This window comes from Erpetoichthys calabaricus, chromosome 2 (genome assembly GCF_900747795.2).
Source record: "Erpetoichthys calabaricus chromosome 2, fErpCal1.3, whole genome shotgun sequence".
Lineage (NCBI taxonomy): Eukaryota > Metazoa > Chordata > Cladistia > Polypteriformes > Polypteridae > Erpetoichthys > Erpetoichthys calabaricus.
In genome coordinates this window covers 108008892-108153070 of record NC_041395.2, presented here as the reverse complement: position 1 = coordinate 108153070, position 144179 = coordinate 108008892, and the positions used below count along the sequence as shown (strand labels likewise).

At 39.7% G+C, this 144179-nt stretch overlaps 4 protein-coding genes and 1 long non-coding RNA gene across 7 annotated transcripts in view; 1 reads left to right on the top strand and 4 right to left on the bottom strand.

The window, feature by feature from the left end:
• Positions 1–24080, bottom strand: part of f2 (coagulation factor II (thrombin)) — a 34834-nt gene extending 10754 nt beyond the window's left edge. Inside the window, exons 1-9 of the mRNA XM_028794307.2 lie at positions 24050–24080; positions 23785–23845; positions 23292–23457; positions 5506–5530; positions 5181–5258; positions 4432–4537; positions 4169–4308; positions 3703–3999; positions 3437–3550 (exon numbers count right to left, since the gene is read on the bottom strand). Of these exons, the coding sequence (XP_028650140.2) occupies positions 3437–3550; positions 3703–3999; positions 4169–4308; positions 4432–4537; positions 5181–5258; positions 5506–5530; positions 23292–23457; positions 23785–23845; positions 24050–24080 (1018 nt within the window). The remainder of the gene's footprint in view (positions 1–3436; positions 3551–3702; positions 4000–4168; positions 4309–4431; positions 4538–5180; positions 5259–5505; positions 5531–23291; positions 23458–23784; positions 23846–24049) is intronic.
• Positions 24081–46949: 22869 nt separating this feature from the next.
• znf408 (zinc finger protein 408) lies at positions 46950–64421 on the bottom strand. Its single transcript, XM_051922708.1, has 6 exons — positions 64128–64421; positions 56492–56658; positions 56327–56394; positions 55173–56236; positions 47551–49671; positions 46950–47074 (listed from the first exon to the last, which is right to left on the bottom strand). Exons 1-5 carry the CDS (start codon positions 64213–64215, stop codon positions 47711–47713), a joined length of 3348 nt encoding a protein of 1115 aa, XP_051778668.1. The 5' UTR covers positions 64216–64421; the 3' UTR covers positions 46950–47074; positions 47551–47710.
• Positions 64422–71457: 7036 nt separating this feature from the next.
• LOC127526670 (uncharacterized) lies at positions 71458–72942 on the bottom strand. The gene is made up of 2 exons (XR_007934096.1): positions 72815–72942; positions 71458–72740 (listed from the first exon to the last, which is right to left on the bottom strand). It is a non-coding gene; the product is annotated as an uncharacterized LOC127526670 (long non-coding RNA).
• prdm11 (PR domain containing 11) lies at positions 72735–137930 on the top strand. 3 transcript variants are annotated; one of them, XM_028794302.2, is made up of 8 exons: positions 72735–72922; positions 83677–83782; positions 85714–85817; positions 93267–93529; positions 94670–94737; positions 118162–118349; positions 120702–121283; positions 130849–137930. In XM_028794302.2, exons 2-8 carry the CDS (start codon positions 83730–83732, stop codon positions 133008–133010), a joined length of 3420 nt encoding a protein of 1139 aa, XP_028650135.2. In that variant the 5' UTR covers positions 72735–72922; positions 83677–83729; the 3' UTR covers positions 133011–137930. The 3 variants fall into 3 exon arrangements, with proteins under 3 accessions (XP_028650135.2, XP_028650134.2, XP_028650138.2); XM_028794301.2 differs by having other exon boundaries at positions 72735–73122; XM_028794305.2 differs by lacking the exon at positions 120702–121283 and having other exon boundaries at positions 72735–73122.
• Positions 137931–142177: 4247 nt separating this feature from the next.
• syt13 (synaptotagmin XIII) overlaps positions 142178–144179 on the bottom strand; it is a 10784-nt gene continuing 8782 nt past the window's right edge. The window contains exon 6 of the mRNA XM_051922509.1: positions 142178–143785. Within this exon, the coding sequence (XP_051778469.1) occupies positions 143481–143785 (305 nt within the window). The 3' untranslated portion in view covers positions 142178–143480. The remainder of the gene's footprint in view (positions 143786–144179) is intronic.

The following is a 144179-nucleotide window of genomic DNA, read 5'->3' as shown; positions in this document are numbered from 1 at the left end:
ACAATGGATATCTCTCTATTATAATAAAAAAAAACCTGGGATGAGACAAGACTTTTTCAGAGAGATATTTTCATGTCCTGCGAGACAAGACTTTGTGCCAAGAGATTTAACCATGCCTGGGGCTGGAAATAAAAGACAAAGAGTAGATGACAACGTAGAATGTCGTAAATAATTCAAAAACATTGGCACGATACACATGCAGAGCAGGTTAGAGATAATGAAAGTACTGAAATTCGAAAGTCTCAAAAAAATGATAGTAAAGATCGCATTAACGCAAAAAAACTGAAATTATTACTCGATGAAATAACGGAACAGCGAAAAGAGATCAAATATATTGTTCGGATTTAAACTTTAAGTTGGAGACTTGTAGATCGTCTAATTCATGCTGACATCAGGGAAAAGTACTGTTTCTTCCTAATGAAGAGGCGTATCTGTGAGAATTAAAAGATTTGTTGTTTGGTGAAAGTGAAATCCACATACGCAAGCAGCAGAGACGTGAAGTGGCTGGCACATAGCACAGGCCTGGGGGATTGCCGAACAAAGCAAGCAGGGGGCGAATCCCCCTAGTTTCTTCTTAAAACATTCTACTGTAACCTTAGATTTACACATGCAGTGAAATTATTGATCATGGCGTGTTTGTTTTTTCTTATATTTCAACTCAATGCATGGGACATCACGTCAAATGGTTTGTGTTTTCATTCACATTGTAGCTGATATTTTTCCCTTCTTCCAAGCCAGACATCAGCAGATTAATACATTTCATCACTAAAGTTCCTGCCAGATGTTCTTCCACCACCATCTCTCTGCCTCTCTCTTTCAGAATCCTTTTGATCCATTTTTCAAGCCATTATAGCAAGCATAATGATCTATTTGATCTGCACTATATATTTACGCATGGTTTTAAGTATTATGGGATGTTAATTATATAATTATCGTTGTGCCCACACCTTTTTAGAAGCAACAAATATGTTCCTTTCATTTTGTCATTTACTTAAACATCTGCCATTGAGCAGCATCATATCTGAGTGTATGTGTTAGCTTGTCAACCAGTGTTTAAATACAGGTTGTTTATGAAGAACCTGTGAAGTCCTTAGTTATGTGTGCTAGAAGTAGCAAAGTTCTTTTTTTTTTTTTTTTTTTTTTACCAACGATCCACTGTATAACCTTACAGAAATCCACAAACCTAGAAGTGTGAAGTATAATCATATGTCTACATTATTTCACCCTGAGGTATTTTCCTGGGTCCTCTTTCTGTGGTCTAGTCTTCTCTTTATATGCTTCCTTCATTCTTTCATTGCTTATTGTGAAACGCTCTTGTATCTTATTAAAGTGTTCTTCCCCTGCAATTAAAAATGTGCTGCACAGTGTGCAAAGTTTCTGTATACTAATGTCTCTGAGTCCAGGGCTATTTCCTTTACTTTGCATTCTTTCAACTGTAAATAAATACAGTTGTATAATGTGCTTATAATGTGTCAGGCAGTTGAAGTAAATAAATACATTTGTATAATGTGCTTGTAATGTGTAAGTCAGTTGAAATTAAAATGTAATAACAAATATAAATATCTCCTGCAAATACCTTAGTTATTAGTTTCTCTCTTTTTATAGCTACACTTGTATATGTCACAACATATACCTGTATCTGTTTAACGTACACACCTAAGCATAATGCTGGCAGTCATGCAAAACAATGCCATTCCCTCAGTATTAAAAGATACACAAGATATTGTCAGTTGAGCCTCAGGTACTGAATGACTTCTTGGTTTCAGTGACACATTGTAAACATTAGAACTGACTGCAGCTCTGAGTTAAACATGGTCGAATAAAAAATAGTACCATGTAATATGAAGCATTACAAATCATATCACTGCCATTAAACTGGTAACATGATCACAAACATGGAAAGCATAAAAATTATAAGAAATATTAATGTCTATTATGAACAAAACAATCAGGTCAGGAAAGGAATAATGTGTTGCTCATAGTTAAAGCTAGTTGCTATGCAACTTTGGTGAAATGCTAACTCTGGTTGACAGCTCTAAATTTAAGTTCCGTCTTTACCCTTCAGCTTTTTCCCATTAGTCAGCTAGACTGAGCAACCCATCATTCAAGCATATCTAGTAACTAAAACCATACAAATCTGGCCACTGTCAATTTTGTCCAGACCATTTTGTCTGTATTATTACAAATAGTGCTTTGTTTCTGTAATGGATTTGCATTATTCTGGACTTTCTGTTTTCCTCTTTTTCACATCACTAATATTTTGGTATATGCTAAGTACCTGTAACTTATTTTTGTATTTGCCTGACTTTATATAATTATTGATAGTAGTTTTTTTAGTGCTTTAAGGCAGATGTTTTAATGCTCAGCCCTGGAGGCCACTGTGGCTACAGGTTTTTGTTCCAACCAGTGTTATAATAATGAGTCATTTTATCTTTAATTGATCTCATTATTTAATTAGTATGGAAGTCCCTAATTTTTTTTTCTCTGTGGTCCTCATACTATTACATAAAATAGCTATGTTCTTCCCCTTCTTTTATTTTGCATTCAGAAAAGTGCAGTGGTGTGAGATTTACACTCATAAGAATTATTGTATTCTTTATATCTATCAGTTTTGCCGTTTTCACTTTTTCATTGGAATATGCTGTTTTAAATCTATTTAACTGCTGACAATTACCAATGAGCAGAGCAGACACCAGTGCAAACACGAAATATTAATGGGCAGCTATTTCACTGTTACATACCTGTGTGCATGATTAGTTAATAGCTTAAAATAACCAGAACAAAAAACAGTATTAAAAACCTGAAAGAATTCATCCTTACCCATTTAACACACATACGCATTCTTGCTTCATTCTGTACACATTTAGCATATCCAGTTTGTAATTTCTGGGTTGATACAAAAAATATATACACAAACTGTAAAATTCCAACTTGCCTAATTAAAGTCTGAGTCCAATTAAAAGCAGAAACTGGTTGGACTGAAAACCTGCGCTCACAGGGAGCTCATTGCACTAAACTTGAGAACCACTGCTTCAAAGCATTTATTAACATGATTCGCAGCATTTGGCGGGTTTGGTAGTCTAGCAGCTCAGGCATTGGACTTTATAATGCCATTTCCGCTAGTTCTTACTTACTGTGTAATACTGACCATGTCAATGTGTCAGTGCTCCACTTGAATAAAAGAAACAAAAAACATATAAGCAATGGTACTATATCTCTGATCTTGTAAAGCACCAAAAAGGGGTGCTTTTTAAATTTATGATTTATTTGTTTAATATAAAAGTTTTCCCTTTTTGTCACAGTTCTAATAATAACCACCTGTTAACTCTTGTTTTACTGCATATTTTAGCTTTCAGCCCCTTAAGTGGTATTTTTCTTCTATCATCTGACAAACCTGTGGTTGCATATAGCATTAACAAGACTTCAAATATCCTACCTGCTTCTCCATTCCCAAAGCTTCTGGGGTTAAAGTGAGTTTTCTTGGGTCCTTGAATTACAGTACGGCCAGACTGGTTTACATTGTCTACGATATACTCATCAAGAGGGGTATCTGCACATCAAAGAACAGAACAGAAACACGGACAGTTTTGGAAGAACAGGGATCGCCCAGAATCTGATTATTGTCAGATGTCTTCACAAGACTGGGCTGGCTGAGTTTTAACACACAGCCAACAGAGTTAGCTTCTCGTCTTTGTGACTTACCACAGAAATCTAACTTGCAGTACTCAAAGGTCTTGTTGGGATGGTCCACAAAACACCAAGGCCCTTCTTCGTCCAGGTCTGGGTTGCGACAGTAGTTTTCTTTAAGTTTTACAAATGAGGAGAATTCCTTAGTTTTGCTTAATTCCAAGGCCTTGGATGAGTTCCACTTGAGACATGTCAGGCCACTTATTGACACTGACAGGTTGTCTTCGTAATGAATTCCCAGATCAGTCAAACAATCCTTGGTGTTGTAAGTAGAATTGTGGAGGACAGGAATAGTTGGGTTGTAGACCTTGCCTAAGACACACAAACACATTCAAGTTATTTGAATATGCTTAGCATAGACATGTTACAAGTAAGTGCACAAGAAAAGACATACCAGCAGAGACAACCTACACACATTCAATAGAACTCCCAGGAAACCTTGCGCCATTGTATAGGAGCCTAGTTCTGAAAGGCTGCTTACCACATACAGGTACATTGCATGTCTCACGCCGAACAAGTGGGTCTCGCGTAAAGCACCAAGGTCCATCTGCTGAGTTGTCTGGGTTCCTGCACTGGTTTTCTAGCAGGTAGCCAGGATTCAGGTCACTTCTGTTATTCTCCCTGAAGCAATAAAAAGTAATTAGTTCCAGTTCCAAGGCAAAAAAGTGAGAAGCTATAGTACTGTGTGGATTACAGAGATTATGGAAATACATTTGCAATTGGACTTCTACTGGAGCTTCTTACCTGTGGCGATGTGGAAAATTGCTTGACCAGTACTGACAGTCTCTGCCAGACTTTGTAATTGATACTTTTCCTTCATAGTTTGTACCATTTCCACGTGCACACTCGTCTAGAAATAAAGGCAGTGAAATTCAGTGATTCCACAAATTATATAAGTCAAAAACATTAAGAGGTCTGTCACACACGTGCGAACAGAAGACAGTTTATGGGCTCAAATAATTCTATTTCCTCATCAGACTGGGGGTTGGTGCTGTACTCTAACCCCGCAGAACAACTGAAGAATCACCCCAATAACGATCACTTCCGGCTTATGATGTCACTTTGATCCCAGAATGCCACCTGTTTGTTACATCATTTCCTGTTGTTCCATTATATATGCGTCTGCCATTCTTATATTGATCAGTTCTGTTCTGGACTCAAGTCGGTAAAGACCATATCGCTAACCATTCAACTTTACTAAACGAGGATGGTCCCCAACACTGACTTTGTTTTTGTGTGTTTTGATACAGGTGATAGAAAAAGTAAAAAAATGGCATAAGGAGATTCACATCCTCAGCACTAAAATCAAGCAAGATAATAGGCTGAATGGCCTGTTCTAGTCTAGGCTGTTCTAATGTTTATTTGTAGAACAAATTGTATACCAGCAAAGAGACTGATCAAGAGTCATCAAGGTTGCTTAAGCTGCAATCAGTTCTGTGAAGACCATAGCATTCAATTAGAATATACTGGTAAAGAAAAATGGCAGGACTTACCTCTATTCAGGCATTCACGCAGTTTATTGACATCCTCTTTTATCCTTACATTTTTGTTTCCTTTGTCACCTTTACACTCTAAAAGTCAAAGTATAATAACTATTGATTAATGTGCTTAACTCCCACGCACTCAAGTATGAAACTGCAGGGTAGGAAGCAGTTTGGTGAGTTTCAGGTACAGTACAGTAAAAGACAACAATCACTAACAATAAGACACTCAATTTTTAGATACATTACATCCCAGAGGAGCTGTTACATCTTTAAACTGGGAGTCGGAGAGGGGTAGCTGGGCTATAAAAGAATGCAATAAAATCTATGAGCTTACCTAGGTAGGTCTGCCAGTACTGGTTCTGAAAAAGAGAAATAACATGAAAATCTGGTTAAAAGTAGAGAACTACAGTCCAGAAGGCATCTGAAGGGCACATGAGCAGACATATTGAGGCAGTGTGGCGCAGTGGTTAAGGCTTTGAACTTCAAACCCTGAGGTTGTGGGTTGAAATCCTGCAGCTGACACTGTGTTACCAAAAGCAAGTCACCTGACCTGCCTGTACTCTCAATTGGAAAACCAAAAGAAATATAACCAATTGTATCAAAAATGTTGTAAGTCACCTTGAATAAAGGCGTCAGCCAAATATATAAATATAAGACTGTGAAAAACTAGCCACGTTGCTGGTAGTAAGTGGTTTTAAACGGTGATAACTGCAATAAACAGCAGCTAGCACTGTTGACTTATTCATTTAGCATCTTGTGTTCATACCCTGAATTTAGTTAATCTCTGTATGGAGTTTGCACATTCTCCTGTTTTTATTTGGGTACTCTGATATTCAGAACATATCTCAAATATGTATTAGTTTAATCGGTCAGATCCCAAAAAACATTCAGCAGAAATAACAAATCAGACAAGGAGAAAGACATGTAAGTTCCAAGTAGTTAGTATGAGTGAGTTCCTGCTAGAGGTTGTGTAGTCAGAGCCTCAGTACATCATTCAGTAGAAGCCTGTGATTTAGGGTTTGCAGGAGGGTATACATTGTCACCTTACATCTTATCCATATTACTAACCGAGAATGCTAAACCGGATAGACGCAGGGACATCCGGCCATGGGCCATAGCCGCAAAAAGACGTACTGCGCAGGCGCAAAAAGAGTCCGCGAGAGGAACCGAGAATGCTAAACCGGATGGACGCAGGGACATCCGGCCATGGGCCGTAGCCGCAAAAAGACGTACTGCGCAGGCGCAAAAAGAGTCCGCGAGAGGCGGCTGAGGAGCCGCGAGAGGGGGACAAAAGAGGCCGCGAGAGGCGGACAAGACCACAGAAAAAAGGAGTGAGCACAGAAAAAAGAGAAAAAAGGAGTCAAAGAAATGAGGCGCAACGAGCACCGAAAAAAGGAAAAGGCACATAAAAAAGTAGTCAAACGCAGGCAAAGCACGAAACACATTGCACACGAAACTAGACCCCAAAAAAAAAAAAAAAAAAAGAGGCTCGCGCACAACAGCAAGGCACCAAACCCCCCCCCCCCCCCCCCCTCCCCAGGCACCGGACGGGACACACACCAAGAGGGGGATTCAACAAGCCCATGGAACACAAAAAAAAAGAACACAAAACCACCCCACAGACCCTACAAGCAAGGGACGGGACACACACAAAGAGGGGATTCAACAAGACACAGGAACACAAAAAGAAAGAAGACGCCTCGCGCAACAACAATCCTCACCCCCGCACCCCCCACACACATCCATAAGAAGTGACACCCAAAGCCACATATTCTAAAGTGAACGTCAACACCTTCACACTAGGCAGCATAGGTGTCAGCATAGGTGGATCTCCTTACAATAAAGCACTATTAACCGTTCAACTGCAGAAAAGGAAACATATTGAACAGTGAGTGCGATCCTCCTTATTACTTATCCATATTTCGCATGCTGAGAAAAAAACAAGTCATGAATACACGGTCACGGGTACAAAACGATTTGGAAAGGATAACAGGAACAAACACACGAACACGAAAGAAACAACAAAATAGACGGCGGAGCATAAAACGCGCTTCTGAAACTCCGGGAGAAAAAATGTCTCGGATCAAAAAACGCAAAGCACAAGTAACCCCGTTACAGAGATGAGCCCAAATGGACAGACACAATGAACGTAGACGCATACAGCGCGTGTCTCAAAGTGCTGCATCAAAACAAGCACGATTTCAAAACGAAAGAGCTCGCGTCTCAGACATACAAAAAAGGGAGCGAAGAGAAAAAATAAATGAACGCAGACGTGTACAAAGCGTAAATGAACTGCCAGAAAAAAAAGAAAGCAAGACTCCAAAAGGAGAAAGCTCAAATGACCAACATACAAAAACGGACAAGGCTCGATACAAACAATGCACGACGTAGACTGAAACGGACTTTGCGCAAAGCGGAGGCGAATAAATTAAATGAAAAAAAATAGCGCTTCCCAAATACTGGACATGCAACAACGCGGCACTCAAACGCCAAAAGCAAAACATGCCCGTCGCGGACATCAACGCCAGACACATGTTAAACGCTTAAGCCAAATGGCTGAAAACGCCTTCAATAATGAATCCACTATTGAGGAAAATTCATTGGGATTAATGAATGTCATTTGCAATCATTGTCATTCACTTAACTTCCCAGAAGAAACAACTGGCAATACAAATAATAAATTTACACGTTGTTGTCAAAAGGGGCAGATTAGACTGACTCCTTTACATTCATATCCTGAATATCTACAGAAGCTTCTAACTAACGATGTGCCTGAAAGTAAAAACTTTATGAACTGCATTAGATCCTACAATAGTTCATTTGCTTTTGCATCTACCGGAGTACATATCAGGCCACCAAAAGGCAATGGCCCATACTGCTTTCGCATATGTGGACAAATATTGCATCGCATTGGAACAGTGCACCCTGAAACAAATCAACAACGCAAATATGCACAAATCTACATCCTAGATCCAGATGAGGCAATCTATCAACGAATGAACCTTCCTGAAAACAAACAATGCACAGAGCTTATAATGAGAAACGTCTCTCATGTCATAAACAATCACCCATTAGCTAAGTCTATAAAAATGCTACATGAAGTTGAAAAGGAGGCCAATACAAAAGCAAATGCAGAAGGTATAGCGGCAACTACAATTGCTTTAGTCTTGATAAAGGACAAAGAACAAGATCCAAGACTAACCCGGCCGGATTACCACAACACAACCTTACCCTTAAAAACGGAACAATAATCATGCTATTAAGAAACCTTAACACTAAACAGGGTTTATGCAATGGCACAAGGTTAGTCGTCAACACCATGACACACAATGTTATTCAAGCAACAGTTCTTACAGGATCACATGCTAACAATACTGTTCTCATTCCTAGAATTGACCTTACGAGTTCTGACCTAGAATTACCTTTTACATTGAAACGCCGACAGTTCCCCATTAAAGCTGCATTTGCCATGACCATCAACAAATCACAAGGACAAACCATGGACAAGGTTGGCATCTACCTCTCTGAACCCGTTTTTGGACATGGACAACTTTATGTTGCCTTCTCACGTGTTCGACGTTCATCTGACGTTAAAGTTAAAATTATAAATGATCCATGCCAAGAAAAACTCATTCAAGGACAAGACACCATCTTTACTACTAATGTTGTATACAAAGAAATATTCCAATAAAACATTACTCTATGCCAAACACTCTATTTTTTATTTCTATACGCATCATCCAGACCTGCACACTGTACTATATCTAAATCATACATCTCACTCTTTGTCATGCCCCAACGCCAGGGGTTGGCGAGCGAAGCGAGCAGGGGGGCGGAGCCCCCTAGTCAAGCAGATAAGATAACATAGTCCTTAAGTGCTGGGGAGGTTTACTGTCCCCCTGAATTCTTCCAAGAAACTAGCACATTTCCTCTGTATAAAGTGACAACTCGACTCTGCAGAAAGTATTAGATCCATTCTTTCAATTGACCTTTTAAGATAGCACAGGAGCAATCCAGGATATCAGACCCTTTAAATGGGGATACTGAGAATCAAAGCTATAATGCAGATGATATCCTGGAAACATTATAGTGGCACAGGTGGTTTAGGGGTTAATACCTGGCCCTAGATGCTATTTCAGGCTTGCTCTGGAAGTGAGTTGCAGATAAAGGTTATACTTGATTTGTCCACAAGTGGAAATTTAAATTTTACAGAATCTCCAAAATAAAATAAAACCAAACAACCCCCCAAAACACACATAAAACGTTTGGCTTGGATAAGATAAGGGTCAGACATGCTCAGATTGTACCACAGGTTTATATTTAAAGTCATTAATATTTTGATAGAGCAGGTCCAGCTTGTAGTGTCCACGGATGGAACATGCTTAACAGATACTTGATTCAGTATCTGTATGATGCAGCTGAAACATTTGTGATGCCCAGGTTTCCCACAGCTGGTATACTCCTCCTTGAACCTGGGACATCAATAATCATAGACCGAGGATGGTCTGGTCAATGAAGACACGAGACAGGAATATATTTTTTCAAAAGTGCGCAGTGATTTTTATTTATAAAGTGTCTAACAACATTAAAGTAGTCATTCATAAATAAATTTATAATCCAATAAAAACTGTCTTTTGGCGGAGGTTAAAATCAATCCTCAAATAATAAATAAATGCAGATAGTTAAAATTCCAAAGTTAAAACACAGGATTTGTCCATAAAAACCACTCATAAACCTCCAAATCCAACATCTCCTCTGGTTACCTGTTAACAGTCATCTCAGTCAGCAGAGACGTCCTCTGGTAAGTGCAGTCAAACCTTTGTCCAACTTCCCTCAATATTCGGGGGAACCTCATAAGTCCTGCTTCTTTCAACCACTGCCGTCCCTTGGAATTTGTGTGGGACTTCATGGAGCATCTGGTCACTCCTGCTCCCTGGCACTCAACAGGAGCATCTCTATCCAGTAAGCACCATCCACTCAGTCCACCCAGACCATCTTTCCCAATCACTTGCCTCGAATGAGCAGCTCCGGCTCTGCCCCAGTCCGGACTCTTTCCTTTTCTTTTCCTTTAAAACTCTTGAAATCTCCTCCTTTTTTCCCTGTGCTCAGGGTACCTTTTATACTCTTGTGGGTGAGGAGTGCTGATGTGGAACAGCTGAACAGATCTTGTCTATTAACAGGTAATCCTCTTGCTTCCACACTGAACGCCCTGCCACTGCACCCAGGGACACCCTGATTTTACTTAAGATCCGCACACTACCATAGACCCCTAATGTGCATCACCAAAACGTAATTCTTACCATTTTCTTTTTTAGTGTGGAAAATAACCTTTTAACTTATTTTTCCTTTGAAGATACTTGCTGACCGCAACCCCTTCACTAACTCCATTCTGTTTCTAAAGGTGAACATTCCCATCCATCATTCTCTGAATCTGCTTTTCTAGTGCCTGTCCCAGCAGGATGGGAGGTATCAGTTATGGATAGGATACTAATCAAGCACTGGGCACACTAACACATACCAGGACAATTTACAAAGCCATCAAACCTAATATGCATATTATTGGCATGTGAGTGGAAACCAAAATGCATAGAAAGAAATGGGGCAGAATAAGTAAACTCCAATCAATGACTGGAACAGGAGAGATATCCATATTACTAAAGCAGTCAGGCAGCTGCACTAAGTATTGTTCTTCTTCTTTTATTGCTTAAAGAATAGCACAACAGACATGGCAGTTAAATATACAGTATGTTATTGTTCATCAAGTGCAAAGAAACTTGTTGAGTTTCCATTTTATTTTAAGATAAATTCCATACACAGAAAGATATGCATAATTCAAGATTTTGAACAGCACTTTAGACTCTAAGCTTGGGGTTAACTCCATTTCCAGAGTTAAGAATGTTAAGAAGAACACATCAACTTCCATTTTTGTGGCTACAACATGTATAAGAAACATTTGTCCACATGGTTTTCAGTATTCTTTACAATCCACGGATGTGCAGCATTTTCATTCATATACCATGCCACAAAATCTTTGAATCTTACAGACAAAAACAAATGCAGACTTTCTGTAAATGTGATCATATGCAAAGACAAAATAATTTGTAAGTCATATTTATAAGGGTATGGCATGATAACTTAAACACAGGTGACATGGATGTGTCTAAATCATTTGTTTATACATAAACAAATGGACTACAGGCAACATGCACACCAAGGTCACAACACCATAATGCCTGTAAAAAGTAAGTTCTTGACACTGTAGTGTGACAGTTTTAGCATGTTGATCTCAAGAAGTATTATTATAGTATTATGGCAATAAAATGTTTTTATTGTACCTTTGTACGTTTAAAATGTTCTTAATCCAATCGTAACTAACCACATGCAAGGAATAGTCTGTGTAAGATGCAGTTTGCCATTAAGAGAAAAATAATCATTCCAAAATATACTGAAGTGATCAATTCATTTTTATTTAAAAAGCACCTTTCATAGCAAATTTGGTAATGGCGTAGTTATTGTTGCTTTCTCATGGATCCAACATCCTTGGTTTGAAGCCTACGTCCAATCATTGTTTGAGTAAGAGCCATTTTAAAATTATTTACCAAGTTATGTTTAAAATGTTTGGCTATATATTACTATATAGAACACATAGTTAAATAGATAATGAGAGGTTCTGCTTTAACCCCATTAGATAATATGTAAATGGAATATTCTTTTTTTTGTTGTTATTCTTAGTATAGACTAGTGTAGTCTTTGTTCTGCTTTGCAGTTGTCAAGGCATGGAGAGAAACAGTTTCAAAACATAAGGTAGTATAGTATAAACTTGCACCTCTCAGCTTGACCTTCATAATGGTAAGTTCATTTGATACAGTATAGGAAAACAACATAACTTTATGCATAGAACGTAACTGAAGCTTAACATGAGAAAGCTAAGACTGTAATGGCATAGAGCAGAAACCATTTCCCCTTTTATACTTTTTATGTTGTGTTTGTAATATCCATCTATCCATCCCATCCAATCCATCCTCTTCCGTTTATCCGAGGTCGGGTCGCGGGGGGCAGCAGCTTGAGCAGAGATACCCCAGACTTCCCTCTCCCCGGCCCACTTCTTCTAGCTCTTCCGGGAGAATCCCGAGGCGTTCCCAGGCCAGCCGGGAGACATAGTCCCTCCAGCGTGTCCCTGGGTCTTCCCCGGGGCCTCCTCCCGGTTGGACATGCCCGGGAACACCGTCACCAGGGAGGCGTCCAGGAGGCATCCTGATCAGATGCCCGAGCCACCTCATCTGACTCCTCTCGATGCGGAGGAGCAGCAGCTCTACTCTGAGCCCCTCCCTGATGACTGAGCTTCTCATCCTATCTTTAAGGGAGAGCCCAGACACCCTGTGGAGAAAACTCATTTCAGCCGCTTGTATTCGCGATCTCGTTCTTTCGGTCACTACCCATAGCTCATGACCATAGGGTGAGGGTAGGAACATAGATCGACTGGTAAATTGAGAGCTTTGCCTTACGGCTCAGCTCCTTTTTCACCACGTCGGACCGATGCAGAGCCCGCCATCACGCGGACCGCCGCACCGATCCGCCTGTCGATCTCACGCTCCATTCTTCCCTCACTCGTGAACAAGGACCCCGAGATACTTGAACTCCTCCACTTGAGGCCGGATCTCGCTCCAACCCTGAGAGGGCACTCCACCCTTTTCCGGCTGAGGACCATGGTCTCGGATTTGGAGGTGCTGATTCCCATCCCAGCCGCTTCACACTCAGCTGCGAACCGATCCAGAGAGAGCTGAAGATCACGGCCTGATGAAGCAAACAGGACAACATCATCTGCAAAAAGCAGTGACCCAATCCTGAGTCCACCAAACCGGACCCCCTCAACACCCTGGCTGCGCCCAGAAATTCTGTCCATAAAAGTTATGAACAGAATCGGTGACAAAGTGCAGCCCTGGCGGAGTCCAACTCTCACTGGAAATGGGTTCGACTTACTGCCGGCAATGCGGACCAAGCTCTGACACTGGTTGTACAGGGACCAAACAGCCCTTATCAGGGGTCCGGTACCCCCATACTCCCGGAGCAGCCCCCACAGGATTCCCTGAGGGACACAGTCGAACGCCTTTTCCAAGTCCACAAAACACATGTAGACTGGTTGGGCTAACTCCCATGCACCCTCCCGGACCCTGCTAAGGGCGTAGAGCTGGTCCACTGTTCCGCGACCAGGACGAAAACCACACTGTTCCTCCTGAATCTGAGGTTCAACTATCTGACGGACCCTCCTCTCCAGAACCCCCCGAATAGACTTTTCCAGGGAGGCTAAGGAGTGTGATCCCTCTGTAGTTGGAACACACCCTCCAGTCCCCTTTCTTAAAGAGGGGGACCACCACCCGGTCTGCCAATCCAGAGGGCACTGTCCCTGATGTCCATGCGATGTTGCAGAGACGTGTCAACCAAGACAGCCCTACAACATCAAGAGTCTTGAGGAACTCCGGGCGTATCTCATCCACCCCCGGGGCCCTGCCACCAAGGAGTTTTTTGACCACCTCAGTGACCTCAGTCCCAGAGATGGGGGAGCCCACCTCCAAGTCCCCAGGCTCTGCTTCCTCATTGGAAGGCATGTTAGTGGGATTGAGGAGGTCTTTGAAGTACTCCCCCCCACCGACCCACAACGTCCAGAGTCGAGGTCAGCAACGCACCATCCCCACCATACACAGTGTTGACACTGCACTGCTTCCCCCTTCCTGAGACGGCCGGACGGTGGACCAGAATCTCCTCGAAGCCGTCCGAAAGTCATTCTCCATGGCCTCCCCAAACTCCTCCCATGCCCGAGTTTTAGCCTCAGCAACCACCGAAGCCTCATTCCGCTTGGCCTGCCGGTACCTATCAGCTGCCTCCAGAGTCCCCACAGGACAAAAGGGACCGGTACGACAGGCACCGACCACCTTACGGCCACAGCTCCGGTCAGCCCGCCTCGACAATAGAGGCACGGAACATGGCCCATTCGGACTCAATGTCCCCACCTCCCTCGGGACATGGTCAAAGTTCTGCCGGAGGTGGGAGTTGAAGCTACTTCTGACAGGGGGCCCTGCCAGACGTTCCCAGCAGACCCTCACAACACGTTTGGGCCTACCAGGCCTGACCGGCATCCTCCCCCACCATTGAAGCCAACTAACCACCAGGTGGTGATCAGTTGACAACTCCGCCCCTCTCTTCACCCGAGTGTCCAAGACATGTGGCCGCAAGTCCGACGACACAACCACAAAGTCAATCATCGAACTGAGGCCTAGGGTGTCCTGGTGCTAAGTGCACATACTGTATGAACACCCCTATGTTTGAACATGGTGTTTGTTATGGACAATCCGTGACGAGCACAGAAGTCCAATAACAAAACACCACTCGAGTTCAGATCGGGGGGGCCATTCCTCCCAATCACGCCCCTTCCAGATCTCACTGTCATTGCCCACGTGAGCATTGAAGTCTCCCAGCAGAACGAGGGAGTCCCCAGAAGGTATGCCCTCTAGCACTCCCTCCAGGGACTCCAAAAAGGGTGGGTACTCCGAACTGCTGTTCGGTGCATACGCACAAACAACAGTTAGGACCCGTCCCCCCACCCGAAGGCGGAGGGAGACTACCCTCTTGTCCACCGGGGTAAACCCCAATGTACAGGCTCCAAGTCGGGGGGCAATAAGTATGCCCACACCCTCTCGGCGCCTCTCACCGGGGGGCAACTCCAGAGTGGTACAGAGTCCAGCCCCTCTCAAGGAGATTGGTTCCAGAGTCCAAGCTGTGCATCGAGGTGAGCCCGACTATATCTAGCCGAACCTCTCATCCTCGCACACAAGCTCAGGCTCCTTCCCGTCCTCGAACCGCCACCTTATCGTGGTGGAGGGGTTTGCGTGTCCCAGTGATCTTAGGAGCTCTGTTGTCCGGGGCTTTATGCCCCTGGTAGGGCCACCCAAGGCAAACTGGTCCTAGGTGAGGGATGAGACAAAGTGCGGTTCAAAACCACTTCCTATGATGAATAAAAACTTTGGACGACGTTTTCCCTTGCCCGGACGTGGGTCACCGGGGCCCCCCTCTGGAGCCAGGCCTGGAGGTGGGGCTCGATGGCGAGCGCCTGGTGGCCAGGCTTGCACCCATGGGGCTCGGCCAGGCACAGCCCGAAGAGGCAATGTGGGTCCCCCTTCCCACAGGCTCACCACCTATAGGAGGGGCCAAGGAGGTCGGGTGCAGTGTGAGTTGGGTGGTGGGCCGAAGGCAGGGACCTTGGCGGTCCGATCCTCGGCTACAGAAGCTGGCTCTTGGAACGTGGAAATGTCACCTCTCTGAAGGGGGAAGGAGCCTGAGCTTGTGTGTTTGTAATAACTTCTTCCTTTTTCCTTTTTTTTTTGTTTTTTTGCATTTGCACAAATGTTATTAAATCCATTAATTAATTTTAAATTAATTTTATTGGACTGTGGCTTTTCTTTTGTGATTTGTTTGTTTAATGCTGGATCCTACCTTGCTAAATCAGTAGCTGCTTGATCTTGGGAACCTAGAAAAGATGCAGATCAATCTGTGTATATTCTCCTTGTGTTTGAATGGCTTTTTCTTTTTTGGTACTTTGATTTTCCTCTTTCACATTTTTTAATAGGTTAATTGACTACTCTAAATTGTCCTTGTGTTAGTTCGAGTGTGGATTATATGAGTGCGTGGACACTGTGACGGTTTGGTCCCTTATTCAGAGTTGTTTTCATGTTTCAGTGCTGCAGGGAAAGGCTCCAGTCCCATCACCCTCAATTGGATTAGTATGTCTAAGTATGCATTTATGTATTGTAGCAGATAAGGCTTTTGTCCACCTCTTGAACCCTCAGGTACCACTCTGATGACCAGGTGAAAGTATAATAACTATTATTTATTTATTATACTGTGCACAAAGCACTCCACACACCACACTACTCATATACTCAATAAACTCTTACAATACCAATACCTCCTCGCCCAGACACTTCGCCACCCCTACCTCCCAGCTCAGCTCAGTGTACTGGGCTTCCCAGAGTCCTTTTATACACCCTGACCCGGAAATGGTTCCTGGCCAAACCCACAAGTCCGTTTTCCTTCCGGGTCAGGGCAAACAGTCCTTTTCTTCACCCCGGGAGCATGTCGTTTCTTCCGGACACGTGATGCTGACGCACTCCCGGGTTATAGGGCATACAAGAGCCCACTAGCCCCCCTACAGCGACTCCTGGCGGCCCCCCAAGGTATCCAGCAGGGCTATGTCACAACACTACAAAGTCCATGAGGCCCTGCTGGAACTTGGGGCACGAATATGCTGTCCGGAGGGCTCCTCCTAGCGGCCTGGGGGTGAGGGCCGGACTGGGAAGCCGGCAATCCTCCACAGTTCCCCCCTCTCAGCGAAGCCAACTGGGGTGGAGCGTTGATCCCCGCAAGGGACGTTCTCCTCCAAGAGGACGCGTCATCCGGACCTTGGCGACGATGTCGAGATCCCCCAGCGAACCATGGGGGAACGGTGTATCTGCTATCCCACCGCTCCCCTGTCCTCCGGGGACAACTTCGCCATAGGTGGCCCGGTTGACGGCAGTTGTAACACCGCCGCGTCCTCCTGGTTGCCTCTCTTCTCGGGACCTAAAACACCTCGGGAATTCAGTCAGGGTTAGCTCCTCCCTTTCCTCCCCAAGGAGGAATTACGGCCGCTTTGCTGCTCTCAGCACGTTTCTTTAACATGTCAGGAGACCCACGTCTCTGTTTGGGAATCTCCTGCTTTTTTCTGGGGCTGGTGCACAGCGTGAGGCTCTCTATGGAAAAGAGAGAGCCTCTTTGCTGTTTGCACACCCGTTGTCTTATATAAAGTCAGAGGCGGCGTCATTAGTACCGTATCGCTCCGGTTAACAGCACTATTCAGCTGTACCGGGGAGATCAGCACTTCCCCCGCCCCTCCAGTAATGATCGACAACTCCCTTAATTTATCGGTCGGGGTCTGGAGTGGCGACTCGCTCCGGCAGGCCATGTCACCACACATGCCTCCGAACGATCGCTTCCTCCCCGCGGCCAATCTGTCATGGTGCCACAACTCCAGTGTCGGGTTCACAGTGCTTTGGCAGCCGCTACTTATTAAACGCGGGTGCCGATTCACACTGCGTCCCCTTATGATATACGGTACAGAGAGCACCTACCTGCACCGCCGCATTAATCGAGGCCGGGGCTTCATGGCCTAAGCGCCGAAGGTATTCTTCCAGTCTTATCAACGGCGGCTTTGACTGTAGCTCCCCAGCTCCTCCAGACGTTTCCTCAAGTCCGCAATCCCCTGAAAGAAACTTATTACGGGCTTGAGTACCTCTTCGAGATCGCGCACCATATATTCAGTTAATTCGGCTGGAGGTACGTACATTTCCTTATTTTGGTCACCTGCCGACCGGGAACCAATGAGCACGTCCACTCCTGGCACGTGCTCTGCTGGGCTTCACAAGGTCTCCTGGGACTTGGAGTCTTCTGAGGGACGGGTGGCTGCAACAAGCCGACTGAGGTCTGCCTTTTTTACTTTAACGGCAGATCCTTCAGTCACATCCCGCCCCTCTTTACCTTTATAAAAAGTTGGCGCTGCTTCGCTCGCCGCCCCCTTCCCCTTCAGGGAGCGCAGACGCGTTGGGGAATTATTTACCTCACCGACGGCTCCAAACTGACCTTCTTCCTGGTCGCCGTCGCGCGTGGGTCACGTGGACATTGTCTGCCAATGGGCTTCCTTCCTGCGGATGCCTAGACTGGCTTGCTTTCTTTCCTTCGCGGCCCATCTTGTCTAGGTGTGAGGCGGGGCATGCTCTTTGTCCGCTTCGTGCAGACAAAGCCTCTGCAAACAGAGAAAAACAAGCTCCCGGCGGTCGCGTACTTCTCCAGCACTTAACCTCGGAACGTATGCGGTCTCGCTCCAACTCCCTGTAATAATCTTCGTGAGTTGCAATCCTGCAACGTTCCGGCTGTCCGTCCCGCTCGGTGTTGTGCTCTGCGTTGAGCTGCTCCCGATCTTCCTCACTGCCCGTCAGGTAAGTCCACAGCGTCTCCACTGGATCTGGGACAGAAGTCCTTCTGGGCAATTCCAGCCTTCTTCCCAGATTTCTTCCCCATGGATGTCTGCTGTAGAGGACGGCTCACAGCTGCAAGCGCTCTTGGTCGCGGGTGGAGTTTTCACCTCCGCGGTTACTAGAGGGACCTTCCCTGGGTTCTCTGCCACCACAAAAGTTATTTGTATTGCAGATTCTCTGCCAACGGACGGCCAGAGTCTCCTGCCGACTACGCCAGTGTAGCAGATAAGGCTTTTGTCCACCTCTTGAACCCTCAGGTACCACTCTGATGACCAGGTGAAAGTATAATAACTATTATTTATTTTATTATACTGTGCACAAAGCACTCCACACACCACACTACTCATATACTCAATAAACTCTTACAATACCAATACCTCCTCGCCCAGACACTTCGCCACCCTACCTCCCAGCTCAGCTCAGTGTACTGGGCTTCCCAGAGTCCTTTTATACACCCTGACCCGGAAAATGGTTCCTGGCCAAACCCACAAGTCCTTTTTTCCTTCCGGGTCAGGGCAAAACAGTCCTTTTCTTCACCCCGGGGAGCACGTCGTTTCTTCCGGACACGTGATGCTGACGCACTCCCGGGTTATAGGGCATACAAGAGCCCACTAGCCCCCCTACAGCGACTCCTGGCGGCCCCCAAGGTATCCAGCAGGGCTATGTCACAACACTACCAAAGTCCATGAGGGCCCTGCTGGAACTTGGGGCACGAATATGCTGTCCGGAGGGCTCCTCCTAGCGGGCCTGGGGGTGAGGGCCGGGACTGGGAAGCCGGCAATCCTCCACAGTATGTATAAACGGTATTTATGCATGTACTTTAATTTTACATGGCGGTTTATAGTTTGATCAGCAGACTTATGTACAGTAAGGCAACATTAGTGTGCATCTGTTTAAAATGAAACATCAGAGATCAAAGTTATTCTCATAATCTTATTAAGCAAGTTGATTATCTGACTTGTTTAAATCCAGTACAGAGCAAAGGGGAAATAGAGCAGTGGACAAAAAACCAATCGCACTCTTACCAGCTGAAACTTAACCTGACAGGCAGATTTTGGTCTCTGGAAATTAACACTAGAGTACCTGAAGAAATCTCATAAAGCAAAATAAAGAATATGCAATTTCATACAGGACAGTGACCAGTGACAATAATTCACTGATTATCATTCATTATTGTCTAAGGTAGCTAAACACTAATGTGCTCATCTGGGCTTCTTGAGACAGCGTGCAAATAAAAGAAAAAGAAGTGAAGGGATTATTTTTGGCAGGGAAAGGTCACAGGGAACTTCAGACAACATACTCACAGTTAATACTTACAAGTGTAACTGAATCTGATGGTCTTGCCCCATAGTCTATGGTAACATAGCATATAATTTACCTTAAGACTCCTCTTTGATCCTTTTGTTGCATTTTGGTAAAAGGAGCAGACTGCATTGTGACATTCTGTTTACCAGCCCAGCAAGGTAATCATGAATAGATTAGATGGTAATTTAACACAATTTCTAAATCAATTAAATCCCAGTAGACTTTTTTCTGCAAGGCATTAACCAGCTCTGGATGGAAATGCCAGGTCCATCCTGGGCACACACATAAGGCTAATCTAGTGTCAGCAGCCAAATTATTTTGTAAGTGTTTAAGAATTGAAAAATAACTGAAGTACTCTGAGAAACACTACGGACACAAGAGAGAACATGCCAGCACTACATATAAAAATTATCAGGCTAAATAAGCTCAATGTCCTTGTGGACTTATTTATTGGATAAAGTGGGGTCATCATTTTGTGTACATGTGTAATTGTCTTTAATAGCATCTTACACAGTGGCATGAACCATTGCACAAATATATAATAATAACTAAAAAAATTGTAATCATGTTTGCTTTTATCTCTAAAGTAAGGCTTTGTCTCATTTTGCCAAAGGTGTTTATTCATGTTGACTCATGTTGAGATCTGGGGGATTAATTTAAAGTCAACCACAGTATGTGTAAGTGCTTTCTGAAAGTGATGTTAATGGTGACTTTTAAATCAAAAAGAGATGAAAAAGTGTTGAGAGCAGATGGATTGGCATGACTTCCTAGGGTATTGTCTGTCTTGAGCCCAGTGCTGCTAGGATGGGCTCAAGCTGCTCCAAACCAAGGAATGCAAAAAAGCACTTACAGAAAATGGATGGATAGACTGGTACATCAGATCACAGCCATCACATAATCATTGCTTTTGCTTTTACCAGTCAGAAATTATGAATCTACTGAAGAAAAATGATACAGACTGAACAAAAGACTGACTTTGCCCAAGAACCAATTATTAAATAAATTAGAGAAAAAACTGAAGCAAAATATGACATGTTACAAGTGTGAATTATAACAGTTCAAATTGCCATAAACCATGGTTTCCCAATATGTGTGGCCACTGAGTAAGTGGGAAACCAGCAATCTTGTTATTGATGTCACACTGATAACTACAGTAAATCAGACCTGTAAATTCAAAATGTCCCAAACACGAAGCAACGTTTATATGTCAGGAGTGGCTTGTTTTATGAGTGATTCTTTTACTAAAACATCTGAATGTGGTAAAAGACAAGCTTGTTCTCCCTAGTTTGAAGTTAAATACGATTGGGTGGCATTTACATTTATATTTATTTGCTTAGCGGATCCTTTAATCTAAAAGAGGTCAACATAATTGAGTAAACATCAGTCCTGGTGGACTGTTTGGAAAACAAGTGTTACAAGGTAAGGTTACAAAATTGATCATCTCAGACGAAGAGCTCAGAACAAAATGCAAGCTAGTTAACGATTCCTAGGTTACAAAACCTAATAGCTAATATCAAAACTAGGCAGATATTCATCAAACAGTTCTTCAATTGTTTTTTAAACACATTTAAGGGAGTCAGAATTCTGAATAGAGGGTTGGTACCTCGTTCCACCAGCCAGGAGCTACACATGAAAAAAGTATGAAGCTGAGACTTCATTACTTTGCAGGGGTGGCATCACCAGACACCATTTAACAGCAAACCTGAGTGGCCAAGAAGGCCAATAGGACTCAGAAGTGTCTCTGTATATATAGGTGCTTATCCATTCACTACTCTGTAGGCAAGTGTCAATCATTTGAACTTAATATAGTATATGCCACAACAGGAAGCAAAAACTAGTGATCTGAAGAGTGGAGTGATAAGGCCCCAACTCAGCTAGTTGAACACCAGACATGCCGTTGTATTTTTAAATTATGTGAAGCGGCTTGATGACCATACCATCCTGGACCAGGAGTTGTGCTTCATAATCTGTCAGATATCACCTGATCTTGTGGATAATGTATAGAGTGAATATGCAAGATCGAGGAAGAGCATACCAATGCATCTTGGCAGTAGGGACTGGACTGAAGGTAAACTGGAAGGTGTCAGGTCCAAGCAGATCACAAAAGGATAACAAAATTAGTCGATTAAATATTTTTTTTTCCAGTCAGAAAATGATCCAAAGGAACACAAAGCCAGGACTGTAACTGTTTATAAATACAAAAGTTTATGTGGCCCTGGGCAAAGTCCAGAAATTAATCTGAAAGAATCTTACAATGAGGCATGAAATTTGTACAGGACGTGTTACAACTTTACATGTTTTGATGATAAGAGTGAAAAAGGAAAGATTTTTCCCTTCCATTAAAGTGGTGTAGTGGAGAAATAAAGGCATATGCTGTCAGCTGTCTTCCGGGAAAGTACTATTTATTTCCCGAGTAGTGCATTAAAACCCCCTTTGTGTTGCTTTTGACTAATATATTATTTAAAGCTATTTACTGGACACTACTTCTTTTTATGTTGTTGTTTGTCTTTTCTGCGGTGGGGCTGGTGCCCCACCCAGAGTTTGTGTCCTGCCTTGGCGCCCTGTGTTGGCTGGGATTGGCTCCAGCAGACCCCCGTGACCCTGTAGTTAGGATTATAGCGGGTTGGATAATGGATGGATGATCTTTGGCTTTTGTTAACAAAAGCCTCATGCCAGCTGCATTGAGTAAAGGGAGAACATCACAAATCCATATTGACTGGGAATAAAGCCCAGCTATTAAAGCAACAATCCTAAACCACCATGATACCTTTAATCAATGACAGTTCATACACTTAACATTTCGGGTCTGTTTCATATTTGTAATAAGTAGCTCTGAGTTCTGACATTGTATTGCTTGTCTTAGATTAGCAGGAAGTCAAGCAGACTATGTGTGACACCTTTGCCTCTGCCCCTTAAGGTCCAAATAACCGTATGAATGTATGCATTTTTGATTAAAGTCATTCCTTGCTAATCTTCTTAAGATTGTTCAGCTGTCACAATCAAAACTCCTCACTCAAGTTGTTCTCCTGAACTCTGAAACCTAAGTCCCAATTGTCCAGTCTTTGAAACTTATTTTAGTAGTGTGTACATTCTATACCAGGGGTGGGCAACGTCAGTCCTCCAGGAGGCACAGTGGCTGCAGGTTTTTGCTCCAACCCAGTTTCTTAATGAGAAGGTCAATTATTGCTGATGAAGTACTTATTGCTTAAGTGGCATTTTTGATGCTTCATTTTACTGGTCTCACTTGTTAAGGTTCCCCACCCTTAATTGGGCTTATTTTAATCTTAAACAGCTGCATTCACTGTTTGAATGGCTCCTTATTACGAGTAAGATGTAAATGACAAAGGCAGCCAGCAGGTTCCCCATCTAGTTTGTTTCCATTTACATCTATGTGTGTTCACTATGCACTGGTTTGATTTAATAAAACACTTAATAAGAAAATGTAACAGACTGAAAATTATCCTTTTTAGGCTTCAAATCACTTGGATGATATCTTTGGAAAGGAAAAAAAAATCTACAATATAAGAACCTTACATTGCAGACTAACAAGCCATAAAACTAAATCAGGTCTGAGACTGGCAAGGATTGGTTTCTAATTAAGCAGATGGGTTGGAATGAAAAACATGTAGGCACTACGGCTCTCCAGGACTGACATTGCCCACCCCTGTTCTATACCATTGATCTAGCTATGTAATCTTTTACTGTACACGATTACTTGCATAACCCACTCCACTCCACTGGCTTTACTCACTGTTTTTGTGCTGTCTTCAAAACACTTCCCTTGTCTCTTCAAAGTTGGCAGATCTCCTCTACACACTCTCGCTCTAGGTTCCCCCTTTTTCAGCTCCTCCGGCAAACTGATTTGCACGTTCGCCTTCTTGTTAAAATGGACAAGGCATCCTTCTTTCCAACAAACACTGAGAAAAAACATGACCAGTCATTTCACATTGTGATATCTTGTGGATGGAGTGTGGATCAGGCTTGTATCTCTTTACACCCTTATTAATAAATGATCTGGCCAAATATGCTTATAAAATTGAGCTTTCTATTTTCTGTCAGTGCTAGGTCTCATCCTCTTTATCCTAGATAATCACATTTTAATTATACCGAAAGTATGCAAGTTTTGAAATTTTCCCATTATTAGTAGTAAGCTAACTCCCCTGTAAAGCTTGGTAGCTCTACGAGCTGTGAAATACAAAGCTTTACAGTTTAAAAAGGGATAAAATAAGTAAAATATTTCCTACCATTGGAGCTGTCTGCAGGGAAAGTAAGTAGATGCAAGAACACAGAAAAGCAGGGACAGTGCTCAGTCCCCTCATGGTGTCCATGGAAAGGAGCTAATCTGATCAGAGGTCCAGGGACAGAAAAGCCCAAGCCTCCTGGTTAATATTGAACCAGCAAACTAAAAGAGAGAGAATGGGGGGTGGGGGGGAGAGGAGGACCTGACCTGGTCACAGTCCTGAGTGCAGATTATATGTTCATCTCATATGTTAATGTGTTTCCTCTCACCTTCCATACACATGCATGTTTGGGTAATCATGGTTTTGCATGTTAGTGTGCCTGTCAGTAGACCTTGCATCCCATTTTGGATGATATATGCCTTTTCCGCCTATGTTCCTAGAAGCTCAGGCTTTCTACAGTATTGTAATGGACCAAGGAAGACTCAAAAAGATGTATGGATAATCTGGTTCATAAAACAGAAAAAACAAAAAAAGAATGAATTTGGTTAATTTCCGAACCAATGGCAACAAGTCCAGATGATTTTGCTTGATTTCACTTCTGAGAGTGCAAGTCTCTTGAAGGACATTTCTGAGTTTTTCTATCATCTTACCTTAGTACTTTTGACTATAGAATCAACATGGAGTCAACAGTGATTTTACTGCCTTTGTTTCTACAGGATTGTCCACATGGTAAAGGTACAATCTATGAAGGGAGTGTAACATTTAGTCAGGCCAAGAGTGTCGGTTTCAATAGACAGCTACTGTTTTGACTCTATTCATTAATAACAACCAAGTAAGACAACGGTGATCTTGCATACTGAACACTCAAGTATCAAACAAGAGTGAAATCTTAATAGTTCCCAATTCAAGCAACTAAGATGGAATACTCTTGTCCAGAGACTTAGAACAACCTGGACCAGAATCAACCCAGTTCAGGAAACATAATGTGTAGTGGGTCAGAGAACAAAGTGAAATATATGGAGTTCAGTCTACTTTAAGTACTTGAAGTGAGTCTGATTCAGATCCAGTACTGCAGAACTGAAATAAGCTAACTTAGATAAAGAGATTTGATCAATCTGGAGCAGAAGGAAATTGATTCAGACAACATAACTACCACATGTATTGTATTTCAATTTAGAGAAAAGAGGGAATTCACATAATGTAACTTTCTCATCATTAACACTCTGTTTAATTGCAATTTTCTGGAAAATTCTTGTTATATTGTTGCCCCTCTAATATTTTTCCTCTACTCTCCATGATCCTGATCATCCTTTGGAGTGAAACACATTCTGTTCATGTCACCCACCACCACCACCACACCCAGCCACATTCTCTTGGCATCTCTCTGGGTGTCATGCACCTGTTTATCCAGTTATTTTCCACCTTTCACTCCACATGCCCAAACCACCATAGACTGTTTGTTGTACAGTACCTCTCATCAAAGTGGGTACTGGAGCAGATTAACCAAGTTTAAAAAGCTAACATAAGGCTTGAAAAGGTGAAGCAGGTCCATTTTCAACAACATTTAACAATAGGAATAAACCCAGTCAGAGAACTTAGAAAATTGAAGGAGACATTCAGAATACAAAATAAGATGTAGTGGGCAAGGTTTACCAGATTTTATTTTATATAGTGTCTTTTCACAATGAGTCTGTAGTGAGAATTGAACCAGATACCTTAAAGCTTCAACTCTAGTACCCTAGTTGCTACACTAGCCAAAATGACAGAACAGATAAGTCAAGTTAACAAGGAGTCTAAAATTGGTTTAATCCAGTTGGAAAAATCTGAACAACTGTGACAAGAACAAAATCTATTTCAGAAGAGACTGGAGTAGGACTGATCAGGAATGCGGACATAAGAAGCTGTTCAAAGAATGAAATAGATGTGATCCATTCAATTATAAAATCAAAGATACTCAAATGGCCTTGATAAAGGCATTCTGAAAAATTTTAAAGAAATAATACATTTTATGGGATAATGTCAATGGATTTTGTCTGAACAGGTTAAGGGGACAGTGTAGTCTCACTCTGCTTCTCCATATGAGAGAATTTGCTATTATTATAGCTCCTATCAGAAGACAACATGATTTGGAGTAGTAGATGAAATGTATGCCTGTTAGCAATAACAATAGTCATGATTACTTAGAAACATGTAACAAGCAAATTTTATTTTATGGGGAGCCTATCTACAGTGACCATTGTCCTAATTCACATGATAAATATAGATATACTAGCAAAAATACCCGTGCTTCGCAGTGGAGAAGTAGTGTGTTAAAGAAGTTATGAAAAAGAAAAGGAAACATTTTAAAAACAAACGTAACATGATTGTCAATATAATTGTCGTAGGGCTTATTTTAATATTGAGAGTGAATTTGATGATTATAACGAAAAGGCAGGAGTCACCAGCAGGAAGACATGAAGCAAGGCCAACAATAACAGGCTTGAAGCGGTGGAGTAAAGAAGAAGGGAGCAGTGAGCACGACAAACAGCTGAGGAAAGTAAGGAAGCGATTGAGGAGGCACATGATCGCGGGATGTCGTTAATGTATATAGGCAGGGAGCCAACCATGTTGTAAGTGCGCGGACAGCAGCCGTGCGGAAAAAGGAAGGGGGACCGGGGGCGGCCCTTGTGCATCTCTGCTGTGAAATAAATCATCTGTTAACAGAAATAAGGAATGAAACCGCCAAAAGGAGAGGTCAGTTCTGAAAGTTCCTTACGGCATAATAGTGAGAACCACCAAAAAGAAGACGTTATTTTCGAAAGTTAGTTATTGGGCACGGCACAAAATGAAACATATTTAAAGTTTGTAAGTACAGTGTAAAGAATCAGCATAGGAAATTTGGGCTTCCTACGTATATTGGAAGTCACAGAAATAATGAGGACGGCTTTCCCCTATCTATATATACAGTTTAGGGGGTACACCCGTTTCCCCCCCTTGGGTGTTGCAATAGGACATTAAACATACCTAACTTTTGTAAGTACAGTGCAAGGAATTAGCATGCAAAATTTCAGCTTCCCACCTACAGTTTATGGAAAGTGGGAGAATTAGTGATGAGTCACTGAGGGCTTTGCCTTTTATATGTTCCATATTGTTCCAACTGGTGCACTGACTTGTTAAGTAGGGTCCAATACTTAGTCAGGAGTTGGTATTGAACATCCAGCCTTGTGCTTTAAAGTCCAATGGCTAAATCACAAAGTGGTGAGATGTCCAATTGCTATCCAGTGCATACACCTGAAGCCCAATCCAATGTACAACAACCCATCTTCCTTGCCGCATTTTAGTAAGAGTCCATTAATCTGGTAGGAGACTACAGCTGTGTTTTCTGACCACTAAAGTGCACACTTGCACAACCCACCCTTGCCCTCCTCCATGCTGTTTTGTTGATTTAGTTTCTCAAAGCTGTTTAAATATTTGTGAGCAAACACTGGTTGACCTATTGGTCAGCTGTACATGCTACATCATCCTCATCTGGGCCTCTTCCAGTTACTTCCTTCACAGGTCACTTAGGTTACTTTCTGGATTTCTTTTCTTTTAACTTTTTTAGTGACCTATCTCTGGACAGGACAGTTCATTTTAAACTTTTCCTTCATCTGGAAATGGACAGCAGAGTCCAAATATTTCCTGAACGGTGACACATAGGTCAGAGAAGCTTGCCCACAGAGTTGTAGTGGATGTGAGGGGGTGAGCCCAGCTTGGCTTGTTTTTCATACACATCAGTGTTTTGCAGTCCAAAGTTTAGGAGCTGATGCAGATTTGTTGTTTTTTCTATACTTATGCCTGTTTAGCACATTAAACAGACTCAAGGTGACTTTCTGACATTAAAATCCCACAGATATGATATATATATATATATATATATATATATATATATATATATATATATATATATATATATATATACACACACACACATCTAGTATAAATATATATCTAGTATAAATTATATATATATATATATTATTATATATATATATATATATATATATAAATCCTGGGACGAGACATGACTTTTTCAGAAAGATACTTTAATGTCCTGTGAGACAACACTTTGTGCCAAGAGATTTAACCATGCCCAGGGCCGGAAATAAAAGACAAAGAGTAGATGACAAAGTAGAACATCGTAAAGAATTCAAAAACGGTGCTGTGATGCAAATTCAGAGCAGGCTAGATATAATGAAAGTACTAAAATTCGAAAGTCTCAAAAAAATTATAGTAAAGATCGCATTACCACAAACAAATGGAAATTATTACTCGGTGAAATAGTGGAACAGTGAAAAGAGATCAAATATGTTGTTTGGATTTATATTTTAAGTCGGAGACTTGTAGATAATATAATTCATGTTGCCATCAGGCAAAAGTAGTGTTTTTTCCCAATGAATAGGTGTATCTGCGAGAATTAAAAGATTTGTTGTTTGGTGAAAATGAAATCCACATACGTAAGCGGTAGAGACGCAAAGTGGCAGGTGCATAGTGCAGGCCAGGATGTTTGGCAAGCAAGCCCCCTAAAATATATATATATATATATATATATATATATATATATATATATATATATATATAGTCATATAAAAAAGTTTGGGAACTCATATTAGCCTGCATAATAATTTACTCTACTTTGAACAAAAAAGATAACAGTGGTATGTCTTTCATTTCCTAGGAACATCTGAGTACTGGGGTGTTTTCCGAACAAAGCTTTTTAGTGAAGCAGTATTTAGTTGATTTAGTTTACAAATGTGAAAAACTGGCTGTGCAAAAATTTGTGTCCCCTTGTAATTTTGTTGACTTGAATGCATGTAACTTCTCAATGCTGATTACTTGCAACACCAAATTGGTTGGATTAGCTCATTAAGCCTTGAACTTCATAGACAGGTGTGTCCAATCATGAGAAAAGGTATTTAAGGTGGTCAATTGCAAGTTGTGCTTCCCTTTGACTCTCCTCTGAAGAGTGACAGCATGGGATCCTCAAAGCAACTCTCAAAAGATCTGAAAACAAAGATCGTTCAGTATCATGGTTTAGGGGGAGGCTACAAAAAGCTATCTCAAAGGTTTAAACTGGCAGTTTCAACTGTAAGGAATGTAATCAGGAAATGGAAGGCCACAGACACAGTTTCTGTTAAACCCAGGTCTGGCAGGCCAAGTAAAATACAGGAGCGGCATATGCGCAGGATTGTGAGAATGGTTACAGACAACCCACAGATCACCTCCAAAGACCTGCAAGAACATCTTGCTGCAGATGGTGTATCTGTACATCATTCTACAATTCAGTGCAATTTGCACAAAGAACATCTGTATGGTAGGGTGATGAGAAAGAAACCCTTTCTGCACTCACACCACAAACAGAGTCGCTTGTTGTATGCAAATGCTCATTTAGACAAGCCAGATTCATTATGGAATAAAGTGCTTTGGACTGATGAGACAAAAATTGACTTATTTGGTCAAAACAAAAAGCGCTTTGCATGCCGTAAGAAGAACACCGTATTCCAAGAAAAACACCTACTACCTACTGCCAAATTTGATGAATGTTCCATCATGCTGTGGGGCTGTGTGGCTAGTTCAGGGACTGGGGCCCTTGTTAAAGTCGAGGGTCGGATGAATTCAACCCAGTATCAACAAATTCTTCAGGCTATTGTTCAAGCATCAGTCACAAAGTTGAAGTTACGCAGGGGTTGGATATTCCAACAAGACAATGACCCAAAACACAGTTTGAAATCTACAAAGGCATTCATGCAGAGGGAGAAGTACAATGTTCTGGAATGGCCGTCATGGTCCCCTGACTTGAATATCATCAAAAATCTATGGGATGATTTGAAGCAGGCTGTCCATGCTCGGAAGTCATCAAATTGAACTGAACTGGAGAGATTTTGTATGGCAGAATGGTCAAAAATACCTCCATCCAGAATCCAGACACTCATCAAAGGCTATAGGAGGCGTCTAGAGGCTGTTATATTTGCAAAAGGAGGCTCAACTAAGTATTGATGTCATATCTCTGTTGGGGTGCCCAAATTTATGCACCTGTCTAATTTTGTTATGATGCATACTGCATATTTTCTGCTAATCCAATTAACTTAATGTCACTGCTGAAATACTACTGTTTCCATAAGGCATGTCATATATTAAAAGGAAGTTGCTACTTAGAAAGCTCAGCCCATGATACATTGATTTACTGTATGCAAATATTAAAGACGCATACAGCGTCACCCCGCTGCCTGCGTTTGGGAAAGCAGATCATAACCTGGTTCTGCTTCAGCCTCACTACAAACCAAAAGTGAGGGTCCTACCTGCAACCACACAATCATTCAGGAAGTGGACCCCGGAGGCTGAGAATGCTTTGAGAGAATGTTTTGGAACTACAGACTGGGATATCCTGCAGGGATCACATAGTGAGAACATTGAGGAAGTTGTTGACTGCACTACTGACTACATCAACTTCTGTATGGACATTGTAGTTCCAGTAAGAACTGTACGCTGCTATGCTAACAACAAGCCATGGATTAAAAGTGACATCAAGGGCCTTTTGCATCAGAAGAAAAGGGCTTTTAAAGGCGGTGATCAGCATGAGCTGAAGCGCGTGCAGAAGGAACTCCGAGTCCAGCTCAGGGCTGCGAAGGAGCAGTACAGGAGAAAGCTGGAGCAGAAGTTGCAGAATAACAGCATGAAGGAAGTGTGGGATGGGATGAAGATCATCACTGGCTGCAGCTCGAAGCGGGGTACCACCATCGAGAGAGACGTGAAGAGAGCAAACCAAATGAGCAACTTCTTTAACAGGTTTGACCACCCTAACCCACTCTCACCTCGGAGTACTACACCTTCCACACATCCTTCTGCTGATACCAGAATAGGAGAGACATCCCCACCCATAATTACAACAGCGCAAGTGAGCAGAGAGCTGAGGAGACTTCGTGCCAGCAAAGCAGCGGGTCCAGATGGAGTATCGCCACGACTGCTGAAGGTCTGTGCATCAGAGCTGGGGGGGTCCTCTACAGCGCATCTTCAATCTGAGCCTGGAACAGGGGAGAGTCCCAAGGCTTTGGAAAACATCTTGCATCACCCCAGTCCCAAAGGTATCACGTCCTAGTGAGCTGAATGACTTCCAGCCTGTTGCTCTGACATCACATGTGATGAAGACCATGGAGAGGCTGCTTCTTCACCACCTGAGGCCACAGGTTCAACACGCCCTTGACCCTCTGCAGTTTGCATATCAGGAGAAGGTGGGAGCGGAGGATGCCATCATTTATATGCTACACCGATCCCTCTCCCACTTGGACAGAGGCAGTGGTGCTGTACGAATTATGTTTCTAGACTTCTCTAGCGCCTTCAACACAATCCAACCTCTGCTCCTTAGGGACAAGCTGACAGAGATGGGAGTAGATTCATATCGGGTGGCATGGATCGTGGACTATCTTAAAGACAGACCTCAGTATGTGCGTCTTGGGAACTGCACGTCTGACATTGTGGTCAGCAACACAGGAGCGCCACAAGGGACTGTACTTTCTCCGGTCCTGTTCAGCCTATATACATCGGACTTCCAATACAACTCTGAGTCCTGCCACGTGCAAAAGTTCACTGATGACACTGCTATCGTGGGCTGCATCAGGAGTGGGCAGGAGGAGGAGTATAGGGACCTAATCAATGACTTTGTTAAATGGTGTGACTCAAACCACCTACACCTGAACACCAGCAAAACCAAGGAGCTGGTGGTGGATTTTTAGGAGGCCCAGACCCCTCATGGACCCCGTGATCATCAGAGGTGACTGTGTGCTGATGGTGCAGACCTATAAATACCTGGGAGTGCAACTTGATGATAAATTAGACTGGACTGCCAATACTGATACTCTGTGTATGAAAGGACAGAGCCGGTTATACTTCCTTAGAAGGCTGGCGTCCTTCAACATCTGCAATAAGATGCTGCAGATGTTCTATCAGACGGTTGTGGCGAGTGTCCTCTTCTACGCGGTGGTGTGCCGGGGAGGCAGCATTAAGAAGAAAGATGCCTCATGCCTGGACAAACTGGTGAGGAAGGCAGGCTCTATTGTTGGCATGGAGCTGGACAGTTTGACATCTGTGGCAGAGCAACGGGCGCTCAGCAGGCTCCTATCAATTATGGAAAATCCACTGCATCCACTGAACAGTATCATCTCCAGACAGAGGAGCAGCTTCAGTGACAGACTGCTGTAACTGTCCTGCTCCACTGACAGACTGAGGAGATCGTTCCTCCACCAAACTATGCGACTCTTCAATTCCACCCGGGGGGGGGGGGGTAAACATTAACATTATACAAAATTATTGTCTGTTTTTACCTGCATTATTATCAATCTTTAATTTAATATTTTTTTTTGTATCAGTAAGGTGGCTGCTGGAGTATGTGAATTTCCCCTTGGGATTAATAAAGTATCTATCTATCTAAACAAAAATCCAAAGAATTAAGAGGGGTTTCCAAACTTTTTCATATGACTGTATATACAGCGCATCACTTTTTCCACGCCTTATTCCAAAATGGATTAAATTCATTTTTTTCCTCAGAATTCTACACACAACACCCCATAATTACAATGTGAAAAAAGTTTACTTGAGATTTTTGCAAATTTATTAAAAATAAAAAAACTGATAAATCACATGTACATAAGTATTCACAGCCTTTGCTCAATACTTTGTCGATGCGCCTTTGGCAGCAATTACAGCCTCAAGTCTTTTTGAATATGATACCACAAGCTTGGCACACCTATGCTTGGCCAGTTTCGTCCATTCCTCTTTGCAGCACCTCTCAAGCTCCATCAGGTTGGATGGGAAGCGTTGGTGCACAGCCATTTTAAGATCTCTCCAGAGATGTTCAATCGGATTCAAATCTGGGCTCTGGCTGGGCCACTCAAGGACATTCACAGAGTTGTCCTGAAGCCACTCCTTTGATACCTTGGCTGTGTGCTTAGGGTCGTTGTCCTGCTGAAAGATGAACCATCGCCCCAGTCTGAGGTCAAGAGCGCTCTGGAGCAGGTTTTCATCCAGAATGTCTCTGTACATTACTGCAGTCATCTTCCCTTTATCCTGACTAGTCTCCCAGTCCCTGCCGCTGAAAAACATCCCCACAGCATGATGCTGCCACTACCATGCTTCACTGTAGGGATGGTATTGGCCTGGTGATGAGCGGTGCCTGGTTTCCTCCAAAACGTGACGCCTGGCATTCACACCAAAGAGTTCAATCTTTGTCTCATCAGACCAGAGAATTTTCTTTCTCATGGTCTAAGAGTCCTTCAGGTGCCTTTTGGCAAACTCCAGGTGGGCTGCCATGTGCCTTTTACTAAGGAGTGGCTTCCGTCTGGCCACTCTACCGTACAGGCCTGACTGGTGGATTGCTGCAGAGATGGTTGTCCTTCTGGAAGGTTCTCCTCTCTCCACAGAGGACCTCTGGAGCTCTGACAGAGTGACCATTGGGTTCTTGGTCACCTCCCCTGACTAAGGCCCTTCTCCCCCGATCGCTCAGTTTAGATGGCCGGCCAGCTCTAGAAAGAGTCCTGGTAGTTTTGAACTTCTTCCATTTATGGATGATGGAGGCCACTGTGCTCATTGGGACCTTCAAAGCAGCAGAAATTTTTCTGTAACCTTCCCCAGATTTGTGCCCCGAGACAATCCTGTCTCGGAGGTCTGCAGACAATTCCTTTGACTTTATGCTTGGTTTGTGCTCTGACATGAAATGTCAACTGTGGGACCTTATATAGACAGGTGTGTGCCTTTCCAAATCATGTCCAATCAACTGAATTTACCACAGGTGGACTCCAATTAAGCTGCAGAAACATCTCAAGGATGATCAGGGGAAACAGGATGCACCTGAGCTCAATTTTGAGCTTCATGGCAAAGGCTGTGAATACTTATGTACATGTGCTTTCTCAATTTGTTTATTTTTAATAAATTTGCAAAAACCTCAAGTAAACTTTTTTCATGTTGTCATTATGGGGTGTTGTGTGTAGAATTCTGAGGAAAAAAAATGAATTTAATCCATTTTGGAATAAGGCTGTAACATAACAAAATGTGGAAAAAGTGATGTGCTGTGAATACTTTCCGGATGCACTGCATATAATATATATATATATATATATATATATATACACTAGGGGGCTTTGTCCCCTGCTCGCTTTGCTTGCCCACCCCTTCCCCCCTATGTGCCAGCCACTTCACGTCTCTGCCTCTCGTGTTGGAAAGAGGGGGGCTGTACTCCCGGTAAGGAGATGTGGTCGCTTCTCCGAATCCTCCTCTTAAATGGTGATACAATGGGAAACAAATACATTTTTTTTTACCTCCTCTATGCTCGATCAGATGGCTTGCTGCTGTTGCTTGTGCTGTGCTGCGTGATCTGCTTGTTGCGCAGCGCTTCGAATATTTAAAAGCCTGTACAGCAGCTGTCCTTTTGTCTCACTGCCTTGTCTTGAAGGATGTTAAAGAGTCTCAGAGAAAATCACGTCTCAACCCAAGATTTTTTTTTATAATAGAGAGATATATTGTGTGATATAATTATTTAACGTTAAAAACACACCATAAAATTACAGCTATATTACAGTATATAATTTTGCACTTTCAAACAACACAATAGCATGCTTACCTGCAGTTATTCAAGTATAACCCCATCTCATGTTTTCCAAATTGTTATAAAACCAGTCTGAAAAAAAGTTTAACCTTTTTTAGACTTTTTTCACATCAGAAACCCAGAGAAAAACCTGTGTAAACTGTGTTTCCCAGAAACTACACTCAGATCCCGTGCCAGTTGTTGCCTGTGTGAAGTATACAGGTTTTCCCAATGATTGGGGGCTTTTTTGTTGGATCTCTTCCTTTTCCTCCCACAACCACAAAGACGTGCCTGTTAAGCCAATTGTCTAGGGCTTGCACTATACCATGCTATCTTTTTAAAAACTGAATTAAGCCAATTTGAAAATAGATTAACTATTCAAGTTACATATTAAAAATGTGAAGACACTCAATATTAAATGTAATATTTGTAATTTTGCTCCATTTGCAAAAATATTAGCATGTTCTAGCCATTAACAATGATGTCAGGAAGAATTATAATATAACCACTCTTAAATCTGCTTAATCCAGTTCAGGCTTGGGAGCCTATTCTGAAAACATTGGGTGAAAGACTAGACAGGGTACCAGTCATACACACCCACGCTCATTTCTAACATGCACAGTTTTCACAATATAAAAACAAAATAATTCATCAGAATTGTAAAAATGTTATTAAAGCCTCGTAGTGAGTCAATAGGTAGGATGCTGTGAAGCAGCAAAAAAGAAAGCATTGCTTTCTTAAGAAAACAAGATCTTCTGCTTGCAATTAGGAAACTAAGCTGATAACATGAGTATCATGTTGTGGAAAGTTCAATGTCCCTTCTCTGCTGCAGGCACACTGTATCTTATAAATACAGGCATACCAGAAAGCAAAAGAGTAAAAAAAAACAGTCACCACTCACTGTGTAGGCAGAATAAATGACTGTCCCACACACACACAGACATGTCAGACCTTGAGTGAGAAAAGCAATAAAACACCTCAAACTGGACTAGAGATTGTCCAGGTAGGTTCGGTAAATTTCATTATTCCCCGGAGTATTTAGAGAAACGACCAGCTGACAGAAAGATGCCAGAAGCAAGAACACAGGGAAAGCTTAAGGCCCACAGTAGACAGACAGACTGGTTCCTGAACTAGTTAGCAGCTTTATCAGCTGCGCTCACACAGTTACATTTGTCACAGTGGGATCCACTGAACCTTTCCCATGTGTAGGCCCGAGTGATTTTCCACTGTAACTTTGAGGTATGGTCCTTATGTCCTGCTTGTTCCCCCCAAAAAGTGAAAAATAACTGACAACTGCTCAAAAGTAAAGAATTGACCATTTTGCTAGGCAAAGCTGAACAAATAATCTAGTCTGTACCTTTCGGACTTATATTCGTACCACTTAGTTTGCAGTCATGTGAAAACATAAGTATACCCTATGAAATGTATTTTCTTTTTTAACATACTGTATATGGAAGAAGTACTGAAGAGTGAACATTTTATCTGAATTACACTATCTTAAAAACTATAATAAAAGCCTTTCTAAAATTTTAGAATATGGTAAGAATTGAGGATTCCTCATGAGCTCTCCAAAACAAAAATGAAGTGATGTGAATTTTAGTTTGGCTGAATCCACCTATAAATTAATTATCAACTCTCCATGGAATACATCCCACTAGACACAGATTTTACGTCCAAGTTACCCCTTTATTTGCAGCCCCTACCTCACTTCCAGTCTACTCTTTTTTTCAAATTCCCCTGATCACATGGCTGGAAAATGTGGTCCCAGAATCTCCTCTCCTAGACTTTGTGAGATGTGGCATCAAGCTGGATGTCTTGTACTGCCCTGAAGGGAAAGGTAGAGACAGTGAAAGAGACAAGCATTTTTTGCCAGAAGAACAGCTAGCAGGTTACATAAGCAGGCCCATCTGGTTATTTAAACACACACCTATCTACTCCAAAAACTAGCAAAAAGGATCAGGAGATGGATCAGAGTCGAACAAGACAAAAGTCAAAATCTGGAGGATCAAGAATCAGATGCCAAAATTAAAATGAAAAGCAAAATCATATTAGTCATAACACACAATAAATCTTAAGCTGTGAATCAATCAGCAATGCCACAGAACTCAAATTTTACTCTCAGTCTCAGATGCAGAATAGTACAAGATGTTCCTATGTTTATATTTCAACATTATGTTTTATGTTTGTACTGCATGTCTTTTTGATATATTTGTAATAACTGCATAGTGTCCTGGGCTGTTCAGTAAGATTGCACTAACTCAGAATATATTTAATTGAATTTTACAAGAAAAATTATGTTACAACAATTTCCCATTAACCAAAGCTGCATGGAGTGCAACATTCTAAATTACAAGTGTTATGTCTGTAATAATAGTAATAGGTATCTTGAATTTAAAGCGTCTTGAGCATGGGAAAGAAGCTATATAAATAAAATGTGTTGTTATTATTATTTGAGAAGCACAGGGACCTTAACCTTCCTTGATATACAGTATCAGACAGAAATGGATATTCTTTAATTTAAAAAATCAAACCCATTATAGCAGGCATGTCAAACACGTGGCCCGCAACAGAAATTTGTGCGGCCCGCATGACAGATCCTAGTTAGCACTGAACTTGTACAAAATGATTACTATCGTTTGTGATTGAATCATTCTGCATCTTCGGTGTTACTTATTGACTTTTCTTACTTCTGCCTTCTGACAAAAGCGCGTTTTCCCATGGAATTACGGTACCAGAAACGTCATCTGCTAGTATAGCCACGAGCCTTGACCAAAGTTAATGAGCCGCAGCGTCACAACTGAAGTGCTAGGCTGCAGCAGCGGGCAGCAGGGGTGGCCTTAGGCATGGGCAAACTGTGCACCTGCACAGTGCCGCCAAATCCCAGGGGCCGCCACGCCAATATATATTGAATATAAAACAGAAAGAGAAAATAACGACATAGCTGACGGCAATGTGGCCAAAAAACATTGTGTTTCTTGTTAATTAGTACGCTGTATTTACAAATGTCGCTAGAGTCGGAGCAGTAAGCTATATGTAGTATTATAACGTTCTGCCGTAATGAGAATATCATGGGCCGCCACTTGGTTTTCAAGTTACAGACACGCGTATATAGAAGCGTGTCATGAGCACGCGGCAGCTATGCAGTGTCCGCAATGGATGTGGCCATCCGTGCATAAGATACCGTATTGACATTGGCGGGCGAAGGGGCCACCGATTCTTTGCTCTGCCTAGGGCTGCCACGAGCCTAGAGCTGCCCCTGCTAAGGCTACACTACTGGCTGGGCTGCTGAGTCTGGCCACTGGGCAAAATTGACCATCACGAGTAGTAATAGCCCGCATATTTTCACGTTTTTTTGCTCTAGTTTCATGTAATTTTGTGCTAGTATTGTAACGAACAGTTAGTGCAGACTACAGCTGAAGATCTGAAGTGAACGTGAAAAGTTGATGAGTTGTTTATTAACATATTTTTGTGATTTTGAGTTTGTAAAATTATTGTAGGTCAGGTGGCTTTTTGCATATCGGCTTATTTTACAATATAAACTTTGAAGTAAACTTAGTAAAGTAAAATTTGATTTTTGGAGGATTTGTTTTCCAACTTGAATTACTGAGCAACGAATTCAGTGAGCATTTTCGTGATTTCAGTTCACACAAACAGGGCATTGCACTGTTCTCTTACAACGTTGAGAATGCGCCTGAGAATATTCAAATGGAACTGATTGAACTGCAGTCAGATTCTATTCTGAAGGCAAAATACAACGAAGTTGGTGTGCCAGGCTTGTATGCTTACCTGCCACCCTCGTATGTGCAGATCCGTAAGTTGGCATCGAGAGTACTGTCAATTTTCGGAAGCACTTACCTTTGTGAGCAATTGTTTTCGTTAATGAAAGCTACCAAAACCCCACATCGCTCAAGACTTACCGTCGAGCACCTTTCATCACTCATAAAAGTTGCAGCTGCACAAGATTTCAAGCCTGATATTGACGAACTGGTTACTAAGAAGAGATGCCAAGTGTTGGGACAAAAGAAATAAATCTCACACTGTAAGGCTCCTATATAAGCAATGAATATAATATAATGAATATAATATAATAAGGACCTAGCTAAGAAGCTAAGACTCTAATTGTACGCTGTTGTATGGAGACTGTATGGAAATAAATTGCTTTTCTTTAAACTTTAAGTGTTACATTTTTTAAAGTTTTCAGTATTGGAAAGAAAGCTACAGTAACTTTGTATAATAGGTATAATAGTATTTGTTACAGTGCGGCCCGCTGACGCACGTATGCCAGTCGAAGCGGCCCACCAATGGTAGTGAGTTTGACATGCCTGCATTACAGAACTGATTAGCTTAGGGGCAGGACCTAAAACCAGAAGTATTTTGAAGGGTAATTACTGGAAAAAGGAATCAGTTTAGTGAAAGAGAAATGCAGTCAGTGTTGTCTAAGAGGCTGAGTGTTTGTAGGTGAGCAATGTAGAGGGGGAATGAGAAAGACCAAGTAGCACTGAACACAATATGGTAGTTGGTGCAACATGAGCCAAAATCACTGTTTTTGGAATAGCACCCCTGTGGATTTTTTATGCATGGCAGCATCACACGGGTCTATTTGGAATGGGCCATTGTGCAACAAATATCTGGCCAGCAGTGGTGTTGTGGTGAGAAAAATGGATTGGATGGGACTTGTGAGGATGGCTGGGACCCTTGGCCAGCCGGGATGCCCCCATTGTTGAAGGACAGTGGGAGACAACATGCACAGGGCTTTATCTTCCCCGGAACACTAGGTAGCTTCCTTCCTGGGTTGCAGCAGCACCACAGATTCCTACAAGGCATCATGGGAACTGGAGTTCTTTGGCTCAGCCCTGTTGGGCTCCATGGGTGCCTCCAGTGGGTGCTATGGAGACTAGCGAGCTCTAGTTCGGGGGGCTCCCACCTTACCCGCAAGTGCTTCTGGGCCAAGCCTTTAGGACACCGGATGAACTTCTGAGAATAATTTAAAAGGAGCTGCCTACCACAACTCCAAAAGCCAGAGTTGGGAGGAAGCAGCTGAAGGCTGCTGGGAGGAGCAAGGGAGGCAGTCAAAGAGAGGATGAGAGAAAAGAAGAAGAGACAAAGTAATGCTCTGTGCTTAGCTGTACTTGTTTTGGTGGGGGGACATCTACTAGGGGAGAGTTTCCCAAAATAAAAAGCCTATTGTGCCTGCAACTTGTGTCTGAGCCTGTGTGAGCGCCCCCTGGCAGTCACAGACTTTAGCAAAAAAAAATAAGAAGCCTACTGTTTTGTGTCAGCATGGTATTATGTCTATTTTCTAATTTATTGTTGTTCTTGTTAATTTTAATTCATTATTATTCATGTTTCCAGGTTAATTTTGTTATGCTTATTTGCTGCAAGCTGGGTTACTTGGCTTCTCATAGGAAGTTTCCTACGATGTTGGGCCTTGATGATAGTGGTGTCATTTAATGAAATGTTTCAAAGGTTGTATGTAACTATCTATCTATCTATCTATGTAACTAACTGAGTACTTTTCTGTATAAAATATTGTTTTTTTACAGGGAGTTAATATTATTAGCTCATTGGAGCACCTTGGCTTTTGTTGACAGTCAATAGAAAATACAATTTTAGAGGAAACTGTATTATGCTGCTGCGGTGGGTTGGCACCCTGCCCGGGATTGGTTCCTGTCTTGTGCCCTGTGTTGGCTGGGATTGGCTCCAGCAGACCCCCGTGACCCTGTGTTCGGATTCAGCGGGTTGGAAAATGGATGGATGGATGTATTATGTTGAATTCAAACAAATAATTAGAAGGTAGCACCTGTTGTAATTCTGGCACCACAAAATAAGAAAAACAGACAAGGCTTTCAAAAAACCTGCAAAAAACAGGTTGGAAACCTTAGAAACTAGCCTCAATACAGGCCTCACCCAGAGAAATCTGATTATAGGCGACTGGGAGGCTTAAGGCCAGACTAGGCCCCAAAATGGTTCAAGCCTTTTAAAGTAAAAATATATCAAAGAGTCTCAAAAAGCTGAAGGTATGTACTTCCATGGGGAGCACCATAAAAACTCTGGCTGGGGGTAGAGACAAGTCCAAAAAATCTTTAAAAAATTGAAGATATACTCACAAAAACCTGAAAATATAACAAAACACTCAAAAGAGTGAACAAGGGGCAAAAAAAGTTGCCAACAAAGTAATCTGAAAACAAACAAAATACTAAATCAAGATCTTAAGACAGAAGCAACGAATCGAAAAAGAAAAAAACCCAGAAAATTCAATAACTCTCTTTACAGATGCACTGCACTCCACCAAAGCACTTTCAATGAATGGTGAGGGACTGAATTACGCATCAGCCTTTATAGAGCTAGGAGCAATCCCTCATTTGTGATGGACAGGTGGCCCTGCCGCTTGGGGAACCACCCATAAAATACAGTACAGTGAAAATACAGACATTTAAAGGAACAGTGTATATATATATTTATAAGCATAAAAACAATTATACATTTAACATATCAACTAAATGATAAATGGTTATATTATTATTATTATCAACAAATAAAACAAAATGGGTTGGCTAATTTTCTTTATTCTATCACAGCACTAAATTTAAATCTAATCTAAGTCAAAGCATTTTGTTCATTTTGGGATATTGAAATATTGAAACACACTTTCTTAGCAGCTATCAACTGAACTAGATGCACAATCTTGCCAAATTTCAGCTCTTTAACTAAATGGTATATAGTGTTTTTGTTGAAGAGTGAGTGAATGAATCAGTCGTCTTTGCATTTAATATATTCAGTATATAGATTTAATAAACCTATACTGTCTCTTTAAACATTTTATCTTGTGTTTTATGGGTAGAACCCCAGAGTGTGGTTGGGGGTGCTACCCTGATGTCCCTGCTTCTGGACATCCCTCTGGCTATGGTGCATATTGACTCAGGGAGAGGATTTCAAGAACAGATCACAGAGTGTTGTTTGAGGTTATTTCTGTAAGTATTATTTTCTTTTGAGTCACTGGCTTTGTAGATTTTTTGCTCGTTACTTGGATTCTGATACTGGTATACTGATTTGGACCTGATTGCCTTGGGTTGAATTGGGTTCCCTTTCCAGGCCTAACCTTTTTGCCCTTTTCCCCTTATTTTCACATTTTGTGATTTTTTTTTGTAATAAATTCTTTATTTATAAAGATTCTTGTTTTGGACTTACTACGAACAATGTTCAAGAAGTTTCCGCACTTTTTTTTAACTCTATTAAGAATTTCAAAAATAAATTACATCACCTTTCTACATTGTCACTTGTTTGCTATGCAATTTTCCCAGAGTCGTACCAACCTTTTAAAGCCCCCCTTTGCCGTTTCCAATGAAAATATAAAAGTGTGGAAACTTTTTGAACGTCCCTTATAACTCAAGCCAGAAGTTCAATTGTTCCTGTTTCTCGAAGGGTATTTTTGTGCATTTTGAACATTTAAAGTATATTTTGACCTTCTAAGGCCAGCTCCTATTTTTGGGCCTGTGTATGCTGCAGCCTGCAGGTAAAAGTTGGGGCTGGCTAACTTGAGATAAGACTTTTCTGGACATCCTGATTAAGCGCCTGGTTTTCTTTTTGGAGGATTCATGACCCCTTTTGCCACGTTCCTGTTTCCTTATCACAGCTCTTTTCAGTCAGTCAACTAACAGACAAGTACAATTGTTGTGGCAACATTTAGAATATATATACAGTAAATGGCTGATGGAGATCTTCTTTAGAGGACTGACAGAACTGGAATCTCACCTCTGCTGTCTCAGAAGGGAGATGGCTAGACAGAGGGTGATTGTCACCCTGAGTGATTTCCCACCGATGACAGGCACCAACTCCTCAATTCTAGGTTTTACTTGACTTAATGGACAACTGTGATGGCTTGAAAAATGGCCATATTTAGTAAGTCCATCCATCCATTTTCCAACCCGCTCAATCCGAACACAGGGTCACGGGGGTCTGCCGGAGCCAATCTCAGCCAACACAGGGCACAAGGCAGGAACCAGTCCCGGGCAGGGTGCCAACCCACCGCAGGACACCCACAAACACACCCACACACCCAGCACACACTAGGGCCAATTTAGAATCGCCAATCCACCTAACCTGCATGTCTTTGGACTGTGGGAGGAAACTGGAGTGCCAGGAGGAAACCCACACAGACATGGGGAGAACATGCAAACTCCACGCAGGGAGGACCCAGGAAGCGAACCCAGGTCTCCTAACTGTGAGGCAGCAGCGCTACCCACTGCACCACCATGCTGCCATATTTAGTAAGTGTTTAAGCTTTTCCTCTGTGTCCCATAGCCTCCAATATAAACTGCAAATGCAGGAAAGATGTATATTTTTTAAATTTATACAAAATGCTTAACTTTAGAACACAGTTTTGTGGGGCAAATTAATATATGCCAGGTTTATGAAGAAATACCTTTGACTTGAAAAATACAAAAATATCTCCTTTAAAACACAGATTACCAATGTTAAAAAGCTTTGGCTTTTTTAAGAAAAAATGTTTATATTGTTCAAATTGGGAAAATGTAAATGCCATCTGTGTTCAGTTTTATTTCTTTCTAATCAAGTCACTATGGTTTACAGGGTTGAACATGGAACAAGTTAAAGTTCGGGCAACTGGCTATCTCAGTGAAGAAGGTTTTGAGGGTTTCACAGACTTACTGTGACTTTATTGAAACAAGCAACAGTATATTCTTGAAAATTACCAACAACACTAAAAAGTGAAGGTAATCTCCTTAGAGGTGCCTGATATACTCAAGGAATTATTTACTTCTGCACTTATTGGTAACACTCACATACCTGAATTATTACTTGAAGTAGATGCTTTCAGTGTAGAGGTAAGGGAAATAATGGCACAATGCTTTCAATGCACTGGAAAACTGCATTTGTGTACATGTTCTTCTGAGAAATTGTAATCTGCTAAACAAAATTTTGCTGTTAAAATCATAAATTATTTGGCAACAAGTTATCGTTGTAAGAATGTAGGCATGGGGTTGTAGTCACAGAACAGACATCCATGATTATCAATGCTAATAAGAATTTAGTTTACATCAAAACAACTTAGATGTATAAATGGAAGACAAGCCAGATAGGTTTTATTCTTCAGTCAGTTTAATGCAGTGGTTTCCAACCTTTTCTATGCCCTGCACCCCTGGAAAATGTTTGATTTATGTTCAAACTCCCAACGAAAGCTATATCACATTAGATGATAAAGAAGTCAAATTTCTCGTTTTTGAACAACTAATTAAAACATATAAAGTATTGCAGATAAACAGATTAAACTAAAAAATAAACTTTTAACTCAGTGCATAAAATGTAAATATAAGTTGAGCAATTTACCTTTATAAATCTCAATAATCGTGTGTAACCATGAAGCTTATACACTCAATTGACAATCCTGGGGTTGAGGTATCCCCTGAAGCATCAACCACCAGAAGGAATAGACACACAATCAATGATTGAGAGTTTTGTATTACTTATTAATAATTAGCAAGAATTTTCAAGAAAAATAATCTTTGGGATCCAAGTATTTCCTAAATGTCCAGTCCTAAACTTCATTTGAAGTTCTTAGTGGAGCATCTGTTCAAAAATTGGGAAAAAATTTAAATATAACTTCTGGTTATGACTTGGAGAGTAAGACTTTTAAAGTACGTGTTTCAGGTAAAATGGAAAAAGACCCTGCCCTTAGCAGAATATTTTTGGAACATCCACAAGTTGTGATCCATTAGAATCAATTCTGAAATCAGTATACAGTAACCCCTCTTTTTTATTAATCCCTTCCACATCCTCAATAATTCCATCTAAATTTTTAATAATTTTAGGTAGGTTTGAGCTAACAAACAGGTATATTTGATGACCATAGCCCCTGTCAAGCAATTTGTAGATAGGAGATGAAAGATGAAGAATCTAATTGCCAAGTGAAACAGAAGTTATGATTTGCAATGCAAAATATTTTGTTGGAAGTTCCATCCATCCCCAAGTGTATTGTCTATGTAAAAAAATTAAGAAAATTAGACTTGTCACCTATAACTTAGTTATCCATTCATGTTTTTGGGCTCATGTTTTATACTTCATGCTCAGAACGCGTACGTGCCCGCATCATAGCTGCCACAAGTTCCCAGTGTTCATTTGACGTGTCCTCTGAGCAGGTCCTCAGAAACTAACGTGACGCAGTACCAGCAAAAAGTCGGGGGTCGCAGTGTGATTAAAGTTGGAATGTGATGTCAGAGTCTCTGTTTCCTATCTACATGTGACAGAAAGCCTCTATGCGGATCCTCCAGGATTGATGTGCGCGCTTCGATATTTGATAAATGGTTCAATGCAGTGAAGGAAAATGCCAACATACAGATGCATTCGTGGTGCTTTTACATTCAAGAGTCTTATATTCCCGATCGTAATGACACATTTTAAAAGCCTCACATACCATCTTCTGTGCCGTCTTTTTTTTCTCGGGCTTCCTCCTGACCTGGCAGCAGCGGCAAACAGCAATAGATCACCACACAGAACACATTAAATGTATGATATTCCAACTCTCTGCACATTTAGAATCCTTATTTATACTTAATATCACTTTCATGATAAAATGCATTAAAGTATGTATGCTACATTTTACAGATAAATCGTTAATTTCATTTAAATAATGAATACTGTTAATAATTATACACATGGGGGGGGGGTGACACGGTGGCAGAGCGGTAGCACTGCTGTCTCGCAGGGAGTCATGTCTCTGGTATTCCCTGCCTGGAGTTTGCATGTTTTCCTGCTGGGTTTCCACAGTGTGCTCCAGTTTCCTTCCAAAGATATGCAGATTTGGGGATTTGGTGCCGCTGAAATGACTCTAGTGTATGTGAATGCTTGTATTCACCTTGCCATGAGCTGATGCCTCATTCAGGGATTGTTTCTGCCTTGTGCCCAATGCTTGCTGGAATGGACACATCCCTGGATTGATGGATTTAATCATTAAACATCCTTTCAGAGATATTGCGGTAAGGTGTCATTGGAATTTAATGGGTGTTCCAGGCCGAACCTGTTCTCACCGTGATCTCACACTGCCACCTGCTGGATTCCTCCAGAGTTACATAAAGTATGCGTGCAAATATAAACAGTAAAATACTTGCGTAGCAGGAGCGTCCACTGGAGTGTGCGTGGTGTGAAGTATAAACCTGGCCTAAAGATCATCATTCTTCCATCTGTTTATAGAACTTAATTCTGTATTTTTTATAGATGAGACTGATGTATTGCAACATCTAGGTCTATATATGTGGGTTTTATTGTCTAATCTTTATCAGAAATATTAATGAACCAACAATGATTATTTTATTCATCACCATCTGCAAAATTCTGAAAGAATAAAATGGCACAGATATATATTTATATTCTTACCTATCAATCATTCATTTTTGAACACACTTAAACAAATTCTGGGTTTAGGGGTTCTATTCAGTCTAGGTTCCATCAGTTACAAGGCAGGAATATTCCTTGGACAGTAAATCTCTATTTAAAACAGATTTTAAAGCCAGTGTAACCAGAAGACCAAAACAAACTTCTACACTCCGACCAGGCATCTCATGTCACTTCATTGGAAGTGAAAAGGCCAAGTACAGGCCAATTCAGTGACTTGTTTTTTGAATGGTCCAGCAATTATCTTGGTTCTGTTTCTCTGTACAGTGTTCCTATAAAACAAAATTAATTTCATAACACACATATCCAGTTCAGGATCATGAGGTGCTAGTGGCTACAGACCATTTCTGTAAAAAGGATCACAATACAGGGTGCGCCATTATTTAGCTAATTAGTTTACAGTATCTGGGCCCTGGGATTGGTCACTAGTACCTTGGTGTGGAACACGATTCAGGGTGCTAAAGTATTTATTAGAATGCATATGCAAATGTTTCACACGTGTTAACACTGCTCCAATATACAATAAGGATACAGAACTAAAATGCCCTGCAAAATCCCTCAAATCATATAGGCTTCTTTAATAATGCACTATAGACAAACCAACACTGTCAACAAAAAAAAGGGAAATAACACCAGCTCTCCCCACAAATTCTAAAATCCATCCATTTTGTACCCCAGTTATCACATGAATTGGAAAATTTACATCAAAATCACTTAATAACCTTATATAAGCTATTTGTTTTTTTATAACAGGAGTGCATGGCTATATCTTGTCGCTGGAAATTATCTTTAACAGATAAATCAATGTATAACATGACCAGTCCCTTTAATATACTAGGGTTAAGAAATGGGCTGCAGAATTCCATCATTGCAGGATATCTGTTTAAGATGACCTAAGTAAGATCTAGCAGGTCTTAAACATCAAGAAAAGGACAACACGTTGCTGAAATGTAATAGACAAATCAATGAGCGATGGTGTGTGAGTTAGAAAAAGATTAGTTATGTTTCAAATGATTCCATTTTTTATGTACAATAAAAACATATGCAATACCTGTACATATTGGAAACCCAGAATGTTGACATCTGAAATGAAGCACACAGTGTTGTAAGCAAAATATTGAGTTAATGAAATCAAATAGGATTAATTGAAGAAATGGTTCATAACTAAGGATATGACCCAGAGTCCAAACAAAAATCAAAACTGCAAGAGCATAGCAATTCTCTAACAGAAAAGATATTCAAGGTCCATGCCTCTGACAACACATAATTTTATTGAGGGTGTAAAGCATGTTACTTACTTGCTTCTAAAAGTCCATAAAGCAAGTATTATTCTGATTTATTTTGGCATTTGAAGCACTAAATCCAGACTTTGGCCATGTATGCTATCAGGTTTGCTACAAAAGATCGAATGTAATAATTTTCCTTCAATACGTCCTAGTTGTAAGAACTGTCAAACTGGCAAGTCAAAACTGTTCTATGTATTAAGGAGTTTATATACTGTAATTCCCCTGTAATGGCAGTAGTAAAAATCATATGTTTTGATCATGCGCTTTCACATATTTATGATATAGTACTACCAAGCTGGAGCGTCACATAGCTAACAACTATTCAGTGAGTTTCTCTTTTCATCCTTTTTTATAATTCACCAGAATAAACATTTCTTCCTGCCATCCTGAAGTCTCTGCATTATGTACTAACTGGCCTCTAACACCTGATCCAGTTACTTAAATTCTCACCCCCTGCAACATGTCAGATGCCTTGCATCTTAGCCACAGAAAGAGCTCATAAAAATTAGTTACTGGCCCTAACACCACTGTCTACCAACAAAAGACCCCTGAATAGGCAGGTACATCTGAATATGTACATACTCAACCAACTGAAACCTGATCATGAAATTTATTTGAGGAACAAAAAAATTAAAAAAAAGACTCCAAGTAAGTCAAATATGTGCTGTATCATTTAATTCCTAATTTGTAATTAGCTTGCTTCACCTCAAGTACCTGTTTCTATTTCTATTGTTTCAGCCACAGCATCCAGACCTTCCTCTTCTTGAAGGATGACAACATTACTGTGGGACTTCTCCCCTTCCACTATAATGCATTTACTGTCTGTGTCAGATATGATAATTTCTATAAAGTCTTCACTGATCTGGATGTGGCTTCCAGTTTCAGACACTATTGACTCAGTTAACTCAGGAGATGACTCCACTATTCTGTGCATAACATGCGGTTCAGCAAATTGGACACTGTTTTCATTAGGCACTTCTTGCCTAATCATTACTGTTCCTTGTACTGTATCAGAGCTCAGCTCCATTGTCTCAAAAGCATGTACATAGAGCACAGATGCTTCCCCTAGATTGCTTTCACAATCCTTTTTTTCTACCGAGTGCTTTTTTGTTGCTTTTTGTGCTCCTTTCTTGCTCTGAACAACTGGAGGAACATCAGATTCCAATGCTGCCAATGCTTCTGCCAACTCCCCAGCCAGCTTCTCCTCTTTTTGTTTGTGTGACAGCTGGTGGCGGACCAGGCTTTGTTTTGAGCTGTAACCTGATCCACATGTTGAGCATTTGTAGGGTTTATCTTCCAAATGACTCTTCTGATGCCGACGCAACTTAGAGGCTAAGATATAAGATTTATCACACTGGTCACATTTATATGGCCGATCTCCTGAATGGAGACGTTCATGTGCTCGGAGTGTGTGAGGGTCCCTAAGGGCTTTCCCGCATATGGGGCAGAGGTATACCTCCCCTGTATGAGAGATAAGATGCCTCCTCAGTTCTGGCAGCTGTGAGAAGAGCTCTTCACAGTGGTTGCACTTGTAGGGCTTTTCTCCAGTATGAATGCGGAGGTGACCACGCAGGTTGCCCTTCTGCCGGAAAGACTTTCCACAGTAAGAGCAATTATATGGCTTCTCCCCAGTGTGCAGTCTCATGTGATTCCTCAGTGATCCACCATTAGCAAGATCTTTGTCACAGACAGGACATCTGCAGTGCTTGGTGTTCTCCAAATTCATTTCTTTCATCAAATGAATTTGCATATGGATACGAAGAGAAGGTCGACGTGCAAAAGCTTTGCCACACTGGTCACAGATAAATGGTCGCTCACCAGTGTGGAGGATCTCATGGTCCTTTAGATCCCGCTTTGTGCCATAGGCCTTGTCACATTGTTGACATTTAAAAGGCCTTTCACCTTTGTGCAGGAGTAGATGAGCCCTGAAGCTTTCTTGGGAACTATAGGCCTTGCCACACTCTGTACACAGGAAGGGTTTATATTCCAGGTGAGTTAGCCTGTGCTTCTTCAGATGGCACAGCTGCAAGAAACACTTGCCACACTCTTCACATTTGTACTTTCTTTCACGAACATCAGAAAGTGATGTCACACTCTTAACCAAATGTTTTGTTTCAGAATGTGGCAAAGATGTCGTCTCCATTTTTCCAGGTGGCACCACTTCATGGTTTAACTCTTCCCTTGGCTCCTGTTGCTCTGCTTGGTTGTTAACAGATGACGCAGCCTCCATCCTACAATCCTCCTTTTCCTGCTCTCTTATTTGTTGTGCCAGAATTCTCATCTTTCTCTCCTGAAGACGTTTCTGAATTCTGCTGACCAAAGAGTGCATCTTCCGTGGTTTAGCAGCCAATCGAGAGCTTGTTCTAGAAGGTAACACTGGTGGTCCTTTGGCAATAATTTCACTTTGCAAAAGTACAGTGCTTGGATAACACTGAGATGCAGTGATGACACTGATATTCTGCACTTTTGAACTGTTAGGTTCTTCTGTCTTGACAAATTTCTGCTTTTCTGCAGACTGTTCAGTTGTTTGGTTTTTCCTCAGTGTCAAGTTGCTTTCCTTTACCCTTCCTTCAGCCCCTGAGAGCTTTCTGTTTTTCCGGGCAGGAGGCTTACACTTTTCCATGGAATGTACTGAAGTTTGCGTTGTTTGTTGAGATAAAGATCCTCCTGTGATACCAGAAAAGAAGAGAATAGAGAATTATTTTAAGAAAAAGCTGTATGAGAATAAAACTCATTAAGACTTCCATTATATTTAAAAAGTAGTTGCCACTATGATAAAGTCAGCTGAGTGTAAGTTGGCACTACAAAGCTAAACTGCAGTTTACAATATGTTAGAAAATGTACACATGGTGTTACTATTCAGTTGTGTTCAGGGACTTAGTTAACCGATTTGAACGGTGGTACATTTTACATTTTTTAGTTACCTTACCAAAGAGTTAGTTATCAAGTTTTTGTTTTTTAAATACTTTTTGAAACCTTAAGTCATATTTATATGTGAAATAACATTAATTAATAGACTACATTAAATACATGTTTTTAAAGGCACTTTACAAAATTAATTAAAAATGTAGCCCAAATAAGCTTGTGGTGGCTCAGACAACTGACTCCAAATCAAGGGATGTAAAAATGACATTGACAGTGTCACGCACGTGCGAGTAGGAGGACATTGTATGGACCAAGCGAAGGTAATTCCACACCAACCTTCTCCTGTTATCTCTGCAGACCAGCCATGGGAAAACCTGTCTGACTCAGCATTGAAGACGTCACTTCTGTTTCCGGCACCTAGACTGGCGTCAGAAGAAGGTCACTTCCGGTTCCCCTACGCCACTTCCGGTCTGATTACTTAAACTGCCATCTTTCCAAACCTTCATCAGTTCATGTCTGGACTCCAAAAGACACACATCTCTCTAAAATACAAACGCATTGCAGCCAGGGACAATATACGGGTGGCTGCTCCAAACCTTTTTAACTGTGTCAAGTCTGATCCTTTCACAACCTGTTAGTTATACAGGGTCTATGACTAACTGTTGTTCAAATTTCTTAAACATAAAAATCTTAAAATAAGTACCCAATCAAGCATTAAAATCTTTGTCTCAAGGTAATATTGTTGACTTCTTCAGACCAGGATGGAAAGCAGTTCTGGAGCTTTGCTGTTAAATTGGAGTGTCTGAAAAGTATTGAATTATTATGTAATTTTAATGTTTATTTTCAATTAAAATATATTTTTAATAACAAAAAGGGATTCCAAAAAATAAAAACCTCAATTATATTCCCAACACGTATTTAGTGATATAAATACAATACCCTCTTTCTCAACTATAGTCACAAGTATCTATCTATCTATCTATCTATCTATCTATCTATCTATCTATCTATCAATCAATACCACATTACCCAGTTACCCACTAAATCCCAACATATCAACAATAAAGTGAATTTATCAAAAGAAATAAAACATGCAATGCAATCGATAATACTATAAAATTATAATCAATATTACTCTGAGAAGTAAAACCCCAATAATTTATTAAAATTATCCAAATTACTAACAATTTAGAAAGGAAATTATTTCTTGTATAATGGGAACACCAAAGTTGACACTAATCTTAAAAATTCTAATTCCACCCTCAAGAAACACAGAAGCAAAAGCGGCTCAGACATGGATAAACCATAACCCCTAATTCAGTCTTTTTGAGCATGACACAAGCTGTAGTTCTGATTCGTCCTTGCTATATGTGGCACAATCAGTCTCTTTGTGCACCTCAGAAATTTTAAACCACAGTACAGTCCTTGTTGCATGTGCCCACATATTAACTGCAGTTCACTTTCTAAACCCATTCTAAGTTTTTATTAATTATGGGAGCTGTGCCTTTACCATGTAATTAATCAGTTCAAACAACTTTTATCTGCAGGTTGATAAAGTCTGTTCTTTACAGTAATAATGTTCAGATAATACAGCCTTGAGGCTGTTTTAGTCTAATATAAATTATCGAGTACATATTTATTTACTCTGTACTTATAAAGTGACCTTTAAATAATTCCTTTCCTTTTCCACTCATTTCCAGATAAGAGACTTTTTTTGTTTAACATTTCCATTTAACTTAACTCAAGCAGCAGGAAACATGAACTGGTGTACAAGCGGCATATACACATGCACATGCCTCACCTAGAGCTTTAACTAACTTGTACTGGGATTCTGACTGGCTGTCGGAATGTAAAAGAGGAAAATATACAAAAGAAGTATCCTCCCTCAGGATAAATTTGAGACCATAAACTAGCCATTAGCTAAATTTGCCCAAAATGTTTCTCTGTTTGAAGTAAGATGAGTTTGCAAATGTGCCAATGCTTTTCAATGGAAGATTTTGAAATTTCAAAACTTTGTACAAAATGTTCTGTTGAATTCTGCTGACAAATTTCCTCAAAGAATTAGTGCTCCAAATTTCAACAAAATTGGTCCACTGGGAGAGGAGTTGATTTATGCGGACTGACAGACACGACTATTGCAGTAGGTGCTTTTTCACATTATATGCTAACACACCTACAAAGAATACAGAAATGTATTTATCAAAAAGCAGCTTTAATTACACTGGTCAGCTTAGTTTACATGTTTCTTACTGAGCCACACTTAAATAAGCAAAATTATGCAGTCTGATTTGATATATAACTTTGTAGCAAAACTGTGATGGATCTTTCTGTGGTAAAAGTAAGTAAACATTTTTACTTCACACACACACACAGTGCTTCACCACATTAAAGAAAAAAATATTGCGTGTATAGAATATTCAGTGTAATATTAATGATTCTGTTGACCTCTCCATTCTCTCATACATGTATATGTCAATTATTCTAAAAGCACAAAAACACTCTTAGTAAATTCATGGGTAGAATAATTAAAAACAAGATTTTCCAGTAGTTGCAGCTAATTAGAGGTTTCTGGTCAAAACCACAGAAAGCGCCGAGAAAACCACAACCATTGCTCTACTGCCATCTTTTGGATTCAAAAGAAAAAAAATATGCTTTCTGCATTTCATGGTGACAAAGGTTGTTTCCCTTTGGAAAAACATTGATATAAAAACACAAAGATACATACAAATATAACACAGATGAATCTCTCCATTTAAGGATTGTCATTTTGTCCCCTAAGTGAAAACACAAAACATTGGGCTGAAAAATATGGTACTTTAAGTATAAATTTAGATTTTATCAGAATGATTTGTGTAGTGTAAACAGTTCTTAGATAACTCCCACCACAGGATGTTGCCATAAGCATATCGTTCATAACAACAATATACTGGGCAACATTTATTTATATTGCATGTTTTCATACTTAAGTATAGCTTGAAGTGCTTTGCAAGGAGTAAAATAAGAATTTAAGTTGTAAAAGGTAAAATAGACAAAAAAAACATAGTTTTAAGTCTCTCATGGTTAAAATGGTAAAAATTAATGTCCAAAGGTCAGATGGCCATAGAAGAAAATAAAATTAAAACTACAGCTTCTGAAGATATACTGGAGAAAATAAACCTCTGGGGTTTTTAAACTCAAAAGACTTCCCAGCACCACCTGGTAATTCTACAGAAATTCACTGTTATCTATGTATAACAAAAAGTTCTAGAGGATTCAATGCTGGAACTATCATCAAGGTAGCAGTATCCTTTAATCTTTCCAGCATAAAAAAATGCAGAAGGGTACTTTGCCCAGGTGGCAGTAGTACCTATTGTTTACAGTTTATTTAAAAATAAGTACTACTTGTAAGTCATGTTTTACCCCAGACTCTGCTCATGCTACATCCTGGATAAAAAGTTGGAGGAAAAATTAAATTGCAGGGCATTTTAAGTATCAAGAGTTACATGCAGGCATCTTTATCTTGTTGGTATGGGTTTGAATATATGTTTGAATGTTATTCATTTAAAATGCATGTGGTGCAATTTTTGTGTAGGTGTTAACAGCGCTTTAAATTTGGGGTGGGGGCTGGGGGCATCTACAAGGATGGCTTCAGCAAGTAACAAGGATCTAAGAATTTTAACAAAAATCATCTAGGTATATAGATTACTAGTTTACATAAGCTAAACCTTGGGCAAGAGCAGATGTGTGCTTGTTTTGTGACAAAAAATCAAATCCAGAATATTTTTAATCAAGAGTTGCAATCTCATATACTGTAGAATGCAAATCTATGTGTAAACTGTCTATTTTTTTCCGCAAAAGTAACCCTGTAATGGATTCATTTATGTTGTCTGGTAGGGCGGCACGGTGGCGCAGTGGTAGCAGCTGCTGCCTCGCAGTTAGGAGACCTGAGTTTGCTTCCCGGGTCCTCCCTGCATGGAGTTTGCATGTTCTCCCCGTGTCTGCGTGGGTTTCCTCCCACAGTATAAAGATATGCAGGTTAGGTGCATTGGCGATCCTAAATTGTCCCTAGTGTGTGCTTGGTGTGTGGATGTGCGTGCCCTGTGGTGGGCTGGCACCCTGCCCGGGGGTTTGTTTCCTGCCTTGCGCCCTATGTTGGCTGGGATTGGCTCCAGCAGACCCCCGTGACCCTGTAGTTAGGATATAGCAGGTTGGATAATGGATGGATGGATGTTGTCTGGTCTGTTATTTATGAAACATCTAATGTGAGATGGTGCAAAGTGCAGAGGATCAGGCTAAATACATTTTTCTTTAACCATTTTTAAGTAACTGTTTACTTGTCTGTATTCATTAATTTTGTGATATTTTGTATGTTTATTTTATATGATTGTATAACAACAGGAGGATCTTAATAGGATGTGAAATAAAGTTATACTTGATGTGAGAATATACACTGCCAACAAACACAAAGTCATAATATGCCTATAAATATTATCTATTGTCCAAATTGCATATGGAGCAATCACACCTATGATTGCCTGTTTTCTTCAAACTTAGTATTATATTAGATACAATGGAAAATGTAAGTATTTTAAGACATTCATTCAACCATCCTTCCCCCAAACATGCTTCAACCAAATGTGGCAACAAGGAGAGGCTTTAGCACAAACTGGAATCACTGACCAAAAGTCTAGGATGGCGCACACTTATGCAAAGACCTATACTCACAGCTACTGCACCAGTTTAAAGTAACTCCTTAACCAAGGACACACACTGTTGGGATTTGGAAGTAAAACTGTGAAGCATGTGGACTCCAAAAAAAGAAAAAAAAACACAGTTACTGCCTGGGCCAATAATTTTAGAATACTACACTGACCAGAAAAAACAGGTGCATCTGACTGGATATCTCAATCCTTCCATTGGACTTTGAATGTGTCAGATTCTACCACATCTTGAGAGAAGCCTTGAAGACATAAGGATACCAAACGCTGAGCCACGATCATAATGCCTAAGTATGCCTTTTGGAAACTTTAGAAAAAACATTGCTGCAGTATATTGTGAACTAGCAATAACTAATACAAGTCATAACTATTTCCAGAATGAAGTCTTGTCTAAATTCTAGACTTTAATGTATGGTTTGTGATTCCAAATATCCTATATGATGCTCTCATCTCTCTTTCAGTAAAGTCATCTTCCTGCAGAATAAGCATTACTCATTCTCTATTAAGATATTCAAAGTCATCAGGTATAATATCATGCACAGCAAAAAAAGAAAAAAAACAAAACAGTACGTTGGTAAAGGTGTTTCCAAATGTCCTGTCACTCACCATGCTCTATGGCCACTTCAAAACTCCGGACACTCTCAGTGTTCTGGTTCATTGCAGCAGTGACATCCTCCACTTTATCTTGTTTCTCAAAATAATCTATGTGATTCTCTCCTTTGTGGCATAGATCACCTGGTGTGTGTACTTGGTGTTCAAGTTTTTCACACACCTCTTTGTTCTCTCGCTGTAGAATATTTATTTTGTCTGTTTCTATAGTCTTTAATCCATCAATCCCGTCTAATCTATTTTGCCATTCATCTGACTCGGTCATACATTTCTCTATTTCTTGCCCCATAACATCCCCTAAAGTTCTGTCTTTGCCAGTTTGTTTACTGTCTAGCCCTACACTTGTATTTGGTTTTTTTTGGCCATTGTTGGTTTCTTCTGTGCTGTTCTCCTTTCCGTGCTGGGTGTTTCCTATTGGAATGCTATCTCTATTTCTATGTCCAGAGTACTCTTGCTCCACATTTTCCTGTATTCCCTGTCCAATATGGACTTCTGCCATGCTGTTCTCTCCTTTCTGGACATTTTTGCCCCTTCCAACAATGTTCATGTCTTCACACCTCATGCCTAGTCCTATTATTTTGTTTTCTTTTTCTTGAATGCTGTCTTCCCTAGTCATTTCACTTTCTGTTGTTTCACTATTTTCTGCTGCCATTACACATTCTTTTTCTCTTTGCCCCACATCAGACAGAACTGTTCTGTCTACACCACTTACTCTACACTTTCTTCTCTGTTTCTCTGGGTCTTCACCTCTCTGACTAACATTCCCCTCTGGCATGCTGTTTCTCCTTCTTTCTTTGGTACTTGTGAATTTGAACACATTGTCTTCTTTATCATCTGCTTTCACCCATGCAGTGGTGTCTTCTTTTTGCTGGCCATGTACTATGCTGTCTCTCTCACTTAGGTTAACATCTTCCTCTTGCTGTGGCACTGAGTTCATCCTGGGTCTGAGGAGGAGCTCCACTCCAGGATCAATAGGTTTGCAAATTCTAAAGTAAAACTTTTCATGGTAACAGAACATATCCACATTTTGATCCTCTTCCTTTTTTGCTGGGCAGGCAAATCTAGTGGAATAATTTAGAGTCAAGTTAGTTTCTTTAACTGCACATCAATCTTAAATGACTGACTGTTATAATATAAAAGTCATAATTTACCTCATCCAACCTGTTGCCTGGAGTGTAGATGTGGGCTCCTGTATGACTATCTCATTTTCATTTTTCACCTGCAAAAAGAACAGCACAATTAGTCAATCTGCAGATGCCGTCTGCATCTACGGCCTACACAAAGGCAATAGTTTAACTTAAGTAAAACAACCCTACCAGTTCCTGCATTTCCTGCTCATTCACTTGTCCAAAAAATCCACCATATTGCAAAGGCTGTCCCACACACCAAATGCCTATTTGGCCATTCTGTGCCATTGAAGGTCCAATTGCAAGCCCAGTGGGTACAGACCTGAAAAAGAATTCTTCATTGCAACCATCACCACCTGAAAAGATGTATAAAAGTCTTTTTTGGCATGAGGTATTTTGGTATGTTAGAACAAACCCACATTTGCAGTACTGTGCCCTTCCTGGTGTGATATCATGAATGCAGTGGATTAAATTAACATAATTTGATTTTACCATTCATACTAGAATTAGTTTATTTAAAAAAATACAGCCAGGTACTACAGCTGCAGAGGTAAATCATTCCATAAACATTACTATCTGCATCCACATATTCATTAAAAACTAAAAAGTGCTATATTTAATGAAAAGAAAATCCATAATGACCAAAACTACAGTATTTGTTTTTTCCCCCTATCAAATATAGCCAAAACATGTTTTAAGGCTAGACTGGTAAAAACTATACAAAGAATTTACTACATTTTAATGTACTCATAAATGTAACAAGTAGTAACAAAGCAATTGAATCGGTGTGCAGTAAATCTTCAACCCTAAAGAAATGTTTAATTAGACCACAAAGCACTTGAAACAATTAAATGTGAGGCCTCTTTGTGACGTATAATGAGAATAACCTCTTTAAAGCTGTACTCCACCTAAAAAGTATATTATATATATATATATATATATATATATATATATATATATATATATATATACACACATACACATATACACACACACACACTGTGTACTTCTTTTTGATTTGTCACTTACTTATTCTATGTAGTTTGTAGCGGTGGCTAAAAAAAGTAGTTAATCTCATGTTTTGTGGAGAAAGGACAAAACAAAGTTTCTTACGGAATTTGACCCAATTGTGACCAATGCCAGACAACAGCAAACAGAATCAAAATGGTCCACGAAGAAAATCTCATGTTACTTATGTCTCATAATCCACACGTCAAATCATACGGTTCTATACCCACAATGTGCAAAGCGCAAGTATTTTCTGCTAAAACATTGTCTCATAAATCTCTCTGAAAAAATGAAAGTCATCCTCAAAACAGGAAACTCATTCACATAAGGATGTGCTTTTGAATTGAAGGGGCGAAGTTGGTGTTCAATTCAAAAATGCAACCATGTATTAAAGGACTTCCTGTTTTTGGATGACTTTCATTTTCTGGAGTTATTTACTTAACAATATTTCAGCAAACAATACATGCATTGGGTATGTTGTGAACATACAAATGGTATGATTGGGTGACTTGAAGTGTGGATTACGTGACACAACATGAGATTTATCATGGCAGCTTTTGATATTCTTTGCTGTTTTCCAGCATTGGTCACCATTTGGTTCTGTTCTGTCAGAAACTTTGTTATGTCCTCCATGAGATTCAATTTTTTTCTCAGCCACCATTACAAACTACATAGGACTAATAACATAAAATATATAATTTTTGGAGGAGTATTCATTCAAAGCAGATATGACGGACCAATTACTAGCTTGGAAAATGGAAATGTTTGGATCTTGTTGTAGCTACTAAGGGATGTACCACTGTTTACTAAATTAAAACACTTACTTTCTTTGCTAATATTGTTCGACTTTATGTTTAAATAATTGTTTTACTTTAGAAATATATACTCATATCAGTTTATTATTTTGGAAATCCATTAGATATTAGAGTTTCTAAAGAAAACGTTTTGTATTTTTTACTCAATCTAAAAAATGAATAACTCACAACTGCAACATCACAATTTCCAGAACACCTTCTGTTTTCAAACTTTGATCATTCTCATCAGCCTTGACTGAATTACTTTCTTAAAAAGTGACACTTCTAATCAAGAGCTATCTTTATACTACCAGTTAGGTAATAAAGTTTCTTTAAGCTACTACTCCTTTTCACAAATTTCATATAGATTTAAATTTTTTCCCCATATATGTGAGTTATGGACACAACACAATGCTAGCTTAAAATGCTATATGATTAGGCCACTTCGTGTGAGTGTCAGTTTAAATGAATTGTTTGAGTCACTCAAATCAATTCAACAGGGCAATAAGTGACAGTTAATATGACATTTTGATGTTGTAGTAACACATTTTTTTTCCCTATTTGCAGTATTAAAAGAGTTTCCTCTTCTGCTTCATTGTTCCCACTTCTATTTCTGGTCAATGTGCCCGATCAACCTCCTCCCTACTCACACTCTTTTCTTTTAGATCTTTTACTTTATCCATATACCTCCACTTCAGGATCTTCTACTTCCATTCCCATCACTCTTTTTCCCCCACAGAGTCCCTTTCTGTCCTTATCACAAGTCCATACTACTTCAACCTACTTTCCTGTATTTTCTTAGATATCTCTCCCACTTTTGTTGTACCTCTGATGGTCTCATTTCTTATTCTGCCCTTCTTTATAACTCCACACATCCACCTCAACATTCTTATTTCTGCCACTGCCATGTATTATTATGAGATAAACAAGATGACTAAATAGGTTGTCCGTTATGTTCTTTACAAATATAAAATGTTTCAATGAAAATATAGTGTATATGTTTAAAAATAAAACCTTTCTTTATCAAATGTCCTAAAATGTGCTTTAAATTATAGAGTACTTAATTTTCTTAAGCTTTCTGACAATTGTAAAAAACTAAATAGTGAGCAATTATAACATGTAGCCTTATCTATACAGAATTTTGATTATTTGAGACTTTGGGGAAAGTAAAAACTTTTTGTTTTCCATTTGATTGTAGTAAAGTACACAATATTGACTCATTCTATCTTGTAATTTTATAAGTTTGGAATGTTTACAATAAATTATGGTTCTAGACTGGGTTTCCAAAGGGGACCCACTGTGGCTGTGAGCTTTCATTCCAACCAGTTTTATAATTAAATGGTTCAGTCTTATTTCTACATGATCTAATTGTTTAATTAGTCTTGTGTTGTCTTATTTTGCATTCAGAAATATGTGACATTATACAGTTGAAGTCAGAGGTTTACATACACTTAGGGTGAAATCTTTAAAACTCATTTTATAACCCCTCCACAGATTTTATACTAACAAATTATATATTTGGCATATCATTTAATACATCTACTTTGTGTAGGGGAAAAGTAATTTTTTCCAACAATGTTCACAGACAATTATATCACTTTTTATTTACTATATCACAATTCCAGTGGGTCAGATGTTTACATACAATTTGTTAATATTTAGTAGCATTGCCTTTATAATGTTTACCTTGAGCCAAAGTCTAACTGGTGTAACTGGTACAAGTTCATAGGACTCCTTGCATGAACACGCTTTTTTAGTTCTGATCACACATTTTTAATCTGACTGAGGTCAGGGCTTTGTGATGGCCACTTCAATACCTTGACCTTGTTGTCCTTAAGCCATTTTTCTACAGCTCTGAATACCCGTTTGCAATTGACTTTCAACTTCCTTGTTCAACTCTTGAGATGTTGCTGCAGTATATCTACATAATTTTCCTTCCTAATGATGCCACCTGATTTGTGAAGTGCACCTGTCCCTCCAGCAGCAAACACCCCAACAATGATGTTTCAACCCCCATACTAGATGGTTGGAATTGTGTTCTTTGGCTTGCAAGCCTCGCCCTTTTTCCTCCAAACATAATGATAGTCATTATGTCCAAACAGTTCAGTCTTGGATTCATCAGACCAGAGGTCATTTCTCCAGAAGGTACAATCTTTGTCCTCATGTGCCACTGTAAACTGTAGTCTGGGTTTTTTATGGTGGCTTTGGAGATGTGGCTTCTTCCCTGCTGGACTCATTTTACTGCGAATATACTTGTAAATACTTGTCTGTTTCCTCCAACATCATCACAAGGTCTCTAGGTGACAGAATGTGTCTCTTTCCTGAGTAGTATGACAGTTGTGTGGTCCAACGGTGTCTATACTTCTGTATTATTGTTTGTACGGATGAACCTTGAACATTCAGGCATTTGGAAATTGTTCAGAAGGATGAACCTGATTTGTGGAGGCTCACAACTTCTTTCTAAGGTCTTGGCTGATTTCTTTTGATTTTCCCATTAGGCCAAGCAAAGAGACAGTGAGTTTGAAGGTAGGCCTTACATCCATATATTGTCTCCAATTAGGTTAATTAGCTCAATTAGCTCTCATAAGTTAATTGTCTAATTGCCTAAGCTGTTTAAAGGCACAGTTAACAAAGTGTATGTAAACTTGTGACCCACTGGAATTGTGACATAGTCAATAAAAAGTGAAACAACCTCTCTGTGAACATTACTGGAAAAAATTACTTTTGCCCCGCACAAAGCAGATGTCTTAAACGATATGCCAAATTTACAGTTTGTTAGTATAAATTTCTTTTCCCCCACACAAAGTAGTTGTCTTAAATAATGAGACACAATTTACAATTTGTTAGTATAAATCTGTGGAGGGGTTATTAAGTGAGTTTTAAAGAATTCACCCTAATTGTATGTAAACTTCTGTCTTCAACTGTATTTATATTTAAACAAAATGCAGGAATTTGCATTTTTGCCATACCTTTTAATGTTTACTTTCTTTTACCAAATACTTTTCCTGTGTTTACTTGCTTGATTGTATCCAGATACTGACATTTAGTGATGAGCAATACAGACACAATTTTAAATGACACTGAATACTAAAGGGAAGCAGCTACCTCTGGATAAAATTCCTTTGTGAGCCAATCTTATATATACAGTATACAAGGTAGTCGTGCCCGTCAAGGACGGGCTGCAGGCGACTTTTATCAGTGTTGCAAGGTAAAAGTCATTAAGTGCAAAATTATTTGTATCATGATTAAATTTAGTAATAAAATGTTTTTGAATCAGGATTCGAACCCAGGCGGACAGTAGGTGGTGTTAGGTCCTAACTTTGTTCCGGCATCCGGGATCGAACCACCGACCAAGGGTAGTGTGCACTCTACCACCTGAGCTGTATGGATCTTAGTTCCAAGGCAATAATAAACATAATGAAAGTTGTTTCTAGTTTAAGTCATGTATGAAAGTGTTACATGCCATAAAATGAACGACTTATCTTTATCAAAATAAAATTATGAATCATTAACACAATCAATGCATACTTAACGAATACGTAAACTATGTTTATTCAAGTATTTAAGTGGATATCCCTGGGTACACTACATTATTGATGTAAAGACCATCTTGATCCTCGTGGCAATCTTTTCAAACTAAGAGCTTGATCTTCTTTCTTGAAGTTGCTCGAGATAAGGCAGCATAAAGTGTTTCTTCGAAGTTGAGCTTGAATTTCAGACGCATTTGCTCGACTTTCTCGAGTTGGAATGCGATCTTGTTGACGACTTGAATTTGCATCTTCCTCGTTTTTATGAAGTCTATTTTCTCGTAGTCTTTGTCACTCTTGCTCTCTTCTTTCGACAATTTCACGTTCAGTTGCATTTAAACGATTCTCTCGTTGTCGTAAACGTTTTTGTTCTCTTCTCTCAACAATTTCAACTTGAGTTGCGTTTGACCGACTTTCTTGTTGTCGTTGCCGTTCATGTTCACGTCTTTCAGCAACTTCAATTTCAGTGGCAGTAAAACGTTTTTGTTGCAATCGCAGACGCTCAATTTCGTGAACCAATATTGTGTTTGTTCTTCCGTGCGGTTGCTTCTGCAAGCTGCAACTCGTTGGCGTTCATTTTGTCTCTGCTGCGAGATTTGAACACAAATAACAAAAAACATTTTATTACTAAATTTAATCAAGGTACAAATAATTTTGCACTTAATGACTTTTACCCTGCAACACTGATAAAAGTCGCCTGGAGCCCGTCCTTGACGGGTACGACTACCTTGTCGTACTGCACGTCGGTGTTTATTCCACAGTTTTTGTTCTTCAGTAAAAATTCTTTTTGGTTTCTTCGTTTTTGCCAATTCTTGAGGTGTAGTTTGAGCACTTGAAATATCCAAAATCTTATTTCTTTTTGCATTTTCGTCTTCTTCAGTCGAGTGACTTCCTTCAGCTTTTCTTTTAATCCGATTGGTCACTCGCTTCCCAGTGCTTCGTTCAGCCAATCAAAACACTGATGTAAACGTACCAACCAACCAACAGACAGACATGCTGAAATATATATATATATATATATATATATATAAACGTCTACGTGTGCGAGTGTGTGTCTGTATCTGTCTGGCCCGGAAATGTGAGGCTACAGCATGAAGCTCAAAGAGCCAGCAAGGCTGCCCCAAGTTAACAAGTCAGAAGAAGAAAGAAATATGAGGCTACAGCAAAAACCTGAAAGAAAGCGACTCTGTAGCCAAAATGAAACTACTGAGGAAAGACAAACGAGAGAACCACTGAAACCTCCGACTCTGCATTTAAATTTTTTTTCTGATGATTTCAATAGTTTCTAGGAGACTTACACAGCTAGTAACTAATAAAATCCTCAATTGACCAGAACATAAAAAGAGTAAAATCTTAAAAACAGTTAAAAAGAACAATAATTAATGTCACACACACAAATACTTGCTAAATCCCCCCTAAACATTTAGTAGATCCATTTGTAATTTCTTGATTGACACAAAAAAAAATTGCAGAAACCGAGAAACAACATCTTGTTTAATAAAGGCAGGAGTCCAGTTAAAAGCTGAAGGTGGTTGGGATGCAATTAAGGTTGTCCACAGAACTGAACTTGAGAACAACTTTGTTCAGTGTTTTATTACAAATTAACACACAGAATGCGAACATTGAAGTAGCGGCTCTGCTTTAACATTGTGTGTCAATTTCACCTTTGTCTGCATTGCTCCTCATTAACTGTCAGTATTTGGATACATTTTAAGTATAAAACTTCACAGAAGTAAGATGAATTAAAATAAAAATGCTCACAGAAAATTAAGTTTTTAAAGCTATGACAAACAAAGCACATTTTTTAATTTCTTCTAAATGCAAATATCATACTAGAAACTTTTCTGAGGGCAGAATAAGGAAAAAAAAAAATCCAGCTAAACAATTACATGGAAAAGACAGAAAAGTAACGCACTGAAAATGATTGGAGTGGAAGCCAGTAGCCATAGTGGTACACCATACCTGAACCTGAGAACTCCTTTCCTAGACTTGGAGAAAGTAAAAACTTTTTGTTTACCATTTGATTGTAGTAACGCACAAAATATTGACTAACAGCAACATAAAATTTTACCGTCTTGGAATTTTGATTATATGTTATGGTTCTAGACTATGCAGAAAATCAAAACTGTTACCATTTGAAGTAGCCTTGTTTGTATACGCTCATTTCAACTTTATTTATTTGACAGTCTATGCAATGAGCTAACCACTTCAACACTTACGTAGGTTAGGTTTGGTAGACTTTAATAACCTCTGAGAGAAATTTGTTTGCAACAGGAAAGTACAAAAACACAAGACATTGATCCAATAGATAAACAAAGACACAACATTTTACAACCAATATTATTGCATAAACACACTCAAAATTAGTAACTTTAAATATTCAATTCATCAAGCAGAAACAACAATCCCTAACCTTTTCCCACGGATGTTACTCTCACACACCCACCCATCACCCGCCCGCTCTGCCCAGTGCTTGCCCCCACCTCCAATACTCACATTGCTGCGTGTGGGAGGAGTGGGGCCAGCAGAGCTCCCCTGGACCACAGCGCACTCCACTAGTTACATCTTCCCTCTTGCGTTCCATTAAACAATGAAAAACAATTGATTTTTTTTTATTTTACAGAAACAGGTATTCTAGAAAAACTGATAAGAGTTGTCAAACACTTCAACTCTTTTTTTTTTTAAACAATTTGTAGACAATATTTGCATATCTGTGTTTGCCTGAGCATCTCAACTCCGGGAAAATCATCCCTCTCCAGCCAAAATGGAGATGATGGTTACTTATTTTAACTTCCGATGGGAAACAAACTCGTGTTCAGTAAGGTACATAACATATAATCTTTCTTCTTAGTGCTGATTTTTCTTTAACGTTAAAACAAAAGCATAGCATGACTATAATCAAAAAGGTAAAGGGAATCTTTTTTTTTTTTTGCTTAACCCGCACAGGCACGACAACACAGATGTTGAGGCGTATAAACGCCGCATGAAGAGCACCATTGAAACATGTCCCCCGGACCTGTTCCGTCTCTGTAGTGTCTGGGACTCGAAAATTAACGGCGAGTTATTCGTGTCCAAAAAAAAAAACCAAAGTGAGATTTTTAACCGAGAACAGCAGCAAACTGTCACTATTAGAAACTTCGTGGTGCCTGCAGACAAATCGGTTTGATAGATGCATTTATTAATCAATTTCAGAGAAGTGTGGAGTTTCATGATTGGTGTCGAAGCTTTGAAGAGATCACAGGAAACGCGTACGCCATTCAGTACTAACGGTCTTATAAGTACAAGAGCCGAGAGGAGACACAGTGGCACAGACGTTAGTAACGCTGCCCCACATCTCCAGAGTCCTCTATTCCATTTCGTACCTTGGCACAGCCTTAGTGGTACTGGCAACATTTTTCTTACATGTTTTTTTCCACAGAGTCTGTGGTAAATGGTATCCCAGAATTGATGTATTCTGATTGTAAGGAGAAACATCGACAAGCCCATAAAATATGAGCAACTAGCTAAGAGGGTTAGAAGATGAAATAATGGTTTGTTGGATGTACAACAGAGTTACCTGTTCTCCAGTTTTACTATTTTCTGGTGGACTGGTGACCCTGACCCTTTCAGGGCGAAACCTATTTTGTGTCAGATAATACTGGGATGTGTCCGATTTATACTTTACTCAACAACTGCCTCCAGGCTTCAAAGCAGTTATATTTTTTAAAAAAAGAAAAAGACTCATAATGCCTCAGGGATGAATTCTGCTGCCGCGCAGTTCCATCGTTGTCGTTTAGCTTCAGTAAAATCAATCTGTCCAGTTCGGAAGCATTAGTGATTGTGAATTAACTTCACCTGCTTTGGTGCAAACGAAGGTGAGAACAGGTGCACTGAGAAAGCAACAGCGAGACACCCCCAAAAAGGGAATGGTTTTGCAGGTGGTGGCAAAACTTCCTTCATGCCTGGTTCTTCTGTAGTTTTGCTCGTGTCCTTGTCAGTACTGGTAGCATGAAGTGGTACTTGCAGCCAATTCAGGTTGCACAAGCAGTCCAGCTCCCCCAGGATGGCACATCCATATGTGCTGCCACAAGAAGGTTTGATGTGTCACCCAGCATAGTCTAAGAACATTGAGGAGATACCAGGAGATGTACCGACCAATTAGCATTTACCGTACACATTACTATTTAAGGATAAGCTAAGGGGGTTGACAAGACACTGAAGGAATGACTGCTAAAATGAGGGCTTTCCAGTCGAATGTGAAGAATAAATCAAAAATCAGCCATTTCAATAAGTAATTGCCATTAGAAACACTACAGGGTGTGTCTGATGGGAAGTAAGCCTATCTGGGAATGCTTCAGGTTACTGTCATGCTGAAAGGTGAACCATTGCCCCCGTCTGACGTTGAGTACACTCCAGAACAGGTTTTTTTGAAGGACACCCCCCCCCCCCCCGTACTTTGTTGCATTAACCCATGCCTCATTTGAGATCAGCTGCCTTGTCTCTGCCACTTAGAAGCACTCCCACAGTATGATGTTGCCAGCACCATGCTTCACTGTAGAGATGGTATTAGGCAGGTGATGAGCAGTGCCTGGTCTTTTCCATACATGCTGCTTGAAGTTCTAATTTTTGTCTCATTGGATTAGGGAATCTTTATCCTTATGCTCTTGGAGTCCTTTAAATGTATTCATATGCCTTTTACTCAAGAGTGTCTTCTGTCTTGCCACTCTATAATAAACAGCTGATTGATGGAATTCTGCTGAGATGGCTGTCCTTCCGACATTTTTGTACATCTCAGCAGAGGACTTATGACACTCTGTTAGAGTGACTATTGGGTTGTTCGTCACCTCCTTGTCCAGTTACTCAGTATGGTGGTTTCAAACTTCTTCCATTTCACAATTATTGAGGCCACTGTGCTCCGGGGGACACTTGTTGCTTATATTTAGTTTTAAACCCTTGCCCTGATATATGGCTTAGAACAATTTGATCACAGAAGTCAACAGAAAGTTCCTTGAACTTCATTGCTTTGTTTTTGTCCTGACATGCTGTGTGAATTGTGGGACCTTATATACACAAGTGTGTGCCTTTCTAAACAATATCCAATCAATTCAATTTGCCACAGATGGACTCCACTGAAGTTCTTGACACATCTCAAGGATAATTAAAGTAGGATGTACCTAACCACTATTTGAGTGCTGCAGTAAAGGGTCTAAATATGTAGAGAATTGCCTCTGATATTTAGTCCTGGGTGAAACACAGCCATAGCTAATGTTATTTAGGATTCAATATCATTCACCCCTGCATCTTCTCTGCTTGTATTTAATGGTTAGTATTTAGATATGATTAAGGGAGAAAACTCCACTGAAATTTGAATTAAAAAGTTGAGCAAGTAAAGCTATAGTAAAAATGTTTAAATATTTCTAAATATCTTATAAATGTAAAATCTCAAACTGCTACACTTGTGTTACCTGCAGAATTGCAAAGGGGTGAAAAGGGCCAGATAATTTAAAAACTGAAATCTTTTTTAAGTAGAAATGACTCAGCTATTGTGAATTTGTTTTTGTTTCAGTGTGTGCTTACCTTGGTGACTATACTTGGGAAAACTTAAAACCTCTAAAGTAGTGGGCTTTCTTAAAAATGGACTTAAGGTAGTCATATCCCTTACTCTAAATTGGTCCATTTGGTTTCCACATTTTTCCTTCTTTTTGTTTACTTGCCTTTTAAGATTTTCAACTTTTTTTAAATCTATCATCAACTTTCCATTGATTCAGAGGTGGCTGGAGCCTATTTCTGCAGTATCAAGCACAATTCAGGAATCAGCCCTGGATGGGACACTAGTGTATCATTTGTAAAACCCAATAATTACATGTTAAGTGTCTACAATTAATCTCAAACCTCTTTTTCATATAGGAGAACACCAAGGTAAAAACAAAAACAAAAAAAACGAATGATTGATTTCTGCAGTAAGTAAGTGAACTTGTGTTGCTGGTGCTCTGGGGAATTACCACTAAGTTACAACTGTTACTCTAGCCATTCTGCAATCAAGTGCAGATATACAATACAGTCAATTAATAGATGGACAGCTAGAGTCTGTAAACAGTACTGAGAGAAAATAGGCCTGACATATTTCTGAGCAGCAGAATGCAAGCAAAAGAAGAACATTTTCCATTAAAATCTTCTAAATATGAAATTTTTTAAAATGAAAAAACACTGACATATGTAGTTTCTTGACCAACACAAGTAATATGTTACACTGGGCTAAACTGTGACCAACCATAGAATCAGTGTTTAGCAAAGTGAAGTGCAATTGAGTAAATACAGAGAAAAATGACTGTGTGTAGCACACAGTTCAATATTGTGATAAGAAACATGGTATGCTGCAGGTGTGAGGGGATTTACAAATCAGCAGAACAAACACAAAGATTTGCAGTGGCTGGCTTGACTACTATCACCACTGGAATATGCAATTACAAGGGTGATGGCCAGAAAGGAAACAGTACTCAACACAAGTCTACCATCACACCTAGCAGATTTAGTACAGTAGACTAATGATAACGTGTATTATGCAGTACTGGGCTGGCAAAAGCAAGTGTAACAAATGAACACTAAGAAGACCATGACCAGGCCACTTACTTCTATGGGAAACGAATGCTACAAGGGCAGTAATGCATATCAATGAGAATGAAGATATGATTAACAAGAGGAAAACATTGACACTGTTTAAAAGGCCTGCTAGACAATTGTACTTGTGTGTTAAAATAATCAGCTGTGGATTACAACATGAAAAAATACAAACAAATGTTCAGTCTAACTTTTCACAAGAGTGCCAAACAAATTACCAATGAATTGTACTGATGCTCTGTCCTCCTGTTTTCTCTCTCTACTTATACATACTCACTGAGAAAATTATTAAAAGCACCTATAGACCAGATATCCATGCAATGCTCTTCTCAGCCAGTCATGTAATAATAATAATAATAATACATTTTATTTATATAGCGCCTTTCCCATGCTCAAGGCACTTACAGAATAAATAAAGAACGGCAGAATATACAGTATATAGCATTGTACAAACCAGATAAATAAACAAAGAAGATTAAGACAGTAAATTCTGAAAAAAAAAAAAAAAACAGACAACATAATTGATGGTCTCGCACACACACATACAGGTTACATTGGCATCTTGACATAGATGTAAACTGAGAGAAAGGTAATAAAGTCAAATAGAGCTAAAAGCCTTCCTGAACAGATGAGTTTTGAGTTGTTTTTTAAAGGAATTCATGGAGTCAGCTGACCTGATTAATTTCGGTAGGTCATTCCAGAGTCTGGGCGCTATACAGCTGAAGGCCCTGTCACCCATGGAGTGTAGATTAGTGAGGGGCACAACAAGATTACCAGAATCAGAGGACCTTAGTGGGCGGGCAGGCACATAGTGATGGAGGAGGTCACTGATGTAGTTTGGTGCGAGGTTATTTAAAGCTTTGTAGGTTATTAGTAGGATTTTATATTCGATTCTGTAGGACACAGGGAGCCAGTGAAGACAGAGCAGGATGGGTGTGATGTGCTCGCTGCTGCTGGTCCGTGTAAGGACTCTTGCAGCTGAGTTTTGAATAAGCTGGAGCTGTGATATAAGATTAGAAGGGGCACCTGCCAGTAGGGAATTACAATAATCGATGCGGGATGTGATAAAAGCATGGACAAGTTTCTCAGCATTAGAGAAGGAGAGGAAGGAGCGAACACGGGATATGTTACGGAGGTGAAAGTAAGAAAGTTTCTTAATGTGATTTATGTGGGCGGAATAAGTGAGGGAGGAGTCAAAAATGACACCAAGATTTTTTACAGTAGAGGCAGGTCTGATGAGATCACTGCCAAGATGGACAGGGAAGGAGCTCATTTTATTAAGTTGCATTTTAGTCCCAATTTGCAGGAGTTCAGTTTTATTGCAATTTAATTTTAAAGAGTTCTGCTCCATCCAGGTTTTAATTTCACTAAGGCAGGTTGTGAGCTGAGAAAGCTCTGATGAAGTTCCACTTTTAACATTGAAGTAGAGCTGAGTATCATCTGCATAAAAATGATAACCCAATCCATAACTACGGATAATATGGCCAAGGGGAAGCATATAAATACAGAAAAGCAGAGGACCAAGGACAGAGCCCTGAGGGACTCCTTGTGTGACTGGCACGGAGTTGGATCTGCTGTTGCCAAGACTAACAAACTCTTGCCTATCAGTCAGATAGGACTTGAACCACTGGAGGGCAGTGCCAGAGATACCCAGCATGTTCTCCATTCTGGACAGTAGGATGTCATGTCTGACTGTGTCAAATGCTGCACTGAGGTCTAACAGAATTAATATGCTGGTTTGTCCAGAGTCTGCTGCCATAAGCAAATCATTGGTTACCCGTAGCAGAGCAGTTTCACAGCTGTGCCGCGCCCTGAAACCAGACTGAAAGGGTTCCATCAAATTATTAGAGGTTAGGTAATTGGTGAGTTGGGAAGCTACAACACGCTCAAGAACTTTTGACAGGAAAGGTAAGTGGGAAATAGGCCGGAAATTGTTAAGATTGTCAGCATCAAGGCCAGACTTTTTTAACGGGGTTACAGAAGCAATTTTAAAAGTGAGCGGCACAGAGCCAGTGTCAAGGGATGAGTTTATTATTGTTGTAACAGTCGGGATTATGGCATGAAGGCAGGATTTAAGTAGTGTGGTGGGGATGGGGTCCAGTACACAAGTAGTCGGCCTCATCTTACAAAGCAGGTTATTAACAGATGCAGATGTGACTGGTGAGAACTTAGAGAAGGAGCTGGATGGAGTGGGAAAACAGGGAGAGATATAAACAGATGATATATTTATGTTAGTTGAATTATTTAGATCTTTAATTTTGTTACGGAAAAAGTGGAGGAATTCCTCACAGACTTCAGTAGAAGAGGTAGTTGGACCAGATGCGGGGTTCGAGTAGTTTATTAACTACAGAGAACAAAACCCTTGGGTTATCATGGCTACTTTCTATTATTCTGCCATAATGGGTGTTCTTGGCAGAAGTTAGTGCTTCTCTGTAAGCTCTTTGGTGGTCAGAGAAAGCCTGGATGTGCACGGTGAGGCCAGTCTTACGTGACATTCTCTCAAGGCGTCGGCCAGCTGCTTTCATAGATCGCAATTCTGAGTTATACCAAGGAGCTGAGCGTTTAAAGGAAACCTCCTTATGTTTTAAAGGAGCTGTTTTATCTAATGCTGAGTGAAGGGCTGTGTTATAGTGGTGAACAAAACTATCTAGTGTTGGTGGAATAGGTGCAGACAGTAAAAGATCAGAAATGGATCCAGAAAGGATAGAGGGACAGATATTTTTAAGGTTTCTGTAAGAAATTTGTCGTTTACAGGTAAGAGGTGGGAGAGGTAATGAGACAGTGAAAAATACTGCTTTATGGTCAGAGAGTCCCAAATCAGTGCTGTAAATGTTGGCAACAGATAGTCCAGAAGTGTAGATCAGGTCCAATATATGACCGCCACAATGGGTTGGAAAATCAACATGTTGTGTCAAGTCAAAAACAGTCCAGTAAGGACAGGAATTCATTCCTCAGTTTAGATGTGGGGGTGTCAATATGGATGTTGAAATCACCAAGAATCATGTGGCATGAGTGTAGATGCAGGTCAGGAGCTTCAGTTGATGTTCACATCAAACACCAGAATGCAAAAAAATGTGATCAGAGATTTCAACCATGGCATGTCTGTTAGTGCCAAACGGGCTTTTTTTTTTTTTTTTGAGTATTTCTGCAAATGCTGATCTTCTGGTATTTTCATGACAGCAGTCTATAGTATTTACTCAGAACAGTGCAAAAAACAAAACCCATCCAGTAATAATAAATTTTATTTACACAAGGCGCCTTTCTAAGCAGTCAAGGACACCAGTGAATGGTAGTTCTATGGGACAGAACTGCCTTGCTGATAAGAGAGGTTGGATGAGAACAGACTGGTTCAAGCAGACAGAAATGCTACAGCAACTCGAATTACCACTCTGTAAAACTACGGTGAGAAGAAAAATATCACAGAATGTACAACAGATGAAATTGTGAGCTGGATGGGCTACAACAGCAGAAGACCACATTAGATTCCACTACCGTCAGCCAAAAACAGAAAGGTGAGGCTCTAGCAAAAGCTGGACAGCTGAAGACTGGAAAATGTGTGGTCTGCTGAATCTCAGCTTTTACCAAGGCAAACAAATGGTACGGACAGAATTTTGCATACATGCACCCAAGCCTGTCTTGTGTCAACAATCCAGGCTAGTTGTGTTGGTGTAATGGTGTGGGAATGTTTCTTGGCATACTTTAGGGCCATTAATACCAATCAATCATCTCTTGAAAACCACAGCCTATTTGAGTATTGTTGCAAACTATGTGCATCCCTTCTTGGTCACTACTGACCCATCTTCTAAAAGCTACTTCTAGTATCATCATCTTCTTTCAGCTGCTATGATAATGCAAAATGTCACGAAGCAAAAGCCATCTCAAACTAGTTTCATAAACATGACAATGAGTTCAGTGTTCTTCAGTGGCCTTCCCAATCACTGGATCTGAATCCAATTGAACAGCTTTGGAATGTGATTGAACAGATCTGCAGAAACTGCATGTCAACATGGACAAGCTTCTTTAAAGAATGTTACAAACATCTTGTGAAATTCAAGCCACAAAGAATAGAGGGCTGTTTTGGGAGCAAAATGATCCCCTTTCCAGTATTAGTAGTGTTCCTAATAATTTGCCACTTGAGTGTACAGTATATAACTAGTCATGTAATATCAAACCATCATCTTCGAGTTCTAACGTTACACTACCAGAATGTGTTAACTGTGCAAATTTTCTTCACCCCTTTAAAAGCAATTTTCAGCAATGGCCCTTGGGGCCACACTACATGCCTGCCAGAGGCAATGCCCTCTGCCGCCCCTCCGATCCCACGCACGCGCGTGCTTCAGCCGCACAGCCCAGCGGCTTTCGACCTGCCATGCAACGCACAGATCCCCCCACCCTCGGGGTGAAAGTGAAGGGCCGGTGTCGCCAAACTTTGAAAGCCACGCGCCCTGCTCGCCTCATTTGGGGGTCCGTGCCTGGACTCGAGCGTCTTTCTTCCGTTTTCCATGTCATTTCCTGTAATAAAAAGATGGTGGTCAAAGCTGCGAGAAGCGGCTGACTCGCGGAATTGTTCCCAATGAAAACTTTACCTCGCCCAGGACTAGCGGCGCCTCACTGAGGCGGGCGGGGAGCCCAACAGCAGTGCAGCGGGGCCCGGGGACCACGTCTCCGTACCGGAGCGCTGCACAAAAGGGAAGGTGAGTCACTCTGTCTAGTAGCCAATGTGGCCAATACAAATGGCTCCTGAAAGAAGCGGGCAGCTCGCCAGGAGCTTGTGGACAGCAGTTGGGACAGCTTGAGGCCGACATCCTGAGAAAAAAACGGCCACACAAGACGGCAACGATCGACAGGGCAGCTATCGAAGTGCCCCAGGCTCGCAACAGTCGAAACTTCGCAGGTACGCCACTTTCTAAACGACTGAGTTCGCCCCTGTTCTTGTTGTTGCTGCTTTTGTTAAAAATATAGCCCCGTCTCTTTAACTGACGTCACCGTCAACCAATCAACGCACAGGAATCATACTTGAAGCATTTTAGGAAACGGGCTGGGTGACGTAAAGGGGAGGGTTTTAGAGTTGGTATTCACTTTAAAAGGTGGAGGTGTTAAGTGACGTTAGCGGCCCGCGTAGAGAAAAGAGTGGGCGGGAAGAAGACTTAGCGAAAAAGATAACGACATCCTCAAACCCGTTAAATCCGCGGAGGGGCAAGAAAAAAAAACACTATTCGAAGAGACATACTGTATAAAGAATCGGTAGGCTTTTGATAAATGTAGTGTATACTAGTGGCACAGGATCAAGACGAAACCACTAAATACATTGATAACGCAAATTATTACCCTCAACTTTTTTTTTCTTCAATTTCAGTGATCAATTGACCTTTCCAAGTGATAAGCCTAATTACAACATCGCCTGTGCTCTTAATGCTTATAGTATGACGTTCTTAATTGTGGAGGGGAGTGCCTTTAATTAAAAACATGACGCCGTACTTTTCACTGTCAGATTTAAAGAGGTACACACTGACGCTGCTAAAAAATGAAAGTGCAAAGTGAAATGCGCAAAATTATTTTTATAATTGTTTATGAAAGTGCAAATAAAGCTAAATGTTTGAACTATTGATTATATGCTGCATATATTTATTGACTTGATTTTGTTATATTTTGTTCTGATCTCAGAACTGTAAAAAAAAGTTAATGCAGTGTCAATTTACGGAGAACACAAGCTCTATTTGATTGAATTTATTAAAACGTGTATGATTTAGAAGGAAACTATAGAGACGGACAGGTGGTCTCATATTTTTAAACGATTAAGCTGTTTTTTTGTCTCCAACTTTAGCTTTTCGTGCCATTCTCATCTTATATATGCACGTGTTATCATGTTTTGCAAATGGGTCCTGTGATGAAATCGCATCTCCTCCGGAGCTGATTTCTGCTTTGTCAGCCATATACTGTAGCTAAAATATAATATGTGATGCACGCAGCTATAACGGTTATTGAGCAAATTGGCAATGACAGTGCTTCCCAAACTCGGTCCTGGGGACCCACTGTGGCTTCAGGTTTTTGTTCCAGCCAGCTTGTTTTTAATTGGACTCCTGGGCTAATTAAGTGAACTGTTATTTCCCAATTTCTGTTTTGGGAACAATCTAGAAATTAGAAAACTAAGTTTGGTAAAATATATACAGTGTGTATGTATATATATATATATATATATATATATATATATATATATATATATATATATGTATATGTACCAAGCAGTTATATGTGAATAATGTATTTTTTTTCTTTTTAATAATTTTTTCTTCTTGATTTTCATTCTACTTTTCCAGGTGTTCAAATTGTTTAATCCACCATTTACTAATTAATGGGTCTGATGCTAAAATAGTTGCAGCCTTTGATTATTCAGTGTTGTTTGCCTGGGTGTCTGCTCTGCTCATTTTTAATTGTCATTAATAAGGTACAATGAATGGAGAAAACTGCACAGAGAAAGGGCAAAATATAATGAAATCAATAAATCTATAGCAAAAGCAGATGTATTTCTCAATGTCTTATAAATGTAAAAATAATGCTGCTGTGCTTTTCTGAATGTAGAATAAGAGAAAAAAATACCAGCTAATTAAATGAGATCAGTGTTATCAGGTGTTGTTACTGATTATGAATCTGGTTGGAACAAAAACCTGCAGCCACAGTGGGTCCACACGACCGAATTGAGGAAGCACTGGGCTATGATAAAAGCTTTCAATTAGAATATGCATATCTGAAATATGCAAATTACATCACACACAGATAAGGTAGCAGAATGGCTTTAGTTTTCAGTTTTGTACATTTGAGCATCATCAGACAGAACAACTATTTTTCATGAAAGACACCAGAGACACGGAGTCAGATGTTATGTGTTTTATGCTAAAATGGCTATTTTATCACTTGGATGAAGGTAGGTGTGTGGTGTAAACCAGTCACCACCCTGCCACAGATTGCCCATTTAGCCTAGTTTCTGTCTATAACTTAAACCTTCAGTTTGTTTGAACTCCACAAAGCTGCCACCCTCATTTGCCTATCAACAAAGGTTTCTATACAGCTGAGATGATGTAGCTTCCTAGTGGCTCCATCTCTTCCTTCAACCATGAACTTCTGGTCATTGACATTAGCATCCAAGGACATTCAATACACACAAACATTTGGAGAGCATTCAGAAATTGCAGAAGACACTTCTATCCAGAATGGAGAGTTACAGATTATTATGGGCATTAATCGCATCACAGTGATGCTCACAGTTTTTGTAATTTCAGGAATTCAAATAATAAGGACTTTTTCCAAGTAATGCTACATAAGGAAAAACTCTGCTATGGGCTCAATGCTCACTATTCACAGTAATGTTTTATTTTGTATTTAATCCATCACCCATTAATCTCAAAGGTAAAATGCTACAGTTCTGAAAAGACCAATTCCATTGAAGTTTATTAAACTTGTTGTCATGTGATACCTTTCAAGTGACTGGGCCGTTGTGTACTGTAGGAATGTACGGCTTGTACTTTACATTGGCAGCCACTGCATGTATGAAAAGCAATCCAGAGCATGCTCCTGGTGCCAGGATAAATTAGTCATTTAATTTTTCATTAGAAGTCAGCATTTGGAATTGTCAAGGTAATGCAAACATAATTAGTACAATTAATTATTTATTAAACTGATTATACATGGTTATATAAGGAATGGATGAGTCACAGATATGAAAGCTTTAGTCTGCTGACCTTCATTAAGTGGTTCTGACTCTTTATACATTGCAGATGTATTTAAGTAAGTGGTGTTACCTGTTCATTCTTTTTTCTACAGCCAATCCTTCATCAGTCACGTGGAATCAGAGCCTGTGTTGGTAAAATAGATTTTTCAGTCCATCACTTAAAACATTTAGAATTACCTATTAATAATCAATTCAATACTATGTATTTGAACTATAGTGTGAATGCAGTTTTTTTTTACAGACGAAGAATAAGCTAACATAGCTTGTATATCAAAACTCATTAAAAATATATTCCAACTGGACTCTGGGGTGGCTATGCTACCTGCTATTATGCTGTACTGTCCTGAACTTAAATGTCCTCTATGTAAAGCAAATGCCATTTGTACAAGTACATGTTAGAAGCAATAGGTGGAACAGTTCTTTGAGCATCGCTTATCAACTGGGCAGTTTTTATGAGTTGCAATAGTGTTTATGTTTATTGTGAGAATTATTGTAAATGCCATAATTCAGTTATTCAGGTGGTACTTAAGGAGCTGGGAATAGATTTAGAAAAAAGTAGTTTTCAGTAGTTTTGCTTATGTGTTATAAGTAAAGTTTTCATACATTCAACAAATCATAATGTTGGCAAGTGTTCAGATGAAGCCAGAATGATGTCCATAAATGTTCATTAGAACATTAGATCAATCTAGATGAGAACAGGCTATTCAGCCCAACAAAGCTTGCCAGTCCTATCCGCTTAATTCTTCTAAAAACATCTAGTCTAGTTTTGAAAGTCCCTAAAGCCCTGTTGTCTACCACACTACTCAGTAGCTTATTCCAAGTGTCCATGGTTCTCTGTGTAAAGAAAAACTTCCTAATGTTTGTGCGAAATGTATCCTTAACAAGTTTCCAGCTGTGTTCCTATGTTCTTGATAAACTCATTAAATCCACTGTACTAATTCCCTTCAAAACTTTAAACACTTAAGTCATGTTACCACTTAATCTTTTTCTTAAACTGAAAAGGCACAGCTCTTTTAATCTTTCTTCATAATTCATCCTCTGTAGCCCTGGAATCAGCCTAGTTGCTCTTCTTTGGACTTTACCTAACACTATGTTCTTTTTGTAGCCTGGAGACCAAAAGCGCACACAGTACTCCAGATGAAGCCTCACTGGTGTGTTATAAAGCTTGAGCATAACCTCCTTGGATTTGTATTCCACACATCGTGCTATATAACCTAACAACTTTTTGCCTTCCTAATGGCTTCTGAGCACTGTCGGGAAGTTGAAAGCGTAGAGTCCATAACGACTCCTAAATCCTTCTCATAAGGTGTACTCTTGATTTTCAGACTTCCCATTGTGTATTCAAACCTAACATTTTTACTTCCTATTTGTAATACTTTACATTTACTCGCGTTAAATTTCACCTGGCACAAAAAGCCTGTATGCTGTCCAAGTTCTTTAATGATTTAACAGATTCCAAATTATCTGCCAATCCACTATATTGGTATCATCTGCAAACTTAACAGCTTGTTAATTATATTTCTATCTAAATCATTTTATAAATATTAAAAATAGCAGGACCCTAGCACTGACCCCAGTGGAACACCACTCTTAACATCAGCCAATTCTGCAAACATCACCATGAACTCCCACTTCTTTTAGTTTGATGCCCATGGTCTCATGTGGCACCTTATCTATTGTTTTCTGAAAGTCAAGATAAATAATATTATAAGCTCCACTTTGATCATATACAGAATTCCAGCATCTTAGTAAAACATGACCTCCCTCTTCTGAACCTATGCTGTCTGTTCAGAAAAAATCCTGTACTTGCCATGTGCTGCTCAATCTTATCCTTAGTAATTCCTTCCATTAATTTTCCTGTGATGCATGTTAAGCTTACTGGCTTGTAGTTGCATGGACCTCCCTAGTCACTCTTTTTATATAACGGGATAATATTTGCCATTTTCCAGTCCTGTAGAATCTCCCCAATGCACAGTGACTTCCTAAAAATATGTGTCAATGGTTTATATATGTACTCGCTAGCCTCCTTAAGATCTTGAGGGTAAATATTATCTGGTCCTGGTGATTTGTTTGATTTCAGCCTATTTAATCTGAGCAGCACTTCTCCCTCTGCAATTTGCAAATCACTTAGTACCTCATTAGTAGTCCCATTTACCACTGGGAGGTTATCCACTTCCTCACTTATTAAGACCTCAGAAAACGCAAGTTTAGAGTGTCTGCTACTGTATTTAACTCTCTGCATCTATTAATTCACCTTTACTATTCCTGCTGCACTTCACCACCTCCTTGACTGTTCTTTTACTACTAAAATACTGAAAGAATCTCTTAGGGTCGTTTTTCGCCTTATCTACTATATTCCTTTCCAACTGTCTTTTAACCCCTCTAATATCCTTCTCAATGATTGCCCTCATTTTCTCATATGCCCTACAATTCACTTTGGAGTTATTAGTCTTACATGCCTTATACAACTGTTTTTTCCTTTGCAGCTTCTTTTTTAACTCTTTATTATCCCACTGCAGAGTTTTTTTTTAATTTCCTATTAATTCCAGATTTAGGTATGTACCTGTCCTGCATTCCATATAAAACATTTTAAACCTGTTCCACTGTGTCTCCACTGTCTCCACACTTAAAAGCTTATCCCAGTCTAACCTCCTTAGACTTTGTCGCATCTGCTCAAAATTTGCCCTACCAAAGTTAAACTTAACAATTTTATTCTTTGCATTCACACTGTTACAAAACAATGAGAACTGTATTATATCGTGGTCACTTGACCCTAGTGGTTCAATCACCTCTACACCCTCAGTTCTATCCTGATTATTACAAAATACTAAATCCAGAGAAGTTTTACCCTTCATTGGTGCTTTAAAATACTGTGTTAATAAACAAGCACTGATTACTTCTAAAAACTCCTGCTCTTGTGCTCCGCCATTTGCAAGGTTATCCCAGTTAATATTCAGCTAATTAAAGTCCCCCATGATTATAATATGATTATAGGGCTGCACGGTGGCACAGTGATAGCGCTGCTGCCTCACAGTTAGGAGACCTGGGTTTGCTTCCCGGGTACTCCCTGCGTGGAGTTGGCATGTTGTCCCTGTGTCTGCATGGGTTTCCTCCAGTTGCTCCGGTTTCCTCCCACAGTTCAAAGACATGCAGGTTAGGTTAGGTGCATTGGCGATCCTAAATTGTCCTGCCTGGGGTTTGTTTCCTGCCTTGCACCCTATGTTGGCTGGGATTGGCTCCAGCAAACCCCCGTGACCCTGTAGTTAGGATATAGCGGGTTGGATAATGGATGGATGGATGATTATAATATCCCCCTGTAAACTTGCCTTTTTAATATTACTATAAAGATGTGTGTTGAAATTACTGTCTGCATTTGGCGGTCTGTAACACACTCCTAAAATAAGGCCTCTTTCCCTAATGTTTTCCAGGCGAAGCCACATATCTTCACTAAGATGGGGCTCTTCGTCCAACTGAAGTGGATTTACATTTAAATTCTGTTTGACATAAACAGCACCCCCACCTCCTTTTCAGTTTTGTCTATCCTTCCTAAACATGTTTATCCCTCTATGTTATACACATCCCCATCTTTGTTTTTTAGCAAGGTTTTCATTATTTCTATAATATCGCAATTGTGCTCAGTTACATGCAACTCCAACTTACTTGCCTCATTTTTGACACTTCCAGCATTAAGACAAGCTATTTTTAATGTGTTACTCCTACATTTAAATGTTGGGTTTTATTTCTACACTGTTGGTTGTTCCTCCTTGTATAGTTCCCTGCCCAGCCCCCGAACCACATTCCCTACTTTAAACATTCCTTGACTAGCCTACTCATATGCCTCCCCAATACATTGGTGCCCCACCGGTACAGAACAGGTCCCATCTGTTCCAAAGGGAGTCCCAATGCCCCATAAAGCTATATCCTTCTACCCTGCACCAAGATTTGAGCCACACATTAAGCCTTTTAATTTCATCAGTCTTTCCTGGACTGGTGCCTGGCACAGGCAGAACTTCAGTGAAGACTACCTTGCCAGTTCTGCTCCTCAGTCAGGCACCTAACTCTTTGAATTAGGATTGCAGAACTGACAGACTACCCTTATGTATGTCATTTGTTCTAACATGGACAATGACAACTGGATTCACCCCTGCTCTGGCCAAGAGCCTATCCACCCTTCCAGGGAGGTCCCCCACCTGTGCACCCGGAAGGCAACACACCATGTGAGACTCTCTGTCTCTGGAGCAAACCTGCACTTCAATCCCCCTAATGATTGAGTCCCCAACTATCCCTACCTCTCTCTTTCCGGAAACTGGTTTTGAGGTGGCCCGTTGCAGATCCTTATTCCTGCCTATCACCTCAGAATCATCAGAGATACCATCCAGCTCTGCAAGGGCCTGAAAACGGTTTGACACTTCTAATTCTGGGATTGATGCCCCTGGATAGTGCACCCTTTACCTTGTGACTGTGATCCACCTATCTCTACCTGTCTGGTCTTCAATGTCCTCCCACGCCACCTTAGCCATTCATGTTCAAGTTAATATCCGGTCCAAACGACAGCTATAAATCCAAAAATGTTTAACAATGTTCTGTCCATCAATCCATTTATTTTCTAAGCCACTTCTCTGGTGGTTATTCCAGCAGTTGAAGCATTATTACATTGCTTTGATCTCATGTTTAACATTATGAACAGAAGCTCCTACAAGTGCATGCAGATAAGCCACATATACAGCAGACCAGTGAAAAATTATTTTTAAAGATGCAGTAAGACATAACATACTTCAAATATATTGTAACAGATTTGCTGCTTGAAATAATTAGATGTAACAGTACAGTTATAATAGGTGAAAAAGTAAAATCTTGAAATGTTCGTGTGAGGCAAGAAAATAAGAACAATTTTGTATAATCTGTATATGTATGCAATACTTTTTTCTTGGTGAACTATAGTATATAATATTTGGAAAAATATATAAATATAAAATAAATAAATATTATAATGTCTGAAACTTCTACTGTAATGTCATTTCTTTTTTATACAAGAATAAGATTGTATTTCTTTAATATATTCATTCACAGTTTCAGAAATGAAGATATCTAACTTTAAAGATTAAACCACTCATGTCTGCCCTTGGTGATCTATTCACAAGGATGTCCTGTCTGGAAAATTACTTGTCTCACTGCATCTATGATTAATTTATTGAGTTTCATTGCTTCACTGTCCATTTTAGGCGTTACATATAACATATGGCAGACAATTGTTCAATGCAGGTCTATAGTATAGGACAGTAGTTGGTTTCAGGTGTAAGACCCCTCCATGCAGATTGCAGAGCAGTCTCAAGGTTGCAACCACAAACAGTTTTTGGAGAGAAAAAAAAAAAAACAATGGCAGACTTAACATATGTGCCTATTCTACTTGTGAGGTTGACAAGGGTACCAGCCAAACATGCACAAATCCAAAGTGGTGCCTATTAGATCTGTTTTAGTGATGACAATTAACCTTATTGCCATGTCTTTGGGAGCGTGGAGTGGAAGAGAACAGTTCTGAAGTTAAAAGCCCAAATAGTCGCTGGGTGAATGTGGAGTCTCCATACTGACACTGACTGGGCCAAGATTTGAAGCCGACTCTGGAGCTTTGAGGTACTCGCTACACCACCATGCCATGCTACCTACATCTTCAGTGTACTTTAGAAAATTCGTAGCGTAGAGTATCAGCTAGACAGAACAACAATGAACACTGTGAATGGTGGACAGATTGTGAGGGAGTCAGGAGAAATAGGGGTTGGGGCACCTACTGGACTACCCCATTTAATCACAACCCCAATTCCAAAAAAGATTGGACGCTCTGTAAAATGTAAATAAAAACAGAATTTAATGATTTGCAAATCTCATAAACCCATATTTTATTCACAATTGAACATAGAAAACATATCAAATGCTTAAACTAAGGTCATTTTGAATTTAATAACAGCAATATGTCTCAAAAACTTGGGACAGTTTACCACTGTGTAGCATTCCCACTTCTTTTAACAACAGTTCATAAACGTTGAGGATTGGGGCGAACCAATTTCTGGACTTTTGGAAGAGGAAAGTTGTCCTATTCTTGTCTGATATGGGATTCTAGCTGCTCAACAGTCCTGGGTCTTCTTTGTTGTATTTTTCATTTCATGATGCCCTAAATGTTTTCAGGTGAAAGATTTGGACTGTAGGCAGGCCAGTTCAGCACCCAGACTCTTCTACTATGAAGCCATACTGTTGTAATAGATGCAGTATGCAGCTTAGCATTGTCTTGCTGAATTATGCAAGGCCTTCCCTGAAAAAAGACATCTGGATGGGAGCATAAGTTGCTCTAAAACCTGTATATACATGACAGCATTGAAAGGTGCCTTTCCAGATGTTTAAGCTACCAATTCCATAGGCACTAATGCACCCCCATATCATCAGAGATGCAAGCTTTTGAACTGAGCGCTGATAACAAGCCAGTTATATTATATTATAAAAATATGGGTTTATGAGATTTACAAATAATTGCATTCTGTTTTTATTTACATTTTACACAGCATCCCAACCTTTTTGTAATTGGAGTTGTAGTAGGCCCCCGTGACCCTGTGTTCGGATTCAGCAGTTGGAAAATGGATGGATGGATGAGTTGTAGTAGGTTTCTAGTCAACAAAAGTAAACTAATAAATTAAAGTTGCTCAGTGTCTGAGCAGTATTGAATACAAATCTTTGCCGGTTTTGCAATTATCAGAGCACAAGGGAACAAGGGTCTCATCATCGGGAGCTCTATATCTGTTGGCAAAGTTTTCAGCATGAGCTGCCATCCTCTGGGGACTGTCATGTCTTTATTTTTTTTTTGCGTCCTGACCAGAAGGGGCAGGGCCATTCTGGGCTGAAGGCAGCACTACACATCTTCCTGGGGCTGCTTTTGAAACTGCAGGTGTCATCCAGAGTGGTATTGCTTACCTTGACAGAGCTTGATCCCCAGGTGCACATGTGTGACCACACCATCCAAGACCTGATTCTTTTAAGTTTGGTCTAGTATGATTGATCCAGGAAGAGGCTTCTAGTATGACAATGTTAATTATAATGGGTGCAAGCTGTGTGTAACTGTTTGGTCCCTCACTAAAGACCTTTATGTCACTGTTGATCCTTCCATGAACATACTATTGCCAACATTATAGATTTACAGTTTTGAAGGCCATGATAGCCCGTTATAACACAACAATCATCAAATTGGTCATTATCCTGTTGTAGGATATGAGAAGATCAACAGTTGAAGAATATCCTGTGATAATGCTTAGGGTCCAGGAGACATACTGACAACAGCCCAAGAAGTCTAAATGTAATTACCTGGGCAGCTCTTGTGTCTTTTCCTATGGATAGAGAAATGAAATATTCTCTACTCAGTTTTCTCCTTAATGTGGTTCTCACTGTGGTGCAAAATCAATGGCTGATTGGTATAACTGTTATGTTCAATATTGTTTTGTAATTATTAATGATTTTTTTGATAACTAAAATGAATTGCTAATGTAAGGAATGGGTACCCAATACAGGGCTGATTCTTTATATACATTGTTGCCAGAACAGGCGATGCAGTGTGAAAAATTTTTTATAATAGACATGCACAAACTTATGCTCACGTACCATTTTTGTCATTTTTAAGAAACAGAAAGGTATAGCTGAAAATACAAGTGTGGTATGAATATTTTGGATGATCTTACTTTCCAGCTAAAGGCCAAGAGCAGAGGGGCCTGAACCCGTAGGTGGTACAAAAGCAAGCTATGGAAGAGCCGACTGCTTCAAAAAGAGAATTGGAGACCATTTACAGCAAAAGGTATTGGTTGATGAGTAAATTATTTCGGATTCTGTTCTTACTTTGTTGTTAAAATGTTGTACAATGTTGGTTTATTCATCATGGAAAATAGCCCATTGAAAAGTATTTGCACTTGGTGATTTGCACTTCACTATATAGTGAAGGGGTCAGCAAACTTTTTTGGTGAAGGGGCCAAATTGACAAAAATAACTCCTACAGCAGGATGTCTATAAAATTTAGGTGAGACTATGAACCTGGATAATGCAGCACATGTTACTCACAGACACTAGTTTTCAAAATAGGTGCTCCTGGATGTGGTTTAATTATAAAACCTCCTTTTAAATTAAAAGCTATTAAGAAAGCCATTATCAAATGCCTATAATTTATTCATTTTAAAAGACAGTGTTTTTGCTATGACATTGTTCTAGTCACAGCCATGAAATTGCTCAAACTGTTAATATAAACAAAGAATCCAGTCTTCACAACAATTCAATAATTGCAAAGATTTATATCTGTTAATTCACTTTTATACTTGCTTTCAGTAATTCTAATTTTTTGAAAAGAACTGTTCAAAATTGTAAGTATTACCAAATGTATACAGTACACTTACAAAGCCTTAGGAACAAATCCTGAGTAATATGCAGTTCATGGAAATCAAGCATAGAAACTTTGGTAAACTTATTTATAAGTTCACTTTGTTCTAGAGTTCAGCTCACTTTTAGTTGTAATACATCTGAAGCATTTTCCACATTAACAAATAAAAGGTTGATTAACGAATGCCAATAAGCTTTTAAGTTTAATAGACGGTGATTTATCTATGACATTGTTCTTGTCACGAACTTGATAAAAGAGATGAAAAGTCTTGAAAGTGAGATTCAAATTCATAACAAAGAATGGCAACCTGAGGTGCATAAGTCCTCACTACTGTCTTAACATTGATTCTTAAAATTAGGAAAATAAACAGGCTTTGTTTCAGGCAGTTAACTCAGATCATTGGGAAGATGGAAGCGTGCAGAAACAGATAAAATAACAGTGCTGTTCCAAAACTGAAGTGAGATCATCTGGAAAGCTGTTAACTATCTTCCTCTTCTGAATCGTCTGAAAAACGCACAAATTGCCTGAAGGCACGATTGAGATGCTGCTGTTGGTAGGTGATAAAATCTGCCATGTGTAAACTCATATCTTTAAAAATGCATTAGCAAGACACATGCAAGCAAGCAGTTAAACCATGCAAATTTACAGTGCTGCAGACTATGACTATTCTTATGGAAAAGGTTTGGTTTAACTATTTTTGGATTGCGCCAAATGATAACTTATTACACTTGCTCCTGCCAGCCAAGCATAATATTGTTAAGAACGCCTTATGAGGGCCAGAATATTATATATTTCTAAGAGAAGCCAGCTAACCATTGCTACCTGTGTCTTGGGCTGGACATGATCCAAGGGCTATAGTTGGCTGAACGTTGATTTATAGAGTGAGGGGTTGCAGGGCTATCAATGAACAGTATTTGGTACTCATTGTACTGGTTTCGGCTGCTTGAAAGGTGACCGAGCCACTGAACTTAATAGAAAAGGACATTATCTTGTTAGGTGTTGGCATAGGGGGCAGATAGTTTTTTTTTCTTCTTTGTTTGATTCATTTGTGACGTTTCTGTGATAATCCCTCCTGTATCGTTTCTGATAATAAAACCATATTTTTCATAAAGGTTTGACTTTTTGATGTTCTTTGTTCTGGGCTAAGGTTGTTACAATCATATTATTAATATAAATAAATGAGAAAACACCTGAGATTATTCAGGTCTATATCAGTTATACTAAGTTTTTTTGTTTTTTTATTTTACATTAAGAATAATCTAGCAAGATGTGTATTACTTCATACTAACTAACAGGGTCTTTTAAAGAAATGGTTGTGTGACATGACTAATTTTGAATGTTGAATTTTTTGACTACAGAATCAAACAAGAGGAGAAGCAGCAACTTGAGGAGCCTAGGAAGAAGCTGAAGGTGAAACCCGAGCCAAAAGCACTGAACACCTACCAACAAGTTGACTTTTGGTGTAAGAACTTTTCTGTGTACATTTGTTATCCCAGCGACAACTTTCCATTACTATTTGCAAGTCCTTAACACAGAGTGTTATGAAACTGGGTGATAATCTTTTTACCTGTTTGAGATGTGTAGTATTAAACTCTACTTACACTTGTGAAGGTGTCTGTAACAACTGTTTTGACTTAATTCTGTATTTCAGTTTCTAAGTGCGTAATAGTAAGGGCATTTGCCTTGGAGGAGGAATAAAAAAAATCATTAACAAAATAGTCATCTATTAGTCACATAGTATTATGTGATAAGACCTTAACAAAAGCTTCTTTGAGTGTTGAGTGTGGTATATAAAAAGCTTATGGTTTGTTGGTAAAATGACCTGTGAATATGAAAACTTTATTTGTTCTTATTTAGCATTAATTAAGGATTCACAGATCTTATATTGAATTATACAGTATTGAGAGACATATTGCCTTGCACATAATGCTACTAGGGATGGGTCCATACTCTCTCTGACCCTTAATTAGGTTTACTTAATTGAAAATCAGCTTTATTTATTGACTTTGTCCTCTTTAATCTCCATGTTGATAGCATTACTCAGTTTAATGTATTCTTTGACATTCAGGGACGCTTTCTTGTTACAGCATGCCACTGCATATGCATCAACTGATCCATATTACTAAACGAGAATGGTAAACCGGATATGGACGCAGGGACATGGGCCGTGGACGCAGAAAACGTAGTGCGCAGGCGCCACACAAAGCCCCCCTCCAAGCAACGGAAAATAAGAAATGAGGCACCGCGCCCATAGCACACAAAAAACAAAGGAGTCAGACGCAAGCGCCACATAGCACACGAAATGGTACGCACACAAAAAAGAGGATTCAGACCCATGACACACAAAGCCCCCCTCCACTAACAGAAATAAAAAATGAGGCAACGCGCCCCTAGCACACAAAAAAAAAAGGAGTCAGACGCGAGCTCCACACAAAGCCCATTGCATACGAAACGGGACAGACTATGGACATAGCACATGAAACGGGACGTACACAAAAAGGAGGATTCAGACCCACGACACACAAAGCCCCCCTCCACTAACAGAAATAAAAAATGAGGCAACGCGCCCCTAGCACACAAAAAAAAAGGAGTCACACGCAAGCGCCACACAAAGCCCATAGCACACGAAACGGGACAGACTACGGATTTCACACACTAACATAAATAAGAAATGAGACACAAAGCACTCCTCCACTAACAGAAATAAGAAATGAGGCAACGCGCCCATATCACACAAAAAAGAAGAGTCAGACACACACCCCAAAGTGAAACGGGACAGACTACGGACTCCACACACGGTCACCCATCGAGCCTGAGATTGAGGCTCAAAAACGGAAGAGCAACCAAAAACGAACACTCGAGATCATACAAAAACCCCACACATACGGACAACACAACATATTTGAATCAGATTATCCCCGCCTAACAGTGAAACGGGACAGTCTAAGGAGTCCACAAAACTTCACAAATCAAGCCCGAGATAGTACTGAAAAAGAGGACTCACACCCCCACACCACAGTTAAATGTGACAGACTACGGAGTCCTCAAAGGGTCACACATCAAACCCAACATATTACAGAAAGAGATTTGTGTTTCGGAAAATGGCAGATACTACGATAGAAGCATTCGCCTACAACTCGCATCTGAAATCAACGTACAGACTATACAGCACATTCCACGCACTTCTAAAAAGACGCACGCCGACAAACGACGTCATACATAAACAACAAGAGACCGGACTACAATACATATACAGGCGCGACACCTGATGGGTAATAATACGAAGAAACGAACAGTCCGTATTAAACATACGTCATCTAAACACGTTCAAACTATACAGCATAGGTGAATCTCATTACAATGATGCACTATTAACCGTACAACCACAGAAAAGGCTCCATATTAACAGTGAGTGCGATCCTCCTTATTACTTATCCATATTACTAACGATAAAGAACAAACAAGTCATGAATTCACGATCACGGGTACAAAATGATACGGCTCGAGTAACGGGACCATAAACACGAACCCGCATGAAAAAAAACAATACACGTCGGCGCCTTTTCTTCTGAAACCGCGGAAGAAAAAATGTCTCGGCTCCAAAAACGCATGTCACTCCTTATTCAAAATACCGGTCCCAATCACAGAAACATCGGTATCCACTATGAAAATGAACAGTAACAATGCACGTGACATCCGTCTTGCAAAACTGTTAATTATAGATGAATGTACAATGGCATCCAGTCACTTACTCAACACCATTGATAAACTTCTACAAACGTTAATGAATAATACTATTCCCTTTGGGGGAAAGGTACTTTTATTAGCAGGAGATTTTAGGCAGTGTTTAGCTATTGTTCCACATGCCATGCGCTCAGCTATTGTTCAGTCCACCTTAAAATACGCGCACATTTGGCATTGCTTTCAAAAGATACAATTGGTACAAAACATGCGATGTCCAGATCCAGAATATAACAATTGGTTATTACAACTGGGAGATAGGACACTCACCAATACAGATAGACTTCACCCAGATATTATTACAATTCCTCAAGCCTTTATCTGCGACGACTTAGTTACGGAGATATTTGGAACAACAATCTCATTAGACCAAATACCCCTTTTAACACAACGGACTATATTATGTCCAAAAAATATTAATGTTGATCACATAAATAACCAAGCCATTGCATTACTTCCTGGAGAGGCACGGCTCTTTCTAAGCTCTGACAAAGTTGACTCTGATGACGACAATGACCATTTTAATTTCCCCTTGCAATATTTGAACACTATTAACCCAGCCAGATTACCACAACACAATCTTAACCTTAATATTGGAACAATAATCATGCTATTAAGAAACCTTAACACTAAACAAGGTTTATGCATTGGTACACGTTTAGTCGTCAACACCATGACACACAATGTTATTGAAGCAAAAGTTCTTACAGGATCACATGCTAACAATACTGTTCTGATTCCTAGAATTGACCTTACAAGTTCTGACCTAGAATTACCTTTTACACTTAAACGGCGACAGTTCCCCATTAAACCTGCATTTGCCATGACCATCAACAAATCACAAGGACAAACCATGTACAAGGTTGGCATCTACCTCTCTGAGCCCGTTTTTGGACATGGACAACTTTATGTGGCCTTCTCATGAGTTCGACGTTCATCTGACGTTATAGTTAAGGTTATAAATGATCCATGCCAAGGAAAACTCATTCAAGGACAAGACACCATATTTACTACTAATGTTGTCTACAAGGAAATTTTCCAATAAATCTTTACACTGTGCCATGCAGTTTATTCTTTGCTTCCTATATGCGTCATCTACACCTTCACACTATGCTATATCTCATACATACATCACGCTATTTGTAATTACCCAACACCAGGGGTTGGCGAGTGAAGCGAGCAGGGGGCGGTGCCCCCTAGTGAGTTGAGAAATGCCACGTCATTTAAGACTGAAGATGTCACATGCCAGTTAATACTGTCAGCGGAGTGCTTTAAAAATAAAGGAAACATTCACAAAAAATGATTATTAAAGAATTATTACTCCTTACATTATATAGCGCTTTTCTCACTACTTTTTCATGTTTTATAAATTCACCTTTATGCATATACTTTTGTGTTATTTAAGTTTTTTATTCATAGAATCTTATTCTGATGACTTTTTCACATTTTAAGTTGAATCCTAGAAGTTATATTTTTTGTTGTCTTGATTTTCATTGTTTATGTGACATTCCCAGAGTTGATCACTTGACTGTGCAATCTTTATATATAATACGCTACCGTGTTTGTTCATTTGTCTGTCCAGGATATTAAATCACCTGTAGTTCGTAAACTGTTTGAACTATTGACCTGAAATTTGGTACACATATACTACGTGACATCTACTATCCGCTTTCGGGGTGATGATTGACCTCCAAGGTTATTCCTCTTTCTATTTTTATTTTATTTTATTGCACAATCGACTCTCGGCAGCGGCCGTGCGGCGCATGCATACGGGTGCTGTTCTCATCCCTACCACCTTTGCCATCACTTCCCCTACCTCTTCATATCTTAAATCATTCTTGAGGCAGATTGAAGACTTAAGTGCCAGCTTCAGTGAAAAATTAAGGAAAACGTTCTAAGTAATTGCAACACAAACACTGACTTAATCAGTTTTAACACGAAAAGATGCCAACAAAAAAAGAGAAGAAGCAGGCCGCTAGGGTAGAGAAAAGAAGAGCTGCTCAGGAAGCAGCAAGCGTATCAACTTCTGAGCAAACAAATGCTAAGCGTACAGAGAAAGTATGAAAACTATGAATGCTCAAGTCAAGTGTACAGTATGTATGTTACTGGTCACTACATAATTACAGTGGCATTTATACTTTAAATTTATCCCTCAGTAGATGTAAAATACTATTGTTTATAATAGTGATAGATAGCTTCTTTCTGAGTAGGCCCCAGTGTTAGATTTGGTTTCCTGATTTTTGATCACTTCAGTTTATGACTCTGTTCTGCCCTTTAATTTCTCTTCACCTAGATTGATTTTGACTCCTGATATTCTTGCTTTCCCTTTTTTCGCATTCTAATCATCTACTGGAGTCAGATTTATTAAAACTTGAATATACAGCTTTCCATGCTAATGTTATTTTAAAAAAAAAAAAACATGACTGGAGAACTAACGTATTGTGGCGGACCTGGCCGGGACGCCCCTTCACTGTATATTCAGATGGTGCAGGCGCCTTTTTTGTTACACTGGCATCCCAGATGGGACAAAAAGGCACTATATAGACGCCTGACCCGACACAGACTCACACCGGAGGCACGTATAAAAACAAGGAACTTTTTATTTTTCTTTACCTTTGGGGCACGTCTTCCCCGTGTCCCACAGGCACAGCACAGTCCCAAAACACACAAAGCACACCACACTCCTATTTTGCACCACCACTCCTCCTCCAAGCTTCGTCCTCCTCCTCCCGACTCTGGCCATTGAGTGGTGGCTGCTGCCCCCTTTTATAGTCCACCCTGAAGTGCTCCAGGTGGCTGACTGCTGAATTCCGGCTGCACTTCCAGGTGTGGTGAATACGCTGCTCATACGAGCTCAGGAATCCCAGCTGCAGCACCCCCCGGCAGTGCCTGTGGGACCCAACAGGGCTCTACCCAACTGCAATTCCCATGGGGCTCTGCGGGAAACCGAGGCACCACTCCAACCCAGGGGGGCGGCCATCTAGCATCCAGGGAGAGGACTTGCACAGTTCAGGGCTACTCCCCATGAATATACAGCGAAGGGGCATCCTGGCCAGGCATGGACCCCGGCCGTCTGCCATAGTATATTTACAGCAACATCAGTATGCATCATTTTGGAGACACTGGGAAAGGATGACACCTTTGATCAAGTAGGGAAATGCAACTAGACAAGGAAAGTGATGACCCATGCACATAATAACTCATATCACCAAGCCACAATTATAATGTGCGTTGACCTGACAAACATATTAAATTGTGAAAGTGAGGAATATGATATACATGTTCTATTTTAGTTCCCTTTTAAGCTGTCCAATACTGTGTGTTTGCACTGAAAAACTTTTTTTGTCTTTTCATCAGTTTATTTAGTCTACCTGGTGACACTCCTCAAGGAATTGACCAACAGTTCAGGAATATCTCAGTCAACCATCACTCCATCATACCCACTGTGTTATAAGTCATTAAGTGACCGATGAGGCGCTACATTGAGTTTTCATTTTTCTTGGGTGTACATCAATAAAACATAACAGGTTTTTGCTAACATTAAAATGTAAATTTTAGCAGTATTTGATTTTACTAGTGTAATCGGAGCGCTTTACTGCACTCATATTGCAATAAGAGCACCTAATGGGAACAAAACTGCTTTTGTTAAACGTAGCAGTTACATTCCGTTAATACACAAGTCATCTGTGATTCCAAGATGAGACTGACAAATGTGGTTAGGTGGCCTGGGCTAATCTGTGATTCTTTTATTTTAAGGCAAAGTAGATTGTTGGTAAGGTAACTGGCTGAATCTCCGTTTTCAATATGGTCTTTACTATTCATTGTAACAGCAATAATGTCATTACATGTGCCAGGTAATAGTGGGTACCTGCACAGACATTGGCACCTTACACCTTTCCAAACCCCAGAGTACAGAGGAAATGTGCTACAGTGCTGCGCATGGTCTGGGCACACTCTGTTGTACAACACAGCATGAAGCGTCACACTGCTGTACCAGTCAATAAAGTGTGTTGCATTGTGATTGTATATGTAGGAAGTTCATTAGCATAGTCCATGGTTGATTTGGGGTGACACGTGGGTGGAGTTTGAGGGGAGTTCATGTATGCACATTTACAAGACGATTGTGATTTATAAAGGTAAATTGTGTAGAAATGTGAATACAGTAGGTTTTATAAATTTGGCATACACATTTTCCTGTTTTTTGGAATGTTTATGTCTCACTCTTAGCTTATCATTTGATTTAATTTTTGTAAGCACTGATTTGCTTCAAAACTATCATAATAATATTTGCTAATGGTAGATCCTCATCTTAAAAATGATACAGTAGATACACTTTTGTGTTTGTTAAAAATCTTTTTCTCTTTTGATTATGTAGTTCACTGCTTTTTCCATTGCCTTATTTGATTAACCCACATCATGAAATGGGTTAGTTCTTACTCTATTTGGGTTATTTGTTATCAGCATGGTACTTTTAACATTGTACTGCTTAAAAATGATGGGTTACAGTATGTCTTGGATTAGTAGTTGCCCAGATGATTCCCCCATTACCAAATCCACTTTTATTAACTGTAGTCAAACACTGTTTTTGTCAAAAAGAAAACTTTTAGACAAGAATTGTTTAATTGGTAACTTTATATTGCAGCACTGACTTTCAATTTTCCACTAGAAACCAGTGTAGTTGGCTTTGATTTTTAATTTATTATGAATCAGCTAGCCCTGATTCTTTTCAGACTTAAATTTCGACCTTTTTTTTAAAGTAACATCTTGGATCATCTTTGTCTATTACTGTGTCATTTTGAATACTTCCTGTTGGTTCTTCTCCAAGTGTTTGTTATTTGGGGTGAAAATAATTTCCTTTTCCATAATCAATCTTGGAATAAGCTTTTCCTTTAACTTTTTTGTATCATGGAGACTTATACTTAACAAAGTATTGCAAATGTAGGCCCACAAATGTGGCCTCATTAAGTAAAGTATAACCAAGTTAGGTATGGTATAACCTTTCTAGGCAAAAAATCTAAGCACAGAGATATGAAATCCAATATCTGATTTGCCTTTAATCATGACTGCACACAGATTATTAACAAATATGCTGTGTCTTGTATTTTTTATAAGGTTTACTTTTTATCTCCAATGCATGATCTTATTCTTCACCTTTTGTTTCTGCCTACAGTCTGTGAGCAATGTGAGGAGTACTTTGTAGAGGAGTGCCCAAATCATGGCCCTCCTGTGTTTATCTCAGACACTACTGTGCCAGCTGGTGTCCCTGATCGTGCATTCCTTACGGCACCCTCTGTAATTGAGATTATCCGCGAGCCTGGAGTGGAAACTGACACATGCTGTATTGGCAAGGTCATCAAAAAAGGTGTCTTGTTCGGCCCATATGAGGGAGAGGTTGTCTCGCAAGATAAGTCCACAGGATTCTTTTCTTGGATGGTAAGTAGTAAAATATTTTGCTGAATAATGTGCTTTGGGAGTGTTTTCTTTGTGATTTATGTAACCTTTTTATGTAGATATTGAAGAAAAGTGATTTGAATGTCTCTAGTTCTCTAACTGGATCAGGCCATAGCATTAAAATGATGGGAGGAAACCTTTGGTAATCAAAAGTATTGAAAATTATAAGAAAACAGCAAAACAAACTCCTACTGTTACTCTGGGCTTATTATATTCCTAGGTTTTGAACCCCTGATTCTCAGGTGGCGTGGATCATCCACTTAACCACATCTCAAATACTTCAAAGCCCTTCTTTTCTCTCCGTATATCTCTGTTGCTATTGTTTTTTCAACCATGGCTTATTCCTGTCACCAGGGAGCCTTCTGTACAGCTCTCCTTCTAAATCTAGATTCAGTGATTCCTCCTGGCACCCCTCTACTGAAGTTAATTCCAGTCAGATTCCAAAATCGTTTTTGCAACCAGGTGTCCTTACCTTTAATTCAGTGAAATCATACTAGAACTCACCCTAGTACACTCAGAGGTCTATGTAGTCCTTAAAAGTGCCAGGTCTGCCAGGCAGCCTGTAATAAAATTACATTATGGTTCCACTAGTCCTAATGGATGACACTGTGCTGGTATTCTTGTCTCTCAACAATCACTCTCTGTGGCCACACTCCTTTCCTGAACAGAGGATTCAGTGGCTCCAATCCCACTAGATTTCTGTGGGAATATTTTCCTAAACAATCCCAGCATTGTAACAATCAAAGTTCCTCTCCCTCCTTGGGCCCATTCCTGAAACCTTACCCTGTCCTTTCCCATTTTTATACCACATTTTACCCAGGCCATCTGTTGCAACAAGAACACTTTCCACAATAGTAATGTTATCTCATGTTGTAATTTTGGTCTGTCCTCTTTCAGTACCTAACTGTAAGGCTTGAATGGTATGCACAGTATATATCCCACTAATTCCAATAGACAAAGTGACATTGAAGACTTTTGCTCAATATGATTAGTTTAATATTTTGTAAATGCTCCATTAAAGAAGGAATTCCAAGAAATACTTAATAATTGTCAGACTCGTGTTACTCACTGCTGAAATATGACTTGTCAACTTCTTTCATGGCTCTTTTGATTATTTTTCAGATTGTGGATAAACATAACCATTATAAATCCATCAATGGTACTGATGAGACTAAAGCTAACTGGATGAGGTATGTCAATCATTGTGTGGAAAATTAGATGAAAAAGATTAAAAATATAGCTAAAGAAGATTAATGGCAGTGATAAACAGATAAGAAGCATCTTATAACTCGTGATGCATGAGAATTTGATTTCTTTTAATTATGAACTTCCATTTTGGAAAAGTGAATAATTTTCAAAAACTATGGGAAAGCTCCCACAGTATATATTAAGCCTTATTAGCCTGTTAGGAATCAGACTCATGGGTCTTTAAGTTCTTGCAAAATATGTGGAACATGTTTGTCTTAAGAAAATATGATAGTTTAGTTATAAACTAGAATCACATTCCATTGTCATAGTTCTGTCTGTCCTCAAAGGTCCAGGTAAAGAACAGACAAGGCAAGACAAATAATGTAAAATGTGCTGTTTCAGGTTTATTAGCAAACCAGTAATGGCATACTGCCTGATAACATGCAGCGAATACACTTGACTTGACCATATTCCGCGCCTGTACGCATCCGCTGCACGGCTGCTGTGCTGCCTGCTGCCGAGAGTTGATTCTAGAATAAAATAAAAATAAAATGAGTAATAATTCCAAAAATCTTCACTTTTAACACTAGAATTACCAGAGCCTACGAGAAAACTCGTAAATCCGGCCCATCTTAAATCCATTCGCATTTCTCCGTCAGCATCTTTTGTCCTGTAAATGTGCCGATTAAGACAAGCAGCCAGCAGCCGGCTATTCCATCCCCCACCGTCGCAGAACGTTCACTAAGTTCTCCCAGCTCATGCCTTGTTTGATTATCTGGGAGTGAGTGAACTGCTGGAGTTTTAGAGTGGAAATAATAGATCATTATTTGGAACACATGTATTTCATGTGTGTTCTGTTTCTACAGTAATCTGTGTAAACACATTGTTAAAACAGAAACTTTTTCATATTTTAGTAATTAATGTTACAAAATGTAGCCATAAACTATAGAATGTGAAGCCTGAAGTCCAAAGATCAAATAAACACTTTCACAAAAGGTTCAAGGACGATACAATGGCTTCCGTGGCGTAGCGGTAAGATATGCTGACTTGTAATCATGAGTCCCCAATTCGATCCTGACTGTCTCCTGTATTTGCTGTTTTCAGTAGTGAGCTGCTCTTATTGTTAATATTATAGTTTTTTTTTTTCACTTTTATTGTCTCACTCACGATCACGATACATACTACCGCCCTAGGGATCTGACGCTGTTAGTTTTTATTTGAAACTGGGAATAACTGTGGATGTGAGTGGTGTTTTGAGGCAATGGAACTGGACATTCTCTGATCTGGATGGATAAAAGCTGACACACCGAATCTGCCTTCTTCGTATCTCACCGTCGCTTTATTTTTTTTTTTTCAGTTTTATTGAGTGTTCCTGCTGCACTGAATAAGCTCACACCTTCTGGTGTACGATGTTGACGCAGTACGGAGATAAAAAAGAAAGAGACAAATATATGGGACATTGCATTCGTGGGATATACGCTGGCGCTGTGCATGCCTTGCACAGTACATGTGCGTTGATCCTGCTGCACTGAATAAGCTCAAGCCTTCTGTAACAGCGCCAGTGTAAATTCACACCCGATCTGACGCTGTTTAGAATGATGAAGTTTTAGAGTGGAAATAATAGATCGTTATTTGGAACACAGGCATTTCATGTGTGTTCCGTTTCTACAATAATCTGTGTAAACACATTTTTAAAACAAACGTTTTTCATTTTTTAGTAGTAAATGACAAAATGTAGGCATAAACTATATAATGTATGAAGCCTGAAGTCCAAAGATCAAATAAACACTTTCACAAAAGGTTCAAGGAAAAGACAACCGCTTCCATGGCGTAGCGGTAAGATTTGCTGACTTGTAAACAAGAGTCCCCGGTTCGATCCCGACTCACTCCTATATTTGCCGTTTTCAGTAGTGAGCTGCTCTTATCTTTAATATTATACAGTCCACACATACACTTGGTTTGCGTCTGTAACACACGGTGTACATTTATAGGACTTCTAAAAGTTACCGTTTTTTTTTTTCATTTTTATTCTCTCTAAATCACGGTCATACATACTACCGCCCCCCCCACACAAACGCTGATGAATCTGCCTTCTTCGTATCTCATCGTCACTTGATTTTTTTTTATTCAGTTTTATTAAGTATTACTGCTCACGCTGAATTAGTATGCACTTTATGGTCTATGATGTGAAAAAAAAAAAAAAAACAGAGACATAGGTATATATGATATTTGGAATGATTCATTTTATGACTTGTATAGTACATTTCGGAAAACTTTGTGGCACGGATGCAACATTATTCATATTATTCATATTCATTCGCATAACATCTTGCGGCTTGTAATCAGTGACCGCGTGTTGTTTTTTCCCCGATCTTGCCAGTCCCCACATGTTGCTGTATGCTGTTTCTTTTGTACTCCAGGACATACAGAGGAAAGAATAGTACAGTGCAGTAAGTTCAGCGCTATATGCAATCATCAGATTCAAATGTTAACAGTTCACACACACGCAAGGATCGTCCTTCCTACATTTACAACGTGTGTACCTGTTACAATGTACACACTTCCCTCTATGCTGTGGTTTCTATTACACACCTGAAAGAAAGAGACAATATGTGAAAACATCATCGCACTAATGCAATATTATTTGAAAACGACCAGCGTCAGACCGGGTGTGAATTTATGCTGCTGCTGTTTCTTAGAGTCAGATCAGGAGCTTATTCAGTGCAGGTGGCCAGTTGCTGTGTGCTACAACATGCTGGTGGTGATCAATGCACATGTACTGTGCAAGGCATGCACGGGGGCCACTGAGAAAAGAAGAGTGTTCATGGCTCAGCTTGCAGAGGAACTTCATTGTCGCATCTTACTAGAAAAGGCGATGGAAAAAGAAAAGGAGGATTCAACTTCGACAAGCTTCTGTTCCAGACAGCCGCTTTCCCCAGGAAAGTAAACTGAGTCAGTGTCACCCCACCCCGCCCCTTCTGATCTGACTCTAAGTAACAGCACCAGCATAAGTAACTAAATCCAAATAAATAACATTCGATCTGGCTCTTTACAAAGTACAGCAACGGAGCTTCCATGTGCAGCTGTAGACTCTTCAGTACGCAAGCAACTCTCCAGGCTAGTGTTTAGATCTGGACGGTGTATGTGCCCTAAAAAGAAGTCTGACTGCATTCTCATTCCAATGCTTGCAAACTGAAGTGTCTGTGTGCACTTTTCGTGGCATTACACGTGTATTTTTTGAGCATGCCCATGTCGCTCAAACACAGGAAGATCTGCAGTGTATGTTACTTACATAAAAGCCAGATCGAATGTTATTTATTTGGATTTAGTTACTTACTTCCTACAGTGTAAAGTCACAAGTACACTGCAGAGCTATAGCGCGTCTTTATGTGAAAACAACAGTGAAGGATGGGGAGGGGGGGAGGTAGGGTAGGAGCGTGAACGCGACTGAGAGAATGAAACTGAATAAAAAAAAAAAACAAAGCTAACCTTTACAAGTATCATACATTTACACCTGCTGTTACAGACTGAAATCAAATGTGTGTTTTTATTCTAAAATAGTAAGAATACGAGCTGCTCAGTTCTCAAAACAGACTCGTCCGGGATCAAACCCGTGAAGTTTTGATTACCAGCCAACAGCTGATACCATTGCGCCACCGAAGCTGTCGTAGCAAATGCGCGTCAATGTTGCACCTAAATGCAGGTTGTTTTTCTGCTGTTATATTTTTGAATAAAAGCGCATTTGTTCTGTTATATTTGTACCTTTTGTGAAAGTGTTTCTTTGACATTTGGAATTCAGGCTTCACACATTATACACATGTTAGACACATGTCTACATTTTGTCAATTATTGCTAAAACATGAAAAATGTTTCTGTTTTAACGATGTGTTTACATAGATCGGTATAGACACGGAACACACATGAAATGCAAGTGTTCCAAATAACGATATAGTATTTATAAAAGGTGTAATTTTGCTTGACTTCTCACTCTATACAACTCTAAGCAACTGACACGCAGGTAAACAGACTTGAGCTGAGAAAACTGTGTGGTGTGGGGGGATGTGATAGTAGGCTCCTTGCTGTTTGCTGCTTATCCACACATTTACAAGACAAAAGACAGAGATAGAGAGGTGAGAAGCGATTTAAGGTGGGACGGATCTACGAGTTTTTTTGTAGGCTCTGGTATTTCTAGTGTTAATATAAAGCTGTAGTGCAGAGTTTCAGCATAATATATGTATACCAAATTTCAGACTACAGGTTATTTGATTTTTGACCTTGACTTTCTTGGTTTGATCTTTGACCTTGGAGGTCAATCATTACCCCAAAAGCGGACAGTACAGGTCACGTAGTATCTTGTTCTTCTTTTGGCTGCTTCCGTTAGGGGTTGCCACAGCGGATCATCTTCTTCCATATCTTCCTGTACTCTGCATCTTGTTCTGTTACACCCATCACCTGCATGTCCTCTCTCACCATATCCATAAACCTTCACTTAAGCCTTCCTCTTTTTCTCTTGCCTGACAGCTTTATCCTTAGCATCCTTCTCCCAATATACTCAGCATCTCTTCTCTGCACACATCCAAACCAGCACAATCTCGCCTCTCTGACTTTGTCTCCCAACCGTCCAACCTGAGCTGACCCTCTAACACTAGAATTACCAGAGCCTACGAAAAAACTCGTAGATCCGTCCCACCTTAAATCGCTTCTTAAATCCGTTCGCACCTCTCTGCCAGCGTCCTTTGTCCTCTAAATGTGCAGATAAAGGCAAGCTGCAAACAGCCGACTATTCCATCCCTCCACCGACTTAGAACGTGCACAAACTTCTCCCAGCTCATGCCTTGATTGATTATCTGGGAGTGAAGTGGAGTTTTAGAGTGGAAATAATAGATCGTTATTTGGAACACACGCATTTCATGTGTGTTCCGTTTTCTACAGTAATCTGTATAAACACATTTTTAAAACAGAAACGTTTTTCATATTCTAGTAGTAAATGACAAAATGTAGGCATAAACTATATAATGTATGAAGCCTGAAGTCCAAATATCAAAGAAATACTTTCACAAAAGGTACAAATATAACAGAACAAGTGCACTTTTATTCAAAAATATAACTGCAGAAAAAAAAGCCGCCTTAGTGTGCGACATTGACATTCATTTACTACGACGGCTCCGTGGCACAACAGTATCAGTTGCTGACTGGGAATCAAAAAGTCACGAGTTCGATCCTGCTCCATTCCTTTTTGAGAAGTGAACTGCTCTTATTTTTACTATTTTAGAATAAAAAGATACATTTGATTTCAGTCTGTAATAGCCAGTGTAATTTATGATATTTGTAAAGGTTAGCTTTGTTTTTGTTTTTTTTTTATTCACTTTTCTCTCAGTCGCGTTCAGGATCCTTCCCTACCCCATCTGACACTGCTGTTTTCACATAAAGACGCACTAGAGCTCTGCAATGTATCACGATACATACGACCGCATGTTTTTTTTCCCCCAATCTTGCCAGTCCCCACATGTTGCTGTATGCTGTTTCTTTTGTACTCCAGGACATGCAGAGGAAAGCATAGTAAAGAGCAGTAACTTCAATGCTATATGCAATCATCAGACACTCCCCATCTGACACTTCTGTTTTCACATAAAGATGCGCTATAGCTCACCCAAGGAGCGCCCTTCCTACATTTACGACATGTGTACTTGTGTTGCAGTGTACACACCTCTCTGTGCTATGGTTCCTATTACACTGAACAAGCACCTGTAATTTGCAGCTCTGTTCATTATCTCAAAACAAATATATGTGACGTTTTGAAGAAATCATTTTATGACGCGAATAGTACCAATCAGAAAATATCGTCGAAGTAATGCAATATTATTTGAAAACGAACAGCATCAGATTGGGTGTGATTTATACTGGCGCTGTTACTTAGAGTCAGATCAGAAGCTGAATAAGCTGAATAAGCTCCTGTTCTGACTCTAAGTAAAAAAGCATGAATTAATCTATACTAATAAAAGGCAAAGCCCTCACTGACTGACTGACTGACTGACTGACTGACTGACTGACTGACTGACTCACTCACTCACTCACTCACTCACTCACTCACTCACTCACTCACTCACTCACACTCACTCACTCACTCAATCACTAATTCTCCAACTTCCCGTGTAGGTGAAGGCTGAAATTTGGCAGGCTCCATCCTTACAGCTTACTTACAAAAGTAAGCAGGTTTCATTTTGAAATTCAAAGCGTAACGGTCATAACTGGAACCTCTTTTTTGTCCATATATTGTAATGGACGGGGGCGGAGTCGCGTATTGCGTCATCACGCCTCCTACGTAATCACGTGAAACGCCTTGGGGCCAATCTGGAAGAAGGCAGCGCAGCGCCTTGATTTAAACGATTCCATGTCTTGGTGGGTTTAATACTGTGTAAGCATACATATTAACACATGTGCAATTAAATGTGTGCATTTACAGGGTGATTTCTCAGGCTTAAAAGCTCGCCTTTTATTAAAAAAGTAAATGCAAACTGTTTTCATTCTGAAGGGCACAAACCACGTTGGATTTTGTAATGATAGTTGATTAGTAACGTCTATTAAGGGATACTTACAGAATGATTAGTAATGCCTGTGAATGCGGATGCAAGTAGGAGAATGGGCGTGAACTAAAGAATGAGTAGTAACATGTACAGTAAATGTAGCGCAGTGCCTTGATTTAAACGATTCCATGTCTTGGTGGGTTTAATACTGTGTAAGCATACATATTAACACATGTGCAATTTAACGTGTGCATTTACGGGGTGATTTCTCAGGCTTAAAAGCTCGCCTGTTATTAAAAAAGTAAATGCAAACTGTTTTTATTCTGAAGGGCACAAACCACGTTGGATTTTGTAATGATAGTTGATTAGTAAGGTCTATTAAGGGATACTTACAGAATGATTAGGAATGCCGATGCAAGTAGGAGAATGGGCGTGAACTAAAGAACAAGTAGTAACATGTACAGTAAATGTCTCTAAAGTCTGTCTATTAAAAAGTTATTATATCTTTCAATCCTGTGTATTGATTAAACTACGAACCTAACAAGATCACTACATTGTGTCAGAAGTGGCGGATTGGAAGAGGAATGTGAAGAAGTGGTTCAGCTTTTGAACGAGTCTCGTGTCTGTGAGTAACCCGAAAACGTGGTCAGAAAGCGCTAAGACGTTCTAGCAAAAGAGAAAAAAAATATGGAAGGATTACAGCCCCCACCAAATCTCCAGTTAAAGGGAAATGTAGCTGAAAATTGGAAAAGATTTAAACAGAGATTCAAGTTGTATCTTGCTGCGATTGAAGCAGATAGGAAAAGTGAAAAAATGAACGTCTATGCTTCTACATGTAATTGGCGAAGAGGTGCTAGAGGTGTATAACAATTTTCAGTTTGAAGAAGATGGAGACAATATGAAATTGAACAAAATAGTTGAAAAATTCGAAGCGTATTGCAACCCAAAGCGCAATGTGACGTTTGAGTGGCACAAGTTTTTTACATGTTTCCAGAAAAGCGGCGAAACAATAGACCAGTATGTGACGGAATTCCGTAATAGGAGCTGTTCTAAGAAGAAACCGTCGAGACATCAAAGGACCAATAACCTCTAATCAGAACACTAACACCAGCGAAACAAATATTAACGAGAAAACAAGTATAAATCAGGAAAGAACATCTCAACCCTATGTTGAAGTAATAAAGTTTATCAAAGTAGCATTTGAAATGTATAACATTACTAAGCTTATAAGTACTGCCTTACTTCTCTTTAAGAAAGGAAGATGTAATGATACTTGATTTAAACAATTCCATGTCTTGGTGGTTTTGCGTAGCTTATTGTCAATATCTTTACACCTGTTTTTAAGACTTATTGACTGAAACGGGCTTTCACGAAAAAAGTTAGGGCTTTGCTACAGGATACACCCTCCACAAGTTAAGGAAGTAAAAATAAGGTTATATATTTCTGTTTTATTTAAACCTTTTAAGTTCGTATGCATAGCCCCATTTGGCTGTTTTAGTTTTTTTTTTTCTTTCTTCAGTAATATTTAATCTCCTTAAAGAAAAACAACATATGCATTTTACTTTTTTTGTATCTCTTTAGTAATATTTTAGTGTAAAAGGATAACCAGTATTTAAACCTTTTATGTTACTTTATAAAGTTATTTTACACAATGTTGAAAAATTAATAAGAAAGCTACATATTTTGGCAGCTGCTGCTTTAATTTTCAATGAAATGAAAAAAGCTCTCCAAGAGAAAACCTCAATGAAGAAGAAACAGTTTGCACTATCTAAAAAGGAGAAACCCTCATTTATAAAGGTTTGCTGCAGATGACTTAACTGAAAATAAATGAATAGTTCCTATGTGTATAATACATATTTATCTATTTGACTTATGCCTTTATTCCAGTAACTTGCAACATCTGAGGTACAATTTGTTACATTACTTTTGTTTTTTGCAGCACAGGCAGGTGAAGTGACTTCCTCAGGGTCACACAGTGGTGTCAGTACCAGGATTTGAACTGACAAGCTCCGGGTTTGCTGAAATATTACCGAAAGAAAGAAAAAAAAATGAAAACGCGCAAATGGGGCTATGCATACAAATGTCCATCCATCCATTATCCTACCCGCTATATCCTAAATACAGGAGCCAATCCCTACCAACACAGGGCACAAGGCAGGAAACAAACCCCGGGCAAGGTGCCAGCCCACCGCAGGGCGCACACACCCACACACACCCACACACCAGGGACAATTTAGAATCGCCAATGCACCTAACCTGCATGTCTTTGGACTATGGGAGGAAACCGGAGTACCCGGAGGAAACCCAGACAGACACGGGGATAACATTCAAACTCCACGCAGGGAAGCGAACCCGGGTTTCCTAACTGGCACCTTTCACTGCACCACCATGTCGCCCGCATACAAACTTAAAAGGTTTAAATAAAACAGAAATATATACCTTTATTTTTACTTCCTTAACTTGTGGAAGGTGTATCCTGTAGCAAAGCCCTAAGTTTTTTCATGAAAGCCCCTTTCAGTCAATAAGCCTTAAAAACAGGTGTAAAGCTAAACTTGCAGCACCGCTATTCAATTACACTTGCCTAACGCCTCTCCTAAGGGGACATACTGTGGGATCTGGGCATCAGTCAAAGTACCAATCACAGGCCCGATTAGAAAGCGGGAAGCTGTGATTTATCGTCTCCCTCCCATGTAACAATCACAGCCCGTGTTACAACGCACTATGTATGTATGTGTATATGTATATATGTATATGTGTGTGTTTATGTATGTGTGTATATGTATGTGTATATATATGTTGATATGTGTATATATGTATATATATGTATATATATGTGGATGTGTATATGTATATATATATATATATATATTTATATATATGTATATGTAGATATGTGTATATATCTAGATATGTATATATATGTATATATGTATATGTATATATATGTTTACATAACCTCTTTAACACACTACTTCTCCGCTGTGAAGCGCGGGTATTTTGCTTGTCAACAGAAATAACCGCGATCGACATTTTAAACTTAACGATTTACAGTGAATATCAATTTATAAATTTTATGTCCGTTTGAGGCTACAAAAGAAAAAAAAGCACATCCTCCCCAGCGGGTAATCGAACTCGGGTCTCTACGGCGCGGCAGGGCTGCCGTGCTCCAAGGCAGCAAATCTCAGTGTTACGACACGGAAGGTGTTGTTACAGCCTTGAACCTTTTGTGAAAGTGTTTATTTGATGTTTGGCCATCAGGCTTCACACATTCTATAGTTTATGCCTACATTTTGTAACATTTATTACTAAAATATGACAAAGCTTCTGTTTTAACAATGTGTTTACACATATTACTATAGAAACAGAACACACATGAAATGCGTGTGTTCCAAATGACGATCTATTATTTCCACTCTAAAACTCCAGTTCAGTCACTCCCAGATAATCAAACAAGGCATGAGCTGGGAAAACTTAGTGAAAGTTTTGCAATGGTGGGGGATGGAATAGCCGGCTTTTTGCTGCTTGTCTTAATCGGCACATTTAGAAGACAAAAGAGAGGTGAGAACGGTTTTAAGGTGGGCCAGATCTATGAGTTTTTTCGTAGACTCTGGTAATTCTAGTGCTAATGTACTAATTTCTAATCCTGTCCATCCTCATCACACCCAATGCAGATCTTAGCATCTTTAACTCTGTCACCTCCAGCTCTGTCTCCTGCTTTCTCCACCCATTCCACCCTGCCTGCACTCTCTTTTTCACCTCTCTTCCACAATCCTGATTACTCTGTACTGTTGATCCCAAGCATTTAAACTCATCCACCTTCGCCAACTCTACTCCCTGCATCCTCACTATTCAACTGTCCTCCCTCTCATTTACACACATGTATTCTGTCTTGTTCCTACTGACCTTCATTCCTCTCCTCTCTAGAGCATATCTCCACCTCTCCAGGGTCTCCTCAACCTGCTCCCTACTATCGCTACAGATCACAGTGTCAGAAGCGAACATCATAGTCCACGGGGACTAATCCAGTCTGTCAACCTGTCCATCACCATTGCAGATAAGAAAGGGCTCAGAGCCAATCCCTGATGTAATCCCACCTCCACCTTGAATGCATCTGTCACTCCTACCACAGACCTCACCACATTAACACTTCCCTCATACATATCCTGTACAACTCTTACGTACTTCTCTGCCACTCCCAACTTCTTCATACAATACCACAACTCCTCTTGAGGCACCCTGTCATATGCTTTCTCCAGGTCCACAAAGACACAATGCAAATCCTTCTAGCATTCTCCATACTTCTCCATCAACACCCTCAGAGCAAACATCGCACCTGTGGTGCACTTTCTTGGCATGAAACCATACTGCTGCTCACTAATCGTCACCTCACTTCTTAACCTAGCTTCCACTACTCTTTCCCATAACTTCATGCTGTGGCTCATCAATTTTATCCCGCTGTAGTTACTACAGTCCTGCACATCCCCCTTATTCTTAAATTCAGCACCAGTACACTTCTTCTCCACTCCTCAGGCATCCTCTCATCTCACTTTCCAAGATTCCATTAAACAATCTGGTTAAAAACTCCACTGCCATCTCTCCTCAACACATCCATGCTTCCACAGGTATGTCATCTAGACCAACGGCTTTTCCATTCTTCATCCTCTTCATAGCTGTCCTTACTTCCTCCTTGCTAATCCATTGCACTTCCTGATTCACTATCCAACCTCTTCCTCTTCTCTCTCTCATTCTGTTCATTCATAAGCCTCTCAAAGTACTCTTTCCATCTGCTCAACACACTCTCGTCGCTTTTGAGTACGTTTCCATCTTTATCCTTTATTACCCTAACCTGCTGCACATCTTTTCCAGCTCGGTCCCTCTGTCTAGCCAATCGGTGCAGGTCCTTTTCTCCCTCCGTAGTGTCCAACCTCTCATACAACTCATCATACACTTTTTCTTTAGCCTTCACCTCTCTCTTCACCTTGCGCCTTATCTCCTTGTACTCTTGTCTACTTTCTGCATCTCTCCGACTATCTCGCTTCTTCTTTGCCATCCTCTTCCTCTGTATACTCTCCTGTACTTCTCCATTCCACCACCAGGTTTCCTTTTCCTCCTTCCTCTGTCCAGATGTCACACCAAGCACCCTTCTTGCTGTCACCCTTACTACATCTGCTGTAGTTTCCCAACTGTCTGGTAATTCTTCACTACCACCCAGTGCCTGTCTCACCTTCTCCCTAAACTCAACCTTGCAATCTTCCTTTTTCATCTTCCACCATTTGATCCTTGACTCTGCCCTCACTCGCTTCCTCTTCTTGATCTCCAATGTCATCCTACAGACCACCATCCTATGCTGCTTAACCACACTTTCCCCTGCCACTACTTTGCAGTCTTCAATCTCCTTCAGATTGACTCTTCTGCATAGGATGTAATCTACCTGTGTGCATCTTCCTCCACTCTTGTATGTCACCCTATGTTCCTCCCTCTTCTTAAAATATGTATTCACCACAGTATATGTGTACCAAATTTCACGTCAATAGGTAAAACGGTTTACAAGCTACAGGTGATTTAAAATCCTTTACAGATAAACAGACAGCTTCGGTACCATATTATATAAGAAGATAATTTGAAAATAACAGTTGAGCAGAGAGATTTAGTTTTAAAATACTATTATAGGATTTTCTGAATAAAATTTCAGATGTAGGAATCACCTTCTTTCCCTTGTCCTGTAATTCTCATATGATGTGACCGGCAATTTACAGCCCACTGTCAGTATTGTTGTATTTCTCTGTCTCTCACTCTTTTGATCTAAAACTCTGTTCCGAGTAAGAGAAGCATTACATGTTCCAAAACAGAATACCTTAGTTTCTGTTTACCCAGATTGTATGGAAAAGCTTATATTATTTAGAAACCTTACCCAACACAAGCTTTTAATTGCCTTTACTGCAGCAGCACTTTGGCTGAACTATGAATGAAGTGTTCTATGTAATCAAGAGCAGTTGTAATAATCTATACTTTAGTCTGATCTTCTTTCGTTCATGTGCAGAAGCTCTGATAATTGTTTCAATAATCAAATCAGATGGGTGAGGTGGAGTGGCCTTTCTTGTCTAACCACCATGTCTTGACTTGACTTATGGGTCTTTGTACTTAGCATAGAATAAATGGGAAGCACTAGGCTCTTTTCAGGCAGAACCCAACCCAACATAACAAGGTGATCCAGTAATTTTTCTTTGGTTGTTTGCTTTCATTCGTAATAGGCCAAAATAAATAAATGTACATAATACGAATGAGACCACCAATTTCAAAGTATTTTTTTCTGTCTTGTGTAAAGCAAGTTAGGAATTTTAGATTAATAAGCAGCACTGGCTGAAATGGTGTGTTTGTTGATCGCATTTAATTATTGCACAATATGCTTAAATGAAAAAGACACATTCAAGATGATAATGCTCCTCAGTGTTGTGTTTTTGCTGAGTTTGTTTTTTATATAAAATTCACCTTAATTAATTTAATGTTATGTTAAAAATGCTTCCTCTGACTTTAACACTCTTAATTTAAAAATTCTTTAATTTGAATAACTCTTTTGTTAGTTCTTTTGAAATAGTAGGATATACAGACACATTTTGTCCTGATTTACCCCTCTGCTCCAGAGTTTTAAAATGGCAAATCAAACAATTCTGACGTGATTAAAGTACACATTGCAGACTTTAATTTAGGGTATTTCCATATATTATGGTCACACCATGTAGAAATTACAGGACTTTTTCACATGGTTCCCCCATTTCCATAATGTTTGGAACAGTTGGCGTCACAGGTTTTTTTGATTACACAGGTTTGTTTCATTGCTTCATTAGTGCAGCCATAAGTTACCTAGGCTTGCTTCTACCTACAGACTACTTTGGGAGAGTCTGTAATTGCCATTGTTCAACATGAGGACAAGAACTGTGCCAATGAAAGTAAAAAAAAAACATTTTGCGGCTGAAAAACCCGAGTAAAACCATTGGAGACATTGGTAAAACATTAGGATTACCTAAATCAACTGTCTGTAATGTCATTAAGAAAAAAGAATGTACTGGTGATCTCAGTAATCACAAAGGGACTGGTAGGCCAAGGAAGACCTCCACTCCTGATGAAAGAAGAATCCTCACTATGGTAAAGAAAAAACCCCAAACACCTGTCTGACAGATCAAAAACAGTCTTCAGGTGGAAGATGTGTATGTGTCAGAGACTACTATCTGCAGAACACTTCATGAACAGAACAGAAATACTGAGGCCACACTGCAAGATGCAAACTACTAGTTAACCAAAAATACAGGATGGCCAGACCAAGGTTATTATAGTTTTGCCTTTTTATATTAGGTTTTTATTTCTATATTTTTTCTGACCTTACTTGGAAATTCAGTTTAGTTTTAGTTTTCCTTCATCTTATATTTTTAGTTTTAGTTTAGTTTTATTTTACAAAGATAATTCTATTTTATTTTTATATATATATTAGTTTTAGTAATTATGGTACAGTTAAAGAGCTACTATTGAGTTTAGTTTTTGTGTCACAATGAGACAGAACTGTACACTTAGCGGGTTTGGATATAATATGAATTTAATGTTAGTGGAAGCTTGCTACACTACACAACACACTTTACTATTTGGTTTTGTTTTTGTCTGGTAAAATATTGTCTATGTAATTTGTGCTGAACAAATCTGCGCTGACTGTTGCCACTTTTTTTCTTTTCCTTTTATTGCCCAGAATGAGCAAATTTGTAATGAATTTTAGGTGAATTTTAAGGTGTGAGGGTTTTTTACTCTAAATGTTTACAACACACAACATCTCCTGCTCCAACGACAATGTGCTTATAATGAATGCCTTCAATATTTCATTCAAAAATCTCAAACATTGGGCTTTGTTATTTTCTACCAGCCATCTCTGATTGATCTCTGATTCCATCTCAGGCACAAACAATTTATAGACAGAATTTTGCACCTGCAGGGCTGGAAAGATATAAAAAATATAAGAAAAGAGAATCTACTGTGTTTTGACTGGTGTGACCTTGAAAATCATAGGGGTTAAGGAAGAACAAGGGTCTTAGGCTTGAATCAGTGTGCAGACCCCACCTAGCTGTATTGAGGGAAACAAAGAAAAACAAGCATGTAGTTAGGGGCAGTGAGACATGAATAGCCCATCATAAGAACAGTAAACCCATATTGAACAGAGCAAGAGCAGGTAATAAGAGTATGGACAGGCACTAAACAACAGAAACAGTTTATGCATTATCTAAACCTGTTCATCCATAGCTGGATCGCAGGAACCTGGGGCCTACCCCAGCAGGTTTGGATGTAAGGCAGGAAAAATCCCTGGTATGCAATATGTATGGTATGGCGGATGTTAAGAGCAAAAAGAATATGATATTTCAACTATCTGATTTGAGAGGGAGAGAAACATTGAAAAATGTTTTGAAGCATAATTCTGCTACTGGATTATTTTCACAATATCAGGTATTTTGAGCTGTGAATATGAACTAAAAAAGATAAATTAATAAATATACAATAAATACAAAAACAAATTAGTATGTTTAGCTTTTCACCACTTGGCAGACTCTCTTCCTCCACCTACCAGTAGTTCAGGAGAGATATTGCCAACTCAGGAATTTTACAAGGTTTGTATCGCATTGCTGTTAAACGACGTTTTTAAAGGAGCAATATGCTGATCTTGTATGATGACCTTGTCAGTCTCTCGATCGGTACCGTTTTATTTTCAAAAATCGGGAGCGGCCTTCCCTCGACTTTCTCGTGTACTCAGATATGGGGATGGATATTTGAGGAGTAAACCGCATGACAATGATTTTATTATGTACATTAAAGAACCATCAACAATAAATCAAATTAATAATATATTGAACAATTATTATAAAAGTAAAGTTGAATAAATCGGACTCTGCAGCTGCATGAATAAAATAAAAATTGAGTATGTGTTCAGGTAAAGTACCACTTCCGGTTAATGGATTTGGCCCAAAACTTAATACAGATCTACAATTCTGATGTAACAACCACATGCCAAATTTCATCCGTCTATTTGCGTTTTTGAGATATTGTGTTTATACACACACATAGACACAGAGACATAATTCCAAAAAATGGTATTTTCTGACTCGGGGAGGTCTAAAACGTCAAGATTCATCAAAATGTTGAAGTCGATTTTTTTTTTCATGATTAGTATACTTTCTCTATACTTTGTATATTGTACTTCGAGTGCGAAGTGGCAGTTGAATTACTGTCAACAAAAAGCAGGCAGGGCGGCACGGTGGCGCAGTGGGTAGCGCTGCTGCCTCGCAGTTGGGAGACCTGGGGATCTGGGTTCGATTCCCGGGTCCTCCCTGCGTGGAGTTTGCATGTTCTCCCCGTGTCTGCGTGGATTTCCTCCGGGCGCTCCGGTTTCCTCCCACATTCCAAAGACATGCAGGTTAGGTAGATTTGCGATTCTAAATTGGCCCTAGTGTGTGCATGGTGTGTGGGTGTGTTTGTGTGTGTCCTGCGGTGGGTTGGCACCCTGCCCGGGATTGGTTCCTGCCTTGTGCCCTGTGTTGGCTGGGATTGGCTCCAGCAGACCCCCGTGACCCTGTGTTCGGATTCAGCGGGTTGGAAAATGGATGGATGGATGGATGGAAAAAGCAGGCACCTGAGAAATAAACTGAAACGTAACTCACTCATGATTTTTCTGTCCATACGGTAAAGTTTTTGTTGAGCAGCATAGTCCGATTTCAGGCGTTTAAATTACATCTTGATATTCAACAAGTGCAGAGAAAGGCAGCATGTAAATCGCTTTCTATTGCACCGGCTTTACACACTTAGTCAGCTCGCTCTGTCACCGCAAATGATGTGTGAACACCCGCCATCATCACCAGCCACCGATCACTGGATGACTACATGCGGGCGGCTCGTGGGGTCTGTGTACTTTTTGGTATTTGAAATTTCATTTTAGAAGCAAAAATGAAAAAACGAAAATGAAAGGAATTTTCAGATTTTGATTATTTTATTTCAATTAGTCTTTTCAGCTACTTTAATAGTTTCGTTTAGTTTTAGTTTTTCATTTCAGTTTTGTTAATTATTTTATTTCAGTTTACGAAAATGTTTTTTTAATAATAGATTCAGTTTTGATTTTAGTTTTCGTTAACTATAATAACCTTGGGCCAGACTTCAGTTTACGAAAAAGTACTTAAAGAGCCTGCAGGATTCTGGTAACAGGTCTTGTGGACAGACAAGACAAAGATTAACCTGTATTACAGTGATGGCAAAGGCAAAGTGTGAAGATGAAAAAGAACTGCTCATGATCCAAAGTATACCACCTCATCTGTTAAACATGGTGGTGGGGGTGTTATGGCTTAGGCATGTATGGACACCACAGATACTGTCACATTTACCTTCATTGATGATGTAACTGCAGACAGCAGTTGCACAATGAACTCTAAGGTGTATAGAAACATCTTATCAGCACAAGAGTCAGAAAATACCTCTAGTACTAGAGTGTTGTACCGTGTTAGCCATTATGGATGTAGTGAGAAGTAAGTAAATACCTCCAAACTCATTGGACAGTTCTTCATCCAATAACAAGATAATAATCCCAAACATACTGCTAAGGTGACACAGGAGTGTTTCATAGCTAAAAAATGCTTAAAGGGTAGTCACCTTACTTAAATCCAATTGAGCATGGCTTCCATATGCTTAAGAGAAAACTTAAGGGAACAAGCCCCTGAAACAAGCAAGAGCTAAAAATGGCTACATTAGACACTTACTTTTGAAGCTGAAAAGCCAAGAGCTTCAAAGTCATCTGAAGCAATTTTGATAATCTCTGCAAGAGAAATGTAATTTCAGGGTTGACTTAAAGAGCACAGACACCCTCTCAAAGCAATTTAATGGATAGCCATAGAATGTGAAGTAAATGTAATACTTGCATATTCTGTACATTTAAAAAAAAAAAAACAGTAAATTCAAATCAGAAGTGGCAGAAGATTAAGCACCTCATAAATATCATGGTATTTATACATTTTTTATTTTAAAAAGACATAAAACTGAAGTCTATGAATCAAAGATGCTTGCTTGTACCTGTTCTCTGCCCATCATTTTTATTAATTTATTTTCGCATAAGACATCTTATTGATGAAAAGATCATAAGTGAGAGTATTATTAGTGGCCTTTCTTGATTTGAGAAGTAGACCGACAAATCTTTGTAATTGTCCTCTCCTCTCATGGGCTCTAAGATGATTGTGAAGGCCAAGGTGTGAGCAAAACTTTCTCAGGCATTTAGGGCACTGGATTGTGACTGTATCCACTGTGACATCTGCAAATCCAGCAAGATGTGCTTATCTCCTTTGTCTCTACTGTTCCTCAAGTTATGTTCTCTTTACCTTGAGGGTTTTCTGCCTGTGCTCCAAGATTCTGCTCCAGTACGTCCAGTCCCTGACTAGGTCCCTGGGATGGATATCACGTGCAACAAGATTTGCTTTCAGATGTTCTTTGTACGTTTTCATAAGTCTTCCTCATAGTCTACTTCCCCCTGGCAGTTCAGAGAAGAGCAAAAGTTTTGGAAGTTGCATATTAAACATTCTGATAACATGACCAACCCTCTGTAACTGGTACTGAACAATTGTGATCTCAGTATTGGGAATGCTTTTTTACCATAGAATCTTGCCGTTAGTAACCCTATCCTCTCACTTTATCTCAAGGATAGAGCAGAGCTTGCTCTGATGAAATTTCTCCAATACCCTGAGGTGCTACTTTTAGGGAGTCCAGGTACCACCCCACGGTAAACCACATCTGTAATGCATGAGTTCTGAAGTCTTAATTAATTTCCTGAAAGCATAGTGGTCGGCAAATATCCGGGTTGTGAACTTTTCGTTAATGGTACCGGCTGATGAAAGATGCCAGAAAGGAAAGGTAAGTATAAGACTTGCACCAAGGGTGTAACCTGGATTATGATGGGGTGCACGTGAGCTTCTTCAAATGGCACAGGCTGGAAGAGGATTATAGTCTTGGACATTTTCGCTTCGAGACCATGCATAGTGTAGATCTGATACACAGGCATCTGTTGCCTCCTGAAGATGAGCCCTTGAATGACCAGCAACCAGGGGTGTTGTTAGCTTTATTACTTATTAGAGGAAACTAGCAGGAGTACCCGGCGTTGCCTGGGAATCTATAACTGGTGAATTTCCCAAATGAAAGAAACAACATAGAAATAGAACAAACGGTTTTCTTATTCACATTTTATTGTAAGTTCATCCACTTTGGATTGTGTCTGCTGTGGCGTTTGAGACTCCCTTTAAATAGACTTTTCTCTGGTATCTGAAGTGGACCGTGGAATTGTATGTCTTTTTTTCGGTGGCATGGGTATATTCGTGTAAAGCAGGAGAATTATAATGTGTTACATGGTATTACGTATGGAATACGCACCACAGTGAGATGAATTTACTTTATTTACACTACGTTGGAAAGCGAACAAATCATAGACATATATAGATAGACACCACATTCACTGTGTTGCCCAGTCGACACGATACGTCAGTGCGTCTGCCCTTTTGCGAGTAGTAAAAGTGCCATTTAAACTAATACACGTAGATGTGGAAACCGGGTTTTCTGATGAAAAAACAATAATGTTTAAAACAGTATCGTTTACATACAACAGATTTTGGCGAATCGTTTAAATGTAATTATGTATATCCATTTATACACTAATAAAGGCAATTATTAAATAATACTACTACTAATATTAATAATAATAATTATTATTATTATTAAATAATTCCTCCCATATAAGTAACATTTTGCGGACTGCCTTCTTCCATCTCCGAAACATTTCTAGACTTCGTCCTCTTCTTACGCAACACAGTACTGAAGTATTGATTAATGCCCAAGTCACCTCACGTATAGATTACTGTAATGCTATTCTATCTGGCATCCCACAAAAACTTATCCATCGCTTACAACTTCTTCAAAATTCTGCTGCCAGGATAATAACCTTCTGTTCTAAATCCACTAAACATATTACACCGATTCTCTCTCAGCTTCACTGGCTCCCTGTTAACTACAGAATACAATGCAAAATACCACTCTTAACATTTAAAGCTCTCCACAACCTCACTGATCTCCTACAGACTGACACCTCTCTCGCTCACTCAGATCCTCATCTGCAGCTCTACTTTCTGTACCACAACCAACCGAACTTACTGTTATCTGCTCGAACCAACACCGACTTACTATACTTGGTTCGTCCAGCGGCGTCACTGTAGCATTCGAACATTCTTAGCCAATCATGCAATACTGCATCTGCGTTGGCCACGTTAAGTTCTAACTACAGAGGCAGAGTCCCATTGCATGGTTCTAACTTGTATTGACTTGAGGTATTGACGCAAACACCATACATCCACGGTTTTCAAACTTTTTTGAAAAAGTACCACTCCGCGAGGACCAGTAAACTGAAGTACCACTGTCAATGAATCATTAATTTACGCCCGTGTTGTTTTGAAGAAAAACTCACTATAATCACTATAATGACTATAATTATGACGTTAAAGGGATATTAAACTAATTAAGGAAATGGGTGCCCGCGCTAGTAAAAGCTGGCTTGGAGTCTTCCACGCATTTACAGTAGTATACTTATACTATATATGATTATATGCAACATATTGGCATCCTAGCAACATCGATTCGTGGAAAATAAAGGACCACACGAGTACCACTTGGCATGACTTGAAGTACCACCAGTGGTACATGTACCACAGTTTGAAAACCGTAGCCATACATCGTCATACATACGGGGTATTGACGCGAACACCATACATACAGATACTATCAAATTATATATAAGGGTTACACCACTGCCAACAACTACATTATTATCAGCATACTGCATTTCAGTGACTAACCCCACAGAAGTGTTTTTCTTCACCAGTACGTGGACACTGTTGAAAAGACTGCCATCCGTTTCAGTTCACAAGGAGAGGGGAGAAATGTTTTCCTTGGACTCCCAGTAATGGACCACTGCCAGACAGAAAGAAAATAAAATAGGAATGAGGACATAGACTCGTTTGACACCTGTCCCAACTGGAAAAGTAGAGAATAGTCTTCCCTTTAACAGGACTTAGCCTTTCATGCCTTTGTTTAATGCTTGAATAATTCCAATCAGTTTTGTTGAAGCACCAGATTTGCAGAGGATCTTCCAAACAATCTTGCCATAAATCCTGTTAAAAGCCTTTACTAGGGTCAAAGAAGATCAAGAGAAATGTTAGTTGTGCAGTTTTGATATCCCCTGGATCTGATGGGTGATAAGGATCATGTTGTGTGTGTCCCAAGCCAGCCAGAAGCTGTACTGTGACTATGGGAATGATTCCTCACTAACTGGTGCTCAACAGTTTAAGATTATTCAGTCAAACATTGTCCCAACTATTGAAAGTAGGTATATTTCCCTACAGTTTCCAAAGAGAGAGCAGTCACCTTTCTTAAAGATGGTGTTATTGATAGCATCCTTGAATAAGGTGATGCATCTGTGATGCAAGCTCTCATCCACCTGCCTCAGTGTATTATCAAGACCCAGTGGCCTGGCATGTGCAAAATTTTTTTCATGCGAGCAACAAGTTCTAAAAAACAACAATTTTTGAGCACTAGTATTAGCACTAAATTTCTGTATATTGCACAAAAAAATCACACATATGAATATTTACTATAGCACATTACTAATGCTAAGTTATGAAAAATTACCTAAACTGGTGTAACAAAGTTGTTTTTTTTTATAAAACGTTTATTTCTGTCCACAGCTTTGGTTCTTCAAATTATGCCATCTAAACTACTGACCTGCAGGAAATTATATAAATAGTATTTGGCAAAGTCTCAATATCACTCATCAAGAGAATCTCTTTCCAACCATAATTTATACTCAGATCTTCTCAATGTGGCACATGATGTTGCTCTGATAAGTGTGACATGTACTGGTGCAAAAGAGCAGCTACACGTTTTCATTTGCCCTGCATGATTGATCTCCTGCCTGAGGCAGTTGATTCAGTTTAATTGTGAACCCGTGACATGGTCATGGGTGCCTAAGACTCAGTGATATGATTGGAGAGCGAAGGCTAGCCCATCTGCTCCAATCCAACAGAAGAGCTGCTGTCAAACTTAATACTGGCCATGAGAGAAAAGTGTCACACAGTGCTTCACAGCTTGCTGTGTATGGGGATGTGTTGCTGCAGACCAGTCAGACCATTGCTGATCCCTGTCCACTGCTGAAAGCTCCTTACAATCGGTATGTGAATGTCAGAACTGGACCATGGAGCAATGGAAGTAGTGGCCTGGCATGGTGAATTACATCATATTTTACATGTATGTGCATCATTTACCTGGAGAAGAGACTGAAGCAGGTTGCACTATGGGAGGAAGGCAAACTGGCCATTTCATTATGTTGCCCTGGGCAATGATCTTTTGGGAAACCTTGAGTCCTGGCATTCATGTGGATGTTATTTTGACACATATCACCTTCCTAAAGATTGTTGCAGAATGTGTACACCCCATCATTGCAAACGTATTCCTTGGTGGCACTGGCCTTTTTCAAAAGAATAATCCACCCAGCCATACTGCAAAAATCTTCAGGAGTGGTTTAAGGAAAATAACAAAGACTTCAAGGTGTTGACTTAGCCTCCAATTTCTCCAGATCTCAATCTGATCAAACATCTTTGGAATGTGCTAGATAAACAAGTCTGATCCATGGAGGTCCCAAACTCACAACTTGTAGGACTTAAAGGATCTGCTGGTGACATATCAGTGTCAGATACCCCATGAAGCCTTCAGAAGTCTTTGGAGTCCATGCCTTGATGGGTCAGAGCTGTTATGACAGCATGAGGGGGACCTACATAATATTAGGCAGGTGGTTTAATGTTGTGGCTGAGTGAAGTGTATGCTATGATAGTGAGAGAAATAGCTTCGACATGACCAATACTGACCTTTATACTTTAAATCTTTAGGGTCCTTTTTTCAGCATCATTCTGTGCTTCATTGATAGCTCTTCAATGCAATGCAGGAAACATGTATGTATGTTCCACCTCATTATTTATTCTGCCCTGATCATATATTTGGAGAGACTGAGAAGGTATCTAGAACCTAGTGATCATTATTTGAATTACTACAAACATAAAAATTACTAAATTACTTACACATCAAGACAAAAAACTCCAGCACAGCTATGAATTTTACACAGACAAAGGCTTCCATCTTGTGAAACAGAGAACAGAAGAAGGTTGGTACACTAGATGGCCTCCCCATGATGGCCTCCCCATTTATTATTTGTCAGGCTAAAAGATACATCTTTCTATATAAACACTAGCTGTGTAAGCCCATAGCTTGTGAATCCTCAGAGGTGGAACCCTTACCCCCAACTCCACCTCTCACTTCCGGGCTGGACAGACACACACACTTTCACTCGTAGACGTTTATATACAAGACAATGGGCAGGTTGATGTGCCTTGTGCGCAGTCTGATTATAACTGACAGCCATCTTGGTTTCCATTCTTTTTTTATAGTATTGCCTGCAGAAGGGCCAGAGATAAAGGCAGCCTAATGGATGGTCTGTTTTTCCAGTTCTTCCTAACTATCTGAAGAAGGGGCCTGAGTTGCCTTGAAAGCTTGCATATTGTAATCTTTTTTGTTAGCCAATAAAAGGTGTCATTTTGCTTGATTTTTCACTACATTCATAATGGCTAACATGGTACAACACCCTAGTACTACCCCTATTTCTAACAATTTCTAGTATGCTTTTGAGTAAGGCTTATGCACACAGGGTGTAAGATGGACAATTTGAGTTATCAAGACATGAACATGACAGGTGAGGCAGTGTTCCTTCTGGTATCTGAATAAGCTGATTGTCTCTTACTTTGACTTCAGATATGTTATGATCTCTCGAGAGGAGAATGAGCAGAATCTGATGGCCTTCCAGCATGAAGAACAGATTTACTTTCAGGCATGCCGGGACATCCAGCCAGGAGAGCATTTACGTGTGTGGTATAGTGCGGAATACATGAGCCGTTTGCACAGTATGTCTCAGGAGAGCATTGACCGTAACCTGGCCACAGGTGAGTGCCATTCTGTTTGATTTTTCATTTTGCAACAAAATTACAACTTTCAACACGAGGCTTTTATGAGTCTGTTAGTGTCAATCTACTCTGGCATTTGGGTAGTCTGGTAGGTGGTTCATTCATCTGTGTGAAACAGGAATCACGTGCCAGATATCATTTGAGAATGGATGAATCATAGATTGTGCTCTTGAAGATGTTAAACCTTTTGGGTTGTGTATTTATATGATGGATATGGTTATGGGAGCTATGTATTCCGTTTTTTTCCACTAAAACCTTCACAAACCTGTACAACAATTTGTTGTCTACTATACCTCTAGAGAAGATGCACATACTGTATGTAATCAACAGGGCTTGTTACATCCTGCTGGAATCAATGGGAAAGCATTAGTAACTTTCAGGTGGACAGTCCTTCAGTTGCCATATCGTGCAGAAAGGTTTATCTTTTCACCGGTATGATAGGATTGTGCCTCCAGTTTAAACAAGGATGTGTTTCAGTCTACCTGAAATTTTGACTGCATTAGAGTATTTCTTCACTCCAGTGACCTTCAAGTTGAATATTTGCATCACTTTAAATGGACAGGAATAGGCTGATTTATCATGGAATAGAATGTGCATTGATTGCCATTTTTCTAGTGCAGCTGAACGTAATAGTTTACCATTCATGACTGGCAATTCCACTGAGACCATTGCTTCTATTTTAGCCTATTGCGGCTTATTCAAAGAATTTTTTTAAATTAAGTAATTAAATTCACTTTAATGGTAGACATAACATGTTGTGTGACTTAAGACTCTCAGACCTGTCTGTGAACTTAATTTTCTGAGGTGGTTTAATCAGTGCTCCTTGTTTTGAAATGCATCATTGTAGAGCCTCTTGAATTGTGTGGAAGGAACAAGCTTCACTCCCAAGTTAGCAGGTGAATTGGGAAACAATTTGATTCATCATTTTTTAACAGGTAGAGTAAGATAATAAAATGTAATCTATTTCAGGCAATCCTAACTTTGCCCTTTTATAACTGTGATATGCATTATACTAAGATTGAAAGTTTTCACCTAATTTAATAAAGTATAAAAACTAAGCTATATGACAGAAATAGCAGTATTCCACTGTATATAAAACAACAAGCATTTTGTTAGGAATTTGTACCAAAGGAGCAGTATGTTCTTAAATAGTCTAAACAGAACATATTATCTTCAAGTTCACAGAGTGTTGGAATAACAGTTGAAATCAATGAATGTAAATGCACAAATTAGCAAGCCAAAGTTCTCATTCTGCAGGAAAGTGACTTGACATCTGACTGAAGCTGCTAGTGACATGTAGTCTAATCCACAAGAGATCAGCATAGTGAAAACCCATTTTAAAGTATTTTAAAACCTGCTTCCACCACAGCCACTTGCATAACTTTACAACTGTGCTACATGTTTCTAAAAATATCTGAAAATGATCTCTTTGAGTTGTGTTCAGAGAGGTTCTGTGTAGTATAAAAGGATAATCTTGAGTTTCAATTTAAGAAGAGATGAATAGCAGAGCAAAGACACAGTTTCAAACTTTTCTATACTGATCACAAAGTAACTTTCCATAAATTATCTTGGAACCACACTGTAGCTACAGTGCAATCTAATCTAGACCCAGAGACACTTTCATCTTTTCAGATTTTGAGATTTTTTGTTTGTTTGTTTCAAATTTCAGTTATTTTTCCCCTTTTCTCAAGCCACATTTACTGTATATTCTACACTGTTATCATCTGTCCAGTAGTGCTAAACAGAAAATGATCAGATGTTTTTTAGACATTAGCAGTGACTCATATATTGCCAAACCATTGTAACTTTAGTATGAACTCAGTCAAAATGGCAATCTAGAGACCCCAATCGTTCTGCTTCAGTAAAATTTCTCTTTGGTCATTTATTGGAAAGATGACATTGAAGTATCTGATCAGGAAAACTTAAACTTAGTCATTCTTTCCTCCTACAGGCAGGTGTCCAATTAAGATTCTAGGATCTTCAAACTCCAGACATCACTGAAAAACTGGCCCATATTGGCTTTAAACATGAATCCAGGAAGTATTTTATTTGCTTTTTAATCCTTCGTTGTCTTTATTTTTATAGTCCACTTTGAATCATCATACTAAACTTTGGCATTCATTTCTCTTTATAATATTACTTCCATGTCAGCACAGCCTTTGGAAATCACCAACTACAGTCTTTGCAGAAGCATCTTCTACAGGGATGTGCAGTGTTCTGTCACTCATCCCTTTGAGCCTGGAAGCTGTTCACATATTTGGAGAATGTTGCAACATTCCGATGCTTGTGCAACAGCACATGGATTTTAATGTTTGCCCCTTTCCATTTCAGGGAGATTGATTGCTGGAAAGGTAGAAGACCTCCCTGAACATCAGGAAGAGTCCAAGGGAACTGTCTTGCCAACCCTTAGAACAACAAGACTGTCCAGTAAGCGGGCAAGTGAAGATGGAGATACACAGCAGGCAAAGAAAAAGAAGATTGACCTAATTTTCAAAGATGTTTTGGAAGCCTCTTTGGAAGCCTCAAGGCCTCAGCTAAGGGGCAGAGTGCCTCCTAGGATTAACAGTGTCTTTGATAAGCCCAGTATCAGTTCAGCAATAAGCAGAGCAGACCTAAACTCTGAAAATTCCAATAAGGTATCTGGCTTTGCCATGAAAGGTGACATTATCCAGGCTGAAATTGGACTTGACTTGAGCTGTGTCAAGGTAGAAAATCAGGAGGATGATCTTGGGACATCTTGTGAAGAATTTTTGGAGGAGAGTCCTTCCACATCATTTTGCCCTAATTGTGTGAAACTGAAGAAGAAAATTAGACAGCTGCAAGCTGAGCTGGATAGACTACGGTCAGGACAGCAGCCCGAACCATTGAACTTGCCCTCTCTTCCTGAGCCATCCCAGCTTGATGACATGCGAGGTAGGTCCAGTGATGACCAGAAGGGCAAGTTTTGTAATCCTGCAGAATTCACCTTAGTGATCCTGGAAAAAATTACTTTTCACTGGCTTCATCTGTCTCATTCACATGGGTTTGGTACATGATCAATCAAAAACATTTTAGAGATGAAAGCAGTGTGCATTACTGATAAATAAACAAAGCAACTCTCATTTGATCAAATCTAGGTAGTTATGATTAGATTTTTTTTGCAACCCTTCAAAACAAAATATGAAAGTCTTTTCATTTGTACACTGAGAGACATGTATTGAGGTCTTCTCAATAGTTGCATTTACACACCAAATATTGACCTGGATCAAATGACATAGACAGAATTTGATGCCAAAAGGACAGTGGTGTGTAAACATGCATAATCTAGATCTAACATTCCTTTGAAATATAACACATATGTGTAAGTAGATGCAGTAACATTTAGTTTGTAATTGTTAATGCTCTCCTGAATCACACCTCAATGGGGTCTTGCATACTCTCAGTACATCTTTGTTTTCATGCCCTTCAGGTTAATGGATCCTACCGTTAACATATGTCTTATATTTGAAATTACATATATAAATATCTGACAGTAGTTCTAATCAAATAATTCATATGTGATTCAAGTGCACATTGCAGACTTTCATTTACGGGGATTTGCAAATATTTCAGTCACACTATGGCAAAATTACATTTTTTTATACATAGTTCCCCCATCTCAGGGCACCATAATGTTAATGTCAATGGCTGGTCTATTAAAGTAGTCATATTCTGTAAATTTTGTGCTCTTCCCTTGCACATCATATTATTATATTATTATCAAACATCATATTATTAGTTGGTGGTGAACTGAAACTTGCTATCTGCTGACAGATGAACCTAATTCTTTGATTGCAGCTGGGGCAATCTTCTGGAGGGATTTGGTGTACTCCCAACGCCACTTTACAGTCCATCCCCACAAGATCCAATTCTTAGAGGGTATTATTATCCCAAAACAACAGTTCAGACCTGGGGCAACTTCCTTTGCTGCTAACATTTCTCTCTATTATAAAAAAAATCCTGTGGGAGGGATTGACTAGGAGATGATACGTGATCTTCACGTTAAGATCACGGAAGACAAATAAAAGAACCCCGAGACGAAAGAGAATGGCCTCTGAGCGTCTCGCGGGGATCTAGAACATGAGATTCTTGCAAGACACGCCCTACTTACAAGCAATATCGGAGCGCGGCCAGCAAAAAAAATCAGTAGTGGAAAGGCACGCAGCACACACAGATACAGGGGTCTCAGTGCATATAAAGTGTATAAAGGACAAAACGTTATAAATGAAACATCGACGACTAAAAGATTGCATTAGCGCAGACAAAAGGAAATTAATCATCAGCACCAGGTGTAATTGAAAAAATAGCAGGACAAAGCGAGGTCAGAAATAAAAGGCAAAGAGCAGAAAACAAAGTCTTTTCACATTTGCATCATTCAATGCACTAAACATAGATTTACACAATAATGGAACATGTGCTATGAGAATCTGTGGTCCCGCAACAGTTAAAGCAACGACAAGTTTAATTTCAAAGAAAACAAAATTCGGTCAGGTGTATATTTATGATCACGGAGAAGCAATCACAAAGCGAGCAGCAGAGAGGACAGCGGCTGTACAGGCTTTAAAATGATCGAAAGTCAGCATGACAGCAGCTGCCAACCCCCTTCACAACACGAGTAGCGTTATACGTCTTGCAAGAAAGAGATTTAACCATGCCCCGGGCCGGAAATAAAGGACAATTATTGTTTTTGCTCCTGAGGGCACGCGAGACAAGGCAGTGAGCCATCATTTAAAACAAGTCCACAGACATCTAACCTAGCAGTTGTTGGATTGCTTTTGGCAGACAAGCATCATGTGCTCCCAGCTCCTAAAACAATGACATGCGACAAGCAGAACAGGCAGCTCACAAGCAGCAAAAAGACAGCAGATGATCTGGTGGCATATCCTTAGCGTGCATTCAGCATCTCCCCCCCCCCCCCCCCGCCACATACCCCCCCCCCCTTCACAACGTGAGCAGCATTATAAGTCTGGCGAGAAAGAGATGTAACCAAGCACAGGGCCGAAAATAAAGGACAAGTATTGTTTTTACAAAAGTTTTTAAAGTGAAAGTGGAAATAATAATTTAAATTGTATTTAAATTGTATATCCGGTAAACCAAACACAGGGGTGGGTGAGCGAAGCGAACAGGGGGCGGAGCCCCCTAGTAAATAAAAAAGATTAACTTTATAAACCTGAACTGTGAGTGGATTAACAGTGACTCTTAATTTAATTTTAATTTTTTTTTCTTTTATTTAAATTATTAAAAACATGTAACATTCCATACATTCAAGTCAAACTTAAAAAAACTAAATTCAATTCAACCCCTACACACAAGAAAGAGAAGAAGGCCAACAGCCAGAGTAATTGAGAGTAGTAAAGAAAGAAAGCAGTCTTTCTCCACAATATAAGTGCTTATTCTAAAATATTATTGATTAGAACCTGCCAGGTTTTTAAAACGTTTTGCGAAAATCCTCTAAGACAGAATTAGATTTTTTCTTCTTTCAGTGGTAGCGCTGCTGCCTCGCAGTTAGGAGACCTGGGTTCGCTTCCCAGGTCCTCCCTGTGTGGAGTTTGCATGTTCTCCCCGTGTCTGCGTGGGTTTCCTCCGGGGCGCTCCGGTTTCCTCCCACAGTCCAAAGACATGCAGGTTAGGTGGATTGGCGATTCTAAATTGGCCCTAGTGTGTGCTTGGTGTGTGTGTGTGTGTTTGTGTGTGTCCTGTGGTGGGTTGGCACCCTGCCCAGGATTGGTTCCTGCCTTGTGCCCCATTTTGGCTGGGATTGCCTCCAGCAGACCCCCATGACACTGTGTTCGGATTCAGCGGGTTGGAAAATGGATGGATGGATATACTGTAACATCAGTTACCCATTGACTTAAAAGAGGTGGGTTAGGATTCCTACATTTAAGCAAGAGAAGTCTACATGCTAATAGTGAAGTAAAGGCAATTACAGTTTGTTTGTCCTTCTTCACTTTAAGTCCATCTGGGAGTACACCAAACAAGGCTATTTATGGATTAGGGGAAGATTGTGACACCAAGGCTGTCTGAAAGGCATTTTGTCCAGATTGATGTTAATTTGGTACATGCCCAAAACATGTGGCATGGTGGAGCAAGAGCTTGATTGCAACATTTGCAGGTTGAATCTTACCCTGGAAACATTTTGGACAATTTTAAATGAGTTGATGTGCTCGATAAAAGATTTTAGGTTGAATAACTGAATGTTTTGCACATATGGAGCTAGAGTGAATTCTGTGCATGGCTGATGTTCACTCCTTTTCTGAAATGTTGAGTAAGAGATCCTTTTCCCACTATACTCTGGGATATTTAAAATGAAGAGACTTTAAAATGTTTTTTTATATTATAGAAATGCTGCATGACTCTTCAAGAGTGATCAATACCTCTTCTGGAATAGAAATACAGTATGTGGGAGGTGAGGAAAATTGGGCAGATTTTGTTTAGCAAGGTTTCTGATTTGGAGATAGTGGAAAAATTGTGTTGATGGGAAAGTAAATTTAGAGTGTAATTGTTCATAGGATGCAAATACATTATTTATATAAGAATCTCTAAATGATTTAATCCCATACGTTTTTCAAACATTAAAAACTGTGTAAGTTTGAGAGGGTGGAAAAAGTTGGTTATCATGTAGAGATGCCACAGATAAAATATTCTCTAACTGGAAGTGCTTCCTACATTAGTTACATATTTTGAGTAAATGAAGGACAATTGGGTTTTTAGTATATTGATGATACCTTGTATTTACTGGTGTACAAAGCAAGGGATATAAAGAAGTACTGCCTGATTTTATTTCTATTGCAGACCAAGCTAATGTGTGTTCATCTATTTGTGTAATTTAGATGTAATGTAATATATTACATTAAATAGGCATTGAAGATTGGAAGCCAAATGTCTAGGACTTTGGGGAGTATTTTAACATCATTATTCAGAAGTGAGATTGGTCTGTATGATGCACATTGTAATAAGTTGTTATATTTCTTTGGAAAAATGGTAATTAACGCTTGGCGAAAAGTTTGAGGTAGAATTTTATTGTCTCTGGCTTCTGAAAATGTCTCTAATAAAAGGGGAGCTAACCTGATTGAAAATTTGTTATAGCCATTGGGACCTGGTGCTTTCCCTCTCTGAAGTGAGTTTATAGTGTCTAATAATTCTGATAAGTGTCAGAGGTTTATCCAATTCCTCTGAACTGAAGAGTATCTAGCTGTGGTATCTGTAATGTATAAAAACACATTAGATTTTGTCTTGTATTCTTTAAACTGAGAAGAATATAAGGACTTATAGTAGTCTCTAAATGTGTGCAGTATATTTTTATGGCCAATGATTCTATCTCCATCTGTGTTGGTGATTACTGATATTGCATTGCGAACTTCCTGCTTGTGGATTTGTTGAGCTAAGAACTTATTAGCCTTCTCTCCGTGTTTATAGTAATGATGTTGCAATTTAAAATGAGTTGTTCTGTTTCTTTTGTTGTCAAAAGGTTGAGTTCTGATTGCAGACCTGTACTTTTCTAAAAAGTGCCTCATTTGGAGACCTGGCGTGTACTTGATCTTTTCTGGTAATTTCTCTGATTAACTCTGAGGCCTTCTTGGTTTCCGATTTATTTTTGTAGGAGAGATATGAGATAATCTGCCCTCTTAAAAATGCCTTCAGTGTTTCCCAGAGTATTCCTGTAGAAACCTCTGTGGATGCATTTGTCTCAAAAAAAATCAACTTGCTTGGATATAAATTCTGTATAGTTCTCGTCAGCTAATAACAGGGGGTTAAGATGCTATCTGCGAGATGAGTATGTGAGGCATAAAGAAATGAACTCCATGATCAGAGGGGCATGGTCGGAGATAACAATAGCATCATATTTGCAAGATTTGATCATGATCAAGAAATTGTTATCTACAGTATAAAGAAATTATCAATTCTTGAGTAACAATGATGTACTGGTGAGAAGAAGGAATATACTCTAAGTGTGGATTTTGAAATCTTCATGTGTCTGATAAGTTATGATCAATTAAAAACTGTATGATCATTTTTGTAGTGTTAGATGTTATTTCCCCTGTAGCTAAAGACCTATGTAGGTCTGGATTTAAAACACAATTAAAGTCTCTGGCCATTATAATTTTGTGAGTGTTAGAATTAGGATTCGATGCATATACATTTTGGGTGAGGTCTCTCTAGCATCCACATTGGGTGTGTAGATATTTATCAAAATCACTTTACAATTAAATAAATTACCCATCACCATCACATATCACCCTTCAAGATCAGATACTACATCTGATACTGTAAATGAAATTGGTCTATAAATTAAGATTCCCACACCTCTAGTTTTCTTTGTATAGCTGTAGTGGAGTGCTTGGCCAGTCCAGTCTCTTTGCAACCGAAACTGATCCTTGCTGATCACGTGAGTCTCAAGGAAAAACAGTCTTTGTGTTTATACCTGTTAGGTGAGATAATACTTTCTTCCTCTTTAATTTGTGATTAAGATCTTTGACATTCCAGCTCACAAAGTTCACTGTTTGGTCATAGAGACATTGCTTCTAAACTTTTGTTGTCATTTTATAATCTTAAATTAAGGTTGTACATTTTTACATATGATGGCTTAAACCTTAATTTTTAAAGTTGGGATCCACAGAACTTCCATGCATTAGGTGCTCCAGCATGATTTGGATAAATAAGCATGAAACAAAGTAAAAGGTTTAGTGTGCCAAAACACTCCCTAGTATATATTACATAAAATATAGAACATGTTAGTAGTGCCAGCACAGTGCCTGCCCACTGCCATTATTGCATTCTTTCTGCCACTCCCTCAGGCTGATAGGTGCTGTCTCTCTTTCTCTCTCATTTCTTTTTTTCTGTCCTAAGGACTCTATTGCCCACTTGCATTCTGTTAGATTGTAATGATGTTGATTTTAATACCTTTTGTAGCTTAACTGAGGGTTACACCAGTTCTCATTGCATTCTCAGATTAAGAGTTCTTTGTTGTGGAGAGGGCAAACAGGTATGTTGCTAATGGTTTGCTGCTCTTCTCCTTCTTGTGTGCCCTTGAAATTTGTTCTCATAAAGGTAACTCAGACTCCCGACAATGATAATGTTAATTTTTGTTGTAAAAACTCCACCTCTATGCTCAAACATGTAGGCACAACAGTATGTATGCAAAGCCATCTGGCTTGCTGAAATTGTGTGCAAGTCATTAAATGAAAGATTTTGATGTGCTTTTTTTTAATTTAATATTTTACTTGAATGAATTGGGATGTTACTGTTTTTTCAAAATGAAAAGCTGAAAAAGTCTGTCTGATTATGGTGCAAGATAATAAATAAAATTATACAATTTGTGGATTGTTGGAGACTATAATGATGTGACCAGTCAGTCAGCTGTGAGTAACACACTTTTTTGCATTTTATGATTATCAAAGCTAATGAGTCAAGGTTGAAAAAGGAAATAATAAATTGTAGCAAGACAGATAACTAGCAAGACAGCAGACTAGCTTATAAAACAGTACATGATATAGGGCCAGATTTTAAATCCGTAAACCCGTGTCACTTTCCGTGGGCGCAATTGCACGACCGTGGGGAGTTAATGAGGTAGCTGGGGCAAGTGTAGGTGCAATCATTCTCAATTGCTTCATTGACTTCCTGCGGCATGTGATTAAGGCACTGCGCCCACGGAGACAGGTGTGTGTGTATATATACTGGCCGGCACAAAAGAGAGAAGGAATCAAAGAAAAGGAGAAAAGAAGGAAAGAGAGGTTAAAAGACATGAAAGGCAGTCTTAGAAGGATGATCTGGCCACTTGAAAGGAGGAAGCAGTAAGAGCTAGGGCCCCACGAAGGAGCGTTGACTCTGGCGCTCTAGAGGCTATTTCGCCCCACTGAATATTTGGGTGGAGTGTAGCGAGCAAGGCAGGTGCCCTCCCTAGGCTTCCGAGGTGTGACAAAGTAAGCGTGAAGGAAGGAGGGAGGAGAGCTGACCTCGGACAGTCTGGCTGCAGTGTCTGGAGGCAGCCCAGATGGGGGTTGGAAGAAAGGAGCTTGTGGCTGCTGAGTCTTCGCTGGCTAAGCGAGTAATGGGTGAGCCGAGGAGAATGAGAAAGAGGTGGACTGAGATCAGGAGGAGTTAGTCTGCATTTTAACCTCAGATTTTTAATGGATTTATTTATTGATTTATTTTATTCCCACTTTTTACTGGATTTGTATGGATTTATATATGTACTGTTTTTAGAACACTGCACAATTGACACTTGTTAGTTTTACTTTTGTGTTGAATGTTTTTTTTTTTAGTAAAAGCACTTGGGCACTTTTTCCACCATCCTCTGGCATCATCAGAGAATTGTCCTCATTTGTCAGATCATCTCGGTCATAACTATCAACGGTGTTGTTTCAGTAGACTCCCATGTGGGAAGAGGGAGTTTGTAGGGGACCGGCATCGTCACACAGTATGAATAAAGTAATAAAACAGTATGTGGTAGACTTCAAATAAATGGAAGTATTTGTACCTGTGTCTAAGTACATTCATGATGGAACAGGTTGTTCTACATACTACAATATGTCTGTGTAAAACTAATATTTACTAGATAGCATTTCAAAACATCCACATAAACCAGGCATTTGAGTAGTTCCATTCATGTGGGTGCTTTCTAACAGAAGCACAAAATGGACCATTTCTGATTTGTGGCTGATTTCATAGAAGACAGTGGTTAATTAGTATGTGCCTGATGAAATAAATAAAATTGTTGTTGGATGATCCCGTGACATGCAGCCACATGTGGAGCTGTGGAGAGTGGTAGATAAAGCTAGGGTGGAGCTCAGGATGAAAACCGCAGTTGTTTGGGCATGAGACTCCTAACTAGACAGCTGACTGACAGAGATGAGAATTAAATACAGGTACATTGGCAACTAAAAGAGACAAGGGATTTAGACAATAAGTAAACAGGAGTGTACCAGGAAAAAAATGAGTAGTGATAGGGTATCACTTATAGGAGTAAAAGACATGCAGGACAAAGGGTACTGTACTTACAGTACTTAGTATGCTAGCAGCAACTCAGCCTCATAGAGACATTCAATCAGTTGGGGTACTCAGAAAAGTCTACTTTCTACAAAAACAAATTAGATTAATTACATTTGTGGGTCTCCGGCAGGTATTTGAACTACAACAGATATGTAATAAAAGCATTGAAAAAACACATGGTACAAATTTGAATATTACAAACCCAGCAATGGTGCAGTCTACAGTTATAGTTAGCCTGATAGTTGGACTTACAGGCCTCATTCTAGATGAATCCACAGACATAAGCAACAAGAGTCTGATTATTTATTTGAAATACATATAAATCAAAAACATGAAAACTGTTCATACAGGTACTGTATTATGAAATAATAAAATAGAGGCCATCTTTCATTAATTAAGGAATGTTTCCAAAATGTGCACATTCAAACATTTCACAATGACAAATAGCAGATATCTGACAAAGTCACTTAATGTTAGTATCCTGAATAAGCTTTGTGTTTACAGGTTTATGTGGCAGTTTTTGAATTTAGTAGTATTGATTAAGCATTATTTATTTTTCACTTACTGTAATGAAAATGTCAGGACATATATTTAATATTTGCACAGTGTGTCGCACTGCCACCTCATAGATCCAGTGTCCTCAGTTTGAATCCTGTTTCTGGTCCATTGTCTGTGTGGAGTTTGCAGGTTCTCCTCTTGTCTGCGTACCTTTTCCTCCATGTACTTCAGTTTTCCACACACATCATCAAAGACATGCCAGTTAGATTAATGGTCTACTCAAAATCTACTGTAGTGCGAGTCTGGGTTTAGGCATTTTAGTGGACCATGTGATTAACTGGCTCTCTTTCCAGGAGCATGTCCTGGCTTGGAACCTGTACTAGTGGAATATTCTTTGGCTATCCGCATCCATGAATTGGGTTAAACAGGTTTGAGAATATATGGTTATGTTATGCTACATATTAAGATATATTTAGTAGCCTATGATAATTATACAAAATATCATTCTAAAACCCATCCTGAAAAACCCACTATGACTGTAAATCATCCCCCTTTTAACTGCTCTTAGTCAAAAAGGAAATTCACGACCTGAATAAAGTGTGAATTGCCTTAAAATTCATTGGGAAATAGGACCAAAAAAAATGGATGCTTTTCTGTTGCTGCATAGTACTTCTCCTTCATCATGTTAAGGTCTATAGATGATACAAGGTGCACTGAGTGTAGTCTTCTTTGTTCACTAAAGTATTAGACTTTCTTAGTTTCAGAATACTCCAGTTGTGGAGGAAAGAATTTGCGTGTCTTCTGAATTTGGTGTTGCTTAGATCAAATTTACTTTAATACTGCCAAATGCTTGAAAAGATAAGGGTCTTTGAAGACTGTATGTCACTTTTATTAGAATGTATATGTATTTCTGGTAGGCTGGTTTGGTATCTGTTTCTCCATATAACTCAAAGCATGTCTCCTTATTTTTCAGCCTCAGAAGCAGTGACTCCTGTGCCAGGCATCCTGGATGAAGATGATCAGGATGTTGACTCTGCTGATGAGTCAATTGCAACAGACCTGATGGTTATGGCAGATGAAGCCATCAAGACATCCAGTGGTCCAGGGAGAAGAATCCGACGATTTAAACAGGAATGGCTGAAGAAGTTCTGGTTCCTCCGCTACTCTCCAACTCTCAATGAGATGTGGTGCCATGTCTGCCGTCAGTACACTGTTCAGTCCTCCAGGACTTCTGCTTTTATCATTGGATCGAAGCAATTTAAAATTCACACCATCAAGCTGCACAGTCAAAGCAACCTCCACAAAAAGTGTCTGCAGCTGTACAAACTTCGTATGCACCCAGAGAAGACTGAAGAGATGTGCCGGAACATGGCATTGCTTTTTAACACAGCCTATCACCTTGCCTTGGAAGGGAGGCCATTTTCAGACTTCCGCTCTCTTGCTGAACTTCTAAAGAAGTGTGAGCTCAAAGTGGTGGACCAGTACATGAATGAGGGAGACTGTCAGATACTAATTCATCACATTGCAAGAGCTCTTAAAGAAGACCTCACTGAGAGGATCAAGCAGTCTCCTTTCCTCAGTGTGATCATGGACGGACAAACTGAAGAGCTTCTTTCAGACACTGTGGCTGTGTATGTACAGTATACCACCACTGATGGACCTCCAGCTACTGAGTTTTTGTCTCTTCAGGAACTGAACTCTACAAATGCTGATGGATACATTCATGCAGTTGATAGGGCTTTTAGCATTCTTGGTATGAGACTGCAGAATGAACTAGTTGTGGGCTTGGGCTTTGATGGTTCCTCCATCTCTGCTGGGGTAAGGGCTAATCTATATGTTGCTGTCAGGAAGACCTTGCCCTGGATTCTGTGTCTACCTGTCATGGTTCATCGGCCTCATTTAGAAGTTCTGGATGCCATAAGTGGAAAAGAGCTCCCATGCTTGGAGGAGCTAGAGAACAACTTGAAACAACTACTCAGCTTTTACCGCTACTCCCCTAGGATGCTAGCAGAGCTGAGGCTGGCTGCTCCCACCCTTTGTGAGGAAACTGAGTTTTTAGGTGACATCCGAGCAGTCAGATGGATAATTGGAGAGCCAAACGTCTTGAATGCTTTAATTAAGGATTATTTAGAGGTGGTGTCTCACCTTAAAGAAGTCAGTGGTCAGACACAGAGAGGAGATGCAGCAGCTATTGCACTTACTTTGCTGCAGTTTCTCCTGGACTACCAGTCCGTGAAGCTTATCTACTTTCTCCTTGACATTATTGCAGTGCTCTCCCGCTTGGCTTTTATCTTCCAAGGGGAGTACCTGTTAGTTTCTCAAGTGGACACAAAAATTGAAGAGGCTGTTCATGAAATTGGAAGACTGGCAGACTCCCCCGGTGAATATCTCCAAGAGTTTGAAGAAAACTTCAGGGAGAGCTTCAATGGAATTGAGCTGAAAAACCTCAGAGTGGCTGAAGCAAAATTTCAGTCTATTAGAGAAAAGATCTGCCAGAAGACTCAAGTAATCCTGCTTCAGCGATTTGACTCACAAAGTCGTTTGGTTGTGAAAGCTTGTCAAGTGTTGGATCTTGGAATGTGGCCACGCAGTGCTGAAGCTCTGGTGGGCTATGGTGAGGAAGACATCCAGCTCATCTTTGAGCATTTGGAAACTATCCCTTGTTTGTCACGGGAGATGACCCGAGACGGAAAAGATGCTAGGGGAAGCTTAGTTGTGGAATGGAGGGATCTGAAATCAGACTACTATAGCATGACTGGCTTCAAAGAGGTGATTGGTCATGTCTGTAAATACAAGCAGCGCTTTCCCCTGCTCAACAGAATGGCACAGATTATTAAAGTTCTCCCCACCTCTACAGCATGCTGTGATAAAGGACGCCTGGCTTTGCAGAAAATCCGACGGAACCACCGATCTCGACTCACCCTGGAACAAATGAATGACCTGCTTATGCTTTCTGTCAATGGTCCTCCAATTGCAAACTTTGATGGGAAAAGGCCACTGGACAGCTGGTTTGAGGAGAAGTCTGGGACCAGTTACTCTTTGTCTTCGGAACTGCTAAGTAGAATGTCTTCAGGTGACTCGAAGCAAGCACTGCATGGGGTAGACCTCAGTGCTGAATTTTATCCTGACATTTAGGGTGACATGCTGACAAATCTAACAGGACATCATAATACTGATGATATAGTTTAATTCAGACATACAAAGATCTTGTAGTATCCTGTAATCCAATCAAGCACTTACTTAATGCCCAGACGGGGGATGCCTTCCATCCCCTCAGAAATCTCCAGCTGTCTTGACATGACATTAAATGCTGCATGCCTCACTTCCCTGGTCAACAGGCTTCACAGGTGATGTGAGTTTGAATTGTCATGAGGTTTGAGTTACCTCCGGTACCAGAAAAGATAAAATATGAAATATGTCAAACTGTCTTTCAGCAAACCAGTATACTGTGGCTATCCTATTGTTCAGACTGTGTCAAAGGATAGTGTGCAAAGTAAAGTGACTGAAGTGGCCCAGTGGTTTCTGGATACCCCCCTTTATACATAAAAACATATCCCTTGTTGACTCAGGGCCACCTTTATGCTCTTTTCACCTCTTGAAGCAGGTATTGTTTCCCTTTTCCTGTTGTCAGATCTGATTTTGGCCATCTGGCATAATTGTGGCCTTCTACCTGCACGCTTTTGGCTTCTCCCCTGTATTTTGTATTGAGTCCTTTAGTTTGTGTGCAATGGCTACAGTACCAAAAATAGGTAGCATGTGGCTTCTTAACATGATTAAACAGCTATACAAAGTCATTTTTTTTATTCCCTGGAAGTTATGCCCTGCTAAACAGAAGTCTATGATATACCTATTTGATGGGCCCATCTGCATCCCTTCTTTAAGTGTGAGAGCTTGGCATGCTGCATTCCTTGTCAGTCTGCCATTCTAACTGTCATGCTGAACTATAAGATTTTATCACCATAGCTTCATATGTTCTATGATACTGAGAATACACAGGCCCACGCCTTCATTTCTCGGTTTTCTTGGTGCTGCTATCAATGTAGGCCATTATAGTGACTTCTTCTCTTTCTGTATTCTATACTTATGCTGGGCCAGGTTACGGTAAACGGCAACATCTCCGATATTATTTCTGAGTTTTTAATTACGTTTTTCAGATTAAATTGCCACATGCCGTAGCCTGCACAAGTGGTGCACTTTACTCACCATTTGCTGCGTTCCTCTTCTTTTGTTTTTTTTTCAGAAATGCAGTTGAAGTTTTGACCCACATGTTATCACAGAACCTGTAAGCAGGCTAAACATCAGTTTTAAATTTTGCACAAATGTAATTGTAATTTATATTTGATGTGATATTTTGCACTAATTAATAGCTGTTTTTGTTGTTCTCCAGCTATGTTGTTTCCAGAAACAATGTTTCTCAAACTAAGTCTGTGTGCACTAGACAAAAGTTCGTGACACTGGTCATCCATAGAAGAAAAGAACAGAAAGGCAAAGGCTCAATGCACTGCTGTCAGGCTTTTGGGGCCTGTTCACGATAATGTTACCTATTGTGGACAGAGGCTTCTGAAGTGGAGAGGCGCATATTGTTCTATCAACAGTGGGAACTCTAATATTGCAGGCAGTGTTACAGGTGGGACATACAGGGTGGTGCAGGAAAACAAGAAATTTTCAATTGACATTCAATGAACGAATAAACACATTGCAAAATACATTTAATGTTGAAATATATTGCACAGAATATGCAATTAATCATTTTATGTTTAGAAGAAAACATCATGAAGGTGTTGTCCATTTCTCCGTGCACATTCTGACAGCCTCTTGTGGAAATTATGCATTGCTCGACGTAACATTTTAAGAGGCATGCCAGCTATTACCTCTTCAATCCTACTTTTTAGTTCAGCAATGGTTGTAGGACCTGTGCGGTACACTTGGTTTTTAAGATGTCCCCAGAGAAAAAAATCACAAACAGTGAGATCTTGGGATCTCGGAGGCCATGGAATGTCACCATTGCATGAAATGATGCACCTTCCAAACAATCGGCGAATAGCTGCCATCAATTGTTGGGCAGTATGCAAAGTGGCTCCACCTGGGGACTTCTTTTATAAGGCTGAACCTGTTTTTTCGAAATTATGCACTCATTTTGTAATCGCATGAGCAGACAGGACACGATCATGACATCCTAACTGGTAATGATGCTGAAATTCCCTTTGCTCAGCAGTCACACTATCACCATTCTTATAAAAGTTTTCACAGTGAACGCTCGTTGCACACCATTCCACTGCTCCATTATAAATAATGGCAAGGGGTTCTAAACAAGTTTGCATTGGATCCAAATAACTGCCGACGCCACAGGGTTGCCAACAACCTAGTTCCAAAATATCCCGTTTCCCTGTGCCACCCTGTGTAAGCCCAACTTTGCCAAGTTCAGCAGGTGCTCTAGTTTTAATAGTACAGTAATAACTCAGTCAATGTACTGAATATAACTTTAACACTTTGTTATCATAACTGTTTATTCTCAGACATCTCATAGCATAGGTTCCAGCCAGTCACAGAAAGCTATCTGCTTCATTACATTTCATTGCACCATATCCAGGACTGGTTCCCACCTTGAGCCCTATGCTGCTGGGTTAGTACTGTACATCAATACCTGCAACCCTGAATTGGGTAAGTGGATATGTAAATGGATGGATGGATACCTTTTATTAGATTAGCCACACTACTCTAATAATTATGGAGTCACCCCTTCATTTTAAGACTATTTGTTCAAAAATGTTGATTTTCCTTTGCCCTTTTTATTGGGTGTTTAAATTATATTGCTTTTATAAATAATATTAGAATTACAGGCCAGTCATATCTACAACACTATATCTTACTTGCTTTCCTAAACCTTTATGTCACTAGAAAAGTCATAATAATATATCTTACGGAAGCTTTTATTCATAGAATACAGTCTAATAGTAGGAAGTGGTAGAGACCTATAAAGGATTGGTATACTGTAGAGGGTTATTTTCCTACATTGTGCCACATGCTTATGTAGCCTGCACTGCACAAAAAGAGCTAAGAAAATGGATAAATGGATTTATTAAAGTCATCATAGGCAGGACTGAATTAGCAATAGAACTCATTACACTCAGCATATTTGTATTGTGTATCTAGATTCCTGTTTTCTCAACCACTGTATTTCATTAGGCAACCCTTCCATGGTTGGTTTCTGCCTTGTGTCCAATGCTGCAGGAATAGGTAATTGCACCCCGCAGCCCTGAAATGGATAAGCAGGCTAGAAAATGAATGGAATGATATATTTGTGTACTCAAAAAATGATGTCCAGGCTGTTTTTGTCATAAAGACACCACATTGCTAGATAATAAATAATATATAGTACTGACCAAGAATTCCCAAGTTTGGCACTGAGAGACCCATGTGCCTCCAGATTTTGGTTCAAGACATTTTGTTTTTCTTTTCATCAAAGGTTAATTCGGCATGCTCTTGATTCGACTGGGCATTCCAGTTTTCAGTTCCTTGTATAAAAATACTATACAGTTTATATTTCCCAAAGCAAAAAATTGTAAAACATGGATATTGATACCCTGATTATTTTCATCAATACTTTATCACTTTAAAATACTGTGTTGGGTATTACTTTTTTCTCTGATTCTTAATATTTATAACCTAAAGTATAAAACGTGCGTATTGCAGTAGTGAACACATATATCTTTGTAGAGTCCTCCTTCCCTTTGAAAGCTCCCAGCTAAACACCAGACAGGATATTTTAAGTAAAATGATGAAGCATTAGAATCCTTGTCCAACGAAAAATACACAGATTAATAAAGTTACAAACCACAAAAAAGCCTTTGTTAACAAAACAGCTTAGTCCCCCCAAAAAGAACACAAAAGCCTAGTAGAATGAGGTAAAGTACTTGTAGGTACCTTCAAGAAAACAGATTACATAAGTTTCAGACAGACTGGAATTTGTAATCTTATTAGTTCTGGCACACCCTACCATTTATTCCCATCAGATGTTAGCACATGGCTCAAGGATTTATTCCAACGAACTCTTGAGTGATTGGGTGGTACAGTGATTAGATCTGATGCTTCACATTCTGCTGCATCCTGGGTGTGATTTCCCCCTCCAGGTCTTTGTCTGCGTGGAGTTTGTATATTTTCTCTGTGTGTGTGGTGATTTCCTCCATGTACTCTGGTTCTCCTCCTGTCTCAAACAAAAGTGTTCATGTTAGGTTAGCTGGCGATCTCAGATTGTCCTAGTATAAGTGAGCGTGGGTGTGTGTATGAGAGGTCTTGGTGAAGGACTAGCATCATGTCCAGAGCTGTTCCTGTCTTTGCCAGGATAGACAATGGCCCCTGTGGCATTGAATTGAATTAAGGGCATTGAAAATATTAATTAACTTATGTTAATTTAACTCTTAAAAGTGTTTTTTAGTTGCTGTAACAGTTACCGTGTCTTGACCAGGCAAGTAGAATGAGTGACTATTTTAGTTCTATATCTTTTCAACAAGCTTCTGCTTAACATACATTAATATACAGTAGATGGATGGATATTTATATGGAAAGAAAGAAAAAGGAATCTGGGCATATTTTAACATTAATTAAATTACATTAATTTCTTGAATATGCCTTGATTTTTTTTAGTGACTTTAGCAGATCCTGTATGATAATGAGATGGTTTCTTTACCTCTAGATTTCCATTCATCTATTTCCTGATCTTTCTTAATCCAAATTAAGGAACATGGTGTACTGGAGCTTATCCCACCAGCATTGAGTGGAAGGCAGGAGCCAAACCTGGATGAGGTACCATCATATATAGGCAGTATGCTGTAGTGCCTAAAGCAGTGGCCCTTAAAACCCAAGGATTCTTTTTAATTCCTGACCACAGTCAACTGTGTGAAACTAAACAAGTCACTTAGCATGCCTGTGCTTCAACTGTAAAAATATCTGTAGAGAATTGCAATATTTTCTGGCCCAGTAAGTTGTCTTGGGTAAAGGTGTCATCCAAATATATAGTAATAACCGTGTAACCAATTGTAAAATAACTCTGTTCTTTGTAAAATGCCTGTCACACTATATAAAATAAATGTTCTTTATCCTCACTCTTAACTGAAAATCTGGAAAATACTGTAGTAGGTCACCTTAGCAATGCAGTAAACTTCCATCCATTTACTTTGTAACCCACGCATCTAGTTCAGGATTGCTGAACCTTATTGAAACCTTCATTCCTAATGCTTCAGAAATGAACTACATATAGAAAATAAATAAACAAATAACTTACATTCAGGAGGGATATTCCACTGTGCTTTATGCACCACTAACAGTTTTGCAAAGTTGTTAGTTTCAACAGTAAAACCAGTTTAATTATGCAATATGTATTTTTATCATGTATAGGGCTGTCTAAGCATGTACTGAAATACCTAGTCAGTGTTTGGATGGAGCAGCAGGCCTGCTCACCTCCGACTCTCTCAAAACTCTCACTACATTTTCTTTTTCAGTGTGTCTTAATATTGTCCATACTGTCTTGGAACTTTTAGAAAGCTGTTGTTTTTCACCCTTGAAACCCAGGCTCATAGCAAACTATACCACAGGGTCACTTCCCGGCTTAAAGTCTTACAGAACCCATTTTAAGTGGTGGAGGATTGTGCCTTCTGCTGACGCTTGAACATACCACAAACCAGATATTGAGATAACATATTATAAAAATGCACATCCATACTTTCTTCTGAGCTGCTAACTTTTAAACAAACTGGTCAGGGTTCCATTACTCCAGGGGCCTTCCTGCTGACATCAACTTGGCATTGTCTAATACAAGGAGACACATCTACCTTGAATAGCTAGTACTGTATATGGTTTTCTACCAGACCACCACACTGCTGCTACTCAGAGGGGGCTGGCTTTTATTTCTGACACAGGACTCAGTGGCAGAAGAATTTTAGCTAAAAACAAAAGATACCAACTAATTAAGAAACTGGTGTGAATGAAAAACAAGCATCATGGTTGAACAGGACCCCTTCTTGCATGTGATCCTGTGGCATTTTTAGTAGTGTTTTGCATTTTTGACAGGCCTGCTTCATCTTTCCTTTCCTTGATGATATAAATCCCTGTGTTATCCTCAGTGCTGCCTCTGCAGAATCCCCTTTCATGTCACAGCAACCACCAAACCTGAATATACAATTTTGTGTAAATGGGGTTAATGGGCAACACTGACATTCTGTTACCTGCTGTTTTCACAGATGTTCCACCCCATGTCATTGTCTGGTTCACCCCTAGTAATTCCAATCTTTTTAAGCTACATCCCCAAAGAAATCCATGTTAAGTTAATAGGTAACTTTTAACAAGCCCCATATGAGGGAGTATAGGTATTTGTGGATGACCGTGCCCTGCAATGGCCTTGTGACAAATCCCCCACCCCTGTCCAGAGTTGGCACCTTCCTCCCACTTGGTTCTGCTAGAAAAGGGGTCAACTTCAGCAGTGCTGAACTAGATTATGCACGTTCAATAATGAATGCAAGAATGAATTTTCACAGCCGTCAACCCAGTACACTGCTAAAAAACTGTAGGCTTCTCTACTGGATAACTGATATCTAGAAAAAGGGGTCTTTTCTTTGCACATCTAAAATGCACAAAGCATCAATAAGACAATCGGGGTGCTTCAAGGATCAGCACTAGTAATCACTAGCACTAGCCAAACCCATCCACTTGATTGAAAAAGTGCACACTTGGAATAAACTCGGTTTAAGAGCTCTGAGGCATTGCTTTTTGGCCATCAATGTATTGACTGATAATTTTTGTTTCTGCTTTAGCTGCCAGGCTTGCAACCTTCATTTACATTAGTACATTCTTCTATAGTACTAGGGTGTTGTACCGTGTTAGCCATTATGAATGTAGAGAAAAGCCGAGCAAAATGACACCTTTTATTGGCTAACTAAAAAGATTACAATATGGAAGCTTTTGAGGCAATTCAGGCCCCTTCTTCTCTTGCCTGAAGAAGGGGCCTGAGTTGCCTCGAAAGCTTGCATATTGTAATCTTTCTAGTTAGCCAATAAAAGGTGTCATTTTGCTTGGCTTTTCTCTACATTCTTCTATAATATTGCATTTTTTATCTTTTTTAAAGCAGTGGAGATCATTCTCTGTTCCATAAAAGCCTGTGCCATTTGTAAATCTCCAGGTCGGTGTGACGATCTGCTGGTAGTATAAATGAGACAGTCATTTAGCGCTGTGCTATAAAACAGTTCGTGAGACGTCACAGAAGCCTTATTTCTCCGAGGGTAAAACCTCCCATTCGTTTGTCAGCCTAGTAATGAAAATTAGATTTTCAGGGCAGCAGGTTCTTATACAGTATGGGTTCCTAATTCAGGACTGGGGTCCTAAAGTGATCCATTCATTCTCAAACCGGTTTCTTAATTTCAAATGCCATTGTATACAGCAGCCAGTTTGCAATGATCAAAGAATGGGCACTTATTGTTCACACCTGAATAACCTTTTCAAAATCTTTTTACACTAAACAATAACTTTAACAGTAACACCAAAGAGTTGAAATACACTTGCGTGACGTAAAACTCTTCATTATTGTGACATTTCTTAAACGCAAAGTAAAACAAAAAACTGTAAGTACAAAATAAGCGAACCAGTGAATCAGATTAGACAAGAGACTGAAATAATCTTTTGCTGCTAAATGGGTGTGAGTAGAAAGCAATTGTGAGAAATTAGCACTTAAAAAAAGCATGCAAACCTAGAGACAGGTCTTCTGACTGACAGCTGGCCAAACAGACACTCAGAACTCTGTATGGCTTCTGCTTTCATGGAGGATGTCAGGTAGGAGTAATGACAGGACAGGCCACGTCAGTACCGGAGGTGTTGGTAGCAACATTTAACACTGGAGACCTACAGACATATATTGGGATTTATATGAATATGTATAAGACATGTACACATTGTTTATTATATCAAATATCAAGTTCCACTACCGAAATAAAAAGGTGTTTTTACCATCCATTTGTCAAGAGGCTGTTTTTTTTTTGCTTGGAGTCTATCAGAAAAGCAGAGGTACATTAGCTGATCTTTTTTGCCTCAGCTCTGTATTCTGTGACATAAAAGAATGGACAGCTAAAGAACCATTTCTGCCAGGCTAAAACTGCAGGTAATTAATATGTGATTAAAGGTAATACCCAACAAGCTTCAGACGCCAACGAGGGAATACTGCAGAAGGCCAAAATCAGACAGCCTCAGATGTGCATGGGAGGGGACAGACACTGCATAATACTAAAATGCTACAAAGGAAGACTTTGAGGAGGTAAGAAGCCAGCTACTTGGTATCTATCGATTACTTTGAAGCTGCTCTGTTTATCAATGTGTTTAACATAACTTGTGTATTCATGTGTGTAACTGTTGTGTGGTTTATTAATTTGCTGTTAACGCATTGTACTGTAGTTGTGGACTTGGACATGCACGCTGAGCCTGTACATGAGTACAACGAATGCTATTCAAAAATTAACTCCATTGATGTGATGGGAAAGGACATCAGGTAGTACTGCAGGACCCTATGATCATTTCAAATTCAGCCGGTGAGGTAATGTTATGATCATGCAAGCAGATGCTACTGCTGCCTAAACTGGACAATTGTACATTACATTATACAAAGGTTTTACAGGGTTATTCTGTAAGGAGCTAAAGCTACAGGAAGAATGCAGGTACTGTAATGGGTAGGACTTCAATGAGATAACACTGCTGGCATCTGACAGCCTCAGCTTTCTAGGGGAGAATGAGACTACAAAACCTACTGGACAATACTAAAGATTTTTTTTTTTTAATTTAAAAGCATCTGACTTTTTGCAAGGGAGTGTAGTACACTACACTATACTAAAGTCTGATGTGTTTAGACTCCAAAATTGTAATGGTGCCGAGCATTGATAAGTGAAAGAATATGACCACCGGACAAAGGTTTCTAATTAGGAGGTAAAGTGTGACAATCCTAATCCTAATTTCTGATAAGAGTAGACTAGGTGTACTACATACAAGTAAGATCTGACAGAGGTAGACTTCAAAGAGATGCCGACACAGGACCCTAAGATCCAGTGTTATCAAGTCCAATAGTGGGTTATAACATCTTAGGGCACTTAAATGCGACAGAATTAGACTTGCAGGACGTAGAACCGTAGCTGAATTGGACACAGGTTTTATTGCTTCATTGTTCTGAGAGGTTACAGTCTTAGAAGGAAACAAAGCAGGATGCAAAGAATTAACAATCTAAGACTCCACACTTATCATAATTATTAATGAGAGCAAATTGAAAGACCAGACTCAGAGACAAATTTATTGCACTTCAAGGAACACAAAATTAGGAGACATGACACCAAGTCAATAGGAAGAAATCATTGTGAGGCAACAAGATATTGGGAGCTGCGGGAACACGATGATAAATTTTGACATTGTGGTCTCTAAAGGACTCCTGCTTTCCAAGCATTGCAGTCTGGGACTTTGCACAGACATACATCCATTGGGAAAAGGGCAGGCTTTTCGGTAATGTATGTTGGTTCAATAAATTACTGCATTTAGTGGATGGCGTCAAAGACTTTTGAAACGTGACTGTACAAGCTGACCCCCTGTTGATGCTAAAGAATTCTTAACAGCATGTCTGGGTGGGACTTTCAGCTCTCTTCCATCTTCCTACTCCCTGTATGTTGCCAGCCTGTGAAAAAAAATCACTATAGAGTCTCCACCCTCTGAGTTTTTGTTGGGAAAGCTGCCAATTTGGCAGGAACTACAGAACTTGGCAAATAAAAGGTGCAAAAGGATCATCGTGTTTGTGGTACAGATGGAACTCCAGTCCGTGGTGGGTGGTCCTCAAAATAAAGCAAAAAAGAATACTGATGGCTGCCTAAAGAGATGCATTTTTCTAATGTACAGGAAGGATTACTACACTAAATACTTAGCTGCAGTGGCCTACTAAGGCCTTTCACCTTATCAAAGACAAAGTGTGTACTGATAGTCTGGGCCTTTCAAGACTACATTTTGCAAACACTGTACTGTAATGTTTGTTACTGGCCATTAGCAGTGATCACCTACCAACTGTCAACACCAGAAGCTGTACTGACAATATAGATAATCTCTCCATTTTGTATCCCAGAGGAGGTAATTCAGGTCCTTGTCCATCTGTAGATAAAAGCAAGCCTGTAACATTTCTGCCCAAAAGGCAAGGCTTTCCCTTGCAGCAAATGTGATGCCACATTCTCTTTTTTGAGGCACAGCTCTTTACCCGTGAAATGGTGAACGTATGAGGACACATTTCCTGCCACCGTTCCCCTTCTTCTGTCTGTTCAGCTTGCTGTCATTTCACAGGAGGTCCACGGTGTCCACAAATTGGGCTTTTCCATTGGTCCACTTTTGCACGCCACCAAATTTCCACATATGTTGTTTTAGAAATGTCTGCTCAAAAAATATGGTGCATTTCTGAGCATCTGGATCAATGAGATGGTACGGAAGATTGTGAGTTTTTCTTGGTGAATTTCTTTTGGTGTTCTGGGCAGCTCTGCTCAGTGTTGAGGGATTCCAGATTGAAAAGGAAGCTACAGGAGGGTGCCTGACTGCTTCTTTCAGTGAGCTTCATGCATACAGAGGGTGCCACATGGCAATCTGTCTTCGGGGGTTACTCAGCATCTGCTGCCAGTGCTGGAGTCCACTTCCTATGGACTGTAAACCCAGGGAACACTGTCCCAAGGAGAGGGCTTCACTACACTGATTCTGGTTTAAAACTTCAAGTTCCAGACTTGACTGAGACAAGAGCTCATGAGGAACTTCAAACATCATCATCTCATTCCAGACTGGGTTTATTTTGTGCTTGACCCTGCGGGTCTGCTTCTTCTTGAGCTTGGTGTTCTGGTGTTTCAATGCCAGTTTCACAGAAAGGTCTGCCAATAAAAGACATCATCATCAGCAGCTGCAGAGAAACTCCTCTTTAAGTTACACTCATTTAAAGACAAACTATGTTGTGTTGTTAGGCAGACATTTCACTTGCCACAAAACTTCACTTCAAGGAATGCTTTACTAAAAATGATTTTTTATTATACTTACCTCACATTTTGTAACAATAGCTCAGCAAAACTTTTGATCTCATTTTTTTCTTGGAGACTGGAGATGCAAGTGGATTTCACAATACAAGTAAATTGAGATTTTTTTTCATTTTGGTATTGTATGATGTTTGATGCCATTAAAGCCCATTATATTTGGAATTTTGCTATCTCCATTCTTCACTAAAACATGAACGTTTTCCTCAGCCATGTGACAAACAACACAGGATAACTA

What these genes read in the sequence shown, in the direction of transcription:
- znf408 (XM_051922708.1), bottom strand. Translation starts at nt 64,215, where the DNA reads ATGGAACGCAAGAGGGAAGATGTAACTAGTGGAGTGCGCTGTGGTCCA. An exon ending in CTCCTCCCACACGCAGCAAT is followed by an intron (nt 56,659 to 64,127) that starts GTGAGTATTGGA and finishes ACATCTTTTCAG; the next exon opens with GTGGTGATGGTTGCAATGAA. An exon ending in TGAAGTGGCCATAGAGCATG is followed by an intron (nt 49,672 to 55,172) that starts GTGAGTGACAGG and finishes CTGGTATCACAG; the next exon opens with GAGGATCTTTATCTCAACAA.
- prdm11 (XM_028794302.2), top strand. Translation starts at nt 83,730, where the DNA reads ATGGAAGAGCCGACTGCTTCAAAAAGAGAATTGGAGACCATTTACAGC. An exon ending in GAGACCATTTACAGCAAAAG is followed by an intron (nt 83,783 to 85,713) that starts GTATTGGTTGAT and finishes TTTTGACTACAG; the next exon opens with AATCAAACAAGAGGAGAAGC. An exon ending in ACTAAAGCTAACTGGATGAG is followed by an intron (nt 94,738 to 118,161) that starts GTATGTCAATCA and finishes CTTTGACTTCAG; the next exon opens with ATATGTTATGATCTCTCGAG.